The sequence below is a fragment of the Myxine glutinosa genome, chromosome 6 (genome assembly GCF_964187855.1).
Source record: "Myxine glutinosa chromosome 6, kmMyxGlut1.1, whole genome shotgun sequence".
Classification (NCBI taxonomy): domain Eukaryota; kingdom Metazoa; phylum Chordata; class Myxini; order Myxiniformes; family Myxinidae; genus Myxine; species Myxine glutinosa.
Genome location: NC_136266.1, coordinates 164135060 through 164279238, shown reverse-complemented (window position 1 = coordinate 164279238; position 144179 = coordinate 164135060). Strand labels below are relative to the sequence as shown.

Genomic DNA, 144179 nt, shown 5'->3' with positions numbered 1-144179 from the left:
CAAGTCGCTGTAATGAGAATAGCCTCAGTTGATAGCTCATTGTACCAGTACGATTGTACTCCTTTAAATACCAACGTTGCCAAAGGACAATCAATTACAAATTGCCTTTCATTGCCACAACTGTACTTTTTGCCTTACATATTGCCTTTCATTGCCACAACTGTACTTTTTGCCTTACATATTGCCTTTCATTGCCACAACTGTACTTTTTGCCTTACATATTGCCTTTCATTGCCACAACTGTACTTTTTGCCTTACATATTGCCTTTCATTGCCACAACTGTACTTTTTGCCTTACATATTGCCTTTCATTGCCACAACTGTACTTTTTGCCTTACATATTGCCTTTCATTGCCACAACTGTACTTTTTGCCTTACATATTGCCTTTCATTGCCACAACTGTACTTTTTGCCTTACATATTGCCTTTCATTGCCACAACTGTACTTTTTGCCTTACAAATTGCCTTTCATTGCCACAACTGTACTTTTTTGCCTTATAAATTGCCTTTCATTGCCGAAACTGTACTTTTTGCCTTACAAATTGCCTTTCATTGCCAGAAACTATACTTTTGCCTTACAAATTGCCTTTCATTGCCACAACTGTACTTTTTGCCTTACAAATAGCCTTTCATTGCCACAACTGTACTTTTTGCCTTACATATTGCCTTTTATTGCCATATCTGTACTTTTTGCTTTACATATTGCCTTTCATTGCCACAACTGTACTTTTTGCTTTACATATTGCCTTTCATTACCACAACTGTACTTTTTGCCTTACATATTGCCTTTCATTGCCACAACTGTACTTTTTGCCTTACATATTGCCTTTCATTGCCACAACTGTACTTTTTGCCTTACATATTGCCTTTCATTGCCACAACTGTACTTTTTGCCTTACAAATTGCCTTTCATTGCCATAACTGTACTTTTTGCCTTACATATTGCCTTTCATTGCCATAACAGTACTTTTTGCTTACAAATTGCCTTTCATTGCCATAACAGTACTTTTTGCTTACAAATTGCCTTTTATTGCCACAACAGTACTTTTTGCCTTACAAATTGCCTTTTATTGCCACAACAGTACTTTTTGCCTTACATATTGCCTTTCATTGCCACAACAGTACTTTTTGCCTTACATATTGCCTTTCATTGCCATAACAGTACTTTTTGCCTTACATATTGCCTTTCATTGCCATAACAGTACTTTTTGCCTTACATATTGCCTTTTATTGCCATAACTGTACTTTTTGCCTTACATATTGCCTTTCATTGCCATAACTGTACTTTTTGCCTTACATATTGCCTTTCATTGCCACAACTGTACTTTTTGCCTTACATATTGCCTTTCATTGCCACAACTGTACTTTTTGCCTTACATATTGCCTTTCATTGCCACAACTGTACTTTTTGCCTTACATATTGCCTTTCATTGCCACAACTGTACTTTTTGCCTTATATATTGCCTTTCATTGCCACAACTGTACTTTTTGCCTTACATATTGCCTTTCATTGCCATAACTGTACTTTTTGCCTTACAAATTGCCTTTTGTTGACACAACTGTACTTTTTGCCTTACATATTGCCTTTCATTGCCATAACTGTACTTTTTGCCTTACATATTGCCTTTTATTGCCACAACTGTACTTTTTGCCTTACATATTGCCTTTTATTGCCACAACTGTACTTTTTGCCTTACAAATTGCCTTTCATTGCCACAACTGTACTTTTTGCCTTACAAATTGCCTTTCATTGCCAAAACTGTACTTTTTGCCTTACAAATTGCCTTTCATTGCCATAACTGTACTTTTTGCCTTACAAATTGCCTTTCATTGCCAGAAACTGTACTTTTTGCCTTACAAATGGCCTTTCATTGCCACAACTGTACTTTTTGCCTTACAAATTGCCTTTCATTGCCATAACTGTACTTTTTGCCTTACATATTGCCTTTCATTGCCACAACTGTACTTTTTGCCTTACATATTGCCTTTTATTGCCACAACTGTACTTTTTGCCTTACATATTGCCTTTCATTGCCATAACTGTACTTTTTGCTTTACATATTGCCTTTCATTGCCACAACTGTACTTTTTGCCTTACATATTGCCTTTCATTGCCATAACTGTACTTTTTGCCTTACATATTGCCTTTCATTGCCACAACTGTACTTTTTGCCTTACATATTGCCTTTCATTGCCACAACTGTACTTTTTGCCTTACAAATTGCCTTTCATTGCCATAACTGTACTTTTTGCCTTACATATTGCCTTTCATTGCCATAACAGTACTTTTTGCCTTACAAATTGCCTTTCATTGCCACAACAGTACTTTTTGCTTACAAATTGCCTTTTATTGCCACAACAGTACTTTTTGCTTACAAATTGCCTTTTATTGCCACAACTGTACTTTTTGCCTTACATATTGCCTTTCATTGCCACAACTGTACTTTTTGCCTTACATATTGCCTTTTATTACCATAGCAGTACTTTTTGCCTTACATATTGCCTTTCATTGTCACAACTATACTTTTTGCCTTACATATTGCCTTTCATTGCCACAACTGTACTTTTTGCCTTACATATTGCCTTTTATTGCCATAGCAGTACTTTTTGCCTTACATATTGCCTTTTATTGCCACAACTGTACTTTTTGCCTTACATATTGCCTTTCATTGCCATAGCAGTACTTTTTGCCTTACATATTGCCTTTCATTGTCACAACTGTACTTTTTGCCTTACATATTGCCTTTTATTGCCATAACAGTACTTTTTGCCTTACAAATTGCCTTTCATTGCCATAACTGTACTTTTTGCCTTACATATTGCCTTTCATTGCCACAACTGTACTTTTTGCCTTACATATTGCCTTTTATTGCCATAGCAGTACTTTTTGCCTTACATATTGCCTTTTATTGTCATAGCAGTACTTTTTGCATTACATATTGCCGTTCATTGCCACAACTGTACTTTTTGCCTTACATATTGCCTTTCATTGCCATAACTGTACTTTTTGCTTTACATATTGCCTTTCATTGCCACAACTTTACTTTTTGCCTTACATATTGCCTTTCATTGCCACAACTGTACTTTTTGCCTTACAAATTGCCTTTCATTGCCATAACTGTACTTTTTGCCTTACATATTGCCTTTTATTGCCATAGCAGTACTTTTTGCCTTACATATTGCCTTTTATTGCCACAAATGTACTTTTTGCCTTACATATTGCCTTTCATTGCCATAGCAGTACTTTTTGCCTTACATATTGCCTTTCATTGTCACAACTGTACTTTTTGCCTTACATATTGCCTTTCATTGCCACAACTGTACTTTTTGCCTTACATATTGCCTTTTATTGCCATAACAGTACTTTTTGCCTTACAAATTGCCTTTCATTGCCATAACTGTACTTTTTGCCTTACATATTGCCTTTCATTGCCACAACTGTACTTTTTGCCTTACATATTGCCTTTTATTGCCATAGCAGTACTTTTTGCCTTACATATTGCCTTTTATTGCCATAGCAGTACTTTTTGCCTTACATATTGCCGTTCATTGCCACAACTGTACTTTTTGCCTTACATATTGCCTTTCATTGCCACAACTTTACTTTTTGCCTTACATATTGCCTTTCATTGCCACAACTGTACTTTTTGCCTTACAAATTGCCTTTCATTGCCATAACTGTACTTTTTGCCTTACATATTGCCTTTTATTGCCATAGCAGTACATGTATTCTTTAAATGATTTTTAAGATTCCTTCATGCCCCCCCCCCCCCCATTTACTACTGAAAAGAGTTTACTTCTGACAAGAAATAAGAATGGAAATAAATCACTAGACAGTAATTACCTTTTTTAAATTACTTTTATTCAGCAAAGAAAACAAATGACCATTCAATAAGAACTGTTAGTGGATGCCATTACTGATCTCGTCTGCAAAATGCTGCAACATTAACAGCATTGTTTTGTTTTGAAGAAGGAAGCAAACGATTGGGACTTGGTGTAGTGGGGGACATCTTTTTGATGATTAAACAAGTTGATGTTGATGTAGGCCTCTATAACGAGAATACAATTTGAAACTATAGTATAAGGGATTTGATATAAAGTCCACATCTGAAGGAAAGTAGCGAGCTTAGTTGGGAATCGCATACAAATTACGTGTTGTTCACTCCCTGACTCCTGACGCGTCCGCAGACGATGCGAGTGGTTAAGGTGGCCGACCTGTGTGCGCGGCAGCGTCAGTTGTGTGGGCACGTTCAGTGGGCGATGCGCTATCCAGTGGTTGTAGAGATCAGTGAACCTTTTTTGGCACGGGAATAATAATGGACTTTTTCCAACAAATAGGAACAGTGTGAGTCGCCAAAAGTAACTGAAACAATCGAGTAAAAACATTAGTAAGTTCTAAACAGATCTCTTTCAGAATACAACACTTAATGCCATCTGGACCACAAGCCTTTTACTCAACCCCTGAAACACCTCACGACATCAGGTTCACAAATTACAGGTGTGGGACACGCTCGAGTATCGAGATCCTCACAGAGAGCTTTACATTTTACTCGGTTTCCCGGAACATCAAATCTCGCGTAAAAGTCAATTCATCCACAAATTTGGAATCTGGAACATTAGTGGGCAATGTACCATCCTTGAGCCTCTCACTCATTCCCATCATATGCCTGAGTCCCCTCCAAGCGTTACGAGCATCACCATCGTGTAGTTGTTCTTCAATCTTGTCCTTGTACGACCGTTTACACTTGCCGATGACAGAGCGCAATTCTTTCTTCGCCACCCTGAGGGCGGAGTCATCCTTCTTCAGGAATGCACGCTTCTTCTTCCTCTTCTTCTTCTGCTTCTTCTTCTTCTTCTTCAAACAAGCCTTCACTTCAGCGGTAACCCAAGGTTTGTTATTGGGAAACATGCGAATGGTTCTCTTTGTGGTCACGAGATCCTCACAGAACTTCACATAATCTGTGATCGTCTCAGTAAGTTCATCAGGGTCGTCACAAGAGTCAAAAAATACATCCCAGTCTGTGCACAGGAAACAGTCCTTCAAACGTTCGTTATCCTCCACCGTTCTGGTGTTAACGTCTTGCAAGGAACCGGCATTCGTTTCACCTTTGGTCTGTACGAAGGTAAGAGATGGACCACCTTATGGTCTGATCGTCCGATCGCAGGAGCACATTTCGCCACATAAGCATGTTCAATGTTACCGTAACATTTGTCCAACGTCCTGTTACCACGGGTAGCAACATCCACATCCTGATCGAGGTGAGGGAGTTCCTGATCGAGGTCACATCGATTGAGATCCCCAAGAATCAGGATCGATTGATCCGTTGAACAGGAGGTCGCTCCATTGTAACTTTCTGCGATTCGTTCCGATGCGCATTTAAAGTCCAGCCCCGGTGCGTACACCAGAATAATAGTGCATTGACCAAATTCCCGTGGCAGGTAGTAGGGTCGGAAAGACACCGTCAGTATCTCCACCTCCTTGGAACAGGATCGTTCACGTACCGTAAAATGTTTGGCCCAATTCAAATTCACCAGCATCCACAAACCGCCACCTTTGGCCTTGCCTGATGACGCGACTCTATCGGCCCTGATCATCTCAAATCCATCGAAGGACACGTCATCGCCTTCACCAAGCCATGTCTCGGTGAAACACACAACCCCTTCGGTGCCCCGCAATGACGTTTTGCAATGCCTGGAGATGGCATAGGAAAGGTGCGGTGTACAATAGCATAACTAAACCAGGAGTGCTTCATCCGAAGATGTATCTTTTCGAAATGTAATTAAATAAGTCATTAATAAAAAATTAAATAATTAATTGATTAATCAATAAATAATTAATTAATTAATCAATAAATAATTAATCGATTAAATGATTAATCAAAAATATCCTTGATAGCCACATCACTTGGTCACTGTCATATCCAAATATTAGCTTCCCAGCTCAAAAGGTGAGAAATGAGAAAGAAAATAAATAAATGATTAATAATGAAAATAAATAAATAATAATCATTTAAAAATTAAATTATTAATCAATTCGGTCACAGAACACATAAACCACCACCATTTCATCAGAATATGTAACTGAAATGTTTTTTTAGTAATTAATCGAATAGTTAAATAATTAATCGATTAATTGATTAATTGATTAATCAATAACTAAAGCTGAATGCCTCAACTCTGTATTTGCCTCTAAATCTTGTGTCCCAAACCCATCCCTCTCTGTACCCACCATACCCAGTCGTACCCAGCTGCTCCTGGACTCTGTGTCCTTTCCTCCTGACAAGGTGGAAAAGTTTCTGTCAACCCTCGACTCTGATTCTGCAACTGGTCCTGACGGCATCAGCCCACGGGTCCTAAAATCATGTTCTCCCGCTCTTTCACTCCCTCTATCTGTTCTCTTCACCCTCTCTTTTGCTCAAGGTCATCTGCCATCTGCTTGGAAATCAGCCAACATCACCGCTTTGCACAAAAAAGGTGCAAAAACAGATCCTAGCAACTACAGACCAATCAGCCTTCTCCCAATTATCAGCAAAGTCATGGAATCCATCATTGCTTCAGATATGAAATCTTTCCTCTTCTCCAATGGCTTGATCTCTGACCATCAATTTGGTTTCAGACCTGGTCACTCTACTCTGGACATGCTGCTTCTGCTTTCTCAACAATGGATGGAGGTCCTCAATGCCAAACAGGAAATTAGAGCTGTCTCCCTTGACATATCACGTGCCTTCGATACAGTCTGGTACCCCGCACTGCTCACCAAACTCTCCGCCTTTGGTATCCATGGAAATCTCCACGCATGGCTGGCGGACTTCCTCTCTAGTCGTAGTCAACGTGTGGCCCTGAATGGGTTTCTCTCATCTCCTCTTCCCGTTCAGGCTGGAGTTCCCCAAGGCAGTGTCCTGGGCCCTGTGCTTTTTCTGGTCTTCATCAATGACCTCTCTGACTCTCTTGAAAATCCTCTCTATCTCTTTGCTGACGACTCTACTCTCTGTTGCTCCATTCCTCTTCCCTCAGATCGGCAGTCTGCTGCCTCCTCGCTCTCTGCAGACCTGGTCAAAATCACAGACTGGGCAAACAAGTGGAACATGTCTTTCAATCCTGACAAATCTCACACTCTTACGATGTCTCTCCGAAAAGACCGACTGGACAACCCTCCCATCCACTTTCTGAATAATCCTCTCCAAGAAGTTCTGTCACTCAAGCTTTTGGGTCTCACTATCTGCCATGATCTTTCCTGGGAAAACCACATTTCAAATCTGGCCTTCAAAGCCAGTCGCCGACTGGGCATCCTCCGTCGTGCGAAGTCCTTCCTTGGCACACCTGAGCTCCTCACCACATACAAGGCTTTCATCCGCAGCTCAATGGAATACTGCTCTCCCCTCTGGGCTGGTGCTCCTGCCTCACACCTAGCTCGTCTTCACGCTGTTGAAACCAAAGCGTTCAGAATCATTGGAATCTCCCACGATGAAGCTAACTCCAAGGGCCTTTCACTCACTCACCGCAGGCAGGTTGGTGGTCTTTCCGTCTTCTACCGACTCCTCTCTGGCCTTGCCCCCACAGCTCTCTCTGGGCTCCGTCCCCCAAATATTCCTACAGGTCGCACAAGATCTGCCTGCAACCCTCTTATGGTTAAACTGCCAAAATCAAGACTCTCTGCTCACCTTCACTCCTTCATCCTCTTTTGTCCCGCCTCTGGAACAAACTCCCTCACTTTCTTCAATCCCACTCCACCCTCCAGGTCTTTAAAACAGCTGTTCACCACCATCTCTTATCTTCCCCCATCCAAAACCTTGATCTTTTCTACCCCCGCTAATTTCACCCCAAATCCTACACTTTTTTGAAATACCAACTTCTGTCCTGGAAGTCCTTGGTCTCCTTCTGTTTTATACCTTCCCCCCCCCCCTACCCACGCCTCCTCCCCCCCCCCTTCCCACGCCTCCTCCCCCCAGGCCCTCTCACTCCCGCGCTTCTCCCTGCTCTCAGGTGTTGTGTTTGTGTGCTTCCCTTCCTCTCCCCATCTTGTCTTCCGCTCCCTCTTTCTGTATGTTTTGTTTGTCTGGTTGATTTGTTTGTGAAATAAATGTTAGCTGTTTCACGAGCCTCGATTCAGTATACAAAAAAAAAAAAAAAATATCCTTCATCGCCACATCACTTGGTCACTCATGTCCAAATATTATCTTCTCAGCTCAAAAGGTGCCTGAGATATTGGCCAAATAAGAAAGAAAATGAATAAATGATTAATAATGAAAATAAATAAATAATAATCATTAAAAATGTAAATTATTAATCAATTCGGTCACAGAACACATAAACCACCACCCTTTCATCAGAATCTGTTACTGATTTTTTTTTTTAGGAATTAATCGAATAATTAAATAATTAATCGATTAATTGATGAATTGATTAATTAATAAATCAACTAGAACGCCACTCAGTGGAGCGCATACTCCCGCCGTGGGTTTAGTTGGAATAATACGTTTTGTTTAACATCCCCTCTTGGACTGGTCGGAAATCTGATAAATGTGCTTCTATAAAATCCGAGAAGCATTTTTGGGGAAAAGTTGACAGACCACTTTTTTATCATAATTTGGGTGTGCTGAGTCCATTCTTGCTGTCTGTCACCCTCTCAAATGAAGGCAAAAGCTTCCAAAATGGCCGAAAACAAAATGGCTGCCAAAGATTCAAGTTTACTGTATTTTATTAATACCTCTCTTAATTAAATACAAAGTTCAGTACTCTCCTCATTTCAAAAGCATCATTATGTACAAAATTATTCTCAAATATGCAAAATACTGTTATTAGTTTCTTAACATAGGTTGATGGTGTCCATATTGAATTTCAAGATGGCTGTCATTGTTAATCGGTATGTTGCCAATATAGGAAATATGAAGGCGACACGAGAGGCTATTTGTAGGCACATTCATATGATGACAAACAGTGAATTAGATAAGGTACAAGCATTTAAGCATCCGTGTTGCATCCGTGTAAGAATCTCCGTGTTGTTCTTCAACAAGTCTCTTTCGGATCAGCACTGTTTGTTCAACCTCGTTCCCAGATGTCTCCGACGCACACTCCATTTCCTCTTTTGTTCCAGATGCCACCTTTTCCTTCGGTTCCTTGATATCACTCCCTTTCCTATTACCTCTTTCAGAATTTTCCTCCTATACCTCTAAGGAACACAAATCCACATCGCCTTCCTTTTCCTTCTCTCCAGAGCGCTTTCTACCCATAGCACGAGTCACTGCACAGGATGGAAAGATACGCGGAATCTCCTGCTCTAACTGTGCGGTGTTATTTTCCATACTGGGCTTTTCAACCAACATCGGATTGCCAGAAACTCGACCACCTGCGAAATCATTCCCGATAATAAAAGAGATTCCCTCTACAGGAAGAGTGGCTTGTAACCCCACAGTGACCGGTCCCGACACCAAATCAGACTTCAAATGGATGACATGAAGAGGAGCTTTAACATAGCCACCAACGCCCTGTAAAAGAACACTAACACCAGTTGCCGTCTTCTCTGACAATGGCAAAATGCCTTCAAGCATCAAAGATTGATGTGCTCCTGTGTCCCTCAATACCCTAACAGGTCTCTGGTTCGTTAAGTCTCCATCCAGTGACACAAACCCCCCCTGAAATAAAAGGTTTGTAACCCTCTTGAACAAGGTCGTTCTGTGATGCCGTAACTTTGGTATGGGAACCTTCACAAGGCACTGTCCTCCAAGGACGATTTCTAGCATTGGCCAATGCATTCGGAGTTGCACTAGTTTGATTCCGCTCCTGATTTTTCCTTTTCAGGGCATAACATTGGGACATCAAATGCCCAGGTTTCTTGCAAAAAGCGCAAGTCGGCCCAGAGGAAAAACTCGTGGTCTGCCTCGGGCCCCCCGGAAGATAAGTCTGTCTTGGAACTGTAGTCTTCTGACCCCTAAAAGTCGTGGTATCAGATTTGTCCCCATAGTCCTCTCTCGGCTGCCTCCATGAAAATCTGTTCTCCGCACCTGATCTACTATATCTCCCCTGTAAAACTCTAGGCGGGAAGTTAGGTTTGTGGAACCCCATCCTGTGTGTCAAGGCATAGTCATCTGCCACGGTTGCTGCCTCATACAACTCTGGTACTTTCTTCTCATCCAGATGTACTTTAATGTCCACGTGGACACACTGTTTGAATTCCTCCACCAAGATCAATTGTCGTAACAGGTTGAAGTCTTTCTCAATCTCCTTCGAGTCACACCACCTATCAAACATGGTTTCTTCATTCTGGCAAACTCCACATGGGTCTCACTTTCCCTCTTCCTGGCATTCCTGAATTTTTGCCGGTAAGCTTCAGGGACCAATTCATAGGCTTTGAGAATGGCTTTCTTCACTATCTCATAATCTGCACATTGGTCAATCGGTAAAGCCGAATAGATATCTTGAACTTTACCCACCAGAACACTTTGCACTAACATAGTCCAGGACCCCACAGGCCATTTTAGCATTTGAGCCACATTCTCAAAATGTAAAAATGACTTGGCCACCTCCTTTTCATTGAAGGGTGTAACCAGCCTCACATGCCTACCAACATACCAAGAGTTCTCACAAGTTGTCGAACTAGCCGGCATGGATACTACTTCTCTCGGTTCTCCCAGTAATTCCAGCTCCTTGAGTTTAAGTTCCTTCTGATACTCCATGTCACGTTCCTTTAACTCCCTTTCGGCTCTCCTTTCCTCTGCTCTTCTTTCCTCGAGTTCTCGTTCCTGTTCTGCTCATTCCTTTGCTCTTCTTTCCTCGGCTTTCCATTCCAATTTCCAATTTCGATTTCACCAAACTCTCCTCCTTTGGTATCCATGGAATTCTCCACGCATGGCTGGCGGACTTCCTCTCTAGTCGTAGTCAACGTGTGGCCCTGAATGGGTTTCTCTCATCTCCTCTTCCTGTTCAGGCTGGAGAGTTCAGGCTCTTCCCATGTTCCTTGTCCCACTAGAGACTCCACCACCAATGTCTGCATCTCTGCTTTCTTCATACTAACTCGGACCTCCAAGTTAAAATATTTGGCCAATAGCATGAGTTCAGATCTTTTTAATGCCTGGAACTGTGCCTCATTAGGGGACGCCGCAAACTTTTCTGCGTCAAACACCATGGTGACTCTCAGTTAGCACCTGTTAACCTTCACACAAAAATTTTCAAATTTTTTCGAAAAATTTGGGAATGTTAGAAAATTCCTAATTTGGGAATTTTGGGAATGTTGGGGAATTCTATCCCGGATGAGCACTCAATTTCTGTTACGTGCTTGTCCCCAAACACCGGTCATGGTGTACCTCTGAGCCCCGAGAGGAGTCACGGCAGAAAGATGTGTTCTTCTGTGTGTCAAAGATCAATGGTGAAACCACACCAATTGTTACCAACAAACAAGTATTGTATTAAGGTCACACAAGAATAACAGTACAATAACAATATTAATCAATTGTACAACCAATATATCATTCCAATGATGGTACCATCAGTTTTGCACAATATAACTCACAGTGCTCCAAGTGAGTGAAAATAACATTCCCAATGTCTCTGTCCCAGCTTCAAACCAAAGTCGATCTACGCTCCAGTGATCGTCAGAACGATGTTGTATCGAGACCAGAATCCCGCTCGGTTGACAGTCACACTGCCAAAGATAGGCAAAAGTGTCCTCAAGAGGCGGCTGGGAAATCACACCTTCGGGTATGGACGTTCAAAGGCTCCCAATCGGCGAACCGCAAATTCCCACTCAAAATCCACGTTACACGCACACACCAGGTTACGTCTGGATGCGGTGAAATGGTTGAAGCGAGGTGAAAAACCTGGAGCGATGCGAAATCCGGCGCGAGGCAAAATGTCCAACGGTCCGTTCTCGAGACGTAACGGCACTCCAATGATTCTCTTCGGAATCAACTGCAAAACACGTCACGCAGGTTTAACTGTCACAGCGATAACAACTCTGTCACAGGAATCCCTTTCCCAGGAAACCCAAAGTTCACTTGTGACCCCCGTTCGCCAGCGTTTGCTCAAAACCTCAACGCAGCTCGGCTCCTTCTCCGACCTCACTCACTCCGCCTCCCTTTTCTCCTCTTCCTCCTCCTCTTCTTCCTCTTCTTCTTCATCCGGGTCCCGATCCGGTTTCCTGTTTCTTTTTAAAAGATTATTATTTTTTACCTTTTGAAAACAGTTATTTCCAATTCACTGAAACGATAACAATAATAGTACATGCAACCAAAAATGTTTACAGTGGATGAGAACCACAACAACGGAAGTGGCGAATCCGTAACACATCCACCAAACAGTGATGACTCCATCTACATCTCGCTGTCTGATAACATGGACCAACTTCTATCCACTCATCCCAACTCTCTTTTCCTCATATGTGGTGATTTAATTGTCATCATGTCAGCTGGCTGGGTGTGGGTATCTCTCTCACCAGCCACGGCTCCTCAGCAAAGGACTTCTGCATCTCGTTAGGACTGACAGAATCTGTCAATTTCCCGACCTGGATCTCAGTCAACGGAGAATCTTCTCATATGTACTTGGTTATGACAAACTTCCCTGCAAATGTCTGCTGCTCTTCTTCTGCTCCAATCGGTTCATCTGACCATATGCTTGTTAAAGTGGACATCTCTCCGGCCATTCCCAGAGAGCCTCCTCAGCGTCGCCGAGTCTGGCATTTAACTCGGGCCGACTGGCACAGTCTTAAAGGAACCATCAATCATCTGGATTGGTCTCCTATCTCTACTGCCTCTGACATCAACTGATCCTGGGAATTCTTCCGAAGTAAATTGCTCTCTCTCATGCAAAGATTTATCCCATCACGTCTTCAGTTGTCATTCCCTTCCTCCCGTCCATGGTACACGGAATCTTGTGGTGAGGCAGTTGCCCTTAAACAACTTGACTTCGCCTCCTGTAAGACAAATCCAACGGAAGGAAATGTCATTTCCTTTCACAAATCCCGGAACAAGTGTGTGTCCACCCACAGGAGAGCAAGGAAACAATATCTCTCCACTCTCAAACCTGTCTCCCTCTTCCAAATGCTGGTGGCGTCTGGACAAATCTGTTTCTGGTGTTTGTTCCCCTTCCATCCCCTCCCTTACCTCAAACGGATACACAGCTGAATCCGCACGTGAAAAAGCTGAATGCCTCAACTCTGTGTTTGCCTCAAAATATTGTGTCCCGAACCCATCTCTCTCTGTACCTACCTTTCCCAGTCAAACCCAGATGCTCCTGGACTCTGTGTCCTTCTCTCCTGACAAGGTGGATAAGTTTCTGTCAATCCTCGACGATGATTCTGCAACTGGACCAGACGGCATCAGCCCAAGGGTCCTAAAATCCTGCTCTTCCGCTCTTTCACAGACTCTGTCTGTTCTCTTCACCCTCTCTTTTGCTCAAGGTCATCTGCCATCAGCTTGGAAATCAGCCAACATTACCTCTTCACACAAAAAAGGTGCAAACACAGATCCTTGCAACTACAGACCAATCAGCCTGCTCCCAATAATCAGTAAGGTCATGGAATTAATTATCGCTTCTGACATCAAATCCGTCCTCTTCTCCAATGGCTTGATCTCGGATCATCAACTTGGTTTCAGACCAGGTCACTCCACTCTGGACGTGCTGCTTCTTCTGTCTGAACAATGGATGGAGGTCCTCAATGTCAAACAGGAAATTAGACCTGTCTCCTTTGACATATCTCGTGCCTTCCATACGGTCTGGCACCCCGCTCTGCTCACCACCTCTCCTCCAATGGAATCCATGGAAATCTCCAAAAATGGCTTGAGGACTTCCTTTCTGGTCGTAGTCAACGTGTGGCCCTGAAAGGGTTTCTCTCATCTCCCCTTCCTGTTCAGGCTGGAGTTCCCCAAGGCAGTGTTCTGGGCCCTGTGCTTTTTCTGGTCTTCATCAATGATCTCTCCGACTGTCTGGAAAATCCTCTCTATCTCTTTGCTGATGACTCCACTCTCTGCCGCTCCATTCCTCATCCCTCAGATCGGCAGTCTGCAGCCTCCTCACTCTCTGCAGACCTTGACAAAATCAGACTGTTCAAACAAGTGGAACATGTCTTGCAAACCTGACAAATCTCACACTCTCACTACATCTCTCCGAAAAAACCGACTGGACAACCCTCCCATCTACTTTCTGAACAATCCTCTCCAAGAAGTTCTGTCACTCAAGCGTTTGGGTCTCACTATCTGCCCTGATCTTTCCTGAAAAAACCACATTTCCAAGCTGGCCTCCAAAGCCAGTCGCCGACTAGGCATCCTCCGTCGTGCGAAGTCCTTCCTTGGCACACCTGAGCTTCTCACCACATACAAGGCTTTCATCCGCAGCTCAATGGAATACTGTTCTCCCTCCTGGGCTGGTGCTCCTGCCTCACACCCAGCTCGTCTTTACACTGTTGAAACCAAAGCTTTCAGAATTATTGGAATCTCCCATGATGAAGCTAACTCTAAGGGCCTTTCACTCACCCACCGCATGCAGGTAGGTGGTCTTTCTGTGTTCTACCAACTCCTATCCCGCCTAGCTCCCCCAGCTCTGTCTGTGCTCTGTCCCCAAAATATTCCGACATGTCGCACAAGATCTGCCAACAACCCTCTTCTCGTGAAACTGCCATAATCAAGACTCTCTGCTCTCCTTCACTCCTTCATTCCTCTTTCCTCCCACTTCTGGAATAAACCCCCTCACTCTCTTCAATCCCACTCATCCCTCCAGGTCTTTAAAACAGCTGTTCACCACCATCTCTTATCTTCCCCCATCCAAAACCTTGATATTTTCTACCCCCGTTAATTCACCCCAGACCCACTTTTTTGAAATACCGACTTCTTTCCTGGAAGACCCAGCAGTGTCCATGGGTTTTTTAATCCTCTCCCACCCCCCTCCCCCACCCCTTCCCATGCCTCCTCCCCCCAAGCCCTCACCCTCCGACAGATCTCCTGATATCCCTGCTCTCTATGTTGTCTCTTGCTCCCTTTATCATACGTTTTATGTGTCAGTTTGTCTTTTTGTGATCAATGTTAGCTCTCACACGAGCCTCGATCTTGTATACAAAAATAATAACAATAAATAAACAGTCAGGTGGAGGTATGTGTGCTCTTCCTTGTGATGATCTCGTTTATTATTGTGATTTCATGACTGTTCGGATTAATATTCATCAGAAATGAATATTTGCTACATCATTGAACACCTTCAATGCAGATGGAGGAAATGTTGAGTTGGATCTTGGAGACGGCGTGAAGCTGGAAGGTGTGAAAACATTTTGCTACCTCGGAGACATGCTGAATGGAGAAGGTGGATCAGACTCGGCAACGGTAGCTCGAGTGAGATGTGCATGGAAGAAGTTTCGGGAATTGAGTGGCGTGCTGATGATGAGGGGAGTGTCGTTGAAGCTGAAGGGAAAGGTGTATGCTGCATGTGTGAGAACTGTTATGATTTATGGGAGCGAGACATGGGTAATGAACGTATAGCAGCAACGAAGGCTGGAAAGGGTGGAAATGCGAATGGTTCGGTGGATGTGTGGAGTATCGTTGAGAGAGAGGAAGACAAATGATGAATTGCGAAAGGTGATGGGAATGGAGCCTGTGATTGATGCTGTGAAGAGGAACTGGTTGAGATGGTTTGGTCATGTGTTGAGGAAGGATTGAAGTGACTGGTTGAGAAGAGTGATGGAAATGAATGTAGAAGGAAGTAGAAGACGGGGAAGACCGAGAAAGACTTGGCTAAAGATGGTCGAAGAAGAAATGCGGGCAAGGGGGTTAACAAGGAGAGATGCAGAAAATAGGGCAAAATGGAGAAGATTGTCATGGGGACCGCAAGGCTAACCCCGCTCTAGCAGGGAAAATGGCCTTTAAAATGCATGTTGTTGTTGTTGTTGTTGTATTGAACAGACAATTGATTTAACCTTTCAAATGATATGCAACAATCAACGAAAGGTTTATTCAAATTGAGCAGGAGGTTGCTGAGCAACCATATTCCCGAAATTTCAGAGTATGAAGTTCACTTCACGTGACTATGGGCACCTATCACCAAGGTACCTGAAGTACAAATTTCCAACCCAAGATATTTTATGTTAACATCGTATTACTCACGCAGGACATCCAAAGGAATAAAAAGATGCCAACCAGGTATGGTATTGGGGGTGGGGGTGCACGACCAGCCGGCGGACCATGTGGGCCTCAATTCCCAGTGTGTTCCGAGAGCAAGCAGCTCGCTTACCGCTCGCCAAGCGGCTCGCTTGATTCAAAGCGCTCAAGTAAGCACTCCAAGGTATCAGAGCGGAGTGTTCGACACCTGTTATTATCGACATTACAAGCGGCTTGCTGATGGAACACACCCCTGCTGCTCACCTCCTTCTTTCATCCTTCGCACTTCTCCCTCATTCCTTCGAAGATCTGTCTCAAAACACCGTTGCTCGGCAACGGAAGAGGCGGAAGTGGCAGGGAAACGATCAGGGGTGAAGGTGCAACTTGGTCAAAGAAGTAATGTGAATATTTCCGCAGACAGAGTGCAGAATGGCTGAATTATAAAGAAAACATTGTTAAAACCAGGACACTTTACTTCTCTACAACACAATAATTCACCTTTTGGGCGTGGTCAGCACTCCAAGCACCTGCGGATCGCATGAAATGCTCGTCCTGGCTTCTTCCTCAGCTGAGGTAAATGTTATTTTAAAATCAGTGGAAGGTAATAACAAGAGATCGTTTGAGGATTACTCACCGGAGCTTTCAGATTAAATCATTTCAATTAATTTAACTCCTGCTTGGTCAAAAGACACGACCAGCGGCGGGAGACGTTGAAGAGAAAACACACAACGGGCAGGAAATCTAAACGGTGTTTCCTACGACGTCCGCGTTTAGTTGTTAAATGTTGTACATTTCGCTTTTCACATCAGAATTTAAGAGTCTAGTTCAAGTGAACGGTCGCAGGCAGAGATGTCACGTTTGTGTCAAGGACGAAATGATTAGATTTTGGTGAATATCTGGATTCGGCAACTAGAATTTTAAAGTGATTCTTCACCATTGGGAGATGGGGCCAAAACGATACATAGCAGGATATCTCAAAAAGTTGTGGACGGATTTGGACGAAACTTCGGGGACCGGTTGGGTGTCCGACAAGGTCAAATAGATTCGAAGTTAAGCCTTGACTGGTTATTCAGTTGAGGATTCTGTGTTTGGGGTTCACAGATCTGCGAACGTCCCCCATGACATATATTGTTTATTTATTATTTTTAATAACGAGGCAGATGCCCCCTACTATACGCCCTGAACTTGGCCCTCGAGTGTCCATAGCGGTGTATAGTAGAGGATTGTGAAGCGCCAACCCATTGCTTTCAAGGGCATTATCTGCTTATTTGTGTCTTTTGTAATTCTTGTCAATAAAATGAACCCAAGATTTCTTCCCCAATCAAATCATATAATTTATAGGTCCAAAGGACGGTATTCATTACATCAACGATTTTAAAAAGTTCATTAGTCCATTCATTCATTCATTTCGGTTTATTGAAATATTTAAACACTGGACAAGGCAGTTCGAAGACTGAAATTTGTCAAGTTTACAATAATAAAAGTATTTCATAAAACTTACAAATGCATATAAAAATAATAATATTAATCATATAAAATTACATTCATAAATGTAATAAATACAAGTACAGATACATTCAAAGTACACAGCCCCCATGCCAAATAATTAAATATCCGACAGCGCGGCTTTGCCGGGGCGCCTCCAGCGCCCGGCAATACCTCAGTGCAGATCATAGAGGATGCATTGTGAGGGAGAGGTGTACACTAATTGATTGATTAATTGTACAATTAAAATCAATAAAAGATTATCACAAAATATTTTCTTAATCAATTGGCTTATAGCATAACTAAACCACTAGTGCTTCATCCGAAGATGTATCTTTTTGAATTATTATTATTATTATTATTATTTTTTGTATGCAGAGTCGAGGCTCGTGAAAGAGCTAATATTTATCAAACAAACAAATCAAACAAACAAGCAAACAAAGTATATAAAAAGGGGAGCGGTCGACAAGATGGGGAGAGAAGGGGAGGAAGCACACAAACACAACATTTGAGAGCAGGGACATCGGGAGATGTTTTTGGATGGAGAGGCCCTGGGGGGAGGCAGGATAGGTATAAAACGCAAGGACACCAAGGACTTCCAGGAAAGAAGTCAAAAGTCACCTCAAAAAAGTGTATTTGGGGTGAAATTAGCAGGGGTAGAAAAGATCAAGGTTTTGGATTGGGGATAATTAAATAAGTCATTAATAAAAAATTAAATAATTAATTGATTAATCAATAAATAATTAATCAATTAATCAATAAATAATAATTAATCTATTAAATGGTTAATCAATAAATCAAAAATATCCTTGATAGCCACATCACTTGGTCGCCCGGACAAACAAACAAGAAAGAAAACAAACAAGAAAACAAATAACCAGAGTGAAAACTGAGTACTCCCTTTCAGCGTGCGTCACTGCCGAGCCCCCTTCGGTGCCCGGCAATGACGTTTTGCAATGCCTGGGGATGGCATAGGAAAGGTGCGGTGTACAATAGCATAACTAAACCACGAGTGCTTCATCCGAAGATGTATCTTTTAGAAATTTAATTAAATAAGTCATCAATAAAAAATTAAATAATTAATTGATTAATCAATAAATAATTAATCAATTAATCAATAAATATTAATCAATGAAATGATTAATCAAAAATATCCTTGATAGCCACATCACTTGGTCACTGTCATGTCCAAATATTAGCTTCCCAGATCAAAAGGTGCCTGAGATATTGGCGAAATGAGAAAGAAAATAAATAAATGATTAATAATGAAAATAAATAAATAATAATCATTAAAAAATTAAATTATTAATCAATTCGGTCACAGAACACATAAACCACCACCATTTCTTCAGAATCTGTAACTGAATTATTATTTTTATTTTTTAGTAATTAATCGAATAATTAAATAATTAATCGATCAATTGATTAATTGATGAATCAATAAATCAAAAATATCCTTGATCGCCACATCACTTGGTCACTCATGTCCAAATATTAGCTTCCCATCTCAAAAAGTGCCTGAGATATTGGCCAAATAAGAAAGAAAATAAATAAATGATTAATAATGAAAATAAATAAATATATAATAATCATTAAAAAATTAAATTATTAATCAATTCGGTCATAGAACACATAAACCACCACCATTTCATCAGAATCTGTAACTTTAAAAAAAAAGAATTTTTTTTTAGTAATTAATAATAATAATAATAAATAATTATAAATAAATCTTTATTGTCCCATTTTCAGGGAAATTATTGTTTGGTGACACCGTAAGTTGACCATCATTAAAACATAAAACACAAAGGGAATAAGAAAACAATATCAAAAAAGATATAAAATATAAAATAAATATAAAGTATGGAAGATGGACTAAAGAGCAAAATGTCGAGGAATTTGAATTTAGCATTTGAATTGCACATGGTACAAATGACTTTTTGAACATGTTCTTCTTCATCCTCCTTGCACGAAAGCGTCTCCCTGATGGCAGTTTTTCAAAAAGTCCGGTCAAGAAATGACTTTCATCGGTACACACCTGCACCGCCTTCCTTTTCAATGCTCGCAAGTACAGAGACTCCAGACTGGTTGAAGGCCCACCTACAGCTTTAAATGCCAGTGTAATGACCTTTCTCAATCGTGACTTATTCCGCACATTAAGATAACTGCACCAGGAAATCAAATTAAATGATAAAACACTGATCAGTAAGGAATTTGTTAACATCCGCATCACACGAGAGCTAACACCAAATGAATTCAACTTCCTGATAAGATACTGTGGCGGACACGATGGCTCGCTGGCGCGGTGACATCATTCCGCGCACCAAGAGGGTGTCGGCCACGCCCGAGGGGTAGGTGTGGCCTCGGGATATACACGGGGCTCGCAGCCCTGAGCAAGTCAGTGCTACAGTTTGAGCTTTACAATAAAGACTCTTTTGACCCTACGCGTTGTGGCTTACCTTCTTTGGCAAACAAGTTGCATGCGTAGCACCACGCTACACTGGTGACCCCTTTTGCTTCAGCCGTCGCTGACCACAGAACGCGCCATGGCCAGCAACGCGGTCGCGGTAAAGCTCCCTGAGTTTTGGGAAGCACAGGCCGAGGTATGGTTCGTGCAGGCCGAAGCACAGTTCCAGCTTCGAGGAATAACGGCGGACGAGACGCGTTACTATCACGTGATTGCCGCCCTCGGGCCAGGCACGGCCGCCCGAGTCGTGTCCATCCTGCGGCACCCACCGGCGGAGCACAAGTACACGACGCTCAAACGTCTCCTCATCGCCACGTTCGGCCTCACGGAGCTCGAACGGGCGGTCCGCCTCCTGGACCTTCCCAAACTCGGCGACACACGACCATCAGTACGGATGGACTACATGCTGTCGTTGCTGTGTGACAAAGCCCCGGATTTTTTATTCTGGGCGCTTTTTCTATGCCAGCTACCGGCACAGGTACGCCTCGCGTTGGGGCCCCGCGTTGCTTGCAGCCAACGGTACACCCATACGCACATTCGGGAAGCGCTGCCTCTCCATGCGGTTCGGAAGGCAGCGCTTTCAATGGTCGTTCGTAACCGCCAGCGTGCCCATGGCATTGCTCGGTGTGGACTTCCTATGTGCAAATGGGTTGTTGGTGGACGGGAAGCACAGAAGGCTCATCCAGGCCGAAACCTTTAGCTCGCTCGCTTGTTCGCTGAGCAGCTCGTTGAGCGGCTCACTGAGCGGCTCACCGAGCGGCTCACCAAGCGGCTTGCTAAACGGTTCCATCCCGGCGAGTTTGGTTTGTACGCTCCCGGCAGCGGATGACTTTACCCGCCTCCTCGCCAGTTTCCCGGCCCTCACGCGGCCCACCTTCTCGGCGGTGGCCGTCAAGCACGGGGTGGAGCATCACATCCCCACCGTCGGGCCACCGGTCTATGCCCGGGCACGCCGCCTCGAGCCGACGAAGCTCGCGGTGGCGAAAGCGGAGTTCGCTACGCTGGAGCGGCTGGGCATCGTGCGGCACTCCAAGAGTGCTTGGGCATCGCCGCTGCACATCGTGCCGAAGCCCGGCGGGGGATGGCGGCCGTGCGGGGACTACCGCCGCCTCAACAATGCTACCACCCCCGACCGCTACCCGGTCCCTCACATCCAGGACTTTTCCGCCCGGTTGGCGAAAATGTCCCTCTTTTCCAAGGTGGTTCTCATCCGCGTCTACCACCAGGTCCCCGTCAGGCCGGAGGACATACCGAAGATGACCGTCATTACACCATTCGGCCTCTTCGAGTTTCTGCGGATGCCCTTCGGGTTGAAGAATGCGGCTCAGGCGTTCCAGCGGCTGATGGACAGCGTCTTGCGCGACTTGGATTTCGTTTACGTCTACCTGGACGACATCCTCGTCGCAAGCGCGTCCCGTGAGGAGCATCTCCGCCATCTCCGCACGCTCTTCGAACGCCTGGGCCAGCATGGCCTGATCATCAACCCCGCCAAGTGCCGGTTCGGCATCGCCGAAATCGACTTTTTGGGGCACCGCGTCACCAGGCACGGGGCCATCCCCTTACCGGCCAAGGTGGAGGCGGTCAGGGGGTTTCCGCGCCCCCGCACGATCAAGGGGCTCCAGGAGTTCCTGGGCATGGTGAACTTTTATCACCGGTTCCTGCCCCGCATCGCCCAGCTCCTGCGCCCCCTGCACGAGGCCCTCCGGGGGAAGCCAGGCAAAGGTGACGTTGCTTGGACCGAGCCGATGGACGCGGCGTTCGCGGGCGCGAAGCTCGCCTTGACTAACGCCACCATGCTCGCGCACCCGGTGCCCGATGCAACGATCGCCCTCACCACCGACGCATCGGACTACGCGGTGGGCGCGGTGCACGAGCAATGGGTGAAGGGAACTTGGCAGCCGCTGGCGTTTTTCAGCCGGCAGCTCCGCCCACACGAACGGCGGTACAGTACCTTCGACCGCGAGCTTCTCGGGCTTCACCTGGCGGTCCAGCATTGCCGCCATCTGGTCGAGGGCCGTTCGTTCACGGCCTTCATCGACCACAAGCCCCTGGTCTTCGCGATGGCCAAGGTCGCCAAGCCGTGGTCGGCCCGGCAGCAGCGTCACCTCTCGGCCGTGTCCGAGTACATGACGGAGATCCGGCACGTCGCGGGGAAGGACAACCCGGTGGCGGATTGCCTTTCCCGGTCCGTCACCCACGCGGTCCACCTCGGGATCGACTATGCCCTAATGGCGGTGGACCAGACCGCCGACCCCGACGTCCAGGCCTTGCGGACCACCGTCACGGGCCTCCGCGTCACCGAGGTGCCGTTCGACGGCGCAGGCACGGCCCTCTTGTGTGATGTCTCCCTCGGCCGACCTCGCCCCATCATGCCCGCGGGCTGGCAGCGCCGGGTTTTTGACGCCATCCACGGCCTGTCCCACCCGGGCACGAAGGCCTCCCAGAGGCTGGTCGCCGACAAGTTCGTCTGGCATGGCCTCCGGAAGACCGTCCGCGATTGGACCAGGACGTGCCTCGCGTGCCAGCGCGCAAAGGTGCACCGCCACACCCAGGCCCCGTTGGCCCCGTTGGCCCCGTTTACTGTGCCCGAACGTCGGTTCGACCACGTTCATGTGGACTTGGTGGGACCTCTGCCCCCCTCGCAGGGTTTCACCCACGTCCTCACCATGGTGGACCGCACCACCCGGTGGCCGGAGGCTGTGCCTTTGGCGGTGACGACGGTGGCGGACATCGCACAGGCGTTCATCGCCACCTGGGTTGCCCGGTTCGGCGCCCCCTCGGACATCTCGTCCGACCACGGCCCCCAGTTCACCTCGGAGCTCTGGGGGGCGGACGTGCGGGGCTCGGCGTCCAGCTGCACCGCACCACGGCCTACCACCCCCAGGCCAACGGCCTGTGTGAGCGCTTCCATCGCTCCTTAAAGGCCACGCTCCGGGCCACCCTCCACGACGGCGGCTGGATCGACAGGCTCCCCTGGGTCCTGCTGGGCCTCAGGACGGCGCCCAAGGATGACCTGCGCGCATCCACGGCAGAGTTGGTCTTCGGACAACTGCTGCGGGTGCCGGGCGAGTTCCTCCCCGACTCCACGGCACCATGGTCCGCGGCGCAGCAGCGCTCCGCACTGCAGGAGACCGCCCAGAGGTTCGCCCCGGTGCCGACGGCGCATCACGGGTGCCCGCCAACGCACGTCGCCCCGGAGCTTCGCACGGCGGAGTACGTGTTCGTCCGCCACGACGCCCACCGGACACCGCTGCGGCCCCCGTACGACGGGCCCTTCCGCGTGCTGGAGACCGGGGTGAAACACTTCACCCTGGACATCGGCGGTACTCCTGACCGCGTTTCCGTGGACGGCCTCAAGCCGGCCCACCTCGACGTGGACCACCCCCCACCAGTGGCTCGGCCCCCGCGTCGGGGCCGCCTCCCGGCGGGCAGACCCCTGGCACCACCCAGCCCCGCCGGCACGCCACCACCCTGTCCTGCACCCATCCCAGATGCCGCCAGCGGCATCCCAGTCGGCAACCCGGCATCCCAGACGCCGCCAGCCGCCAGAGGGCGCTTCGGCCGGGTCATCCGTTTCCCCTCAAACTGACCCTTCAGGTGCGCGGGAATTCTGGGGGGGCGCGTGTGGCGGACACGATGGCTCGCTGGCGCGGTGACATCATTCCGCGCACCAAGAGGGTGTCGGCCACGCCCGAGGGGTAGGCGTGGCCTCGGGATATACACGGGGCTCGCAGCCCCGAGCAAGTCAGTGCTACAGTTTGAGCTTTACAATAAAGACTCTTTTGACCCTACGCGTTGTGGCTTACCTTCTTTGGCAAACAAGTTACGTGCGTAGCACCACGCTACAATACAATCTTTGCATTGATTTCTTGTACACAGCATCAGTATTTCCATCAAAAGTTAGCTTGTCATCAATAAAGGTGCCCAGGTATTTAAATTTGCTAACAATTTCCACCTTATCACCATTTATGGTTACAGGCTCATGATTGTGACCTTTCCGAAAGTCCAAAATCATCTCTTTTGTTTTGTCCACATTCAGAGTAAGACAAAAGTCCCCACCACTTGTTCAATGTGTCAATCTCGTCGAGGTGAAGATACAAAGGATGATTGATCGGAAAGACAGCCAACAATGGCGATATCGTCTGCATACTTAATTAAGTTACAAACTTCTTAAAGAGCCACGCATCCATTGGTGTTCAAACTGAACAGTAGAGGTGACAATACACCGCCTTGTGGAGCACCAGTATTCAAGATTGATAACTTTGATAAGCTACCATTCACCCTCACCCGCTGAGGACGGTCTCGTAAAAAACTTTCCACCCAAAGTATGATATGGGGGTTCAGGCACAGGTCACTCAACACTTTCACAAGGGTAAATGGCTGCATAGTGTTAAAGGCTGACGAGAAATCGATAAATAACACACGGACATAGGTTCCATTCTGGTCAAGGTGACTTGTGATTAGATGAAGTAAGCTGAGCCAGGCATCTTCAACACATCGTCTTGCTTTATATGCAAATTGTAAAGGATCCAGTTTCGGAGTTACATCTGATGCTATAAACTTCACCATCAATTTCTCCATACATTTACACAGGATTGAAGGAGCTGTGCTCCTACGCGAGTTAAAAGGATTGACGCGACAAAAGACGGGAATTCATCCGAGTTTCTTTATTCGGCAAAACCAAACTCGGGTACTCTGAAAAGCCCGTTTATCGGGCAGCAATATATATATACAATCAAACGCGGCGAGAGTGGGCGTGCCCGGGCGGCCCGGGTGAGCCCGGGAAAGGCAAGTCTGGACATGCCCGGGAAAGGCGAGACTGGGCGTCTCCGGGCGGTCTGGGCGAGCCTGGCACAGCGATCGCTCCGTGGTTGCGTCCTCGGCAGGTGTAAGGCGATTGTGTATGTTCAGCGGCAACCGCTACACGCGCCCTCCCAGAATCGACTTGCACCGGCAGGGTCAATTTAAGGGGGGTCCTGATGACCCGGCCGAAGCGACCCCTGGAGGGTCGTGGGGGGCGGGGGGGTCCGGTGTGGTGGTGGGTGGCTGAGCGGGGGGAACCGTGGACGGGGGGTGGCCTCGGCACGGAGGAAGGGCCAACCGTGGTGGTTGGTCGACGTCCACGTGCGCCGGCTTGAGGCGGTCCACCGAAATCCGGTCCGACCTGCCGCCGACGTCGATGACGAAAAACTTGTCGTCCCGTCGCAGGACCCAGAAGGGTCCGTCGTACGGCGGCCGGAGTGGCCCCCAGTGTGCGTCATGACGCACAAAAACGTACTCCGCTGTGCGAAGCGCTGGGGGAACGTAGGACTGGGGGCCACTGTGGCGGGACGTTGGCACGGGGGCAAACCGTCGGGCGGCCTCCTGGAGGTCTGAGCGCCGGCGAGCCGCGGACCAGGGACTGGTAGCATTGGGCACGAACTCCCCCGGGACGCGTAGCGGCTGGCCGTAGACGAGCTCGGCGGTGGATGCCTGGAGGTCCTCCTTGGGGGCCGTGCGGAGGCCCAAAAGGACCCACGACAGCCGGTCGGCCCAACCACCGTCCTGAAGGCCGGCCATGAGCGCGGCCTTCATAGAGCGGTGAAAACGCTCGCACAACCCATTGGCTTGGGGGTGGTAGGCCATGGTACGGTGGAGCTTGACCCCCAGGTTGCGGGCGACCGCGCCCCACAGCTCGGAGGTGAACTGCGGACCGCGGTCCGAAGAGATGTCCGCCGGTGCGCCGAAGCAGGCGACCCAGGTGGCGATGAAAGCCTGCCCCACATCGGCGGTGGTGGCCAGGTGGAAACTGGCCAGGTGGAAATGGCGAACGGCCAGGTGGAAACGAGGGGAACGGCCTCCGGCCACCTGGTGGTCCTGTCCACCATGGTGAGCAGGTGTGTGAAACCTCGTGATGGGGGAAGGGGGCCCACCAGGTCCACGTTGACGTGGTCGAAACGCCGTTCGGGCATGGTGAAAGGTGCCAGCGGGGCCTGGGTGTGGCGGTGGACCTTGGTCCGCTGGCAGGCCGTGCAGGCGTTGGCCCAATCGCGGACGTCCCGTCGAAGTCCGTGCCAGACGAAACGCGCCGACACTAGCTTCTGGGAAGCTTTCCGGCCCGGGTGGGAAAGGCCGTGGAGGGAGGCGAAAACGCAGCGCTGCCAGGTAACGGGCACGATGGGGCGAGGCTGGCCTCGGGAGATGTCGCAGAGCAGGACAGTGTCCGCGAAGGGGATGTCGGCCAGGCGGAGGCCCGTGGCCGCCGCCCGGAGGGCTTGCACCATGATGTCGGTGGTCTGGTCAGCCGCCATAAGCGCGAAGTCCACGCCGAGGTGGACCGCGTTCGCGCTGGCCCGAGAAAGACAGTCGGCCACGGCGTTGTCTTTTCCGGCGACGTGTCGGATGTCCTTGGTAAATTCCGACACGGCGGAGAGGTGGCACTGCTGGCGGGCCGACCACGGCTCCGTGACTTTGGCCATCGCGTAAACCAATGGCTTGTGGTCGACGAAAGCCGTGAACGGGCGGCCCTCCAGGAGGTGGCGGAAATGGCGAATGGCCAGGTATAGACCGAGGAGCTCGTGGTCAAAAGTGCTATATTTTAGCTCGTTCGGCCAGAGTTGCCGGCGAAAAAAAGCGAGTGGCTGCCAAACCCCGTTCACCCATTGTTCGTGTATGGCGCCCACCGTGTAGTCGGAGGCGTCCGTAGTGAGGGCGATTGGAGCATCGAGCACCGGGTGAGCCAGCAGCGTTGCGTCGGCGAGGGCCAGCTTTGCGCCTGTGAATGCCGCGTCCATGGTTGTGGACCAGACGACGTCATGCTTGGCCGGCTTGCCCCGGAGGGCTTCGTAAAGGGGCCGCATGAGCTGAGCAGCGCGGGGCACGAAACGGTGGTAGAAATTCACCATGCCGAGGAACTCCTGCAGGGCCTTGATGAAGCGGGGACGCGGGAACTCGGTGATGGCCTCGACCTTGGTTGGCAGCGGCACGGCCCCGTTTCTGGTGATGTGGTGGCCCAAAAAGTCAACGGCCGTCGTGCCGAAGTGGCATTTGGGCGGGTTGACGATTTAGCAGTGCTCGCTGAGGCGCTCGAACAGTGTTCGGAGGTGGAGGAGGTGCTCGGCGCGGGACGTGCTGGCGACGAGTATGTCTTCCAGGTAGATGAAGAGGAACGGCAGGTTGCGCAGCACGCCGTCCATCAAGCGTTGGAACACCTGGGCCGCGTTTTTGAGGCCAAACGGCATTCTCAAGAATTCGAATAGGCCGAACGGCATGATGACGGCCGTTTTTGGGATGTCGGCCGGCCTGACAGGTACCTGGTGGTATCCCCGTATTAGGTCAACTTTCGAAAAAATGACCCGCCCCGCCAAACGGGCGGAAAAGTCCTGCATGTGCGGGACCGGATACCTGTCGGGGGTGGTAACGTCATTGAGGCGGCGGTAGTCGCCACATGGGCGCCAGTCGCCCCCCGGCTTCGGCACGATGTGTTGTGGCGAGGCCCACGCGCTATCGGAGCGCCGCACGATGCCGAGGTGCTCCAATGCGTCGAACTCGGCTTTTGCCATGGCGAGCTTGGCCGGGTCGAGGCGGCGGGCTCTGGCGTAGACCGGCGGGCCCGTAATTGGTATGTGGTGCTCGATACCATGTCTCACTGCGACGGCCGAAAACGTCGGCCACGTGAGGGCCGGGAACTCTGCGAGCAGGCGAGCGAACTCGTTTGCTGCCGGGAGGGCGCATGCTAGTTCGGTCGGCGGGGGAGCTGCTCATCATGCATGCCAGGGACCTGAAAGTCTCGGCGTTGACAAGGCGACGCCATTTGACGTCGACCAGCAGCCCATGTGCGCAGAGGAAGTCGGCGCCCAGCAAAACCATGGGCACGCTCGCCGTCACAAAGGTCCAGTTAAAGCGCTGGTTGCCGAAGCAGAGGGTGACGTTGCGCGGGCCGAAGGTGCGGATGGCCGATCCGTTGGCAGCGACCAAGGAGGGGCCGCAAACGGCGGTCTGCCTGTCCTGCTCGGAGGCGGGTATGACGCTCAGTTGGGCGCCGGTGTCACAAAGGAAGCGCCGCCCGGACGCTTTGTCCTTGATAAAAAGCAAGTTGCCCGAGTGGACGGCGCTCATGGCCAGTAATGAATGCCGGCCCGGCCGTTTCCCGACTTGCCGAAAGTGCACGGGGGTCGGCATGTCCGTGCCTTGTGTCCGAACCTGGCATGGTAATAACACCACGCCTGGTCAGGTGGCGGCTCCGGCCGTCGTGTTGGGAGCGGTTGGCGCGGCATGGCGGCCGCCAGTTGCACTGGCAGTTCGGCCTCCAACCGCACCGGGCGCTCGGGCGCCATGGGCGTCACCTCGGACGGCGGCGGGCTCCAGGTAGCCGCCCCGATGTGCTGGCCTGCCGAGGAGATCTTGTCGGCTTCCCTGGCGAGGGCGCGGGGATCCGTGATCTGCGTGCCTGCCAGGGCGAGGCATACCTGGCTAGGCAGCTGGCGGAGGAACAGCCCTCAGAAAAGAAAATCCGGGGAGTGCTCACTGAGCAGCGAGAGCATGTAGTCCATTCACTCGGACGGGCGCGTGTCGCCGAGCTCGGGCAGGTCGAGCAGGCGTCGTGCGCGTTCTGCCGGTGAGAGGGCGAATGCGTCGAGGAGGAGCGTCTTGATCGCACCATACTTGTCAGTGGCTGGCGGGTGCTGGAGGAGGCCCAGGGCGCGGGCCGCGGTGGCGGAGCCGAGTGCCGCTACCACATGGTGGAAGCGGGTGTCGTCGGCGGTAATGCCTCGCAGGGCAAACTGGGAGTCCGCCTGGGCGAACCAAACTGCCGCGTGAGCCTCCCAGAAGGTAGGCAGTTTAAGGGCAACTGCCGTGTCCATGTCGGGGGTCACCAATGAAGGAGCTGTGCTTCTACGCGAGTTAAAAGGATTGACGTGACAAAAGACGGGAATTCATCCGAGTTTCTTTATTCGGCAAAACCAAACTCGGGTACTCTGAAAAGTCTGTTTATCCGGCAGCAATACATATATACAATCAAACGCGGCGAGAGTGGGCGTGCCCGGGCGGCCCGGGCGAGCCTGGGAAAGGCAAGTCTGGACATGCCCGGGAAAGGCGAGACTGGGCGTCTCCGGGCGGTCTGGGAGAGCCCGGCACAGCGATCGCTTCGTGGTTGCGTCCTCGGCAGGTGTAAGGCGATTGTGTATGTTCAGCGGCAACCGCTACAGGATGGACGTGAGGGCAACAGGTCCATAATCATTGAGCTGCCTTCACTGATCTCTACAACCACTGGATAGCGCATTGGCTGATCGATCTGACGCCAAACGTACGAACCGGCCGCCATCTTAACCACTCGCATTGATTCTCCAAGAAAGCTCGCGTTAACACTCCTGCCAATACATATATAATTTTGATTCGTTATTACTATAAATGGACTCAAGATGCCTTCATGTGCTGCGGTCAACTGTACAAATAGGCAGTTGAAGGGTTGCAATCCAACATTTCATCTGTAAGTATAATAAAGTTACTGTAAATGAGACTGTTTAGAGTTAATAGCGTGCAACACATGAACGAGTTAGATGTTTGTACAGACCCATGTGTAGATTCCCTTGTTATTTGCTGTGTAAAAAAGTTCTATATTTTAGATTTACATTACAATCGAACTTTTAGTTAGGCTACTTTAAAACAAATAGCTTGCAAAACCACAGATTCGTGTGGAGCTAAGTATGAATTATTACTTAATTGTAAGTGAAGAATAAAAATCTGTAAAAAAAATGCACAAAATTACGGTGTAAAACTGTAATCAGATCTAGATCATATTACAGTTTTACACAAATGACAATGTGACGAGATCTGGAGTCTACACTCTAGATCTAGTCACATTGTCATTGAAGAGTCTTGACTCGGAGCTCAAGCAATACTGCCACTACAAGGGAATGGGAGGTAATTGCATCGCGCAAGACAAGACACCGATCCTTCATGTGTCCAGTGTACCTGTCAGCCATGACAGAGAAGGCCGCATCACCGATGAGAGCGACATGTTCTTATCAGGAAATACGACTTGGAAGATCGGCAGCCATGTAATGAAGACCATGATTACATTGATGCACCTAACATCCCTCCCTTGTCTCCAGTGCTACATGATGCTATAGGATACATAGCAGGCTACGTTGTACGTGTGGTAAAGAGACGCACACCTTGCCTTGAATGTCAACAGGTTCTGACTTCAAATGGGATGGATGCTGGTGGACGCCTCTTGAAGAGAAAGAATCGGGGTGGCCTTATCAAATCTTCTGATGATGTGGTGAAGGTGTGCAAATCTTCTGATGATGTGGTGAAGGTGTGCAAATCTTCTGATGATGTGGCGAAGGTGTGCAAATCTTCTGATGATGTGGTGAAGGTGTGCAAATCTACTGAGCGATGCCTCCAGAGACTGCTCCGTACAACAGCCGGTGCTCTACCTCGGTCCGAAGGGATTGCATCTGCCCTATCGACGGCTGTTCTGCATGATGTCGGATCTCAATGTTTGTCTGCACAGCTGAACGATTACATGTTCGACTGTCGGCCAGACCACGATCACGTTTTTGTGCTTATCAAGTGCATTGCAGCATGTTACATCAAGATCTGGATGCATCACCTTGCCAAGTGCTTCACCGAGAAGATAACAGGACCCAAACTACGCAAACAATTGTCAAAGCTCATGATATTTAGGCATGAGTAGTTCGAATTATTAGCGGCTTTCATGAACAAGGAAACTACCCGCATCCTATTACCATGGATGGACGTACAGGATAACTGTTTAGATATTTTATCTAAATCACTCCATCTATTGACTTTGTCAATGCAAACCAAAAGCTTGCAAGTCAAAGACCCACAGCAAATGTAGGCATATTAAATGGAACCCGAGTCCCCCTGTGGCAAGTCGCTGTAATGAGAATAGCCTCAGTTGATAGCTCATTGTACCAGTACGATTGTACTCCTTTAAATACCAACGTTGCCAAAGGACAATCAATTACAAATTGCCTTTCATTGCCACAACTGTACTTTTTGCCTTACATATTGCCTTTCATTGCCACAACTGTACTTTTTGCCTTACATATTGCCTTTCATTGCCACAACTGTACTTTTTGCCTTACATATTGCCTTTCATTGCCACAACTGTACTTTTTGCCTTACATATTGCCTTTCATTGCCACAACTGTACTTTTTGCCTTACATATTGCCTTTCATTGCCACAACTGTACTTTTTGCCTTACATATTGCCTTTCATTGCCACAACTGTACTTTTTGCCTTACATATTGCCTTTCATTGCCACAACTGTACTTTTTGCCTTACAAATTGCCTTTCATTGCCACAACTGTACTTTTTTGCCTTATAAATTGCCTTTCATTGCCGAAACTGTACTTTTTGCCTTACAAATTGCCTTTCATTGCCAGAAACTGTACTTTTGCCTTACAAATTGCCTTTCATTGCCACAACTGTACTTTTTGCCTTACAAATTGCCTTTCATTGCCACAACTGTACTTTTTGCCTTACATATTGCCTTTCATTGCCACAACTGTACTTTTTGCCTTACATATTGCCTTTCATTGCCACAACTGTACTTTTTGCCTTACAAATTGCCTTTCATTGCCATAACTGTACTTTTTGCCTTACATATTGCCTTTCATTGCCATAACAGTACTTTTTGCTTACAAATTGCCTTTCATTGCCATAACAGTACTTTTTGCTTACAAATTGCCTTTTATTGCCACAACAGTACTTTTTGCCTTACAAATTGCCTTTTATTGCCACAACAGTACTTTTTGCCTTACAAATTGCCTTTTATTGCCACAACAGTACTTTTTGCCTTACATATTGCCTTTCATTGCCATAACAGTACTTTTTGCCTTACATATTGCCTTTCATTGCCATAACAGTACTTTTTGCCTTACATATTGCCTTTCATTGCCATAACAGTACTTTTTGCCTTACATATTGCCTTTCATTGCCATAACAGTACTTTTTGCCTTACATATTGCCTTTTATTGCCATAACTGTACTTTTTGCCTTACATATTGCCTTTCATTGCCATAACTGTACTTTTTGCCTTACATATTGCCTTTCATTGCCACAACTGTACTTTTTGCCTTACATATTGCCTTTCATTGCCACAACTGTACTTTTTGCCTTACATATTGCCTTTCATTGCCACAACTGTACTTTTTGCCTTACATATTGCCTTTCATTGCCACAACTGTACTTTTTGCCTTATATATTGCCTTTCATTGCCACAACGGTACTTTTTGCCTTACATATTGCCTTTCATTGCCATAACTGTACTTTTTGCCTTACAAATTGCCTTTTGTTGCCACAACTGTACTTTTTGCCTTACATATTGCCTTTCATTGCCATAACTGTACTTTTTGCCTTACATATTGCCTTTTATTGCCACAACTGTACTTTTTGCCTTACATATTGCCTTTTATTGCCACAACTGTACTTTTTGCCTTAGAAATTGCCTTTCATTGCCACAACTGTACTTTTTGCCTTACAAATTGCCTTTCATTGCCACAACTGTACTTTTTGCCTTACAAATTGCCTTTCATTGCCATAACTGTACTTTTTGCCTTACAAATTGCCTTTCATTGCCAGAAACTGTACTTTTTGCCTTACAAATGGCCTTTCATTGCCACAACTGTACTTTTTGCCTTACAAATTGCCTTTCATTGCCATAACTGTACTTTTTGCCTTACATATTGCCTTTCATTGCCACAACTGTACTTTTTGCCTTACATATTGCCTTTTATTGCCACAACTGTACTTTTTGCCTTACATATTGCCTTTCATTGCCATAACTGTACTTTTTGCTTTACATATTGCCTTTCATTGCCACAACTGTACTTTTTGCCTTTCATATTGCCTTTCATTGCCATAACTGTACTTTTTGCCTTACATATTGCCTTTCATTGCCACAACTGTACTTTTTGCCTTACATATTGCCTTTCATTGCCACAACTGTACTTTTTGCCTTACAAATTGCCTTTCATTGCCATAACTGTACTTTTTGCCTTACATATTGCCTTTCATTGCCATAACAGTACTTTTTGCCTTACAAATTGCCTTTCATTGCCATAACAGTACTTTTTGCTTACAAATTGCCTTTTATTGCCACAACAGTACTTTTTGCTTACAAATTGCCTTTTATTGCCACAACAGTACTTTTTGCCTTACATATTGCCTTTCATTGCCACAACAGTACTTTTTGCCTTACATATTGCCTTTCATTGCCATAACAGTACTTTTTGCCTTACATATTGCCTTTCATTGCCATAACTGTACTTTTTGCCTTACATATTGCCTTTTATTGCAATAACTGTACTTTTTGCCTTACATATTGCCTTTCATTGCCACAACTGTACTTTTTGCCTTACAAATTGCCTTTCATTGCCACAACTGTACTTTTTGCCTTACCTATTGCCTTTAATTGTCACAACTGTACTTTTTGACTTACATATTGCCTTTCATTGCCACAACTGTACTTTTTGCCTTACATATTGCCTTTTATTGCCATAACTGTACTTTTTGCCTTACATATTGCCTTTCATTGCCATAGCAGTACTTTTTGCCTTACATATTGCCTTTCATTGCCACAACTGTACTTTTTGCCTTACATATTGCCTTTTATTGCCATAGCAGTACTTTTTGCCTTACATATTGCCTTTTATTGCCACAACTGTACTTTTTGCCTTACATATTGCCTTTCATTGCCACAACTGTACTTTTTGCCTTACATATTGCCTTTTATTACCATAGCAGTACTTTTTGCCTTACATATTGCCTTTCATTGTCACAACTATACTTTTTGCCTTACATATTGCCTTTCATTGCCACAACTGTACTTTTTGCCTTACATATTGCCTTTTATTGCCATAGCAGTACTTTTTGCCTTACATATTGCCTTTTATTGCCACAACTGTACTTTTTGCCTTACATATTGCCTTTCATTGCCATAGCAGTACTTTTTGCCTTACATATTGCCTTTCATTGCCACAACTGTACTTTTTGCCTTACATATTGCCTTTCATTGCCACAACTGTACTTTTTGCCTTACATATTGCCTTTCATTGCTACAACTGTACTTTTTGCCTTACATATTGCCTTTCATTGCCACAACTGTACTTTTTGCCTTACATATTGCCTTTCATTGCCACAACTGTACTTTTTGCCTTACATATTGCCTTTCATTGCCACAACTGTACTTTTTGCCTTACATATTGCCTTTCATTGCCACAACTGTACTTTTTGCCTTTCAAATTGCCTTTCATTGCCACAACTGTACTTTTTTGCCTTATAAATTGCCTTTCATTGCCGAAACTGTACTTTTTGCCTTACAAATTGCCTTTCATTGCCAGAAACTGTACTTTTGCCTTACAAATTGCCTTTCATTGCCACAACTGTACTTTTTGCCTTACAAATTGCCTTTCATTGCCACAACTGTACTTTTTGCCTTACATATTGCCTTTTATTGCCATAACTGTACTTTTTGCTTTACATATTGCCTTTCATTGCCACAACTGTACTTTTTGCTTTACATATTGCCTTTCATTGCCACAACTGTACTTTTTGCCTTACATATTGCCTTTCATTGCCACAACTGTACTTTTTGCCTTACATATTGCCTTTCATTGCCACAACTGTACTTTTTGCCTTACATATTTCCTTTCATTGCCACAACTGTACTTTTTGCCTTACAAATTGCCTTTCATTGCCATAACTGTACTTTTTGCCTTACATATTGCCTTTCATTGCCATAACAGTACTTTTTGCTTACAAATTGCCTTTCATTGCTATAACAGTACTTTTTGCTTACAAATTGCCTTTTATTGCCACAACAGTACTTTTTGCCTTACAAATTGCCTTTTATTGCCACAACAGTACTTTTTGCCTTACATATTGCCTTTCATTGCCACAACAGTACTTTTTGCCTTACATATTGCCTTTCATTGCCATAACAGTACTTTTTGCCTTACATATTGCCTTTCATTGCCATAACAGTACTTTTTGCCTTACATATTGCCTTTTATTGCCATAACTGTACTTTTTGCCTTACATATTGCCTTTCATTGCCATAACTGTACTTTTTGCCTTACATATTGCCTTTAATTGCCACAACTGTACTTTTTGCCTTACATATTGCCTTTCATTGCCACAACTGTACTTTTTGCCTTACATATTGCCTTTCATTGCCACAACTGTACTTTTTGCCTTACATATTGCCTTTCATTGCCACAACTGTACTTTTTGCCTTATATATTGCCTTTCATTGCCACAACTGTACTTTTTGCCTTACATATTGCCTTTCATTGCCATAACTGTACTTTTTGCCTTACAAATTGCCTTTTGTTGCCACAACTGTACTTTTTGCCTTACATATTGCCTTTCATTGCCATAACTGTACTTTTTGCCTTACATATTGCCTTTTATTGCCACAACTGTACTTTTTGCCTTACATATTGCCTTTTATTGCCACAACTGTACTTTTTGCCTTACAAATTGCCTTTCATTGCCACAACTGTACTTTTTGCCTTACAAATTGCCTTTCATTGCCACAACTGTACTTTTTGCCTTACAAATTGCCTTTCATTGCCATAACTGTACTTTTTGCCTTACAAATTGCCTTTCATTGCCAGAAACTGTACTTTTTGCCTTACAAATTGCCTTTCATTGCCAGAAACTGTACTTTTTGCCTTACAAATTGCCTTTCATTGCCAGAAACTGTACTTTTTGCCTTACAAATGGCCTTTCATTGCCACAACTGTACTTTTTGCCTTACAAATTGCCTTTCATTGCCATAACTGTACTTTTTGCCTTACATATTGCCTTTCATTGCCACAAATGTACTTTTTGCCTTACATATTGCCTTTTATTGCCACAACTGTACTTTTTGCCTTACATATTGCCTTTCATTGCCATAACTGTACTTTTTGCTTTACATATTGCCTTTCATTGCCACAACTGTACTTTTTGCCTTACATATTGCCTTTCATTGCCACAACTGTACTTTTTGCCTTACATATTGCCTTTCATTGCCACAACTGTACTTTTTGCCTTACATATTGCCTTTCATTGCCACAACTGTACTTTTTGCCTTACAAATTGCCTTTCATTGCCATAACTGTACTTTTTGCCTTACATATTGCCTTTCATTGCCATAACAGTACTTTTTGCCTTACAAATTGCCTTTCATTGCCATAACAGTACTTTTTGCTTACAAATTGCCTTTTATTGCCATAACAGTACTTTTTGCTTACAAATTGCCTTTTATTGCCACAACAGTACTTTTTGCCTTACATATTGCCTTTCATTGCCACAACAGTACTTTTTGCCTTACATATTGCCTTTCATTGCCATAACAGTACTTTTTGCCTTACATATTGCCTTTCATTGCCATAACAGTACTTTTTGCCTTACATATTGCCTTTTATTGCCATAACTGTACTTTTTGCCTTACATATTGCCTTTCATTGCCATAACTGTACTTTTTGCCTTACATATTGCCTTTTATTGCCATAACTGTACTTTTTGCCTTACATATTGCCTTTCATTGCCACAACTGTACTTTTTGCCTTACATATTGCCTTTCATTGCCACAACTGTACTTTTTGCCTTACATATTGCCTTTTATTGCCACAACTTTACTTTTTGCCTTACATATTGCCTTTTATTGCCATAACTGTACTTTTTGCCTGACATATTGCCTTTCATTGCCACAACTGTACTTTTTGCCTTACAAATTGCCTTTCATTGCCACAACTGTACTTTTTGCCTTACCTATTGCCTTTAATTGTCACAACTGTACTTTTTGACTTACATATTGCCTTTCATTGCCACAACTGTACTTTTTGCCTTACATATTGCCTTTTATTGCCATAACTGTACTTTTCGCCTTACATATTGCCTTTCATTGCCATAGCAGTACTTTTTGCCTTACATATTGCCTTTCATTGTCACAACTGTACTTTTTGCCTTACATATTGCCTTTCATTGCCACAACTGTACTTTTTGCCTTACATATTGCCTTTTATTGCCATAGCAGTACTTTTTGCCTTACATATTGCCTTTTATTGCCACAACTGTACTTTTTGCCTTACATATTGCCTTTCATTGCCACAACTGTACTTTTTGCCTTACATATTGCCTTTTATTGCCATAGCAGTACTTTTTGCCTTACATATTGCCTTTCATTGTCACAACTATACTTTTTGCCTTACATATTGCCTTTCATTGCCACAACTGTACTTTTTGCCTTACATATTGCCTTTTATTGCCATAGCAGTACTTTTTGCCTTACATATTGCCTTTTATTGCCACAACTGTACTTTTTGCCTTACATATTGCCTTTCATTGCCATAGCAGTACTTTTTGCCTTACATATTGCCTTTCATTGTCACAACTGTACTTTTTGCCTTACATATTGCCTTTTATTGCCATAACAGTACTTTTTGCCTTACAAATTGCCTTTCATTGCCATAACTGTACTTTTTGCCTTACATATTGCCTTTCATTGCCACAACTGTACTTTTTGCCTTACATATTGCCTTTTATTGCCATAGCAGTACTTTTTGCCTTACATATTGCCTTTTATTGCCATAGCAGTACTTTTTGCATTACATATTGCCGTTCATTGCCACAACTGTACTTTTTGCCTTACATATTGCCTTTCATTGCCATAACTGTACTTTTTGCTTTACATATTGCCTTTCATTGCCACAACTTTACTTTTTGCCTTACATATTGCCTTTCATTGCCACAACTGTACTTTTTGCCTTACAAAATGCCTTTCATTGCCATAACTGTACTTTTTGCCTTACATATTGCCTTTTATTGCCATAGCAGTACATGTATTCTTTAAATGATTTTTAAGATTCCTTCATGCCCCCCCCCCCACCCCCCCATTTACTACTGAAAAGAGTTTACTTCTGACAAGAAATAAGAATGGAAATAAATCACTAGACAGTAATTACCTTTTTTAAATTACTTTTATTCAGCAAAGAAAACAAATGACCATTCAATAAGAACTGTTAGTGGATGCCATTACTGATCTCGTCTGCAAAATGCTGCAACATTAACAGCATTGTTTTGTTTTGAAGAAGGAAGCAAACGATTGGGACTTGGTGTTGTGGGGGACATCTTTTTGATGATTAAACAAGTTGATGTTGATGTAGGCCTCTATAACGAGAATACAATTTGAAACTATAGTATAAGGGATTTGATATAAAGTCCACATCTGAAGGAAAGTAGCGAGCTCGGTTGGGAATTGCATACAAATTACGTGTTGTTCACTCCCTGACTCCTGACGCGTCCGCAGACGATGCGAGTGGTTAAGGTGGCCGACCTGTGTGCGCGGCAGCGTCAGTTGTGTGGGCACGTTCAGTGGGCGATGCGCTATCCAGTGGTTGTAGAGATCAGTGAACCTTTTTTGGCACGGGAATAATAATGGACTTTTTCCAACAAATAGGAGCAGTGTGAGTCGCCAAAAGTAACTGAAACAATCGAGTAAAAACATTAGTAAGTTCTAAACAGATCTCTTTCAGAATACAACACTTAATGCCATCTGGACCACAAGCCTTTTACTCAACCCCTGAAACACCTCACGACATCAGGTTCACAAATTACAGGTGTGGGACACGCTCGAGTATCGAGATCCTCACAGAGAGCTTTACATTTTACTCGGTTTCCCGGAACATCAAATCTCGCGTAAAAGTCAATTCATCCACAAATTTGGAATCTGGAACATTAGTGGGCAATGTACCATCCTTGAGCCTCTCACTCATTCCCATCATATGCCTGAGTCCCCTCCAAGCGTTACGAGCATCACCATCGTGTAGTTGTTCTTCAATCTTGTCCTTGTACGACCGTTTACACTTGCCGATGACAGAGCGCAATTCTTTCTTCGCCACCCTGAGGGCGGAGTCATCCTTCTTCAGGAATGCACGCTTCTTCTTCCTCTTCTTCTTCTGCTTCTCCTTCTTCTTCTTCAAACAAGCCTTCACTTCAGCGGTAACCCAAGGTTTGTTATTGGGAAACATGCGAATGGTTCTCTTTGTGGTCACGAGATCCTCACAGAACTTCACATAATCTGTGATCGTCTCAGTAAGTTCATCAGGGTCGTCACAAGAGTCAAAAAATACATCCCAGTCTGTGCACAGGAAACAGTCCTTCAAACGTTCGTTATCCTCCACCGTTCTGGTGTTAACGTCTTGCAAGGAACCGGCATTCGTTTCACCTTTGGTCTGTACGAAGGTAAGAGATGGACCACCTTATGGTCTGATCGTCCGATCGCAGGAGCACATTTCGCCACATAAGCATGTTCAATGTTACCGTAACATTTGTCCAACGTCCTGTTACCACGGGTAGCAACATCCACATCCTGATCGAGGTGAGGGAGTTCCTGATCGAGGTCACATCGATTGAGATCCCCAAGAATCAGGATCGATTGATCCGTTGAACAGGAGGTCGCTCCATTGTAACTTTCTGCGATTCGTTCCGATGCGCATTTAAAGTCCAGCCCCGGTGCGTACACCAGAATAATAGTGCATTGACCAAATTCCCGTGGCAGGTAGTAGGGTCGGAAAGACACCGTCAGTATCTCCACCTCCTTGGAACAGGATCGTTCACGTACCGTAAAATGTTTGGCCCAATTCAAATTCACCAGCATCCACAAACCGCCACCTTTGGCCTTGCCTGATGACGCGACTCTATCGGCCCTGATCATCTCAAATCCATCGAAGGACACGTCATCGCCTTCACCAAGCCATGTCTCGGTGAAACACACAACCCCTTCGGTGCCCCGCAATGACGTTTTGCAATGCCTGGAGATGGCATAGGAAAGGTGCGGTGTACAATAGCATAACTAAACCAGGAGTGCTTCATCCGAAGATGTATCTTTTCGAAATGTAATTAAATAAGTCATTAATAAAAAATTAAATAATTAATTGATTAATCAATAAATAATTAATTAATTAATCAATAAATAATTAATCGATTAAATGATTAATCAAAAATATCCTTGATAGCCACATCACTTGGTCACTGTCATATCCAAATATTAGCTTCCCAGCTCAAAAGGTTGAGAAATGAGAAAGAAAATAAATAAATGATTAATAATGAAAATAAATAAATAATAATCATTTAAAAATTAAATTATTATTAATCAATTCGGTCACAGAACACATAAACCACCACCATTTCATCAGAATATGTAACTGAAATGGTTTTTTTTGTAATTAATCGAATAGTTAAATAATTAATCGATTAATTGATTAATTGATTAATCAATAACTAAAGCTGAATGCCTCAACTCTGTATTTGCCTCTAAATCTTGTGTCCCAAACCCATCCCTCTCTGTACCCACCATACCCAGTCGTACCCAGCTGCTCCTGGACTCTGTGTCCTTTCCTCCTGACAAGGTGGAAAAGTTTCTGTCAACCCTCGACTCTGATTCTGCAACTGGTCCTGACGGCATCAGCCCACGGGTCCTAAAATCATGTTCTCCCGCTCTTTCACTCCCTCTATCTGTTCTCTTCACCCTCTCTTTTGCTCAAGGTCATCTGCCATCTGCTTGGAAATCAGCCAACATCACCGCTTTGCACAAAAAAGGTGCAAAAACAGATCCTAGCAACTACAGACCAATCAGCCTTCTCCCAATTATCAGCAAAGTCATGGAATCCATCATTGCTTCAGATATGAAATCTTTCCTCTTCTCCAATGGCTTGATCTCTGACCATCAATTTGGTTTCAGACCTGGTCACTCTACACTGGACATGCTGCTTCTGCTTTCTCAACAATGGATGGAGGTCCTCAATGCCAAACAGGAAATTAGAGCTGTCTCCCTTGACATATCACGTGCCTTCGATACAGTCTGGTACCCCGCACTGCTCACCAAACTCTCCGCCTTTGGTATCCATGGAAATCTCCACGCATGGCTGGCGGACTTCCTCTCTAGTCGTAGTCAACGTGTGGCCCTGAATGGGTTTCTCTCATCTCCCCTTCCTGTTCAGGCTGGAGTTCCCCAAGGCAGTGTCCTGGGCCCTGTGCTTTTTCTGGTCTTCATCAATGATCTCTCCGACTGTCTGGAAAATCCTCTCTATCTCTTTGCTGATGACTCCACTCTCTGCCGCTCCATTCCTCATCCCTCAGATCGGCAGTCTGCAGCCTCCTCACTCTCTGCAGACATTGACAAAATCAGACTGTTCAAACAAGTGGAACATGTCTTGCAAACCTGACAAATCTCACACTCTCACTACATCTCTCCGAAAAAACCGACTGGACAACCCTCCCATCTACTTTCTGATCAATCCTCTCCAAGAAGTTCTGTCACTCAAGCGTTTGGGTCTCACTATCTGCCCTGATCTTTCCTGAAAAAACCACATTTCCAAGCTGGCCTCCAAAGCCAGTCGCCGACTAGGCATCCTCCGTCGTGCGAAGTCCTTCCTTGGCACACCTGAGCTCCTCACCACATACAAGGCTTTCATCCGCAGCTCAATGGAATACTGTTGTCCCCTCTGGGCTGGTGCTCCTGCCCCACACTGAGCTCGTCTTTACACTGTTGAAACCAAAGCTTTCAGACTTATTCGGAATCTCCCGTGATGAAGCTAACTCTGAGGGCCTTTCACTCACTCACCGCAGGCAGGTTGGTGGTCTTTCCGTCTTCTACCGACTCCTCTCCGGCCTTGCTCCCCCAGCTCTCTCTGGGCTCTGTCCCCCAAATATTCCAACAGGTCGCACAAGATCTGCCTGCAACCCTCTTATGGTTAAACTGCCAAAATCAAGACTCTCTGCTCACCTTCACTCTTTCAATCCTCTTTTCTCCCGCCTCTGGAACAAACTCCCTCACTCTCTTCAATCCCACTCCTCCCTCCAGGTCTTTAAAACGGCTGTTCACCACCATCTCTTATCTTCCCCCATCCAAAACCTTGATCTTTTCTACCCCCGCTAATTTCACCCCATACCCACTTTTTTGAGGTGACTTTTCTCTTCTTTCCTGGAAGTCCTTGGTGTCCTTGCGTTTTATACCTATCCTGCCTCCCCCCAGGCCCTCTGCCTCCCACACATCTCCCGATGTCCCTGCCCTCAAATGTTGTGTTTGTGTGCTTCCTCCCCTTCTCTCCCCATCTTGTCGACCGCTCCCACTTTTATGTGCTTTGTTTACTTGTTTGTTTGATTTGTTTGTTTGATAAATGTTAGCTCTTTCACGAGCCTCGACTCTGTATATTAAAAAAAAAAAAAAAAATTGATGCAGGAGGTTGCTGAGCAACCATATTCCCGAAATTTCAGAGTATGAAGTTCACTTCACGTGACTATCGGGACCTATCAACAAGGTACCTGAAGTACAAATTTCCAACCCAAGATATTTTATGTTAACATCGTATTACTCACGCAGGACATCCAAAGGAATCAAAAGATACCAACCAGGTATGGTACTGGGGGTGGGGGTGCACGACCAGCCGGCGGACCATGTGGGCCTCAATTCCCAGGGTGTTCCGTTAGCAAGCAGCTCGCTTATCGCTAGCCAAGCGGCTCGCTTGATTCAAAGCGCTCAAGTATGCACTCCAAGGTAACAGAGCGGAGTGTTCGACACCTGTTATTATCGATATTACAAGCGGCTTGCTGATGGAACACACCCCTGCTGCGCACCTCCTTCTTTCATCCTTCGCACTTCTCCCTCATTCCTTCGAAGATCTGTCTCAAAACACCGTTGCTCGGCAACGGAAGAGGCGGAAGTGGCAGGCAAACGATCAGGGGTGAAAGTGCAACTTGGTCAAAGAAGAAATGTGAATATTTCCGCAGACAGAGTGCAGAATGGCTGAATTATAAATAAAACATTGTTAAAACCAGGACGACTTTACTTCTCTACAACACAATAATTCACCTTTTGGGCGTGGTCAGCACTCCAAGCACCTGTGGATCGCATGAAATGCTCGTCCTGGCTTCTTCCTCAGCTGAGGTAAATGTTATTTAAAAATCAGTGGAAGATAATAACAAGACATCATTTGAGGATTACTCACCGGAGCTTTCAGATTAAATCATTTCAATTAATTTAACTCCTGCTTGGTCAAAAGACACGACCAGCGGCGGGAGAAGTTCAAGAGAAAACACACAACGGGCGGGAAATCTAAACGGTGTTTCCTACGACGTCCGCGTTTAGTTGTTAAATGTTGTACATTTTGCTTTTCACATCAGAATATAAGAATCTAGTTCAAGTGAACAGTCGCAGGCAGAGATGTAGCTTTTGTGACAAGGACGAAATGATTAGATTTTGGTGAAGATCTGGATTCGGCGACTGGAATCTTTAAGTGATTCTTCACCATTGGGAGATGGGGCCAAAAACGATACATGGCAGGATATCTCAAAAAGTTGTGGACGGATTTGGACGAAACTTCGGGGACCGGTTGGGTGTCCGACAAGGTCAAATAGATTCGAAGTTAAGCCTTGACTGGTTATTCAGTTGAGGATTCTGTGTTTGGGGTTCACAGATCTGCGAACGTCCCCCATCACATGGATTGTTTATTTATTATTTTTAATACCGAGGCAGATGCCCCCTACTATACACCCTGAACTTGGCCCTCGAGTGTCCATAGCGGTGTATAGTAGAGGATTGTGAAGCGCCAACCCATTGCTTTCAAGGGCATTATCTGCTTATTTCGGTCTTTTGTAATTCTTGTCAATACAATGAACCCAAGATTTAATCCCCATTCAAATCATATAATTTATAGGTCCAAGGGACGGTATTCATTACATCAACGATTTAAAAGTTAAATAGTCCATTCATTCATTCATTTCGGTTTATTGAAATATTTAAACACTGGGCAAGGCAGTTTGAATACTGAAATTTGTCAAGTTTACAACAATAAAACGGTTTCATAAAACTTACAAATGTACATAAAAATAATATTAATCATATAAAATTACATTAATAAATTTAATAAATAGAAAATTAAATCAACCAAAATGTCAAAATAAGTATATGGAATAAATAAACATGTGTTATGTTGGTTGGGTCAGGCATATATAGATCCAGGTAGATCTGCATAGGTCGGTGCTTCGTCTGTCGGGAAAGGGAATCTCGATGTAATACGTTCTGTAGCCCGAATGTCGGATTAAGTGTGCAGCTGTGATCATGCGAGGATGATCGGGTGATAGGTAGAGAGAGATTAGGCTAACTCCCCGTTATGTCAAACCTCTGTGATCATTCGGTGTCCCTTATGGCAACACATCACATGTGTTGTTAGATCCATCAGTGCACACACGAATTAAATTCCCCTCCGGCACAAGACGATAAAACTGACTGGAAGAGCAGACAGCAACACATCACATGAATTAGTTAGATCCATTGGTGCACACACTAATTAAATTCCCCTCCGGCACAAGACGATAAAACTGACCGGGAGAGCAGACAGCAACACATCACATACATTAGTTAGATCCATTCGTGCACACACTAATTAAATTCCCCTCCGACACAAGACGATAAAACTGACCGGAAGAGCAGACAGCAACACATCACATGCATTAGTTAGATCCATCAGTGCACACACTAATTAAATTCCCCTCCGGCACAAGACGATAAAACTGACCGGAAGAGCAGACAGCAACACATCACATACATTAGTTAGATCCATTGGTGCACACACTAATTAAATTCCCCTCTGACACAAGACGATAAAACTGACCGGGAGAGCAGACAGCAACACATCACATGCATTAGTTAGTGTTACGGGCTACCCCCCCTTACCCCTGGTCTCGGTGGACCTCCGAACCCCGAGAGGGTCCCCAGCAGAAAGATGTGTTATCCTTGGTTGAAACCCAGCAAATAATGTCCCTCAATGGAACCAGCGAATGAAACAGTCGAATCAATAATGCAACCACACCAGGTAATAAACAAACCATAATATATTGTAGATCACACCCAAAGAGCCATACAACAATGGGGGCAATCACCCCGACTTTCAAATCTTACGATAATATCCTTGTCAAGCCCCTTAACCCCACACTCACGGCACCTCCCCCAATGTCTCTGCGCCCCTCCAAGGCGAAGTTCCAATGTCTCTGTGCGCTCCCGCGATCGGGGAGTCAAAGCCCGATGGTCAATTGAGGCGTAGATGAGCGAGACGACCCCGAGGTCACGTGCTCAGCCCCCAGCAACACAGCGGTGGAGAGGAACCTCACAAAGACGCCCTCCGACGTACATGTTGCGGTTCAATCCGTGAGCCTCCGTATAATTCTCACGTGCCCCTTTCTTGCACAGCCGTCCCCGGCAAACCACCAGGGAATAATGCCCAGCCGACATGACAAAAGCCTGTCCACTGCAGGTTGCTCGCATGGCGAAGATGGCGGACGGCTTTCGCTCCAGCCTGGACTTTGAGGCCTGGATCCTCCGGAACCTCAATGAGAATACCCGACGACACAGGCTCCATGCACTCCGGCGATATTTCTCATCGCCCGAACTTCCCTTCAAGGACGCAAAGTTCACTCGCACTGTACGTCGAACGCTCGGGCCGGAGCTTCAACAAACACGTCTCTTTTCGATGTCCTCCCACCTCTTTTTTGCCTCGCTCCACCTCCTCCGGACACGATTCGGATTTCTGGCCACATTTTACCAGGAACGCTTTAAAATCTTTTCACCACAACAACGCTTTCCCTTAAGTCACAATAAGCATAATATCTAGAACCAACAATGATAACAACAACCATAATGAGGGCCTAATCCGTAACAGTTAGATCCATTAGTGCACGCACTAATTAAATTCCCCTCCGGCACAAGACGATAAAACTGACTGGAAGAGCAGACAGCAACACATCACATACATTAGTTAGATCCATTAGTGCACACACTAATTAAATTCCCCCCGACACAAGACGATAAAACTGACCGGGAGAGCAGACAGCAACACATCACATATATTAGTTAGATCCATTCGTGCACACACTAATTAAATTCCCCTCCGGCACAAGACGATAAAACTGACAGGAAGAGCAGACAGCAACACATCACATACATTAGTTAGATCCATTGGTGCACACACTAATTAAATTCCCCTCCGCCACAAGACGATAAAACTGACCGGAAGAGCAGACAGCAAGCGACTGCACACTATGGCGCCATGGCAAGCAGACATCGCACAGGCTGGCTGAGAGTCACGCCTCGGAGAACTCGTGATTGACAGGAGGGGGAGGGGCGAGCAACAACCTGAGCACCGGTTGGAGAGTAGGGAGGATGAAGGACGCGCAACACTGATTGGACACCACAAGGACGTGCGACCGTTGCACGGTCGGACGAGCTTCCAACAAACGACGCGCTGGTTGGAGGAAAAAGACCAGGACGTGAGGAAGGCGCAAAAAGCCGCAAGGGAACGACGCACTGATTGGCAGAGATAGAGAGCTGACATCAGAAGACGTCTGATAGAGGTAAACGGAGACGGACATTTTTTCCTCTTCTTGCTTCCCTCTTTGCCTCTGCCTCTTCCTGCCTTCCCGCAATGGAGACCATTCCTTTCTTATTTTGTTGCCCTTGCACGTTCCTGTGCTGGCGGACCTCTCATCTTGGTTCCGGACAAGGGGGCGACTCCGCTAGACGAGTCCGGGCACAGCCGGAGGAGCGAGCTGCACTCGACTCGTTCTAGTCGATGGGAGGGCCGGTGAAACACCAGCAGACGAGCCAAGCGATTCGTGCCGACCGGAGCCACGTCGGACGGAGCATGATCGACCCGAGACACAGACCGAGATAAGCCCAACACAAACACGGACACAACGTTTTATTTTATTCTTCATTCCCCTGTGCTGTATTTGAAGTTTGTGAGTGGGATCCCAATCAAGGTTTTAGTTCTTCCATCGTGTAATAAATATTTCTATTTGTACATTTTACATCCGCGTCGGGTTGAGTTGATTTTCAGGGTGAAGACACCGTCAGACCGACAGGTAAGCCACGGCATTCTCCCCCAAACCCCCCTTCCCTCCCCCCCCCATAACTCGCCCCTCCCCCCGCTCGTGTTTGATCTGCCATTGCATTGGAAACGCCTCATCTTACTATAATTCACCAAATGTCCGTCTGTCTGTTCGAAGGTACCGCAAAAACTGCTGAACCGATCGCAAAGATATTTTGGGTGGGTAATCCTGGGACCCCTGGGAGTAAAATAGACCATTTCGTTTTCCCAATTTCAGCTTTCGTCTCCAGCATTCTCAGGTTTGGACTCCCGCATAACATACACAGAACGTTCGTTGTGACGATGTTCTCATTGTGACGATGTTGTGGCGATGTATGTGTTCACGGTCGTGTTTGACGTGATGGTGTGAACGTAATTTCATAATGTTTTTCGTTTCGTAATCCTTTAATGAACGTTTAATGTTTAATGAACGTTTAATGCCCTTCGGTGTCCGGGGCCGCACGCGCGCTACACTGGATGGGCCAGCGTGTACCTTGCTCTCGGGTAAACCGCTGAGCCCCATCCGTGATGAGGACTGGGGTTTGAGACAGTGTCCCACGAACGAGGAATTTCCAGTAAGCGCGAGTCATCAGCTCGCGTTGATTAGGTCCCTGCCCTTTGTACACCCCGCCCGTCGCCGCACAAACATCACAATGAAACACAATCACAATTCACATATTCATCCAATCCGTAATTTCGCAATGTTTTTCGTTTCATAATCCTTTAATGAACGTTTAATGTTTAATGAACGTTAAATGCCCTTCGATGTCCGAGGCCGCACGCGCGCTACACTGGATGGGCCAGTGTGGACCTTGCCCTTCGCCGTCAGACTCGGGTAAACCGCTGAGCCCCATCCGTGATGGGGACTGCGGCTTGAGACAGTGTCCCACGAACGAGGAATTCCCAGTAAGCGCGAGACGTCAGCTCGCGTTGATTAAGTCCCTGCCCCTTGTACACACCGCCCGTCGCCGCACAAACATCACAATGAAACAATCACAATTCACATATTCGTGCAATTCGACAAAAGGAACTTTTATCAGCAATGTCGTCTATCCTGAAGTTCTAAGCTGAAGAAGAGGTACAAAATCATTCAATTATTTTCCCTAATGAAAAGCGTACAGTTTATATCACGATTTGAAACACGATGGAATAATATTTACCGATATGAACAGTGATGTGGCTTTTAATGAAATTCTAAATATACTGTTTTGATTTTGATGATTTACGTGTGATATGATTTGACGGATGTTTATATGAACTGGCAACGGTACCCGCCCAATGGGCGGGGCTTCAATTGGGAAGGCCAAATGAAAAGAAAAAAAATATATCAGAAATTGAAGGTTTTATTTTATTTTAAACGATTCATGTAAACATCCGTTGAATCATATCACACGCAAATCATCAAAAATTTAACAGTATCTTTAGAATTTCAATAAAAGCCACATCACTGTTCATATCGGTAAATATTATTCCATGGTGTTTCAAATCGTGATCGATACACTATGATCGTGATGATCGTGATCGTGAATCGTGCTCGATAATAGTGTTCACAATCGCTATGTCATATGTACTCCCGATACGTGTACCAAATTCCCGACACGTGTAACTGTACCAAATCAACAGTTAAAAGGATTTTGAGCCGATAGCTGTTCCGGCCTTGGCAAGATCGATGGAGACAGCGTTTATTGTCCTCCGTCGCACCACGGAGCGAAAGGGGTACTATGGTTTTCCCCTCCTTCCGTGTGTCCGTCCGTGCGTGCGTATGTACATGCGTGCGTGCGTAGGCGAAGGACCGAATTCTAATTTGGTGTGTGGGTGCAACCCACGTCAAAATCAAAGATGGCCGCCGCCATTTATGTCTGACCCCATGTATGTCTGAACCTTGTGAGCGGAATATCTTGAAAAATAAGCGAAGTACCAACTTCTAATCTGGTGTGTGGGTGTAACTTGGCCTAAGGAAGAACGCTATTGAAAATTGGGTGACCACGTCAAAATCCAAGATGGCCACCGCCATGTATGTCTGAACCTTGTGAGCGGAATATCTTGAAAAATAAGCGAAGTACCAACTTCTAATCTGGTGTGTGGGTGTATCTATACACACGGGAGAACGCTATTGAAAATTGGGTCGCCACGTCAAAATGCAAGATGGCCGCCTTGTTATACTTTTAATGAAGTACACTGTCTCAAGCCCCAGTCCCCATCACAGATGGGGCTCAGCGGTTTACCCGACCCTGACGGCGAAGGGCAAGGTACACGCTGGCATGTCCACTGTAGCGCGCATGCGGCCCTGGACATCGAAGGGCATTAAACGTTCATTAAACATTAAACGTTCATTAAACATGAAACGTTCATTAAATATTAAACGTTCATTAAAGGATTACGAAATGAAAAACATCACGAAATTACATTCACACCGTCACGTCAAACACTACCGTGAACACATACATCGTCACAACATCGTCACAATAAGAACATCATCACAATGAACATTACGCGAACGCGAATGTTATGTGGCAGTCCAAACCTGAGAATGCTGGAGATGAAAGCTGAAATTGGGAAAACTAAATAGCCTATTTTACTCCCAGGGGTCCCAGGATTACCCACCCAAAATATCTTTGCGATCGGTTCAGCAGTTTTTACGGTACCTTCAAACAGACAGATGGACATTTGTTGAATTATAGTAAGATGCACCAACATAACAGAATTAAGCATTTCAATCAAAAAAGGAATTGTTGAATTCTTGTATCTCTGAGTCTCACACCGAGGTAGGTCAAGATGTTGAGCATTCCTGAGTTGCATATTATATCGAGACACGGATTTTCGGGTCGGAGGAAGAATGTCACGGTGACGATCACATTTTAAAAGACCAAGACCAAAACGCAAGAGAAGACAATTCCTGCGTTTGCTCAACAACTGTAAACCAGAATGACGAAGTTGTTGAGCATAGGACTGAATAGATGGGGACGCAATAAAACGATTGGGTGTAGTACAAACGCAATCCTCCCCATATCTTTGCTGATGACTCCACTCTCTGCCACTCCATTCCTCATCCCTCAGATTGGCAGTCTGCAGTCTGCAGCCTCCTCACTCTCTGCAGACTTGGACAAAATCACAGACTGTTCAAACAAGTGGAACATGTCTTGCAAATCTGACAAATCTCACACTCTTTCTATGTCTTTCCGAAAAGACCGACTGGACAACCCTCCCATCTACTTTCTGAAGAATCCTCTACAAGAAGTTCTGTCACTCAAGCTTTTGGGTCTCACTATCTGCCATGATCTTTCCTGAGAAAACCACATTTCCAAGCTGGCCTCCAAAGCCAGTCGCCGACTGGGCACACAAACACAATATCCGAGAGCAGGGAGATATGTGGAAGGGAGAGGGCCCGGGGGGAGGAGGCATGGGAAGGGGGGGGGGGGGGAGGGAGAAGTATAAAACACAAGGACACCAAGGACTTCCTGGACAGAAGTTGGTATTTCTAAAAAGTGGAATTGGGGTGAAATTAGCGGGGGTAGAAAAGATCAAGGTTTTGGATGGGGGAAGATAAGAGATGGTGGTGAACAGCTGTTTTCAAGACTTGTAGGGTGGAGTGGGATTGAAGAGAGTGAGGGAGTTTGTTCCAGAGGCGGGAGAAAAGAGGAATGAAGGAGTGAAGGTGAGCAGAGAGTCTTGATTTTGGCAGTTTAACCATAAGAGGGTTGCAGGCAGATCTTGTGCGACCTGTTGGAATATTTGCGGGACAGAGCCCAGACAGAGCTGGGGGGGCAAGGCCAGAGAGGAGTCGGTAGAAGACGGAAAGACCACCAACCTGCCTGCGGTGAGTGAGTGAGAGGCCCTTGGAGTTAGCTTCATCGCAGGAGATTCCAATGATTCTGAATGCTTTGGTTTCAACAGCGTGAAGGCGAGCTAGGTGTGAGGCAGGAGCACCAGCCCAGAGGGGAGAGCAGTATTCCATTGAGCTGCGGATGAAAGCCTTGTATGTGGTGAGGAGCTCAGGTGTGCCAAGGAAGGACTTCGCACGATGGAGGATGCCCAGTCGGCGACTGGCTTTGGAGGCCAGATTTGAAATGTGGTTTTCTCAGGAAAGATCATGGCAGATAATGAGACCCAAAAGCTTGAGTGACAGAACTTCTTGGAGAGGATTATTCAGAAAGTGGATGGGAGGGTTGTCCAGTCGGTCTTTTCGGAGAGACATCGTAAGAGTGTGAGATTTGTCAGGATTGAAAGACATGTTCCACTTGTTTGCCCAGTCTGTGATTTTGTCAAGGTCTGCAGAGAGTGAGGAGGCTGCAGACTGCCGATCTGAGGGATGAAGAATGGAGCGACAGAGTAGAGTCGTCAGCAAAGAGATAGAGAGGATTTTCAAGAGAGTCAGAGAGATCATTGATGAAGACCAGAAAAAGCACAGGGCCCAGAACACTGCCTTGGGGAACTCCAGCCTGAGTCAACTGACACATACTCCACCACTGTTGACAGTGACTCCTCCTGTAGCCACTGTTCTTTCACTAATTTCAATGGTCCTCGCACTGAGTGTCGAAACACAAGTTCAAAAGGACTGAATCCCAATGACTCCTGAACAGATTCCCTCGTAGCAAACAACAATAAGGGTATTCCTTCATCCCAATCCTTGTCACATTCAAAACAATACGTTCTGATCAAATTCTTCAATGTCTGGTGAAACCTTTCCAAGGCCCCTTGGCTCTCGGGATGGTAAGTACTTGATCTTACTTGCTCCACTCCCAACAGGTGTACCACTTGCTGAAAAAGTGTTGACATGAAATTGGAACCCTGATCAGACTGGATGACCTGAGGTAGGCCAACCAAAGTGAAAAATTTAATCAAGGCCTTCACAATAACTGCCGCAGTAATTTTTCTAAGAGGCACTGCCTCTGGGAACCTTGTGGAAGCGCACATGATGGTCAGCAAATACTGATGTCCAGCCTTAGTTTTAGGTAAAGGGCCGACACAGTCAATAATGACTCGGCTGAATGGCTCTTCAAAAGCTGAAATTGGTTTTAAAGGTGCGGATGTGACTTTCTGATTAGGTTTTCCCACCAGCTGACAAGAATGGCAAGATTTACAGAACTCCGCAACATCACGTCGCAATCCTGGCCAGAAAAAATGTACCAATATTCTGTCACAGGTCTTGTTCACTCCAAAGTGCCCGGCCAAAGGTGTCTCATGTGCCAAACTCAATATCTCCTTCCGGTACGGGGGTGGCTCCACAATTTGGTAATGAACTTTCCACTCATCGTTTGCTGGCACCTCCAGTGGTCTCCATTTTCTCATGAGTATTTCCCCTTTCATGAAGTAACCAACAGGTATCTTCATAGCCTCTTCCTCTGGAACGGCTTTAACAATTAAACTCCGGATCTCCGAATCTCCATGTTGTTCTTCAACAAGTCTCTTTCGGAAAAGCACTGTTTGTTCAACCTCGTTCCCAGATGTCTCCGACGCACCCTCCATTTCCTCTTTTGTTCCAGATGCCACCTTTTCCTTAGGTTCCTTGATGTCACTCCCTTTCCTATTACATCTTTCAGAATTTTCCTCCTATACCTCTGAGGAACACAAATCCACATCGCCTTCCTTTTCCTTCTCTCCAGAGCGCTTCCTACCCATAGCACGAGTCACTGCACAGGATAGAAAGATACCCGGAATCTCCTGCTCTAACTGTGCGGTGTTATTTTCCATACTGGGCTTTTCAACCAACATCGGATTACCAGAAACTCGACCACCGGCCAAATCATTCCCGATAATAAATGAGATTCCCTCTACAGGAAGAGCGGCTCGTAACCCCACAGTGACCGGTACTGACACCAAATCAGACTTCAAATGGATGACATGAAGAGGAGCTTTAACATAGCCCCCAACCCCCTGTAAAAGAGCACTAACACCAGTTGCCGTCTTCTCTGACAATAGCAAAATGCCTTCAAGCATCAAAGATTGATGTGCTCCTGTGTCCCTCAATACCCTAACAGGTCTCTGGTTCGTTAAGTCTCCATCCAGTGACACAAACCCCTCTGAAATAAAAAGTTTGTAACCCTCTTGAACAAGGTCATTCTGTGATGCCGTAACTTTGGCATGGGAACCTTCACAAGGCACTGTCCTCCAAGGACGATTTCTCGCATTGGCCAATGCATTCGGAGTTGCACTAGTTTGACTCCACTCCTGATTTTTCCTTTTCCGGGCGTAACATTGGGACATCAAATGCCCAGGTTTGTTGCAAAAAGCGCAAGTCGGCCGGGAGGAAAAACTCATGGTCTGCCTCGGGCCCCCCGGAAGATAAGTCTGTCTTGGAACTGTAGTCTTCTGACCTCTAAAAGTCGTGGTATCAGATTTGTCCCCATAGTCCTCTCGAGGCCGCCTCCATGAAAATCTGTTCTCCGAACCTGATTTACTATAACTCCCCGTGAAACTCGAGGCGGGAAGTTAGGTTTGTGGACCCCCATCCTGTGTGTCAAGGCATAGTCATCTGCCGCGGTTGCTGCCTCATACAACTCTGGTACTTTCTTCTCATCCAGATGTCCTTTAATGTCCACGTGGACACACTGTTTGAATTCCTCCACCAAGATCAATTGTCGTAACAGGTTGAAGTCTTTCCCAATCTCCTTCGAGTCACACCACCGATCAAACATGGTTTCCTTCATTCTGGCAAACTCCACATGGGTCTCACTCTCCCGATTCCTGGCATTCCTGAATTTCTGCCGGTAAGCTTCAGGGACCAATTCATAGGCTTTGAGAATGGCTTTCTTCACTTTCTCATAATCTGCACATTGGTCAATCGGTAAAGCCAAATAGATATCTTGAGCTTTACCCACCAGAACACTTTGCACTAACATAATCCAGGACCCCACAGGCCATTTTAGCATTTGAGCCACTTTCTCAAAATGTAAAAATAACTTGGCCACCTCCTTTTCATTGAAGGGTGTAACCAGCCTCACATGCCTACCAACATACCAAGAGTTCTCACTAGTTGTTGCATGGATACTACTTCTCTCCGCTCTCCCAGTAATTCCAGCTCCTTGAGTTTAAGTTCCTTCTGATACTCCATGTCACGTTCCTTTAACTCCCTTTCGGCTCTCCTTTCCTCTGCTCTTTCCTCTGCTCTTCTTTCCTCGAGTTTTCGTTCCTGTTCTGCTCTTTCCTTTGCTCTTCTTTCCTCAGCTTTCCATTCCAATTTCCAATTTCGATTTCACCAAACTCTCCTCCTTTGGTATCCATGGAAATCTCCACGCATGGCTGGTGGACTTCCTCTCTAGTCGTAGTCAACGTGTGGCCCTGAATGGGTTTCTCTCATCTCCTCTTCCTGTTCAGGCTGGAGTTCCCCAAGGCAGTGTTCTGGGCCCTGTGCTTTTTCTGGTCTTCATCAATGATCTCTCTGACTCTCTTGAAAATCCTCTCTATCTCTTTGCTGATGACTCCACTCTCTGCCGCTCCATTCCTCATCCCTCAGATCGGCAGTCTGCAGCCTCCTCACTCCCTGCAGACCTGGACAAAATCACTGACTGGGCAAACAAGTGGAACATGTCTTTCAATCCTGATAAATCTCACTCTCTTACGATGTCTCTCCGAAAAGACCGACTGGACAACCCTCCCATTCACTTTCTGAATAATCCTCTCCAAGAAGTTCTGTCACTCAAGCTTTTGGGTCTCACTATCTGCCATGATCTTTCCTGGGAAACCCACATTTCAAATCTGGCCTCGAAAGCCAGTCGCCGACTGGGCATCCTCTGTCGTGCGAAGTCCTTCGTTGGCACACCTGAGCTCCTCACCACATACAAGGCTTTCGTCCGCAGCTCAATGGAATACTGCTCTCCCCTCTGGGCTGGTGCTCCTGCCTCACACCTAGCTCGTCTTCACGCTGTTGAAACCAAAGCATTCAGAATCATTGGAATCTCCCGTGATGAAGCTATCTCCGAGGGCCTTTCACTCACTCACCGCAGGCAGGTTGGTGGTCTTTGTGTCTTCTACCGACTCCTCTCCGGCCTTGCTCCTCCAGCTCTCTCTGGGCTCTGTCCCCCAAATATTCCTAAAGGTCGCACAAGATCTGCCTGCAACCCTCTTATGGTTAAACTGCCAAAATCAATACTCTCTGCTCACCTTCACTCTTTCATTCCACTTTTCTCCCGCCTCTGGAACAAACTCCCCCACTCCCTTAAATCCCACTCCTCCCTCCAGGTCTTTAAAACAGCTGTTCACCACCATCTCTTATCTTCCCCCATCCAAAACCTTGATCTGTTCTACCCCCGCTAATTTCACCCCAAATCCTCTTTTTTGAAATGCCAACTTCTTTCCTGGAAGTCCTTGGTGTCCTTGTGTTTATACTTCTCCCACCCCCCTCCCCTTCCCACGCTGCCTCCCCCCAAGCCCTCTCCCTCCCAAACATACCCAATGTCCCTCACAAATGTTACGTTTATGTGCATCCCCTTCTTTCCCCATCTTGTCTGTCGCTCCCCTTTTTATACACTTTGTTATCTTGCCAAAACGAAGTTTTTGCAAGATGTATTAGTCAGTTTGTATGTTTGTTTTTTTGTTTGTGGTTAATCATTTTTTTTTCACGTTTAGATCACTCTGTAGACCACAGTTATTATTGGAAACTCCTGTAACTTCGCATATTTTGTTTGTCTGTTTGATTTGTTTGTGTGATAAATGTTAGCTCTTTCACGAGCCTCGATTCTGTATACAAAAAAAAAAAAAAAAAAAAAAACTCTTTTAACCTTTCCTGGCTCTGCAGTTGCATCTCCATTTTCCGGAGCTCCACATTTCCTTTTTCCTCGGGTAACCAATCCAAGGCTACCTCTTCCCATGTTCCTTGTCCCACGAGAGACTCCACCACCAATGTCTGCATCTCTGCTTTTGTTCATACTAACTCGGACCTCCAAGTTAAAATATTTGGCCAATATCATGAGTTCCGATCTTTTAAACGTCTGGACCTGTGCCTCATTAGGGGACGCCGCAAACTTTTCTGCGTCAAACACCATGGTGACTATCAGTTAGCACCTGTTAACCTTCACACAAAAATTTTCAAATTTTTAGAAAAATTTGGGAATGTTAGAAAATTCCAAATTTGGGAATTTTGGGAATGTTAGGGAATTCTATCTCGGACGAGCCCCCAATTTCTGTTACGTGCTCCTCCCCAAACCCCGGTCACGTTGTACCTCCGAGCCCCGAGAGGATCCACCGCAGATAGATGTGTTATTCTGTTTGTCAAAGATCAATGGTGAAACCACACCAATTGTTACCAACAAACAAGTGTTGTATTAAGGTCACACAAGAATAACAGTACAATAACAACATTAATCAATTGAACAACCAATATATCATTCCTATGATGGTACCATCAGTTTCGTACAATATAACTCACTGTGCTCCAAGTGAGTGAAAATAACATTCCCAATGTCTCTATCCCGGCATCAAGCCAAAGTCGATCCACGCTCCAGTGATCGTCAGAACGATGTTGTATTGAGACCAGAATCCCGCTCGGTGCCAAACACTGCCAAAGATAGGCAAAAGTGTCCTCAAGAGGTGGCTGGGAAATCACACCTTCGGGTATGGACGTTCAACGGCTCTCAATCGGCGAACCGCAAATTCCCACTCAAAATCCACGTTACACACACACACCAGGTTACGTCTGGATGCGGTGAAATGGTTGAAGCGAGGTGAAAAACCTGGAGCGATGCGAAATCCGGCGCGAGGCAAAATGGCCAACGGTCTGTTCTCGAGACATAACGGCACTCCAATGATTCTCTTCGGAATCAACCGCACAACCGGTCACACAGGTTTAACTGTCACAGCGATAACAACTCTGTCGCAGGAATCCCTTTCCCAGGAACCTCAAAGTTCACTTGTGACCCCCGTTCACCAGCGTTTGCTCAAAACCTCAATGCAGCTCGGCTCCTTCTCCGACCTCACTCGCTCCGCCTCCTTTTTCTCCTCTTCTTCCTCTTCTTCTTCGTCCGGTTCCCGATCCGGTTTCCAGTTTCTTTTTAAAACATTAATTTTTTTTACCTTTTGAAAACAGTTATTTCCAATTCACTTAAACGATAACAATAATAGTACATGCAACCAAAAATGTTTACAGTGGATGAGAACCACAACAACGGAAGTGACGAATCTGTAACACATCCACCAAACAGTGATGACTCCATCTACATCTCGCCGTCTGATAACATGGACCAACTTCTATCCACTCATCCCAACTCTCTTTTCCTCATATGTGGTGATTTAATTGTCATCATGCCAGCTGGCTGGGTGTGGGTATTGCTCTCACCAGCCATGGCTCCTCAGCAAAGGACTTCTTCAACTCATTGGGACTGACACAATCTGTCAATTTCCCGACCTGGATCTCAGTCAATGGAGCATCTTCTCTTCTGGACTTGGTTATGACTAACTTCCCTGCAAATGTCTGCTGCTCTTCTTCTGCTCCAATCGGTTCATCTGACCATATGCTTGTTAAAGTGGACATCTCTCTGGCCATTCTCAGAGAGCCTCCTCAGCGTCGACGAGTCTGGCATTTAACTCGGGCCGACTGGCACAGTCTTAAAGCAACCATCAATCATCTGGATTGGTCTCCTATCTCTACTGCCTCTGACATCAACTCATCCAGGGAATTCTTCCAAAGTAAATTACTCTCTTTCATGCACAGATTTATCCCATCTCGTCTTCACTTGTCATACCCTTCCTCCTGTCCATGGTACACGGAATCTTGTGGTGAGGCAGTTGCCCTGAAACAACTTGACTTCGCCTCCTGTAAGACAAAATCCAAAGGAAGGAAATCTCATTTCCTTTCACAAATCCCGGAACAAGTGTGTGTCCACCCTCAGGAGAGCAAGGAAACAATATCTCTCGACTCTCAAGAATGAACTCTCAAACCTGTCTCCCTCTTCCAAATGCTGTTGGGGTCTGGTCAAATCTGTTTCTGGTGTTTGTTCCCCTTCCATCCCCTCCCTTACCTCAAACGGATACACAGCTGACTCCGCACGTGAAAAAGCTGAATACCTCAACTCTGTGTTTGCCTCAAAATATTGTGTCCCGAACCCATCTCTCTCTGTACCTACCTTTCCCAGTCAAACCCAGCTGCTCCTGGACTCTGTGTCCTTCTCTCCTGACAAGGTGGATAAGTTTCTGTCAATCCTCGACGATGATTCTGCAACTGGACCAGACGGCATCAGACCAAGGGTCCTAAAATCCTGCTCTGCCGCTCTTTCACAGCCTCTGTCTGTTCTCTTCACCCTCTCTTTTGCTCAAGGTCATCTGCCACCAGCTTGGAAATCAGCCAACATGACATCTTCACACAAAAAGGTGCAAAAACAGATCCTTGCAACGACAGACCAATCAGCCTGCTCCCAATAATCAGCAAGGTCATGGAATCAATTATCGCTTCTGACATCAAATCCTTCCTCTTCTCCAATGGCTTGATCTCGGATCATCAACTTGGTTTCAGACCAGGTCACTCCACTCTGGATATGCTGCTTCTGCTGTCTCAAAAATGGATGGAGGTCCTCAATGTCAAACAGGAAATTAGAGCTGTCTCCTTTGACAGATCTCGTGCCTTCCATACGGTCTGGCACCCCGCTCTGCTCACCAAACTCTCCTCCAATGGAATCCATGGAAATCTCCAAAAATGGTTTGCGGACTTCTTTTCTGGTCGTCGTCAACATGTGGCCCTGAAAGGGTTTCTCTCATCTCCCCTTCCTGTTCAGGCTGGAGTTCCCCAAGGCAGTGTTCTGGGCCCTGTGCTTTTTCTGGTCTTCATCAATGATCTCTCCGACTCTCTGGAAAATCCTCTCTATCTCTTTGCTGATGACTCCACTGTCTGCCGCTCCATTCCTCATCCCTCAGATCGGCAGTCTGCAGCCTCCTCACTCTCTGCAGACCTGGACAAAATCAGACTGTTCAACAAGTGGAACATGTCTTGCAAACCTGACAAATCTCACAATCTCACTATGTCTCTCTGAAAAGACCGACTGGACAACCCTCCCATCTACTTTCTGAACAATCCTCTCCAAGAAGTTCTGTCAGTCAAGCGTTTGGGTCTCACTATCTGTCATGATCTTTCCTGAAAAAACCACATTTCCAAGCTGGCCTCCAAAGCCAGTCGCCGACTAGGCATCCTCCATCGTGCAAAGTCCTTCCTTGGCACACCTGAGCTCCTCACCACATACAATGCTTTCATCCGCAGCTCAATGGAATACTGTTCTCCCCTCTGGGTCGGTGCTCCTGCCTCACACCCAGCTCGTCTTTACACTGTTGCAACCAAAGCTTTCAGAATTATTGGAATCTCCTGCGATGAAGCTAACTCCGAGGGCCTTTCACTCACTCACCGCATGCAGGTAGGTGGTCTTTCTGTGTTCTACCAACTCCTATCCGGCCTTGCTCCCCCAGCTGTGTCTGTGCTCTGTCCCCAAAATATTCCGACATGTCGCACAAGATCTGCGAGCAACCCTCTTCTCGTGAAACTGCCAAAATCAAGACTCTCTACTCACCTTCACTCCTTCATTCGTCTCCTCCCACCTCTGGAATAAACTCCCTCACTCTCGTCAATCCCACTCCTCCCTCCAGGTCTTTAAAACAGCTGTTCACCACCATCTCTTATCTTCCCCCATCCAAAACCTTGATCTTTTCTACCCTCGTTAGGCCCAAAAAAACAAACATGTTTAGCGTCCTGCCTTTTTGAAAAAAAAGGAGGAGGAGGCACCTTTTCTTTCTTTAAAAAAAAAAAATGGCCACCAGGCTCATTTTTCCCAAGATGGTCGCCTGCTTTTTTGTTTCTTTGGATTTGAAATACATGTAGAATGTTTGGGGCTTGACGATCTGTGTTGACAAAATACAACATGTACTGAGTAACATATAAATAAAAGACGAGTAAAAGAGACCATTTCATCTATTTGCATGCTGTACTTTGTTTTCTTTTGTGTCTTTATACAGGTATACAGAAAAATTCAAGATGAGATTTGCAAACAATATTTTACCTATTTTATTATTACGATACAATAATGTATCTAAATGCATTTTACATTATATTTCATTATTTCTCAACCATATCTTCTTCCTAACATGGTAAAGCTACGTGTGCTCTACTTTGCAAATAAACTACAGCACGCCAGCACTAGCGAACATTCTATAGCACGCTCACACGTTTTGCTAATCTACAACAACCAGCCGCATATTACTGCTGGACCTGTATGTACATGTATCACAGACGGGATTGTTTTGTGTGAGCGGCCATGAAACAATTATGATGGAGACTATCAAATCGAGAGAGCGAGAAAATTGATTGCTCGCGATCAGTCGAACGATGTTTAAAAAAAAAAAGAAAAAAAAAAAGGAGGCGGCCTCTAAAAAGGAAGCGGGCGGGGACGCTAAACATGAATATTTTTTTGGTTGGCCTTAATTCACCCCAGATCCACTTTTTTGAAATACCGACTTCTTTCCTGGAAGCCCTAGCAGTGTCCATGTGTTTTTTTTACGTCTCCCACCCCCTCCCCAAACCCCTTCCCATGCCTCCTCCCCCCAAGCCCTCACCCTCCCACAGATCTCCCGATATCCCTGCTCTCCATGTTGTCTCCTGCTCCCTTTATCATACGTTTTATGTGTCAGTTTGTCTTCTTGTGATCAATGTTAGCTCTTACACGAACCTCGAACTTGTATACAAAAAAAATAACAATAAATAAACAGTCAGGTGGAGGTATGTGTGCTCCTCCTTGTGATGATCTCGTTTATTATTGTGATTTCATGATTGTTCGGATGAATATTCATCAGAAATGAATATTTGCTGCATCATTGAACAGACAATTGATTTAACCTTTCAAATGATATGCAACAATCAACGAAAGGTTTATTCAAATTGAGCAGTAGGTTGCTGAGCAACCATATTCCCGAAATTTCAGAGTATGAAGTTCACTTCACGTGACTATGGGCATCGATCAACAAGGTACCTGAAGTACAAATTTCCAACCCAAGATATTTTATGTTAACATCGTATTACTCACGCAGGACATCCAAAGGAATCAAAAGATGCCACCCAGGTATGGCACTGCGGGTGGGGGTGCACGACCAGCCGGCGGACCATGTGGGCCTCAATTCCCAGGGTGTTCCGTGAGCAAGCAGCTCGCTTACCGCTCGCCGAGCGGCTCGCTTGATTCAAAGCGCTCAAGTATGCACTCCAAGGTATCAGAGCGGAGTGTTCGACACCTGTTATTATCGATATTACAAGCGGCTTGCTGATGGAACACACCCCTGCTGCTCACCTCCTTCTTTCATCCTTCGCTCTTCTCCATCGTTCCTTCGAAGATCTGTCTCAAAACACCGTTGCTCGGCAACGGAAGAGGCGGAAGTGGCAGGCAAACGATCAGGGGTGAAAGTGCAACTTGGTCAAAGAAGAAATGTGAATATTTCCGCAGACAGAGTGCAGAATGGCTGAATTATAAATAAAACATTGTTAAAACCAGGACGACTTTACTTCTCTACAACACAATAATTTACCTTTTGGGCGTGGTCAGCACTCAAAGCACCTGTGGATCGCATGAAATGCTCGTCCTGGCTTCTTCCTCAGCTGAGGTAAATGTTATTTTAAAATCAGTGGAAGATAATAACCAGAGATCGCTTGAGGATTACTCACCGGAGCTTTCAGATTAAATCATTTCAATTAATTTAACTCCTGCTTGGTCAAAAGACCCGACCAGCGGCGGGAGACGTTCAAGAGAAAACACACAACGGGCAGGAAATCTAAACGGTGTTTCCTACGACGTCCGCGTTTAGTTGTTAAATGTTGTACATTTTGCTTTTCACATCACAATATAAGAGTCTAGTTCAAGTGAACAGTCGCAGGCAGAGATGTAGCGTTTGTGACAAGGACGAAATGATTCGATTTTGGTGAAGATCTGGATTCGGCGACTAGAATCTTTTAGTGAATCTTCACCATTGGGAGATGGGACCAAAAACGATACATAGCAGGATATCTCAAAAAGTTGTGGACGGATTTGGACGAAACTTCGGGGACCGGTTGGGTGTCCGACGAGGTCAAAGAGATTCGAAGTTAAGCCTTGACTGATTATTCAGTTGAGGATTCTGTGTTTGGGGTTCACAGATCTGCGAACGTCCCCCATTACATGGATTGTTTATTTATTATTTTTAATACCTCAGCAGATGCCCCCTACTATACACCCTGAACTTGGCCCTCGAGTGTCCATAGCGGTGTATAGTAGAGGATTGTGAAGCGCCAACCCATTGCTTTCAAGGGCATTATCTGCTTATTTGGGTCTTTTGTAATTCTTGTCAATAAAATGAACCCAAGATTTCTTCCCCATTCAAATCATATAATTTATAGGTCCAAGGGACGGTATTCATTACATCAACGATTTTAAAAGTTAATTAGTCCATTCATTCATTCATTTCGGTTTATTGAAATATTTAAACACTGGGCAAGGCAGTTCGAAGACTGAAATTTGTCAAGTTTACAATAATAAAACTGTTTCAAAAAACTTACAAATGGACATAAAAATAATATTAATCATATAAAATTACATTAATAAATTTAATAAATATAAAATTACGTCAATCAAAATATCAAAATAAGTCTATGGAATAAATAAACATGTGTTATATTGGTTGGGTCGGGTATATATAGATCCAGGTAGATCTGCATAGGTCGGTGCTTCGTCTGTCGGGAAAGGGAATCTCGATGTAATAAGTTCTGTAGCCCGAATGTCGGATTAAGTGTGCAGCTGTGATCATGCAAGGATGATCGGGTGATAGGTAGAAGAGGGATTAGGCTAACTCCCCGGCATGTCAAACCTCTGTGATCATTCGGTGTCCCTCATGGCAACACATCACATGCATTAGTTAGATCCATTCGTGCACACACTAATTAAATTCCCCTCCGACACAAGACGATAAAACTGACCGGGAGAGCAGACAGCAACACACCACATTCATGAGTTAGATCCATTGGTGCACACACTAATTAAATTCCCCTCCGACACAAGACGATAAAACTGACCGGGAGAGCAGACAGTAACACATCACATACATTAGTTAGTGTTACGGGGTCTCCCCCCTTACCCCTGGTCTCGGTGGACCCCCGAACGCCGAGAGGGTCCCCGGCAGAAAGATGTGTTATCCTTGGTTGAAACCCAGCAAATAATGTCCCTCAATGGAACCAGCAAATGAAACAGTCGAATCAATAATGCAACCACACCAGGTAATAAACAAACCATAATATATTATAGATCACACCCAAAGAGCCATACAACAATGGGGGCAATCGCCCCCACTTTCAAATCTTACGATAATATCCTTGTCAATCCCCTTAACCCCACACTCACGGCACCTCCCCCAATATCTCTGCGCCCCTCCAAGGCGAAGTCCCAATGTCTCTGTGCGCTCCCGCGATCGGGGAGTCAAGGCCGATGGTCAATTGAGGCGTAGATGAGCGAGATGACCCCGGGGTCACATGCTCGGCCCCCAGCAACACAGCAGTGGAGAGGAACCTCACAAAGACGCCCTCCGACTGACACGTTGCGGTTCAATCCGCGAGCTTCCGTATAATTCTCACGTGCCCCTTTCTTGCACAGCCGTCCCCGGCAAACCACCAGGGAATAATGCCCAGCCGACACGACAAAAGCCTGTCCAGTCCAGGTTGCTCGCGTGGCGATGATGGCGGATGGCTTTCGCTCCAACCCGGACTTTGAGGCCCGGATCCTCCACAACCTCAATGAGAATACCCGACGACACAGGCTCTACGCACTCCGGCGATATTTCTCATCGCCCGAACTTCCCTTCAAGGATGCAAAGTTCACTCGCACTGTATGTCGAACGCTCGGGCCGGAGCTTCAACAAACATGTCTCTTTTCGATGTCCTCCCGCCTCTTTGTTCCTCGCTCCACCTCTTCCGGACACGATCCGGATTTCCGGCCACATTTTACCAGGAGCGCTTTTAAATCTTTTAACCACAACAACCCTTTCTCTTAAGTCACAATAAGCATAATATCTAGAACCAACAATGATAACAACAACCATAATGAGGGCCTAATCCGTAAAAGTTAGATCCATTAGTGCACGCACTAATTAAATTCCCCTCCGACACAAGACGACAAAACTGACTCAAAGAGTAGACAGCAACACATCACATACATTTATAGTTAGATCCATTGGTGCACACACTAATTAAATTCCCCTCCGGCACAAGACGATAAAACTGACCGGAAGAGCAGACAGCAACACATCACATACATTAGTTAGATCCATTGGTGCACACACTAATTAAATTCCCCTCCGACACAAGACGATAAAACTGACCGGAAGAGCAGACAGCAACACATCACATGCATTAGGTAGATCCATTAGTGCACACACTAATTAAATTCCCCTCTGACACAAGACGATAAAACTGACCGGAAGAGCAGACAGCAACACATCACATACATTAGTTAGATCCATTGGTGCACACACCAATTAAATTCCCCTCCGGCACAAGACGATAAAACTGACCGGAAGAGCAGACAGCAACACATCACATACATTAGTTCGATCCATTAGTGCACACACTAATTAAATTCCCCTCCGACACAAGACGATAAAACTGACTGGAAGAGCAGACAGAAACACATCACATACATTACTTAGATCCATTGGTGCACACACTAATTAAATTCCCCTCCGGCACAAGACGATAAAACTGACCGGAAGAGCAGACAGCAACACATCACATACATTAGTTAGATCCATTAGTGCACACACTAATTAAATTCCCCTCCGACACAAGACGATAAAACTGACTGGAAGAGCAGACAGCAACACATCACATACATTAGTTAGATCCATTGGTGCACACACTCATTAAATTCCCCTCCGCCACAAGACGATAAAACTGACCGGAAGAGCAGACAGCAAGCGACCGCACCCCTACGGCGCCATGGCAAGCAGACATCGCACAGGCTGGCCGAGAGTCACGCCTCGGAGAACTCGTGATTGACAGGTGGGGGAGCGGCGAGCAACAACCTGAGCACCGGTTGGAGAGCAGGGAGGATGAAGGACGCGCAACACTGATTGGACACCACAAGGACGTGCGACCGTTGCACGGTCGGACGAGCTTCCAACAAACGACGCGCTGATTGGAGGAAAAAGACCAGGATGTGAGGAAGGCGCAAAAAACCGCAAGGAAACGACGCACTGATTGGCAGAGATAGAGGGCTGACATCAGAAGACGTCTGATAGAGGTAAACGGAGACGGACATTTTTTCCTCTTCTCGCTTCCCTCTTCGCCTCTGCCTCTTCCTGCCTTCCCGCGATGGAGACCGTTCCTTTCTTATTTTGTTGCCCTTTGGGTGTTCCTGTGCTGGCGGACCTCTCATCTTGGTTCCGGACAAGGGGGCGACTCTGCTAGACGAGTCCGGGCACAGCCAGAGGAGCGAGCTGCACTCGACTCGTTCTAGTCGTTGGGAGGGCCGGTGGAACACCAGCAGACGAGCCGAGCGATTTGTGCCGACCGGAGCCACGTCGGACGGAGCATGATCGACCCGAGACACAGACTGAGATAAGCCCAACACAAACACGGACACAATGTTTTATTTTATTCTTCATTCCCCTGTGCTGTATTTGAAGTCTGTGAGTGGGATCCCAATCAAGGTTTTAGTTCTTCCATTGCGTAATAAATACTTCTATTTGTACATTTTACATCCGCGTCGGGGTGGGTTGATTTTCAGGGTGAAGACCGACAGGTAAGCCACGGCATTCTCCCCCAAACTCCCCCCCTCCCAAACCCCCCATCTCCCCCGCTCGTGTTTGATCTGCCATTGCATTGGAAACGCCTCATCTTACTATAATTCACCAAATGTCCGTCTGTCTGTTCGAAGGTACCGCAAACTGCTGAACCGATCGCAAAGATATTTTGGGTGGGTAATCCTGGGACCCCTGGGAGTAAAATAGACTATTTAGTTTTCCCAATTTCAGCTTTGGTCTCCAGCATTCTCAGGTTTGGACTCCCACATAACATTCGCACTCGCATAATAGTGTATGCGGTTATGTTGCAATTAACAGGGGAGTGAAACTTTCATATAGAATCTTGAAACTGGTACTTATTGACTTCTTTAGATCACATAGGACTCAAAACCACCTGTTTCCAATTTTTTCCAGCATGGATACGCACTAAATCCAAGATGGCGGCCATTTAACACGATAATCGCTTAATCGCCAACTATTTTGGACATTTGTAATGGATATAGTTGTCCAGTATATCGTTTTATAGGTTTTTTTGGTCACTGAATTCATTGAAGTACTTATATCATCAATAACACAAAGCATATAGTGAATAATTATCATCCAATATGAGGTATAATTGGCACCATATGGCATGGCACACCCATATAAATACCCAATGAACGGTACACAAATATTTGGGTTATAATAATGATTATGTATATTTGTTTTTCAGCAAAATAAATCTGTCCTGATCGTTCTATGGAAGACTGCATGGCATGAGCCATAATAATGTAACCACAGGAATGGATGCATGGGTGCAATCTGCCATGAAATCAGAGTTGACCAGCTTATGAAGTGTCCATTTCTAAACATGTATTTTCTTTGCTACTTGCAGGTAAATAATGGCATCCGATGCGGAACCTCTGGAGAAAAGGGCACGTACCGAACTAAATTTCAAGCTGTGCATCAAATGTCAAACTTCAAAAGAAGAACAATTAAAGGAACCCCCACAGTCCCAAAAGCAATAAACATATGACAAATTTCTAACAGCGGTTCGTTTGAGAGCGCAGTTTGGAAACACTGACTTTATTGCACTCAACGAAAAAATTGGACAATTGACAGCACAAGATTTATGTGACAAACATGTTGTGTGGCACAGAACGTACTATGCTATGAGCACAAATAAAGAACATATAATACGTGATGAAAAGCGCTACAACCGAGCGTGTGCAACATCCGATGTTACTCTCCTTAGTAGCCGAACCGTGGGGAGACCAACTGCTTCATCAACACTTAGTGCTACGGACGAAGAGCCAGTGTCAAAAAAGTACACCCGATCACAGTTAACTGCATATGACAAAACAGAATGTTTCTTCTGTCAAGGTAAAATACAAGGTCCCTTGCACGAATGTCAATCAGCAAATATTGGAAAGCAGATAAAGAACATAGTACACCACTCCAACAACCAAGAATGGAAGGTTAACTATGCCACTGTCCTATCTGACAATGATGCGCTGTCACGTGATATTGTCTACCACAAGAAGTGCATCACCGAACAGTGGCAGTTTCTAAAGCAGGGAAATGCTGCAGACAGTGGATCATGCCATAAGACAGCTGACCACTGCAACACAGATGCCAGTGGGCCGACAGTACACCACATCACGGCTGAAATTGAATTCTTTGCCGAAATACAAGATCGCATCAACGAGGGAGAATTTATTCTAATGGACGAAGCAGAAAAGCTATACTTATCGAAGATGGAACAATACAACATCCAGTATGTCTCGAAGTTTTCTAACGCCAAGTCCGAGCGGAGGTGGCTACGACAAAATATCGAGGAAAATGTTAATCTCGTTCAGTTCACACCATTACCGAAGAAGCCTACACTGATACATTCCAAAGCTGCACAAAATGCTGCAGTTGATGAAGCTGTCAAGAACAACACATACGATGACATGAAGAAGTTATTTGAAGCAAGCAGAGTCCTACGTAAATTGATCCAGGAAACAAAGAAAGACCCGTGGGTTTTCACCGGAACACTCGAAAATAGTGAGCATTGCGTAGTGCCACAGGAGCTCCACAGCATGGTGCTTTGGATCATGAAAGGTACAACTACAGTTAAAACTGAAGCTCGTGCACAAGAGTTTAATAGATCTGCGTCAATCGTCTCTCAGCAAATAGTACAAGCCCACAAATCTAATCGGCAACTCCTGTATGACCCAAAATCACCAGTGGCTGCGTTTCGATCGACAAGTGAAACTCCTATCACACTCGGCATCTCACTGTATTGTGACCACAAATGGTGAAGCCAGAAACTGTCAAATCTAGTTTCACAAGCCGGTTTGGGAGTTCCATACCGATGCGTAAAGCAGTGTGTCGCTGAAATTTCGGAAGGGGTACAGATGAACATGGAGAAGAACGATGGAAACTATTTACCACCAGGGCTTCACAAAAAACGAAGATTGCGATTCTCAATTGACAACGTTGATGCCAAGGTTGATACCTCTGATGGCAGGAATTCTTTCCATGCAACGACAATGGCTGTGCATCAACGGGAACCCAGCATGGATGAAACCGTGGAGGTGGTCACAGAGTATGCAACCCCCACACACAACAAATCGGCAAGATCGTTGAAGGATGTCCCCATGACTGTCGTCCCACTGATTCCGAGCAACATAACAGGTACTCCTAAACCTCCCACGAGTCCTTCTTATCCGAACTTCAAACTGGGGATGAATGAGGAACAGCTCAGAGGACCTGCATTTGATGACCTATCATGGCTGTTGGTATGCCATTACCATCGCAATCATGCCAATCCAGTTATTGAGCTAGCTGAACCACACGACAGCTCTCGAGATGGTGAAGTGATTCATGTGCGACACCAACCTGTCCCTGTCTGGACAGCATATAATTCACTTCTGCGTACGTCAGCATCCAACACTGAATCTATCAAACTGGACAAAGTGCATGCACTGCCCCTCATAAATGCACCAGCCCATGAGTGGACGACCCTTACCACAGCCCTGACTCAGCTCTCTAATCTCAACAAACTGATGGCCCGAGACAATCAGGACAATGTGCCAATACTTGTGTGACTAGATATGGACTTGTATAAAAGAGTTAGAAAACTGAGCTTCCTGGATCTACAGTTCCAAGCCAACATAATCCCAAGTCCCGGTCCTTTCCATGTAGTTCTCTGTGCCTTACGGTGTCTTGGAGCGACTCTTGAGAGCAGCGGTCTAGATGAAGCATGGATTGAAGCCGGCCTGTACAGTAGCGTAACTGTAGTATAGATACTGAATGGAAAGCACCACAACAGAGCCTTGGATGCTCACCAGATCACTCTACAAGTTCTATTTGATTTGTGGATCGAGGCATTCTGCGAGCAACATCCATTGCTACTCAACAAACTGACGTCTGCAATAGAAGATGTGAGAACAGCATGTCAAAATGGTCTGGATATAGCTCAAGCTCATCGTGAATTGGTGAACTTGGCATCCGATCTGAAACTGGTGGAAACGCTAGAAGCATTCGACCACGAGAACGAGAAGTACCCGATGTACAAGTGGGCTCGTATGTATATGAGACAGGTCAACAACCTACTCCACTTCATGCGAGGTACCCGCGACCATAACTGGCTCTTGTACCTTGCCTCATTGGAAAAGATGTGCATCTACTTTTTCGCATATAACAGGCATGACTATGCACAGAACATTCCCGACTACATCGCACACATGTATCACCTGGATCATGCACTAATGTTGCAAATGAGGAGACAGAGAGTGATGATGATGATGACAGCGACAGTGAAGACTAATAACGTGGCAGATAACTAGCATCCGGATACATGTATAATTGAGCATCCAATTTGATATGTGTATGAACACCATTTTGTTTTCCCCATGATTGTTAGATACATAACATGCCTAGGTAAATTGCTATAACACAAGTATGTTGATAAATGGTTTGATTTTTCTGTATATGGTGGCCACCATCTTGGACTTATTCTACGACATTAATGAAAACATTGAAAACTTCTTAAAGAAGTAACATACTTGGTAGAAAATAATATATTGTAATCACAAAAATGTCCTTAGCTTATCATTATACATGTACGTAAATAAATGGTTCAGATATAAAAATATCGTATTTTTTCGAAATTTGGTGGACGCCATCTTGGATGTTGTCAATGGATATGAATGAAAACATTGAAGACAGTCTATTTCATACAACCATATGTAGATACAAATATATTGTAATCAAAAGCATGTCCATAATAAGCTTATCATTGTGCATATATTGAATACGTTGGTTCAAATATAACGATTTATTGCTTTTTCGGTATATGCTGGCGGCCATCTTGAATTTTGCCACTGGACATAAATTAAAAAATTGGAAACAGGTTGTTTTGTGTTCAGTGTGATCATAGAAAGTAAAAAATCACAAGTTTCCAGATTCTATATGAACTGTTCACTAAATAACACAACGACCTACACTATAACATTCGTTGTGACGAGGTTGTCGTTGTAACGATGTTGTGGCGATGTATGTGTTCACGGTCGTGTTTGACGTGATGGTGTGAACGTAATTTCATAATGTTTTTCGTTTCGTAATCCTTTAATGAACGTTTAATGTTTAATGAACGTTTAATGCCCTTCGTGTCCGGTGCCGCACGCGCGCTACACTGGATGGGCCAGCTGTGTACCTTGCCCTCGGGTAAACCGCTGAGCCCCATCCGTGATGGGGACTGGGGCTTGAGACAGTGTCCCACGAACGAGGAATTCCCAGGAAGTGCGAGTCATCAGCTCGCGTTGATTAAGTCCCTGCCCCTTGTACACACTGCCCGTCGCCGCACAAACATCACAATGAAACAATCACAATTCACATATTCGTGCAATTCGAGAAAATGAACTTTTATCAGCAATGTCGTCTATCCTGAAGTTCTAAGCTGAAGAAGAGGTACAAAATCATTCAATTATTTTCCCTAAAGAAAAGCGTACAGTTGATATCACGATTTGAAACACGATGGTGTGGCGGACACAAAAGCCCACTGGCGTGGTGACATCATTCCACGCACCAAGTGGGCGGTGGCCACGCCCGAGGGGTAGGCGTGGCCTCATGATATACACAGGGCGACCAGCCCGGAGGAGTTCAGTGTTACAGTGTAGTCTTACAATAAAGACGTTTATATGTTACCGCTTGTCCGCTTCCTCCTTGCTCACAAGCAGCGCGCGTAACGCCGCGCTTTACTGGTGACCCTCGACGTTGGATCTGCTGGAGCGATCCTTCCACACGCGACGCCATCGCCATGGCCGACTTTGTCAAACTTCCGGAATTTTGGGAGGCTCAGGCCGAAGTCTGGTTCGTCCAGGCCGAAGCCCAATTTCAGCTTCGGCACCTCACCGGCGATGACACGCGCTATTGCCACGTCGTCGCCTCCCTCGGGCCCGGCACGGCCGCTCGAGTTGTGTCCGTCCTTCGCCACCCACCGAAAGGCCACAAGTACGAGGCACTCAAGCGGCTACTCCTAGCCACGTTCAGCCTCACGGACGACGCACGGGCCGACCGCCTCCTGGATCTCCCCGAGCTCGGTGAGACGCGCCCGTCGGTCCGAATGGACCATATGCTGTCACTGTTGGGCGACGAAGCCCCCGGTTCGCTATTCCGGGCGCTTTTCCGTCGCCAACTTCCAGCGCAGGTTCGCCTCGCGTTGGCCGGGACCGGGCTAACGGAACCCCGAGCATTGGCGGCCGAGGCGGACAAGTACTTCGCCGCTTCGGAACGCGGGCGAGCGTCGGCGTGGCCGTCACGGCCTTCGACGCTGATGTTCAGCAGCACGCTGATGTTCAGCAGCACGCTGATGTTCAGCAGCACGCTGATACGCACCTCGTGAACGCCGCCACGCCCCGCCCACCGCCGCGGCGAAAACCGCCACCGCGGGGAAACCCGTCGACTCCACCGGCCTGGCGGAGCCAGCCGCGCTCCTCCAGCTCCACCACCTGGTGCTGGTTCCACGCCAAGTTCGGCCACGAAGCTCGGCGGTGTCATCCGCCGTGCTCCTTCAACGGGTCGGGAAACGCCCGGGCCGGCGCTCAATAGTGGCGATGAGCGTCGGCCGTTCGAGCAGCCTGCTGTTCATAACGGACACCTTCTCCGGGCGCCGTTACCTGTGCGACACGGGAGCGCAGGTGAGTGTCATTCCCGCCGGCACATCAGACAAGCACGCCGCGGGTGGGGGCCCCGCGCTGCTTGCCGCGAACGGGACGCCCATCCGTACGTACGGAAAACGCTGCCTCTCTCTGCGGTTCGGAGGGCAGGTTTTCCGATGGACGTTCGTCACCGCCGACGTGCCCATGGCACTGCTTGGCACAGACTTCCTGTGCGCTAATGGGCTCCTGGTCGACGTCAAGCGCAGATGGCTTGTCCAGGCCGAGACGTTCAGCTCGCTCGCTTGTGCGTTGCCCAGCTCAACGAGCGGCTTGCCAAGCGGCTTGCCGAACGATTCGGTTCCGGCCACGTTGGTCTGTACGCTTCCGGCAGCGGACGCATTCACCCGCCTCCTCGCCGGCTTCCCGGCCCTCACGCGGCCCACCTTCTCGGCGGGGGCCGTCAAGCACGGGGTGGCCCATCACATCCCCACCGTCGGGCCACCGGTCTACGCCCGGGCACGCCGCCTTGAGCCGACGAAGCTGGCGGTGGCAAAAGCGGGGTTCGCTACCCTGGAGCGACTCGGCATCGTTCGGCGCTCAGAGAGCGCTTGGGCGTCGCCGCTGCACATCGTGCCGAAGCCCGGCGGGGGATGGCGACCGTGCGGGGACTATCGCCGTCTCAATGACGCCACGACTCCCGACCGCTACCCCGTCCCCCACATTCAGGACTTTTCCGCCCGTTTGGCGGGCAGGTCCTTCTTCTCGAAGGTGGACCTCATACACGGCTACCATCAGGTCCCCGTCAGGCCGGAGGACGTCCCGAAGACGGCGGTCATCACGCCATTCGGACTCTTCGAGTTCCTGCGCATGCCCTTCAGTCTGAAGAATGCGGCTCAGGCGTTCCAGCGACTGATGGACAGCGTCCTGCGCGACTTGGATTTTGTCTACGTCTACCTGGACGATATCCTCGTCGCCAGCGCGTCCCGCGAAGAGCACCTACGCCACCTCCGCACGCTCTTCGAACGCCTGGGCCAGCATGGCCTGATTGTGAACCCCGCAAAGTGCCGGTTCGGCACCGCCACAATCGATTTTCTGGGGCACCGTGTCACCAGGCACGGAGCCGTCCCCCTGCCGGCCAAGGTGGAGGCGGTGAAGGGGTTTCCGCGCCCCCGCACGATCAGAGGGCTGCAGGAGTTCCTGGGCATGGTGAACTTTTACCATCGGTTCCTGCCCCGTATCGCCCAGCTCCTGCGCCCCCTGCACGAAGCTCTCCGAGGTAAGCCGGGCAAAGGCGACGTTACCTGGACTGAGCAGATGGACACGGCGTTCACGGGCGCGAAGCTCGCCTTGGCTAACGCCACCATGCTCGCGCACCCGGCGCCTGATGCACCGATCGCCCTCACCACCGATGCCTCGGACTACGCGGTGGGCGCGGTGCACGAGCAATGGGTGCGTGGAGCTTGGCAACCGCTGGCGTTCTTTAGCCGGCAGCTTCGCGCGCCCGAACGCCGTTACAGTACCTTCGACCGCGAGTTGCTCGGACTTCACTTGGCGGTCAGGCACTTCCGCCATCTGCTCGAGGGCCGGGCGTTCACTGCCTTCGTCGACCACAAGCCGCTGATCTTCGCGATGGGCAAGGTCACCGAGCCGTGGTCGGCCCGGCAGCAGCGTCACCTCTCGGCCGTGTCCGAGTACACGACGGACATCCAGCACGTCGCGGGGAAGGACAACCCGGTGGCGGATTGCCTTTCCCGGGCCGTCGCCCACGCAGTCCACCTCGGCATCGACTATGCCCGGATGGCAGCGGACCAAGCCGCTGACCCCGACGTCCAGGCCTTGCGGACCGCCGTCACGGGCCTCCGCGTCACTGAGGTGCCGTTCGACGGCGCGGGCGCGGCCCTCTTGTGCGACGTCTCCCTCGGGCGTCCTCGCCCCATTGTGCCCGCGGGCTGGCAGCGCCAGGTGTTTGACGCCATCCACGGCCTGTCCCACCCGGGCGCGAGGGCCTCCCAAAGGCTGATCGCCGACAAGTTCGTCTGGCATGGCCTCCGGAAGGCCGTCCGCGGCTGGGCCAGGACGTGCCTCGCGTGCCAGCGCGCCAAGGTGCACCGGCACACCCAGGCCCCATTGGCCCCGTTCACGGTGCCGGAACGCCGGTTTGACCACGTCCACGTGGACCTGGTGGGACCTCTGCCCCCCTCGCGGGGTTTCACCTACGTCCTCACCATGGTGGACCGCACCACCCGGTGGCCGGAGGCCGTGCCCTTGGCGTCGACAACGGCGGCTGATGTCGCGCAGGCTTTCATCGCCACCTGGGTCGCCCGGTTCGGCGCCCCCTCAGACATCTCATCCGACCGCGGCCCCCAGTTCACCTCGGAGCTCTGGGGGGGCGGTTGCGCAGGGGCTCGGGGTCCGGCTGCACCGAACCACGGCCTACCACCCCCAGGCTAACGGTCTGTGTGAGCGATTTCACCGCTCATTGAAGGCCGCGCTCCGGGCCACCCTCCGCGACGGCGGCTGGGTCGACAGGCTCCCCTGGGTCCTGCTGGGCCTCCGGACGGCGCCCAAGGAGGACCTGCGCGCATCCGCGGCGGAGTTGGTCTTCGGGCAACCGCTGCGGGTGCCGGGCGAGTTCCTCCCCGACTCCACGGCACCATGGGTCCGCGGCACAGCAGCGCTCCGCTCTGCAAGAGACCGCCCAGAGGTTCGCCCCGGTGCCAACGGCATGCCACGGGCACCCACCGACGCACGTCGCCCCGGAGCTTCGCACGGCGGAGTACGTCTTCGTCCGCCACGATGCCCATCGGACACCACTGCGGCCCCCGTACGACGGGCCTTTCCGCGTGCTGGAGACCGGGGCGAAGCACTTCACCCTGGACATCGGCGGTACTCCTGACCGCGTTTCGGTAGACCGCCTCAAGCCGGCCCACCTCGATGTGGACCATCCACCGCCAGTGGCCCGACCCCCACGTCGGGGCCGCCCTCCTGCGGGCGGACCCCCGGCACCGCCCAGCCCTGCCGCCATGCCGCCCCCCGGTCTTGCACCCATCCCACGGGCAGCCAGGGGCATCCCACCTGGCATCCCTGCACCCCGGACGCCGCCGATCGCCAGGGGGCGCTTCGGCCAGGTCATTCGTCTGCCCCGCAAACTGGCCCTCCAGGTGCGCGGGAATTCTGGGGGGGGCGCGTGTGGCGGACACAAAAGGCCACTGGCGTGGTGACATCATTCCACGCACCAAGTGGGCGGTGGCCACGCCCGAGGGGTAGGCGTGGCCTCATGATATACACCAGGCGACCAGCCCGGAGGAGTTCAGTGTTACAGTGCAGTCTTACAATAAAGACGTTTATATGTTACCGCTTGTCCGCTTCCTCCTTGCTCACAAGCAGCGCGCGTAACGCCGCGCTTTAATGGAATAATATTTACCGATATGAACAGTGATGTGGCTTTTATTGAAATTCTAAAGATACTGTTTTGATTTTGATGATTTACGTGTGATATGATTTGACGGATGTTTATATGAACTGGCAACGGTACCCGCCATATGGGCGGGGCTTCAATTGGGAAGGCCAAATGAAAAGGAAAAAAAATATCAGATATTGAAGGTGTTTTTTATTTTAAACGATTCATGTAAACATCCGTTGAATCATATCACACGCAAATCATCAACATCGAAACAGTATCTTTAGAATTTAAATAAAAGCCACATCACTGTTCATATCGGTAAATATTATTCCATAGTGTTTCAAATCGTGATCGATACACTATGATCTTGATGATCGTGATCGTGAATCGGGATCGATAATATTGTTCACAATCGCTATGTCGTATGTACTCACGATACGTGTACCAAATTCCCGATACGTGTAACTGTACCAAATCAACAGTTAAAAGGATTTTGAGCCGATAGCTGTTACGGCCTTGGCAAGATCGATGGAGACAGCGTTTATTGTCCTCCGTCGCACCACGGAGCGAAAGGGGGACTATGGTTTTCCCCTCCTTCCGTGTGTCCGTCCGTGCGTGCGTATGTACATGCGTGCGTGCGTAAGCGATGGACCGAATTCTAATTTGGTGTGTGGGTGCAACCCACGTCAAAATCCAAGATGGCCGCCGCCATGTATGTCTGAACCTTGTGAGCGGAATATATTGAAAAATAAGCGAAGTACCAACTTCTAATCTGGTGTGTGGGTGTATCTCGGCGTAAGGAAGAACGCTATTGAAAATTGGGTCGCCACGTCAAAATCCAAGATGGCCACCACCATATATATGTCTGAACCTTGTGAGGCAAATATCTTGAAAAATAAACGAACTACTAACTTGTAATCTGGTGTGTATGCGTATCTATACATAAGGGAGAACGCTATTGAAAATTGGGTCGCCACGTCAAATCCAAGATGGCCGCCTTGTTATACTTTTAATGAAGTACACTGTCTCAATCCCCAGTCCCCATCACAGATGGGGCTCAGCGGTTTACCCGAGCCTGACGGCAAACGGCAAGGTACACGCTGGCAAGTCCAGTGTAGCGCGCGTGCGGCCCTGGACATCGAAGGGCATTAAACGTTCATTAAACATTAAACGTTCATTAAAGGATTACGAAATGAAAAACATGACGAAATTACGTTCACACCGTCACGTCAAACACTACCGTGAACCCATACATCGTCACAACATCGTCACAATGAGAACATCATCACAATGAACATTACGCGAACGCGAATGTTATGTGGGAGTCCAAACCTGAGAATTCTGGAGACGAAAGCTGAAATTGGGAAAACTAAATAGCCCATTTTACTCCCAGGGGTCCCAGGATTACCCACCCAAAATATCTTTGCGATCGGTTCAGCAGTTTTTACGGTACCTTCGAACAGACAGATGGACATTTGGTGAAATATAGTAAGATGCACCTACATAACAGAATTATGCATTTCAATCAAAAAAGGAATTGTTGAATTCTTGTATCTCTGAGTCTTACACCGACGTAGGTCAAGATGTTGAGCATTCCTGAGTTGCATATTATATCGAGACACGGATTGTCGGGTCGGAGGAACAATGTCACGGTGACGATCACATTTTAAAAGACCAAGACCAAAACGCAAGAGAAGACAATTCCTGCGTTTGCTCAACAACTGCAAACCAGAATGACGAAGTTGTTGAGCATAGGACTGAATAGATGGGTACGCAATAAAACGATTGGGTTGAGCACAAACGCAATGCTCTCCATCTATTTGCTGATGACTCCACTCTCTGCCACTCCATTCCTCATCCCTCAGATTGGCAGTCTGCAGTCTGCAGCCTCCTCACTCTCTGCAGACCTGGACAAAATCACAGACTGTTCAAACAAGTGGAACATGTCTTGCAAACCTGACAAATCTCACACTCTTACGATGTCTTTCCGAAAAGACCGACTCGACAACTCTCCCATCTACTTTCTGAAGAATCCTCCACAAGAAGTTCTGTCACTCAAGCTTTTGGGTCTCACTATCTGCCATGATCTTTCCTGAGAAAACCACATTTCCAAGCTGGCCTCCAAAGCCAGTCGCCGACTAGGCATCCTCCGTCGTGCGAAGTCCTTCCTTGGCACACCTGAGCTCCTCACCACATACAAGGCTTTCATCCGCAGCTCAATGGAATACTGTTCTCCCCTCTGGGCCGGTGCTCCTGCCTCACACCCAGCTCGTCTTCACGCTGTTGAAACCAAAGCTTTCAGAATTATTGGAATCTCCAGCGATGAAGCGAACTCCAAGGGCCTTTCACTTACTCACCGCAGGCAGGTTGGTGGTCTTTCTGTGTTCTACCAACTCCTATCCGGCCTTGCTCCCCCAGCGTTGTCTGTGCTCTGTCCCCAAAATATTCCTACATGTCGCACAAGATCTGCCAGCAACCCTCTTCTGGTGAAACTGCCAAAATCAAGACTCTCTACTCACCTTCACTCCTTCATTACTCTTTACTCCCACCTCTGGAATAAACTCCCTCACTCTCTTCAATCCCACTCCTCCCTCCAGGTCTTTAAAACAGCTGTTCACCACCATCTCTTATCTTCCCCCATCCAAAACCTTGATCATTTCTACCCCCGTTAATTCACCCCATACCCACTTTTTTGAAATACCGACTTCTTTCCTGGAAGACCCAGCAGTGTCCATGTGTTTTTTTTTACCTCTCCCACCCCCATTCCCATGCCTCCTCCTCCCAAGCCCTCACCCTCCCACAGATCTCACGATATCCCTGCTCTCCATGTTGTCTCCTGCTCCCTTTATCATACGTTTAAGTCTCAGTTTGTCTTCTTGTGATCAATGTTAGCTCTTACACGAACCTCGAACTTGTATACAAAAAAATAAAGAAAATAAACAGTCAGGTGGAGGTATGTGTGCTCTACCTTGTGAAGGTCTCGTTTATTATTGTGATTTCATGACTGTTCGGATGAATATTCATCAGAAATGAATATTTGCTACATCATTGAACAGACAATTGATTTAACCTTTCAAATGACATGCAACAATCAACGAAAGGTTTATTCAAATTGAGCAGGAGGTTGCTGAGCAACCATATTCCCGAAATTTCAGAGTATGAAGTTCACTTCACGTGACTATGGGCACCTATCAACAAGGTACCTGAAGTACAAATTTCGAACCCAAGATATTTTATGTTAACATCGTATTACTCACGCAGGACATCCAAAGGAATCAAAAGATACCAACCAGGTATGGTACTAGGGGTGGGGGTGCACGACCAGCCGGCGGACCATGTGGGCCTCAATTCCCAGGGTGTTCCGTTAGCAAGCAGCTCGCTTATCGCTCGCCAAGCGGCTCGCTTGAATCAAAGCGCTCAAGTAAGCACTCCAAGGTAACAGAGCGGAGTGTTCGACACCTGTTATCATCGATATTACAAGCGGCCTGCTGATGGAACACACCCCTGCTGCTCACCTCCTCTTTCATCCTTGGCTCTTCTCCCTCATTCCTTCGAACATCTGTCTCAAAACACCGTTGCTCGGCAACGGAAGAGGCGGAAGTGGCAGGCAAACGATCAGGGGTGAAAGTGCAACTTGGTCAAAGAAGAAATGTGAATATTTCCGCAGACAGAGTGCAGAATGGCTGAATTATAAATAAAACATTGTTAAAACCAGGACGACTTTACTTCTCTACAACACAATAATTCACCTTTTGGGCGTGGTCAGCACTCCAAGCACCTGTGGATCGCATGAAATGCTCGTCCTGGCTTCTTCCTCAGCTGAGGTAAATGTTATTTTAAAATCAGTGGAAGATAATAACAAGAGATCGTTTGAGGATTACTCACCGGAGCTTTCAGATTAAATCATTTCAATTAATTTAACTCCTGCTTGGTCAAAAGACACGACCAGCGCTGGGAGAAGTTCAAGAGAAAACACAACTTGGTCAAAGATGAATATTTCGAACGGGCGGGTAATCTAAACGGTGTTTCCTACGACGTCCGCGTTTAGTTGTTAAATGTTGGCCATTTCACTTTTCACATCAGAATAGAAGAATCTAGTTCAAGTGAACGGTCGCAGGCAGAGATGTAGCGTTTGTGACCAGGGCGAAATGATTAGATTTTGATGAAGACCTGGATTCGGCGACTAGAATCTTTAAGTGATTCTTCACCATTGAGAGATGGGGCCAAAAATGATACATAGCAGGATATCTCAAAAAGTTGTGGACGGATTTGGACGAAACTTCGGGGACCGGTTGTGTGTCCGACAAGGTCAAATAGATTCGAAGTTAAGCCTTGACTGATTATTCAGTTGAGGATTCTGTGTTTGGGGTTCACAGATCTGCGAACGTCCCCCATTACATGGATTGTTTATTTATTATTTTTAATACCTCAGCAGATGCCCCCTACTATACACCCTGAACTTGGCCCTCGAGTGTCCATAGCGGTGTATAGTCGAGGATTGTGAAGCGCCAACCCATTGCTTTCAAGGGCATTATCTGCTTGTTTGGGTCTTTTGTAATTCTTGTCAATAAAATGAACCCAAGATTTCTTCCCCATTCAAATCATATAATTTATAGGTCCAAGGGACAGTATTCATTACATCAACGATTTAAAAAAGTTCATTAGTCCATTCATTCATTCATTTCGGTTTATTTAAATATTTAAACACTGGGCAAGGCAGTTCGAAGACTGAAATTTGTCAAGTTTACAATAATAAAACTGTTTCATAAAACTTACAAATGTACATCAAAATATTATTAATCATATAAAATTACATTAATGAATTTAATAAATATAAAATTACATGAATCAAAATATCAAAATAAGTATATGGAATAAATAAACATGTGTTATGCTGGTTGGTTGGGTTGGTAGATCTGCATAGGTCGGTGCTTCGTCTGTCGGGAAAGGGAATCTCGATGTAATACGTTCTGTAGCCCGAATGTCGGATTAAGTGTGCAGCTGTGATCATGCGAGGATGATCGGGTGATAGGTAGAAGAGGGATTAGGCCAACTCCCCGGCATGTCAAACCTCTGTGATCATTCGGTGTCCCTTATGGCAACACATCACATGTGTTGTTAGATCCATTAGTGCACACACTAATTAAATTCCCCTCCATCACAAGACGATAAAACTGACCGGAAGAGCAGACAGCAACACATCACATACATTAGTTAGATCCATTAGTGCACACACTAATTAAATTCCCCTCCGACACAAGACGATAAAACTGACCGGGAGAGCAGACAGCAACACATCACATGCATTAGTTAGATCCATTGGTGCACACACTAATTAAATTCCCCTCCGCCACAAGACGATAAAACTGCCCGGAAGAGCAGACAGCAAGCGACCGTACACTACGGCGCCATGGCAAGCAGACATCGCACAGGCTGGCCGAGAGTCACGCCTCGGAGAACTCGTGATTGACAGGAGGGGGAGGGGCGAGCAACAACCTGAGCACCAGTTGGAGAGTAGGGAGGATGAAGGACGCGCAACATTGATTGGACACCACAAGGACGAGCGACCGTTGCACGGTCGGACGAGCTTCCAACAAACGACGTGCTGATTGGAGGAAAAAGACCAGGACGTGAGGAAGGCGCAAAAAGCCGCAAGGAAACGACGCACTGATTGGCAGAGATAGAGGGCTGACATCAGAAGGCATCTGATAGAGGTAAACGGAGACGGACATTTTTTCCTCTTCTCGCTTCCCTCTTCGCCTCTGCCTCTTCCTGCCTTCCCGTGATGGAGACCGTTCCTTTCTTATTTTGTTGCCCTTTGCGCGTTCCTGTGCTGGCGGTCCTCTCATGTTGGTTCCGGACAAGGGGGCGACTCCGCTAGACGAGTCCGGGCACGGCCAGAGGAGCGAGCTGCACTCGACTCATTCTAGTCGTTGGGAGGGCCAGTGGAACACCAGCAGACGAGCCGAGCGATTCGTGCCGACCGGAGCCACGTCGGACGGAGCATGATCGACCCGAGACACAGACTGAGATAAGCCCAACACAAACACGGACACAATGTTTTATTTTATTCTTCATTCCCCTGTGCTGTATTTGAAGTCTGTGAGTGGGATCCCAATCAAGGTTTTAGTTCTTCCATCGCGTAATAAATACTTCTATGTGTACATTTTACATCCGCGTCGGGTTGGGTTGATTTTCAGGGTGAAGACACCGGCAGACCGACAGGTAAGCCGTGGCATTCTCCCCCAAACCCCCCTTTCCCCCCCCCATAAACCCCTACCTCCCCCCCGCTCGTGTTTGATCTGCCATTGCATTGGAAACGCCTCATCTTACTATAATTCACAAAATGTCCGTCTGTCTGTTCGAAGGTACCGCAAACTGCTGAACCGATCGCAAAGATATTTTGGGTGGGTAATCCTCGGACCCCTGGGAGTAAAATAGACTCTTTAGTTTTCCCAATTTCAGCTTTGTTCTCCAGCATTCTCAGGTTTGGACTCCCGCATAACATTCGCATTCGCATAACGTTCATTGTGACGAGGTTCTCGTTGTGACGATGTTGTGGCGATGTACTACTGTGTTCAAAAAGTTTCAACCCAGTTCAACCCAGTTTCCTCCCTCCAGGTCTTTAAAACGGCTGTTCACCACCATCTCTTATCTTCCCCAATCCAAAACCTTGATCTATTCTACCCCCGCTAATTTCACCCCAAATCCACTTTTTTGAGGTGACTTTTGACTTCTTTCCTGGAAGTCCATGGTGTCCTTGCGTTTTATACCTATCCCGCCTCCCCCCAGGCCCTCTCCCTCCCACACATCTCCCGATGTCCCTGCTCTCAAATGTTGTGTTTGTGTGCTTTCTCCCCTTCTCTCCCCATCTTGTCGACTGCTCCCCTTTTTATATACTTTGTTTGCTTGCTTGTTTGATTTGTTTGTTTGATAAATGTTAGCTCTTTCACGAGCCTCGACTCTGTACACAAAAGTAGTTGGGTATCTGGCAGTTCGTTGATCATAGCTCTTAGACTGGCATCCATATCGTATGTTGAAACCAGATGGAGGTCACTTTCATCTGCGCCTTTCTCGCAAAACAGACATCGTCTAATCATGGTTACTGTCCGGCGCTTAATTTGTTGTCTACCATCGGGATTGGATTTCTTTCGCTTTCTTGCTCTTGCCAGTCTCTCATTGTTGAATTTTAAATGACACGATTTATGCCACGATGCAGAATTGTTCACAAGTTCGTCAACACTTTGATCACTCCCAAACTTCAGTTCAGTTGGGAGCTGATCAATCTCGCGGAAATGTTCGACATTACTCAAGAATGACTGGTAGGCAGATGTCTTATTATCAGCGTTTGGTCCTGGACTGACAAGTGGACAATTGAACTGTTCATCTGTTTCTTGTTGGCAGATAATGCAGCGACTAAAGTCTACAGGTAGCTCCATGTTGATTTATCTGAAAAGACACAAATAGATAATTTCTGTTAATACTCTCATATCATCATTTTAACTAGCAATAGTACCCGTCTATGACGGACAGTACCCGTCATGCGTCATCAAAGCATGGTGTTTGTAAATAAACCATATGACCTGAGGGTGTGACGCGTATCCGGGTCACCGAACCCCCGCAAAGTAACGTCACTTTCCCCGTACCCCCCGAATTAGGATAGAAATCGAAAAAAACGGCCCACATTGACACGGTCAAAAACGATATCTATAGGTGTGCAAAGTGTCAAGTTAATCCATCCTTCGATGCCTGAGCCTTAGGTGAACAAACTTTTCAAGTCCTTGCATTATAGTATGATTTTCCTTGGTGGCCATATTGGATTTTGGACGTCATCTCGAAAATAAGTGACATATGAAATGTACCTTTCCCTGAATCAGTTTCACTGACCTCAAAAACCCCTGATTTGATACCTCATTTGTCTATCTGTGACTTCTACAGCCAGAGATATATGATATTTCAGTTTTGCTGGTGGCATTTAGAATTTTGGCCACCATCTTGGAAAATCTGAAACGGTCAGGATGGCTCCTAGGCTAAAATCAATTGATAGGTCCAAACGAAGCTCCATACCAAATTTGGGACTTTTGTCCGGCTTGTAACATTACGCCTAAAAATTGTTGCTAAGCCACCTGACTATCACATGCAGTGTTATTTGTAAAAGTTTGGTCCATAAGCACGAAAAGAAAAATGGTAGTTTTGTAAAGTCGTTCCCTCAGAAATTATTGCTAAGCTGCCTAACTAGATCAATCACATGGGGGTTAAATGCATGTTCCAAGTGAGCTCCAATTGGTGGAGACGTCGTGATGCACCAGGCTAAGGCGGGCCACGATGACGTATCAACGATGAGAGTTGAGAGCTGCAAACCGCAAAGGTTCGAACCCTCGATCCTGGGCCCCCGCAGGTGTTGCGCTGCCATCAAGCCAAAGATGTCCGGGTGGACGCCCCGGGCACCCGGGCCTCCACCCTTTTGAATCTCAACCAATTAATCAATAATTAATCACTGAAAAGCGAATTAATGCATTTGAAATCGTCCACCGTTCCTTGTCGTGACGTCACATTCAACCCACCGTAAAATGAAATGTTGTTGTTTTTTTGAAGGATATTTAAATAATCTCGTTGACCCTTAAGGACTTATATGTATATATATAAAACCCTTCGGTTTATAATTATATATAAAATCGATGGACCATCCACAGGGTAAAGGAAAGAATAAAAGAAAAAAATATCACTTCCCGTTCCAGATCCAGGAAGTTGACCCCAAGAGGAAGAAGAAGAAGAAGAACCACCCTTCGGCTAGTCACTCGTCACTCGTCACTCGTCAGTCGTCGTCCTCGGGCACACTGAAACTGTAAGTGTCATGTGCGGCTGTGCACGTGATACGGGTTGAAGGCACGAACAGTGCACCAAAATCGAGCGTCATGATATATCATAAATTAATAATGCACTATATCCTGCCTCCAAAGGTGCGGGCCACAGTCCCTGACCGAGCTTGCCGCCCGGGATTCCAAAGCTCGGGGTGCCCCGGTGGTCGGCAGGTGTGCTTGCGGGCCCTGTCGGGCGGTGATTCTCATTGGCACACTGATTCAGGGAGCCGGTGCATACGACAACAGAAGAATCTCGAGGTTTTCGCAAATGTGTCTGACGTTGATGATGAGAATTACGGTTTGAGTATGAAACCAAGTTTGGATACAGTCGATGTGATATTGGCAATTACTTCAGGTATAACATCGAGATCAATATCATGATTTTCGCGACTGCATTGCTCATTATCAAGACCAAAGAGACCTTGATTAAAGATGCCTTAGATTATTTTGGCCACCTGTGAAATAATACACACAAACACAAAAATACGGGAAATTGCCGAAATATATTTTCACTTTGCACAAAAATAACATCAAGTAATCGAATCAATAGGAATGTCCTGTGCCTATAACATCGACGTTATAGGCACAGCTGCATCTAGGCATTGTGTAACATCGACGCGGCTTTTGTTTTAATTAAAACTTTTTGTACTTGTTGATATATAAAGAACACTTAGCGACTTCTTGCCTGAGTGTGGGAGAGAACCGTAGGTTACCACATTGTTGTTGCTTTTGGGTGTTGTTGTTGCTTTTGGGTGTTGTTGTTTTAAAATATTGTTTATTATTTGTTTGTTTTATTTATTTTTAGGTTTCTCTTTGGCCGTGACGAACCGGGACAGACAGACGAATTGGCTCGATTACTGCAAACGGTGCAGGGAGAGGAGGCAGGAAGAGTTGCTGAAGGCCCGACATTTGTCCCAGGAATCGGACGGCGAGAAGCGAAGGGTAATCCTGTGTCAAGATGCACTTTACCTTTACCTTTGGTTTCATAGTAGGGAGTGATGAGAGAATAGAGTCTGGCCCTGATGGTCTTTATTTTTATATTTATGTCATTCAAAAAATTGTATTCAGAATGAATGTTCCATTCACGGTGAGGGACATGCATGTTAAATGGTAGTGAGGGGCATTCCCAAAGATGGATGTTCCATTTACCGTGAGGGACGTGCATGTTTAATGGTAGTGAGGAGCATTCCCAAAGATGGATGTTCCATTCACCGAGAGGAACGTGCATGTTTAATGGTGGCGAGGAGCATTCCCAAAGATGGATGTTCCATTCACGGTGAGGGGCGTAAATGTTTCATGGTAGTGAGGAGCATTCCCAAAGATGGTTATTCCATTCATGGTGAGGACCATTCCCAAAGATAGATGTTCCATTCATGGTGAGGAGCATTCCCAAAGATAGATGTTCCATTCACGGTGAGGAGCATTCCCAAAGATGGATGTTCCATTCACCGTGAGGAGCATTCCCAAAGATGGATGTTCCATTCACGGTGAGGAGCATTCCCAAAGATAGATGTTCCATTCATGGTGAGGAGCATTCCCAAAGATAGATGTTCCATTCACGGTGAGGAGCATTCCCAAAGATGGATGTTCCATTCACCATGAGGAGCATTCCCAAAGATGGATGTTCCATTCACGGTGAGGAGCATTCCCAAAATTAGTCACGTGAAAAAGTAAGTACACGTGTACAAGTAAGTACACGTGAAAAAGCTCCGTCTCCCTGTGCCGCTCCGTCTCCCTGTGCCGCTCCGTCTCCCTGTGCCGCTCCGTCTCCCTGTCCCGCTCCGTCTCCCTGTCCCGCTCCGTCTCCCTGTCCCGCTCCGTCTCCCTGTCCCGCTCAGTCTCCCTGTCCCACTCAGTCTCCCTGTCCCGCTCAGTCTCCCTGTCCCACTCCGTGTCCCTGTCCCGCTCCGTCTCCCTGTCCCGCTCCGTCTCCCTGTCCCGCTCCGTCTCCCTGTCTCGCTCCGTCTCCCTGTCTCGCTCCGTCTCCCTGTCCCGCTCCGTCTCCCTGTTCCGTTCCTCTGGCTCTCCGTCTCCCCGTTCCTCTGGCTCTCCGTCTCCCCGTTCCTCTGGCTCTCCGTCTCCCCGTTCCTCTGGCTCTCCGTCTCCCCGTTCCTCTGGCTCTCCGTCTCCCCGTTCCTCTGGCTCTCCGTCTCCCCGTTCCTCTGGCTCTCCGTCTCCCCGTTCCTCTGGCTCTCCGTCTCCCCGTTCCTCTGGCTCTCCGTCTCCCCGTTCCTCTGGCTCTCCGTCTCCCCGTTCCTCTGGCTCTCCGTCTCCCCGTTCCTCTGGCTCTCCGTCTCCCCGTTCCTCTGGCTCTCCGTCTCCCCGTTCCTCTGGCTCTCCGTCTCCCCGTTCCTCTGGCTCTCCGTCTCCCCGTTCCTCTGGCTCTCCGTCTCCCCGTTCCTCTGGCTCTCCGTCTCCCCGTTCCTCTGGCTCTCCGTCTCCCCGTTCCTCTGGCTCTCCGTCTCCCCGTTCCTCTGGCTCTCCGTCTCCCCGTTCCTCTGGCTCCCCGTGTCCCCGTTCCTCTGGCTCTCCGTCTCCCCGTTCCTCTGGCTCTCCGTCTCCCCGTTCCTCTGGCTCTCCGTCTCCCCGTTCCTCTGGCTCTCCGTCTCCCCGTTCCTCTGGCTCTCCGTCTCCCCGTTCCTCTGGCTCTCCGTCTCCCCGTTCCTCTGGCTCTCCGTCTCCCCGTTCCTCTGGCTCTCCGTCTCCCCGTTCCTCTGGCTCTCCGTCTCCCCGTTCCTCTGGCTCTCCGTCTCCCCGTTCCTCTGGCTCTCCGTCTCCCCGTTCCTCTGGCTCTCCGTCTCCCCGTTCCTCTGGCTCTCCGTCTCCCCGTTCCTCTGGCTCTCCGTCTCCCCGTTCCTCTGGCTCTCCGTCTCCCCGTTCCTCTGGCTCTCCATCTCCCCGTTCCTCTGGCTCTCCGTCTCCCCGTTCCTCTGGCTCTCCGTCTCCCCGTTCCTCTGGCTCTCCGTCTCCCCGTTCCTCTGGCTCTCCGTCTCCCCGTTCCTCTGGCTCTCCGTCTCCCCGTTCCTCTGGCTCTCCGTCTCCCCGTTCCTCTGGCTCTCCGTCTCCCCGTTCCTCTGGCTCTCCGTCTCCCCGTTCCTCTGGCTCTCCGTCTCCCCGTTCCTCTGGCTCTCCGTCTCCCCGTTCCTCTGGCTCTCCGCCTCCCCGTTCCTCTGGCTCTCCGCCTCCCCGTTCCTCTGGCTCTCCGCCTCCCCGTTCCTCTGGCTCTCCGCCTCCCCGTTCCTCTGGCTCTCCGCCTCCCCGTTCCTCTGGCTCTCCGCCTCCCCGTTCCTCTGGCTCTCCGCCTCCCCGTTCCTCTGGCTCTCCGCCTCCCCGTTCCTCTGGCTCTCCGCCTCCCCGTTCCTCTCTGTCTCAGTCCGCCTCCCTCCCCGTCTCTCACTCCCTCCCCGTCTCTTATTCCCTCCCCCATCTCGTCCCACCTCCTCCTCCGCTTCTCCCTCCCCACTCCTGACTCCCCGCCCTCCTATCGTCACCAATGCAACTGCTTTCTCCTCCAAAGTCAACCCCGCAAGTTTGAATTAGACTACTTGCTTTGAACTCCTTGCCTGTCGAATCCCAAATATCTATATCAAGGATTCCCAAGGAACTTTATTTCAGGAGGAGGCCATTAGGACAAGCCATCCATGAAGCCATCCTCTCTTTTGTTTCTACTCCTCTCTCCATAACCCCTGTTTCTCCTCCTCTCTCCATAACCCCTGTTTCCCCCACATTTATCCTTATTCCGCTCTTTTCGAAACTTTTCTGCCATGGAACGAATGCATCTTGAAGTCCTTCAGAGTCTGGCTAAAGTTCATCCTGAAAGCGCCCACATTGTGCGGACAAACCAAGTCAAGGGCCACGTGGTCAGGAGAACCTCGTCCCTTCCGGTCACACTTTGCCTATCGGCCGGCCTCGAAGACCGAAATTGTGACGGTGTCACCCGAAAAATCATGCAGCGAAAATGAATGAACTCATTCATTTCGTCATCTAAACAGTGACGCGCATGAATGGATGAACGAGATCCTCACTGTCCCTATCTACTATCCAGCGAAGCCACAGCCAAGGGAACGGGCTTGGCGGAATCAGTGGGGAAAGAAAACCCTTTTGAGCTTGACTCTAGCCCGACTCTGTGAAGGGACTTGAGAGGCCGCAGGCACTCAATAGGGCTGGACCCGTGAAATTTCGGGGATTTTTGGTAAAATTACCTCAGGGTAAAGTTACATAGGAAAACACCGTGTTAAATTTCCGTCGCCGAAGGACTCTAGTTCTTATTGCGAAATTCTCTAAGACTTCGCCTCTAGGAGTTATTGAAAATATTAACTTATATAAAAATTAGTTTTCTAAGACTGAAGTGCAGTGACGTCATCACGCCCTTAGTTTTCTAAGACTGAAGCGCAGTAACGTCATCACGCCCCCGCCATGAGGGTCAAAGGTCTTTCGAAGAAGAAGAGCTCGGAGTTGGACTGGACACGAGGCGGAACGGACGCCATTTGGAAGAGCTGAGAGGACTCAGTCGTGATAGAGTGAGCCTGAGTGAGTATATCAAGACAAGAACAAGATCTAGAAGGAGGTATGTACGGTGCGATTCATATAATATATTGTTTAGTTATCGTCGATGAGGAATTTGGGGTCGGAATGGGTGATCGGCCTGGGCGACTTGGTCTCGACTAGATGCTAGGCCGCACCTCATTTTGTTAAATAAAGTGGTCACAAAATATTTTTTGATGGTTTTAATGCTTATCATTAGATGCAGAACGTTCGTAGTAAGGTATAGATATATGGATTGACATCGGATGGCATGGGATTTGGGATTTAGGAACTCCGGGGTTTTTTTTCATTAGGAATATATGCGATTTGCTCTTGGAAGCCCTCGAGAGTGAACGGGGACTCGGATCTTAATTCTGTTTTCAGATTTTGCAGTCGCTAGATTAGCTTAACACTCAATAGAACGGGCCCCGCGAAATTTCGGGGATTTTTGGTGAAATTACCTCAGGGTAAAGTTACATAGGAAAGCCCCATGTTAAATCTTCGTTGCCGAAGGACTTTATTTATTTTTTGCGAAATTCATCCTGACTTCGCCTCTAGGAGGATACAGGGGTATCTGTGGATAACGGGAACCTTTATTTGGCGAAATTCGGACTGATATTGACCGAGTTATTCAAAATATTAACTTAATATCAAATAAATCTTTTGTGATTTTGTATTTTGCGCACCTGTATCGTTGGAGGTATTGACTTATATAGGGTTGGTTTTCTAAAGCTTATATCAGAATATTAACTTATATCAAATGGGTCTTTTGAGGGGAAAGTGTGATGACGTCACCACGTCACGCGGCACGAATGCGCGCCTGTGTCGTTGGAGATACTGACTTCTATAGGGAGGCCCCATCACCCTCCCCCATCACCCTCCCCCATCACCCTGCCATCACCCTCCCATCACCCTGCCATCACCCTCCCATCACCCTCCCATCACCCTCCCATCACCCTGCCATCACCCTCCCATCACCCTGCCATCACCCTCCCATCACCCTGCCATCACCCTCCCACCACCCTGCCATCACCCTCCCACCACCGTCCCATCACCCTGCCATCACCCTCCCATCACCCTTTATTGGACCATTTGACTTCTGTAGGGTTGGTTTTCTAAGGTTTATATCAAAATATCAAATAAATCTTTTAAGGTGAAAGCGCGATGACGTCACCACGTCACTCGGCACGAATGCGCACCTGTGTCGTTGGAGGTATTGACTTATTTAGGGTTGGTTTTCTAAGGCTGTAGGCCGCACCTCATTTTGTCAAATAAAGTGGTATTCGGGTGGTTCCGGTATTTGGGACCGCAGGGACGGAAAGTGCAGGTACGGGGTGCTTGGCACTCCCCAGCCGGCCCGCTCTGAAGGTTCGGATCGGGACACCGGGATTCATTCCGGTCGCCCGGTCGGCCCGGAGGTGGGGGTGCGGGGCCTGTCACGGAACGTCAAAACAAACTCCTCCCTCCCATCCCATCACCCTCCCATCACCCTCCCATCACCCTGCCCCATCACCCTGCCCCATCACCCTGCCCCATCACCCTCCCCCATCACCCTCCCCCATCACCCTCCCATCACCCTCCCATCACCCTGCCATCACCCTCCCATCACCCTGCCATCACCCTCCCCCATCACCCTCTGCCATCACCCTCCCATCACCCTCCCATCACCCTCCCATTACCCTCCCATCACCCTTTATTGGACCATTTGACTTCTGTAGGGTTGGTTTTCTAAGGCTTATATCAAAATATCAATTTATATCAAATAAATCTTTAAGGTGAAAGCGCGATGACGTCACCACGTCACGCGGCACGAATGCGCGCCTGTGTCGTTGGAGGTATTGACTTATAGAGGGTTGGTTTTCTAAGGCTGTAGACCGCACCTCATTTTGTCGAATAAAGTGGTATGCGGGTGGTTCCGGTATTTGGGACCGCAGGGACGGAAAGTGCAGCCGGCCCGCTCTGAAGGCTCGGATCGGGACACCGGGATTCATTCCGGTCGCCCGGTCGGCCCGGAGGTGGTGGTGCGGGGCCTGTCACGGAATGTCAAAACAAACGGCCTGCCGGGGCCGCCCAAAAGTCGGGCGTGAGGGGCGCGTCCACTAATGGAACGCCTCTCGCTTCCCAGATCGAGGGCCACGTGGTCAGGAGAACCTCGTCCCTTCTGGTTGCCCTGCCGTCCCGCCGTGGGCGCTGGCAGGGTGTACTTCAAACTAAGCTTAAGTGTCAAGTGTTAAGTTCCTCCTTGCCCTCGCAAGGGAAAGGCTAGGGTCAAGCTCTTCCAAATTTCCAAACACTAGGAATCGGACATCTCAAATTAATTAATTAATTTGTCAATACATCTCAGTCGCCCGCGACCTCTCTAGCGCGGGCGTCGAACCAGTTCATTCCCGGTGCGGCCGGGCCGAATATCGGCCCGGACGTGGCTGAAGCCGTTGATTCCGCCATAGCCCGCTAACGCGTAGGCTCGCGCGTCCCCGGTCCGCCTGGGCTCCGCGGGTGCCCTACCGTGCCCGGCACTGCTGATCTCTCTTGCTTCCGGGAGTAGGTGCCGGTGCCCGGGGACGGAGTTCGCTGTCTAAACATGGTAGCGCTAGGCCAGTGGGACCGCCGGGACCCACGTGCACTCACAAGTTGTTCTGCGCGTGGGCGGCAGTATCAGACTGGGGCGCCCAAACGCTCCCCGGCTAAAGTTCATCCTGAAAGCACCCACATTGTGCGGACAAACCAAGTCAAGGGCCACGTGGTCAGGAGAACCTCGTCCCTTCCGGTCACACTTTGCCTATCGGCCGGCCTCGAAGACCGAAATTGTGACGGTGTCACTCTAAAAATCACAAGAAAGTCTGATACAAGTCAGGAGACGACGATGGTTCACGAGCGAACGGATTTAATGACAAAGGACGGACTATAACCGAAACAGGCCCGGACAGGCCAGGCCCGGAAATGTCAAAACGAAGGTTACTGACCTTGAAATGAGATAGGAAATAATGTATAATCAGTTATGAGGTTAGTTAGCTGCACAATACCGAAAATTCGGTGAAAAATGAAATGAAAAAAAAATTAAAAGAATTTATAAAAATGAAAATCGACCTCCGTAGGGCTGGACACATGACATTGGCCGAACCAAATATCGAAACCCCTGGCAGATTCCACCAAACCCCTCGGAGAAGATGTAGCTTGAACTTGATTACCCCCTAAAAAGACATCTTTTTCGGGCGTGGCTCCGCCCACAATGGGCGCAATACGCCCACTCTAGGCAGGAAACAACTAGATCATATCAACCTCCCACTCAAGTTTCATCAAGATCGGATTATATCACCGGGTAGTTATGCTGCGGACAGACAGACACACACATGACGAATATAGTGGTCACTTGATAACTCGTGAACCAATAAAAACAACCATTTTTCCCCTCTGTCAGTCAATCAACCTGCGGCCATCTTGTTTCCCTCCTCTGTGAGCCTTATGCTTTAAAATGAAAATATTCAGCCCACAGGTTTGTCCATCTACTGACTCCAACGGTTCCCTACTCTCAAATAGTCGACCAGACAATAAATTAGCAAAAACAGTATCAGGTAGACACGAAGACATTGGACAGAAATAGACGATCTCGGGGTCTTTGTTGTGCTTGATATTAACATATAAATGATCAAACTTCAAACCTAAATGAACTTTGCAATGTTTTATCTACCCCAGCTCATAGCAGCTTGAAGGCAGTAGTTGTGCATTGGTGCAGTTGTGTTAGATTGTCGTGTGTGTGTGTGTGTGTGTGTGTGTGTGTGTGTGTGTGTGTGTGTGTGTGTGTGTGTGTGTGTGTGTGTGTGTGTGTGTGTGTGTGTGGTGTGGGTGGTTTTTTGTGGGTGGTTTTTTGTGGGTGGTTTTTTGTGGGTGGTTTTTTGTGGGTGGTTTTTTGTGGGTGGTTTTTTGTGTGCAGCACAGAATCGCTCAGGCAAGCAGCGAAGAGGACGACGAGGGTACATCGGCCTGTACTGGTAATGGCTGGAACGGGCATTTTGTGATTCCGGTTCCAATGAGGAAGTTTTCTCTCCATTGGATTGGGAACCAAGCCAGCTGTCCCTTCAGTACCAGGAGGTATTGACGGCTTTTGTTAAAATGATCATTTACTTTGTTGTGCAACATCAATTATTATCTGCAAAACTCAAAAATCAACAAAGAGCAGCATATAAAGAGCAAAGACAAACATTGCACATTTACACAAAATAATGTGCAAAATGATTTTTCTGGGGGCGCTGGTTGAGGAATACAGCCTTGCACTGGGATGGCAGGATATCCTAAAGGTGCGAGCACTCATCTGAACCGTCTAGCCTGGGTTTGAATCGCTACCCAGCTATAAACGCACATCCTGTTGTTCACGTGCACGGTGAGTCATCAAAAGTTTAAGAAGCATACACAAACCTTCCACACACCCCTATCCTGCACCAACCCAATGCCCATTCTCCTATCTTCAACTGTGTGGACCGCAAACGTCCGTGGTCTCTCTCCAGATATTGTCTCCACCAATTGGATAGGCCTGAACCATGCCCTGGCAATGGAGTTTTTTTGTTTTTTTTGTTTTTTTTGTATACAAGATCGAGGCTCGTGTAAGAGCTAAAATTAATCACCAAAAACAAACGGACACACAAAACATACAAAAAAGAAAGCGGGAGACAAGATGGGGAGAGAGACGTATACACCTTTTGACACTTTTCAGTCCTATTGACGTTTTAAGACACTTTGGCCAATTTAAGACCATTTGGACACTTTTGACCCCTTTTGCTCTTTCATCATTAGACACCTTTAGACCCCATTTGGCCTTTTTAAGATCATTTATTCTTTAAACACTTTAGTCCCCTTTATGACCCAAAAAAAACTTTAGACCCTTAGATAATTCGAATAAATTTCCTCTCAAAATCGGTTTTGATGACCTTTTCTGTGCACTATTCGTGTCGCATCACAAGTTGCGATGATGAATCTAAACTGATATCTCAAAGTGAAACTGATGTTGAAACGTGAAACTGAAACTACTGATATATGGATCATTGAATGGGAAACCAGAATGAAATGCTGTGGGAAATTGCTGAAAGCAAAGTTATGGTGAATATTGAGAGGGAAGCTCGGAGCTGAATGAACGATGTGGAGAAGGATGGAGGTGGTCGGTTGGTATGGAAAGAACTTTGGTCATCTTCCGTCAGGCTGTAGGCCCAAAACATGCCTTAACCCGTTTCCCAGTAGACCTTTCATAATATCACCCTTACTCCTGAGTAGTACATAGGAGGTACAACAAGTATGGATTGGAAATCTTAGCTGATAGAATGGAACGAGGTTGTCGTGGTTACCAGCTTCACCCATTGTGACATTTGCTCACTCAATATTTACACTGAATTCCCGTTTCTATCAATACACACTCCAAAGGAAATTGCTCATTTCAGGTGAGGCATCCACGAACCCCCGTCATTGACGGGTACCTTTGCTCGTATGTATCTATATATATATTGTTACGGACACGACTTAGATGTTATGATGGGCCGAGCGGAATGGCCGCCGTGTTCGCACAGTTTACCCGATTCCACTCGAACGTTGACTAAGTCGCGCTATGCTAAATCAATGATGGAAAGGACACAACGGCTGGGTTAAATGACACGACACCAGGGGTACAGTTCTCAAGACCTCCGGAGGAGGATATAATATGGGTTATGCAGAACGTTTAGATTACACGGCACAGAGGTACAGCACAGAAAGATAAGCACTTAGACACAGTCGTGTCTTATTCCTGACAGACCACAGACAAACGGGACAAGACTGACTCACACAGGGATTGATGGCAAGGAAGGACAGGCAGTCGATTGCTCAAGGTGCACCTTGGCTCAGGGGCAGAATCGACCCGGTCCGGTCCAAAGATGCGGGTAGGTATCGTCGCGCTGGAGGTGGCGTCCGTTTCTCTTCAAGCTGAGGCGCATCTCACGTCACCTCCGTCTTCCTGCGCATGTCCAGCGGGGAGTGACACGCCCTCGGCTCATTAGCTCCGCCCCAGATGGAATCGGTCCGCCGCTTCTTATTGGGTGCGGGGGGTTACCGGGCTCCGCCCTTGACGAGGAGCTGACAGTGAGCCCCTTTGTGGTAACCCCGTCGGAGCACATGGTCAATGGCGGCTAACCAAGCCGGAGTGAGGACGCGCACTCCCCGCGCCGCTGTTGTTGTTGTTGGTGTTGTTGTTTCATGAGGAAGAGATGCGGGGAGGTATTGGGAGGTCCTAAACTTACTACTGGTGCCATACAATCACATTCTGGTGCAACGAAGAGTCAGAATTAATGGAAACGAGTCCTTAACTGACATAGACTAAGAATAACTAGCAAGATGTCCTATAGTTGTCTACGTGAGATGCGGTGAACCTGGGCACGACATTTAATGGGGGAAAAAGGGGAAGGTCGGGGCTACAGAGTGTTGTTTACAGACAATGGGACTAGGGAATGGGGGATTGGGGATAGTTGGGGAGTATTGGGGAAATAGGGGAATATTTACAAGCGGATATGGATGGAGGCCAAATCCCATATCCGCAACAATATATATATGTGTGTGTGTGTGTGTGTGTGTGTGTGTGTGTGTGTGTGTGTGTGTGTGTGTTTGTATGTGTGTATAGTGTGCTGTGCAATGTAATGAATGTGCTTTTCTAATTGACCTTCATTCAGCTACTAAAGTTGAAAAAGATCAAAAAATCGATTGAAATGAAACTCCAATGGAGGATGCAAAGATGAGTGATGTGTCGAGAAATCTGTGGTTAAATCAACGTGGTTTGCTCAGTTCATCATACAACACAACCTGCTTTCTTTCAGCTCCGAAGTAAACACGAGGCCACACAAGCGGAACTGGAGAAACTAAAATCTGAGGTAATTGTTTTTGGTTATCCCATTATTGATGAGGATATCTGATATTTGTACTTGTCCCATGATTGATGAGGATATCTGATATTTGTACTTGTCCCATGATTGATGAGGATATCTGATATTTGTATTAGTCCCATGATTGATGTAAGGATATCTGATATTTGTACTTGTCCCATGATTGATGTTAAGATATCTGATATCTGTACTTGTCCCATGATTGATGTGAGGATATCTGATATCTATACTTGTCCCATGATTGATGTAAGGCTATCTGATATCTGTACTTGTCCCATGATTGAAGTAACGATATCTGATATCTGTACTTGTCCCCGGTGTGTACCCCGGTTTAGAATAGGTACACCGTATCCCTGCATGTCGTTAGAGGCGACTAAAAGGGTTGGCGTCAGGAAGGGCATCCGCCCATAAAAACATTGCCTCAAAAAGGGAACCATGACAATTACAACTACATATGGGCAGGGTACAGCCCGAAGTACCCCGTGGGGGACCCCACTCCCTCGTCAAAACTCAAGGTGGGGAACCCGAGCGAAGCAATTTGATATTGAAGGGTGGAAATCACTCCATTTATGACGACGAAACATCTGATGCCTGACGTGGAGATCGGTTTCTGAGGTTTGGGACATGGGATGTAGGGACAATGACAGGGAGGTCAGGAGAAGTGGTGGAAGTATTGGTCAGAAGAAGAGTGGACATATGTTGTGTGCAGAAGACGAGATGGAAGGGAAGTGGTGTGAGAATGGTGAAGGGTAGGGAGGGACAGAAATACAAGTTTGTGTGGCAATGGTGCCCGGAGGGTGTGAATGGTGTTGGTGTCCTGTTTTCTGAGGAGTTTGTAGACAGTGTGGTGAGTGTGATTAGAGTGAGTGAAAGGTTTATGATGGTGAAAATGATGATTGGAAAGCTCTTGGTGAACGTCATCTCAGGATATGCTCCGCAGGTTGGTCGGAGCGATGAAGAGAAGCACAAGTTCTGGTGTGCGATAGAGAAGCTGATAGGAAAATGTGAAAGATGAGGAAGTTGTTGTGGTAGGAGGAGACCTAAATGGACATGTGGGAAGGAGTATGGACGGTTTTGAGGAAGTTCATGGGGGTTACGGATATGGTGTGAGAAATGGAGAAGGTGAAAGGATTTTGGAGTTTGCTGATGGAGCTGATTTGTTGATTTGTAATACTCAGTTCCAGAAAGAGGATAATAGGCTTGTTACATACACGTCAGGTGGGTCGACGACAACCGTTGACTACCTGATGGTGCTTCGGCGAGATAGGGGGCACCGCCGGGACACAAAGATGATCCCGGGGGAGGAGGCTGTTTCACAGCACCACTTCGTTGTCTGCGACATAAGGGTGAAAGGTGCGTGGAGAGCTCGGCGGGTGAAGTACCAACTGAGAATGAAGGTGTGGAGGTTGAAAGAGGTGACAGTAAGGGAGGCATTAAAAGAGAGGCTGAGTATGGTAGAGGATGATGTGGTTGAGCTTGAAAGTGGTTGGAAGTCGATGAAAGATAGTCTGTTGGGAGCCGTTGGTGAGGTATGTGGATGGACAAAAGGACCACCGAGGCACTCGGAAACATGGTGGTGGGATGATGAAGTTGGAAAGAGGATTGACGAGAAGAGGAAGAAGTTCAAGGAGTGACAGAAGGCGAAGGTTACGGGAGCAGAAAAGGCAGAGCATGAAAGTTATAAGGCAGCCAAGAAGGCTGCAAAGAAAGAGGTAGCAAAGGCGCAGGAGGCATGTAGGAAAATGTTCGGAGAACGCTTGGATTCCGTAGAGGGACAGAGAGCTGTATTCAGGACTAGCAGAAGTACCCGGCGTTGCCGGGTGGGGGAGGGGAGGGAAGGGGGAAGGGGAGGGGAACAGGGGGGAGGGGAGGAGAGGGGGGGAGGGGGAGGGCAGAAAGGAAGGGGTAGGGGGGAAAGGGAGGAGCATGGGGGAAAGGGAGGGGGAGGGGAGGGTGGAAGAGGATGGGGAAGGGGTAGGGCGGGAAGGAAGGCGTAGGGGGGAAAGGGAGGGGCATGGGGGAAAGGGAAGGCGAGGGGGAGAGGGGGAGGGGAGGGAGGGGAGGGGAGGGGGGAGGGGGAGGAGAGGGGGAGGGGGAGGGATGGGAGGGGGAGAGGAGTGGGAGGGTGGGGGGAGGGAGGAATGGGAGGGTGGGAGGGAGGGGGAGGTGGAGGGGGAGGTCGAGGGGGGTGGGGGAGGTGGAGGGGGAGGTCGAGGGGGGTGGGGGAGGTGGAGGGGGAGGTCGAGGGGGGTGGGGGAGGTGGAGGGCGAAGGGAGGGGGAGAGGGGTGGGGAAGGGGTAGGACAGAAACTTCACATCGGGATTAACTGCAATGATTGGTTTTTTAAACTCCACAACCTTTCTTGTCATATCACATTTGTTAGTGCAGGCTTGTGTGTGTGTGTGTGTGTGTGTGTGTGTGTGTGTGTGTGTGTGTGTGTGTGTGTGTGTGTGTGTGTGTGAGTAAATCACAGCAGTAGTGCATATCTATCAATTATATTAACTAGGGCATTGCCCGTACGTGGGTGCCCGTTCCTTGCCAAAAAAAAAAAAAAACGCTACCCGTACGCTCTACCCCGCCCGTACGCCCGTAAACAAAAAAAACAACGCTCTTCGCTTCCGCCCTTCGCTCTGACTGAATTGGGAGAAATAATGCGCATAAGAAATCGAATTACGTACCGTAATGGCGGTCAGCTCGTAACGCGCTCAGCTCCGCTCGTCTCACATCGGCCACGCCTACGCAACAAAGCGTTCTGTGATTGGCTGCCGGAAAGCGTGCTGCCGGACAGTCTTCACTGTCCGGAAGTTCGCAAATCGCAGTTACGATGAATCGTTTTAATTTAATCGCAGTTTGAATTCGTTTTAAAACATAGTTTAACGGCAACATAGTTTTCCAACGTGAAATAAATGAATACGCTGTCAAATGTGCCGTCCGAGGCAGAGTCTGATCGCCACGTTCGGCACACGTGATAGCTCGCTGCTCTCTGATTGGTTGAATCGTTTTTTGGACATAGCTCGGTAAGTAATTGTCCGATTAATATGAAACCTTGAAAAGGCACATCCTCGGGTCCCCAGCAATATACCTGGCAAGTTAAAAGTATATCGGACCCGTGGTTGTCGAGAAACAGCGGTCACAGACACACAGACACACAGACACACAGACACACAGACACACAGACACACAGACACACAGACACACAGACACACAGACACACAGAGATTACTGGAATTATAGATAGATGTTGGAAAAACTTTTTTGCGGAGCTGATGTGATTTCCCAAACTCGAGAGCATTGATGCTTCCGAAGGAGTTTCTTTGCACGGGTTATGGTGGGTGGTTTGCCATTGCCTTCGCAGCAGTAGTTAGGGCAGGAATTTGTAATTTTCTCAGGCTGCCGCCAATAACTTGCCGCCCACGAAGGGACACCATGGGATCTTGAAGGACACTATGGGATCTTTCATGTCCACCAACGAATGATGTCAGAGTGATGAATGATGAATTCCACAGTGATGAATCATCCCACCTGGGGAATACTGGAATTACAGTTTATAGCTGAGTCGGGATTCAAACCCAGGCGAGACGACAGCTCAGAGGGAAGTGTGCCGACCTCTGGGGTATCCTGCTGGTCCAAATCATGTTTGGTGAAGATTTAAGCATCATCAACCCAAATGTCGAAATGTTCCTCGCTATTGGGAGAACCCTAACAATGGCAGCCTGGGAGTTGTGCATAACACTGACTTATGTACTCTGACTCTCATTCTCCATTGGGAATAATTTAACTAAAAACTACTATGCAACAATTTTGCAGGTACACGTTTAGTTGTTTTTGTATACAAAGTCGAGGCTCGTGTAAGAGCAACAACGTTTTATTGTTTGTCGACATAAAATGTCACACCGTCGCCTTTGAAAAATGTATGTGTGTGGGCAAATTCCTTGCTTTGGATTTTTGTCTGCAATTGCTGGGAATCTTTGGGTCTAGACATGGACAAACATGATTGACCTAGTTTTCTGACATTCATCACATTTTTAGACTTTTTAAATGTTCCATTTATATATACCTCACCACTGAAGGAGGTTGGAGATTATATTTCACTCCTGTCTGTTTTTGTTTGTGAGCAGGATATCTCAAAAGGTTTTTGACAGATTCCAATGAAACATGGTGGACAGGTTGGGCGTGTGACAAGGACAAATGAATTCGATGTTGGTGAACATCCAGATCTGCATGCGCAATTTGAAAAAAATATTCAACGGTTCTTCACCATTGAAGTGATTCTTCACTATTTTCTTTGCCACGTGGGACTTTTCCTTTTGCCACGCGGGACTTTTCCTTTTGCCACGTAGGACTATTCCCTTTGCCATGTGGGACGTCTCCTTTTGCCACGTGGGACGTCTCCTTTTGCCACGTGGGACTTTTCCCTTTGCCATGTGGGACTTTTCCTTTTGCCACGTAGGACTATTCCCTTTTGCCACGTGGGACTTTTCCCTTTGCCACGTGGGACTTTTCCTTTTGCCACGTGGGACTTTTCCTTTTGCCACGTAGGACTATTCCCTTTTGCCATGTGGGACGTCTCCTTTTGCCACATAGGACTATTCCCTTTGCCACGTGGGACTTTTCCCTTTGCCATGTGGGACTTTTCCTTTTGCCACGTAGGACTATTCCCTTTTGCCACGTGGGACTTTTCCCTTTGCCACGTGGGACTTTTCCTTTTGCCACGTGGGACTTTTCCTTTTGCCACATAGGACTATTCCCTTTGCCATGTGGGACGTCTCCTTTTGCCACGTGGGACGTCTCCTTTTGCCACGTGGGACTTTTCCCTTTGCCACGTCAGACCTTTCCCTTTGCCACGTGGGACATTTCCTTTTGCCATGTTGGACTTTTCCCTTTGCCAAGTCAAACCTTTCCTTTCGCCACGTGGGACGTTTCCTTTTGCCAAGTGGGACTTTTCCCTTTTCCACGTGGGACGTTTCCCTTTGCCAAGTCAAACCTTTCCCTTTGCCACGTGGGACGTTTCCCTTTGCCAAGTCAAACCTTTCCCTTTGCCACGTAGGACGTTTCCCTTTGCCACGTGGGACGTTTCCTTTTGCCACGTGGGACTTTTCGCTTTCCCACGTGGGACTTTTCCCTTTGCCACATGGGACGTTTCCCTTTGCCACGTGGGACGTTTCCTTTTGCCACGTGGGACTTTTCCTTTTGCCACGTGGGACTTTTCCTTTTGCCACGTCAAACCTGTCCCTTTGCCACGTGGGATGTTTCCTTTTGCCACGTGGGACTTTTCCCTTTGCCACTTGGGACGTTTCCTTTTGCCACGTGGGACTTTTCCCTTTGCCACGTCAGACCTTTCCCTTTGCCACTTGGGACTTTTCCTTTTGCCACGTGGTACTTTTCCCTTTGCCACGTCAAACATGTCCCTTTGCCACGTGGGACTTTTCCTTTTGCCACGTGGGAATTTTCCCTTTGCCACGTGGGACTTTTCCTTTTGCCATGTGGGACTTTTCCCTTTGCCACGTCAGACCTTTCCCTTTGCCACGTCAGACCTTTCCCTTTGCCACGTGGGACCTTTCCTTTTGCCACGTGGGACTTTTCCTTTTGCCACGTGGGACTTTTCTCCTTTTGCCACGTGGGACGTTTCCTTTTGCCCTGTGGTACTTTTCCCTTTGCCACTTCAGACCTTTCCCTTTGTCACGTGGGACTTTTCCTTTTGCCACGTGGGACTTTTCCCTTTGCCACGTCAGACCTTTCCCTTTGCCACGTGGGACGTTTCCTTTTGCCACGTCAGACCTTTCCCTTTGCCACCTCAGACTTTTCCCTTTGCCATGTGGGACTTTTCCTTTTGCCACGTGGGACTTTTCCCTTTTCCACGTCAGACCTTTCCCTTTGCCATGTGGGACCTTTCCTTTTGCCACGTGGGACCTTTCCTTTTGCCACGTGGGACCTTTCCTTTTGCCACGTGGGACTTTTCCCTTCGCCACGTGAGACTTTTCCCTTTTGACACTTTCTCTTTTCGTGATGCTACCAACCACGGTAGGCAGAAACTGCAAAAAGTAAGTTTTAAAAATTCGTCAATTATATTTTATTCCCTCTTAGCTTGGTACTGAGGTGGTTTACCTATGGGGGGAGAGGGGAGAGAAGAGGGGGGGCTTTTGAATATCGCTATTGACTCTCAAGTGTTACTGCAGAAGGCCCTAAGACAGGAGGTCTTGGGGGTCTAAGGGTTCTAATGGGGCCTATAGGATCTAGGGCATCTTATGGGTTTTAAAGGGTCTAAAGGGGTTTAGGGATATTGATGGTTTTAGGGGTTATAAGGGTCTTGGGGGTCTTAAATGGTAGAGTGGGTTTTAGGGGTCAAAAGGTTTCAAAGGGGTTGAGGCATATTGAAGGTTTTAGTGGTCATAAGGGTCTTGCGAATCTTAAGTGTTTCAAAGGTCTTGGCATTTTATGGGGGTCAAATATTCAAAATATATATAAAATATTAATTTGTTATGAAAATAAATCGAATGTAAATGTGGAATCAACCAAAACAAGCCAGAATTGTGGAGGAGGAGGAGGAGGGGGGGGGGGGGGGTAGCAATAGACACAACTGGAGTCCCTGTATAAAGAGAGTTGCGCCATGCGCTGACCCGAGATTTCTGGTCACGTGATTTCGTGGCGCCATTTTGTGTCTAACTTCACCGTGCGTGAACGTCAGCTTGGTACGGGAATGTTGTTTATTGCCAAACAAAATGACTGGTTGTTCTGCTTTTGGTTGTTCAAACCAATCTGGGAAATATAAGATGTATAGATTTCCAAGTGATAAAGTCAGAAGACAAATTTGGGACAAATACGACGTCTTATCTGTGCTTTTCCATATCTGTTCGACTAGACGAACCGTGCACACTGCAGGTATTTTTTAAAGTTTTTTCTCTGTTTAATTACGGCTTGGCGCAGTCGAAAATTAAGTGTTAATTAAGTCGCCAGCTATGAAACATATTAATCGATCAGGCAATATCCATCAAAGTTCTGGGCAAGGGTGTAGTAATAAATGAACGTTTCAATCTTACTAGATGCCGATGACGTTTTCCTTATGTCAGAGACAGAAGCTGACTTGCAGCTTGTTAAATCATTACAATGGAAATTGAATATAAATGTCGATAAAACTAAAGTTGTACACAATAGAAATATGGCAATACCACGTACAGAATTTGTTTTAAGTGTGTTAGACTATATGTCGGCTGGAAGTCCTACACCGGAATTGCTCTCGGCACCCTTTAAAAAATATTGGATATGCCCACACTCCTTTCTAAAAGTTATTAAAATTCAGAGAACGACAGCATTGGTTTGTCTTACTTATAATGTTAGCTCTTATATGCAGTGTTGGCTTGTAATATGCATTGCCATACCACTTTTAATATCACCACACAGCTCTTTTTCACGGCAATAGCTGAGTTTTTGACAAAACAAATATCACCTGTATGTAATAATAAGACTAAATATGTGTAGTAAATTTTTTTTTAGCAGGCTTAGAATATATCACCCCATATCGCGAATGTACATGTATATCAAATCCGACACACTTAGACACAAAATGGCGTCCAAATTTGAGTTGACACAACTCTCTATATACAGGGACTCTAGACACAACCATTCCCCCAAAATGATGCATAGCCCCACCAATCCCCAAAACCAACTGAAATGAATATGAAAACTATTTAAGAACACAGATGGATGTAATCCATATCAAATTAATAAAATCTATAAAACATAAAGCATTTTAATGTAAAAAAAAAACAAGTAAGCATCTGAAAATGCAAAGCCCGTCTGTGTTCATTTGTATTCAGATGTCTTCTTCTTCCATGTGCCCAAATAACGAAAACAGTTTAAAATCTTAGTATAATTCACCAAATGTCCATCTGTCTGTTCGAAGGTACCGTAAAAACTGCTGAACTGATCGCAAAGATATTTTGGGTGGGTAATCTTGGGACCCCCAGGAGTAAAATAGGCTATTTAGTTTTCCCAATTTCAGCTTTGGTCTCCAGCATTCTCAGGTTTGGACTCCCGCATAATATTCGCGTTCACATAATGTTCATTGTGACGATGTTCTTATTGTGACGATGTTGTGACGATGTATGTGTTCACGGTAGTGTTTGACGTGACGGTGTGAACGTAATTTCGTCATGTTTTTCGTTTCGTAATCCTTTAATGAACGTTTAATGTTTAATGAACGTTTAATGTTGAATGAACGTTTAATGCCCTTCGATGTCCGGGGCTGCACACGCGCTACACTGGACGGGCCAGCGTGTACCTTGCCCTTCGCCGGCAGGCTCGGGTAAACCGCTGAGCCCCATCCGTGATGGGGACTGGGGCTTGAGACACATGAGACAGTGTCCCACGAACGAGGAATTCCCAGTAAGCGCGAGTCATCAGCTCGCGTTGATTAGGTCCCTGCCCTTTGTACACCCCGCCGGTCGCCGCACAAACATCACAATGAAACACAATCACAATTCACATGTTCATGCAATCCGTAATTTCGTAATGTTTTTCGTTTCATAATTCTTTCATGAACGTTTAATGTTTAATGAACGTTTAATGCCCTTCGATGTCCGGGGCCGCACGCTCACTACACTGTACGGGCCAGTGTGGACTTTGCCCTTCGCCATCAGACTCGGGTAAACCGCTGAGCCCCATCCTCCGTGATGGGGACTGGGGCTTGAGACAGTGTCCCACGAACGAGGAATTCCCATTAAGCGCGAGTCATCAGCTCGCATTGATTAAGTCCCTGCCCTTTGTACACACCGCCCGTCGCCGCACAAACATCACAATGAAACACAATCATCCCAATGTTTTGATTTTGATGATTTATGTGTGATATGATTTGACGGATGTTTATATGAATCGTTTAAAATAGAAAAAATTCTGCCTTCAATTTCTGATATTTTTCCTTTTCATTTTGGCTTCCCAATTGAATCCCCGCCCGTAGGGCGGGTACCGTTGCTAGTAAATACAATATGAAAATTGATGATTTTATGTAGCCTTGACCTTTGAGCTTTAGATATAAAAAAAAAATCAGCTTCTACCTTTTGTTTCGTGAACCAATTCAATGCAAATTCTTTTTATTTCAGGTCAATGGGTTGAAAATTGGTGATTTTACGCAACCTTGACCCTTGACCTTTGATCTAAAAAAAACAATCGGTTTTTGAAACAAAAAAAAAAAAAAAAAAAAAAAAAAAAAACAAAGTGGGGGGGGGAGGTGGGGGTTTATGGGGGGGGGAAGGGGGGTTTGGGGGAGAATGCCGCGGCTTACCTGTCGGTCTGCCGGTGTCTTCACCCTGAAAATCAACCCAACCCGACGCGGATGTAAAATGTACACATAGAAGTATTTATTACGCGATGGAAGAACTAAAACCTTGATTGGGATCCCACTCACAGACTTCAAATACAGCACAGGGGAATGAAGAATAAAATAAAACATTGTGTCCGTGTTTGTGTTGGGCTTATCTCAGTCTGTGTCTCGGGTCGATCATGCTCCGTCCGACGTGGCTCCGGTCGGCACGAATCGCTCGGCTCGTCTGCTGGTGTTCCACCGGCCCATGAACCCCACATTGACTGGTTCTCAGCACCATGAACCCCAAATTGACTGGTTCTCAGCACCATGAACCCCACATTGACTGGTTCTCAGCACCATGAACCCCACATTGACTTGTTCTCAGCACCAGGAACCCCACATTGACTGGTTCTCAGCACCATGAACCCCACATTGACTGGTTCTCAGCACCATGAACCCCACATTGACTTGTTCTCAGCACCATGAACCCCACATTGACTCGTTCTCGGCAGTATTTCTCCTTTTGATTCCGCCCGAGGGGGCAGGGCCAAAATGATACTACTCCCGTACCTTCTTGCCACGTGGCGATCACAACTACCAAGTTTGATGCATGTCTGCACAACTGTTTCGGAGAAGATTGCGTCACTTTTTGGATGGAAAAAGACAGACTTTTGGATGGAATCCCCCCCACACCCCCCTTCTTTATTTATTACACTGTGCTCGCGAAGCGAAAAGCGAGGTTAAGCATTCAGTTGAGTATGTGTGCCGTGTGCTGTGTGCCATACGTGTTCCGTGTGCCGTACGTGTTCCGTGTGCCATACGTGTGCCGTGTGCCATGTTCCGTGTGCCATGTTCCATGTGCCGTACGTGTGCCGTACGTGTGCCATACGTGTGCCGTACGTGTGCCGTGGGCCGTACGTGCCTGCATTTTAAAAATTCATTTTCTCGGCCACTGTTGGTCCGATTGACACGAAACTTTACCATCGAAGCGTCTCCACCTGTATAATTTTTTTATTCATAATTATGACGTCATCGGTCACGTGGTGCGGATGCCAGCTTGGAAAAAAGTTACACCCCTATATCTCCGAAACCGCTACATGGGAAAAATTTAAACATGGCTCATTGTCAAGTACTCTCCTTGGGGAATAAGATATGTTAATGATGTCATCTGTGCCTTCGTTATTACGTCATAATTCGACAAGTACAACGCTTGATTCGATCAGTATGAATTTTTTTTCTCAGCAACTGTTGGTCTGATGGGCACAAATTTTTCACCACAGGAGCGCCTCCTCCTGTAGAATATTTTAATGATAATCATGACGTCATAGGTCATATGGTACAGGCGCCATCTTGGAAAAACCGAAAAATGGTGCACCTCTATAATCTCCAAAACCGCTGCATGGAAAAAATTGAAACATGGCTCATTGTAAAGAACTCTATATGCGGAATAGGTGTTGTTAACGATGACGTCATTGGTGCCATAATTATGACGTCATAATTCGACAGGTACAACGCTTAGTCTGATCAGTTTGAAATGTATTGAGCGTGATCTGTAGAACTGTCGAAAAGAATGGATATTCTTGGAGAAAATGCCAGGGGCATAGAAAAGTTCCCTTTTTATGGCATGTGCTATGTGGGAAAGCATTGAAAAGAAGGGACATTCCAGCGCTTGTGGAAAATGCCAAACAATACAAAATAAGGGGCATTCAAAAAAAATCTCGTGTGCATGCTGGACTACCCTTGTGTTCTTAGTAGGGAGCAAGTAATGCTCTCGAAAAGTTCATATATAGGGGCGCCCTACATATATAGATTAAAACCCTTCAGTACGTCACGATTTCAGGGTATCTTGAAAACGAAAACGCATAAGATGAGCATGTGTGTAAAATCTAATTTGTTTTAAAAATGAATAAAGGTAGTATGTACTATGTATTATGTACCAACCAATTGCAGACATGTTGGCTGTGATGTATTCTTCGAGACAAGCATTGGACAACCGCGATGTGTGTACACATTATAGGCAACAATTCGATTAGATGAGAGAATTGTCCACGTGCAGTGCAGTCTATTTTACTAATCCCTTTTGGACCATAATTGCACATGACATAAACTAGCAAGTGTTGACATTGCAGACATATTGGACAAACGTGATATGGACATGATGAATACTGATGATAGAGAGGATGGATGAATTGTATATGTACGCCTACTTCTGCAATCGAATAGAAAACGAATATAATGTTTGTCATTTTAATATTTTACAGAAAGGTGAAGGACCACGAAGAGGTCCCTTTGAAACCAAGAGACTGTAACTGCATTGAAAATACATTTACTGTTAATCTAATTGGTGCCCCTTTAAATGAACTTTTCTCGAGCATTGCTTGGTTCCTCCTGTCGTGGAATTTAAAGAATTAAATAAATTGAATGTTAAAAAATCCATTGTCCCCACCAATCAGAAGATTTATACAGAATGTAATACCTGGGGGATTCACCTGATACAGTAGAAATATACATCAAACGAAACGTCATAAAGACACACCAAATACACCAGCATACACAGTATCAGTATCGGCGACGCCGCGACAGCCAAGCGAAATCCTAAATTCTGAACTCGAGGCAAGTTCCTTTATACTGGCGAATTCCAAAAGAAATGGAATTGGGAGGGGCAAGTAGTGGGAGGAGCAAAGATGGGATTGGTCGAATATGGAGCGGGAGGGAGAGAGCAGTGTGATTGGTCGAGTGTGGAGTGGAATGGAGAGAGCAGTGGGATTGGTCGAATATGGAGTGGGAGGGAGAGAGCAGTGGGATTGGTCGATTATGGAGTGGGAGGGAGAGAGCAGTGGGATTGGTCGAATATGGAGTGGGAGGGAGAGAGCAGTGGGATTGGTCGAGTGTGGGGTGGGAGGGAGAGAGCAGTGGGATTGGTCGAATATGGAGCGGGAGGGAGAGAGCAGTGGGATTGGTCGAATATGGAGCGGGAGGGAGAGAGCAGTGGGATTGGTCGAATATGGAGCGGGAGGGAGAGAGCAGTGTGATTGGTCGAGTGTGGAGTGGGAGGGAGAGAGCAGTGGGATTGGTCGAGTGAAGTATGGAGTGGAAGGGAGAGAGCAGTGGGATTGGTCGAATATGGAGTGGGAGGGAGAGAGCAGTGGGATTGGTCGAATATGGAGCGGGAGGGAGAGAGCAGTGGGATTGGTCGAATATGGAGCGGGAGGGAGAGAGCAGTGGGATTGGTCGAGTGACGTATGGAGTGGAAGGGAGAGAGCAGTGGGATTGATCGAATATGGAGTGGGAGGGAGAGAGCAATGGGATTGGTCGAGTAAAGTATGGAGTGGAAGGGAGAGAGCAGTGGGATTGGTAGAATATGGAGTGGGAGGGAGAGAGCAGTGGGATTGGTCGAGTGAAGTATGGAGTGGAAGGGAGAGAGCAGTGGGATTGGTCGAGTGAAGTATGGAGTGGAAGGGAGAGAGCAGTGGGATTGGTCGAGTGAAGTATGGAGTGGAAGGGAGAGAGCAGTGGGATTGGTAGAATATGGAGTGGGAGGGAGAGAGCAGTGGGATTGGTCGAGTGTGGAGTGAGTGGGGAGGGAGGAACGAAGAGGAGCGGACAGGTTCTCGGAGAACATTGATTGTGCAGACTCCTGGCTGAGCTGGACAATCTTTTAACAAAAGGTCAATCATGGAACATGATGGTATTCAGAAAGCAAGGGTGCCAGAAGAAATCTGTTTTGTAAGACAAAAAGCGTTCCTTCAAATTGGTATTTCCACATCACTGCAAAGGAAGAGATATGTCGATGTCTATTCATTACACAGACAACTCTGACTGGCCTGGCACCAACGGCCACAAGCTGTGTCTTCAAATCCCTTAAGCTCATATTTCGTTCCAAGACAAACAGAACAAAGACTTCGAACTTGAAGGTCGATAAGCATTTGTCCTCATGCAAATTTGCGGTCAACGAACAGAATCATTCCCACAACGGGTCGACGCCTTTTACTTTGTAAGATATAATAACTGGTGTCCGTTATGTTGTAAACAATCAGTGAGAAAAGACTATCATGAGGAGGTGCGTGTTATGTTAACTATGTTGACAATTCAGAAGATGTCTTTAATTTAAATTATTGCTTTTGGAAAGAGACCACTGGGAACCGGACCCCAGTTTAACTCAAGGTGCCGGAGATAACTCTCCTCCACCTAGATTACTTTTAGCTACTCGATGGAAGTCCAAAATCGACTTCCACACTCCGAAGAACACCAGGGTAGTTTCGGCATCCACACGATATTGTTTTTGAATGTCCCTTCTTTTCTATACTTTGCCACATGGCACACCACATATATGAAGGGGCCTTTTCTATACTTTGCCACATGGCACACACCATATATGAAGGGGCCTTTTCTATACTTTGCCACATGGCACACCACATATATGAAAGGGGCCTTTTCTATACTTTGCCACATGGCACACACCATATATGAAGGGGCCTTTTCTATACTTTGCCACATGGCACACCACATATATGAAAGGGGCCTTTTCTATACTTTGCCACATGGCACACACCATATATGAAGGGGCCTTTTCTATACTTTGCCACATGGCACACACCATATATGAAGGGGCCTTTTCTATACTTTGCCACTTGGCACACACCATATATGAAGGGGCCTTTTCTATACTTTGCCACATGGCCCACACCATATATGAAGGGGCCTTTTCTATACTTTGCCACATGGCGCACACCATATATGAAGGGGCCTTTTCTATACTTTGCCACATGGCGCACACCATATATGAAGGGGCCTTTTCTATACTTTGCCACATGGCGCACACCATATATGAAGGGGCCTTTTCTATACTTTGCCACATGGCGCACACCATATATGAAGGGGCCTTTTCTATACTTTGCCACATGGCGCACACCATATATGAAGGGGCCTTTTCTATACTTTGCCACATGGCACACACCATATATGAAGGGGCCTTTTCTATACTTTGCCACATGGCGCACACCATATATGAAGGGGCCTTTTCTATACTTTGCCACATGGCACACCACATATATGAAAGGGGCCTTTTCTATACTTTGCCACATGGCACACACCATATATGAAGGGGCCTTTTCTATACTTTGCCACATGGCACACACCATATATGAAGGGGCCTTTTCTATACTTTGCCACTTGGCACACACCATATATGAAGGGGCCTTTTCTATACTTTGCCACATGGCCCACACCATATATGAAGGGGCCTTTTCTATACTTTGCCACATGGCGCACACCATATATGAAGGGGCCTTTTCTATACTTTGCCACATGGCGCACACCATATATGAAGGGGCCTTTTCTATACTTTGCCACATGGCCCACACCATATATGAAGGGGCCTTTTCTATACTTTGCCACATGGCGCACACCATATATGAAGGGGCCTTTTCTATACTTTGCCACATGACGCACACCATATATGAAGGGGCCTTTTCTATACTTTGCCACATGACGCACACCATATATGAAGGGGCCTTTTCTATGCCCCTGGAATTTTTCTCAACAGTAAATATTAAAATCGTGTTTTGGTGCCCTTGTCTTCAATAGAATGTTTCAGAGAGAGCAGCAAAATGGCAGTGATAGAAGTACAAGTCAAACATAGTGACCAGATTGTGATCATACTAAAATATGCAATTTGTTGTCTGTCTGTCTGTCCCTCTATCTGTGATGACAAATCCTCTTTCTTAACCAAATGCAAAAGCATTGTGATGGGAGGCTTATACTTCGTAGGATACTCACAAGTACATCACGAAGGTAATGCCTGGGTTAGACGTGCATCCACCTTATGGTGGAAACCTGGGTGAGACGTGCATCCACCTTATGGTGGAAACCTGGGTTAAACGTGCATCCACCTTATGGTGGAAACCTGGGTTAAACGTGCATCCACATTTTGGTCCAAACCTGGGTTAAACGTGCATCCACCTTTTGGTATAATCCTGGATTAAATGTGCATCCACCTTTTGGTATAATCCTGGGTTAAATGTGCATCCACCTTTTGGTATAATCCTGGGGTAAATGTGCATCCACCTTTTGGTATAATCCTGGGTTAAATGTGCATCCACCTTTTGGTATAATCCTGGGTTAAATGTGCATCCACCTTTTGGTATAATCCTGGGTTAAATGTGCATCCACCTTTTGGTATAATCCTGGGGTAAATGTGCATCCACCTTTTGGTATAATCCTGGGTTAAATGTGCATCCACCTTTTGGTATAATCCTGGGTTAAATGTGCATCCACCTTTTGGTATAATCCTGGGTTAAATGTGCATCCACCTTTTGGTATAATCCTGGGGTAAATGTGCATCCACCTTTTGGTATAATCCTGGGGTAAATGTGCATCCACCTTTTGGTATAATCCTGGGTTAAATGTGCATCCACCTTTTGGTATAATCCTGGGTTAAATGTGCATCCACCTTTTGGTATAATCCTGGGTTAAATGTGCATCCACCTTTTGGTATAATCCTGGGTTAAATGTGCATATGAAGGAGCTGGGCTCCAACGCGAGTTGAAAGAATTGACGCGACCAAAGATGGAAATTCGTCCGAGTAGGTTTAATAAATGTATCACACTCGGGTACTCTGAAAAGCCCGTTTATCGGGCAGCAATATATATACACATTTATGTCGGGAAGTTTGCCCGGCAAAAGCTATACCGGGCATGCCCGGGTATCAAGGGCGAGCCTTGGAAAGGCGAGTCTGGACCTGCCCGGGCGTGTTTGGCTGCGGCCTGGCAAGTCGAGGCTGGGCGTGCCCGGGCGCTCTGGACGAGCACTGGAAAGGCGATAGCGGGCATGCCCGGACGCTCTGGGCGAGCCCTGGAAAGGCGATAGCGGGCATGCCCGGACGCTCTGGGCGAGCCCTGGAAAGACGAGACCGGGCGTGCCCGGGAGGTTCGGGCGTGCCCGGGAACAGTGAGTCCGGGCATGCCCGGGAGAGGCGCGTCTGGCCGGTGCAAGGCGATTGTGTGCATCCAGCGGTAACCGCTACACATCCACCTTTTGGTATAATCCTGGGGTAAATGTGCATCCACCTTTTGGTATAATCCTGGGTTAAACGTGCATCCACCTTTTGGTATAATCCTGGGTTAAATGTGCATCCACCTTTTGGTGTAATCCTGGGTTAAATGTGCATCCACCTTTTGGTATAATCCTGGATTAAATGTGCATCCACCTTTTGGTATAATCCTGGGTTAAATGTGCATCCACCTTTTGGTATAATCCTGGGTTAAATGTGCATCCACCTTATGGTATAATCCTGGGTTAAATGTGCATCCACCTTTTGGTATAATCCTGGGTTAAATGTGCATCCACCTTTTGGTATAATCCTGGGTTAAATGTGCATCCACCTTTTGGTATAATCCTGGGTTAAATGTGCATCCACCTTTTGGTATAATCCTGGGTTAAATGTGCATCCACCTTTTGGTATAATCCTGGGTTAAATGTGCATCCACCTTTTGGTATAATCCTGGGTTAAATGTGCATCCACCTTTTGGTATAATCCTGGGTTAAATGTGCATCCACCTTTTGGTATAATCCTGGGTTAAATGTGCATCCATCTTTTGGTATAATCCTGGGTTAAACGTGCATCCACCTTTTGGTATAATCCTGGGTTAAATGTGCATCCACATTTTGGTCCAAACCTGGGTTAAATGTGCATCCACATTTTGGTATAATCCTGGGTTAAATGTGCATCCACCTTTTGGTATAATCCTGGGGTAAATGTGCATCCACCTTTTGGTATAATCCTGGGTTAAATGCGCATCCTCCTTTTGGTGGAAACCTGGGTTAAATGTGCATCCACATTTTGGTCCAAACCTGGGTTAAATGCGCATCCTCCTTTTGGTATAATCCTGGGTTAAATGCGCATCCTCCTTTTGGTGGAAACCTGGGTTAAATGTGCATCCACCTTATGGTATAATCCTGGGTTAAATGTGCATCCACCTTTTGGTATAATCCTGGGTTAAACGTGCATCCACCTTTTGGTATAATCCTGGTTTAAACGTGCATAAACCTTTTGGTATAATCCTGGTTTAAACGTGCATCCACCTTTTGGTATAATCCTGGTTTAAACGTGCATCCACCTTTTGGTATAATCCTGGTTTAAACGTGCATCCACCTTTTGGTATAATCCTGGTTTAAACGTGCATCCACCTTTTGGTGGAAACCTGGGTTAAATGTGCATCCTCCTTTTGGTATAATCCTGGGTTAAACGTGCATCCACCTTTTGGTATAATCCTGGTTTAAACGTGCATCCACCTTTTGGTATAATCCTGGTTTAAACGTGCATCCACCTTTTGGTATAATCCTGGTTTAAACGTGCATCCACCTTTTGGTATAATCCTGGGTTAAATGCGCATCCTGGGTTAAATGTGCATCCTTTTGCACATTTAAACCAGGATTATACCAAAAGGAGGATGCACATTTAACCCAGGATTATACCATAAGGTGGATGCACATTTAACCCAGGATTATACTATAAGGTGGATGCACATTTAACCCAGGATTATACCAAAAGGAGGATGCACATTTAACCCAGGATTATACCATAAGGTGGATGCACATTTAACCCAGGATTATACTATAAGGTGGATGCACATTTAACCCAGGATTATACCATAAGGTGGATGCACATTTAACCCAGGATTATACTATAAGGTGGATGCACATTTAACCCAGGTTTCCACCAAAAGGAGGATGCGCATTTAACCCAGGATTATACCAAAAGGAGGATGCGCATTTAAACCAGGATTATACCAAAAGGAGGATGCGCATTTAAACAAAAGGAGGAGATTGGGAGATCTCGCGAGATCACGGCGAGGTCACGTCTTTTCGAAGCTGTCCCATGCGCTCACGCTTTCGAAGTTAAGTGATTTTTCTCCATTGTGTTTTTGTCGAGACTGTATCTATCTTTTGGTGTATGTACCTGTAGCGTATTGTTGCGGATATGAGAACTGTATATATTTTTTATTGTGTGAATTGTTATTATTGTTTATTCTGCGCCCCCCTGCCTCCGGAGCTGTGTAAAGGTGAAAGGGCATCCCATAATTAGTCCACAAGCATACACGTCAGCCAAATAATAGAATACCCCTGTTTGATAGTTATCTCTTATTCTGTGTTTTAGGGTAAGGCTGTGTCTCCCATTAATTGAAGTACCCCATTGCACCAGTGAAAGAGAATGGATCCCCTTTCATTCCCATCCCCAAAATCTCCATTTCAATTACATCCCCTCTCGTCATTGCCAAGCCTCGATTGCCAATTACCTCCCCTCCAAAACCACCATTGAACATGTGCTCGGATCGGGGAAGAAAGGCGTGCCCGCCCGTCGTCATCAAGGGCGGAACCAGAGGGTCGAGCGACCAACCAGGGCCGAGGTGAGCACCCCGATGGGCGTGTCCTGAAGGCCGGCGGCTTAATCGCCGGAGGCGTTATAAAAGGCGCGCACGCAAGAAGCAAGTGAGGGAGTCGTGAGTTGGTCGTCAGTAGAGGGTCAGTGGTTGCGTTGGTTGCGGTAAGAAGTCGGTGGTGAGAAGTGGTGGCGTCGAGTGGTCAGTGGTTGCGTTGGTTGCGTTGAGTTGTCGGTGGTGAGGAGACACCAGGGCCAAGAGAGAGAAGGTTCAAGGTCAATTACCAGCAGTTGCGCCAGAGACGGCAGACGCGCCCTGAGGTGAGCCAGAGAAGCAGCTTTGGCTCCACAAGCAGCGTTGACTCCACCAGGCAGCTTCAACCCGTTACCCCGCGGGGACCAGATAGCGGTGGCATCGGTGGCCGTCGAGGTCCAGCCGACGTCCCGTGCGGGATCAAGCCCGAACCATCTGCCCCAGCTGAACCTTCCCATTCCTCCTTCCAGCATTCATTCCTTTCCTCCACCCTTCTTGTGTACGTGAGTTTGTTCTGTGTGTCTTGTCCCTGGGTATTTATTTAAGTCTGGATAAGCTAGTATTTGCACTGTGTCACCTGCGTCTTATGTGTTGTAAATAAACGTGACTGCTTGCTTTTTGCTTATGTGTGTAAATAGTAAATAAATTCAGTAGTATTTCCAAACCTTTCTTTGCCTTCGTCTTCCTCTTTGCATTCGTTGTTTTAGTCTTTTCCCTCATTGAGCAGCCGCGGTGCGATCCGGCCAACGTTTGGGTGGAATCGGGTTCTAATCGGGGAATAACTGTTCGGTCGCGGAGCCTTCGCTCGGCAAAGTAACATCTAAACCGCGATCAGTAACAATTGGTAGTCAGGAGTTGGGATTCGAACCTGGGACTAAATTTATTTAGCCCAAATTTTGGACACCAATTGTGTTATTACCGTAACAATTGGTGTCGGGAAGTGGGATTGGACCCGAAGCGCGGTTAACGCGCTCAAAATTACGAGCTGCTGAAAAATTGTGTTTTAAAGAAATAAAACCCGAATTTTGAAATCGCGCCATGGCTGGTCAAGGCGACGGGATGCCGGTGGGAGAGATAGACGGGTTAGGGGTAACCCAGGACTTAGGGGAAGAAAGGGAGGAGGAGAACATTGGCAATGTGGTTGAGGGGGTATCAGGCGCGCAAAATGGCGCCTTTGCGCACGCGGTTACAGCGGCACCCTTTGTACTAATGGTGGAAAACATGCAATCATTTATGGCTGGAATGGAGGCCATTATGGACAAAACGATAAACGGAATGAGGGCCGATAGGGAGGAAATGGAGCAGAGGGACAGAGACCGCAGGTTGGGCGAAAGGGTCCCAAGGGTGCACGAGGAGGTAACGCGAGTCGAGAAGCGCCGGTTGAACGAAGTTGAGAAAAGCACGGGTACAATGACAGGGGTAGAAATCGCGACCCGGGGTTTGGAAAAGCCGGCGACCGCTGAAGTAGAGGAGGGTGTTTTATTAAAGCCAGCGGTCGTCGAGGTGAATAAAGAAAAAGCAGTGCTGGGAATTAAAATTGAAGAGATGACGGAGGTAGCCCGGGAATTGCAGGGAGAAATGGAATATGTACAAAGTCCCTGCTCACATCACGATGCTGTGCTTAACCCGAATAGAAGTTTGCAGGTTTTGGTGCAGGGAGGTAGAAGAACCCCGAAGGTGAGACGTGCTGTGTATTGTGCTGGGAGATTTTGTAAGAGGATGTTTAGCGACAAAAGAATTGTCGCGCGCTTGGGATCGAGGAAGCATCCGGGCGTTGGTGAAGGGTCCCGTGTGAGTGGAAATGGCACGCGTGTGGAAAAAAAGTGTGCGTCAAGGGGTGAGCGTGTTACGAAGCACGAGTGTGATACCGAGTGCGAGCGAGAATGCACGTCGGGGTGTACGGGGTGTGACACGAATAGTGAGTTGGTGATGGCGCAGGTGCGAGAGGGCACATCGGAGCGCGAGTGTGAAACCGAGTGCGAGCGAGAATGCACGTCGGGGTGTACGAAGTGTGACACGGAGAGTAAGGTGGTGGTGGAACGTGTGCGAGGAAGCACACCTGAGTTGGTGGTAGCGCGAGTGTGGGAGAGCCCGTGTGAGCGCGTTAGTGGGTGGATGCCAGAGTGCACGCCCATGGTGAGTGTTACGGAGGACGTAACGGAGGAGAGGTGTGGACCAAAGTGTGCGCAAGAGTGTGCGCGAGAGGTGTGGTGTGTAACAGGGAGAGCGTTGGTGGAATGTACGGACGGCGTTGGAACGCCGGGTTTTGTGAGGGTGAAAGGGGTAGCGTATGCGTGTGAGCATGCAAGTGAAGCATCGACGGTAACCGGGTTAGTGGTTAGGGCGACGGATAGCCGATGCGAGCACTCGGGGCGCGGTGTGCTTTTTTGGGTGCGAGGCCCGGCGCGGATCGATGCTGCGTCGCTTCTCTTCGAAGCGTCGTTGCCGATTCGGGCTTGGCCCCGCCCCGCACGGTCGAGTCCGGGCCTTGGCGGGCGAGGCGACCGGTCCGGTTCAAGGGCGAGTGGGAGGAAGCGGTACGGTGCCCCCTCGTGGGGACGGGGTTCCGACCAGGGGAGATTGAGCCATCGGGCCCGGGACCGCAAGGTGCCGCGCCGAGATGGTGCGTGGAACCTCGGTCCAACCAAACCACCTCCCTTGAACCGAAAGCCGGACGGATTCAACCTGCAGGCGACCAAACCACCCGAATTCATTGCTTGGCTTTACGAACCGAGTTTAATGATGTCACGACGCACCGAGGCTAGGATATAGTGGACTGTGATGATGGTGATAGTGATAGTGATCGTGATTTGATACGAAATTTATAATAGTGGGTAGAATTGGCAGTAAATGGCAAATTTTTGAATTGGTTGGAATTTGAACGAGCAAAATTGATAGTGGGACCTCCCCGATGTGGTGGGATGGCAAATCCACCATCCCTCACAAACGGGGGGGCAAATGCGCACTAGTTTATGAGGTTGATGGCAGTGAAAACTAGCCCGGGTGGGTTAGGATATTGTGTGTAGGGATCTAGCGAAGATTGACATTAGGTAACGTTAAGGTTTAGATAGTGACTGATACCTGTAGTGGGGACGTAGTAGATTAGTGTGGATGATAATGACGTGGGAGCGCAATAGTTTAAAGGGACGACTGGGAAGCGCAAGTTTCAGAGGGGAGTAGTTAGCTGAGATGATGCCGTGTGTTTGAAGATTGAACAGGTGTGATTGAACAGGTGTGATTGCACAGGTGTGCAACTGAACAGGTGTATGGAGCAGTGTATGAGGGAGTAGTGGTGATTGCGTGTTGTGCTGACCAAATGGTCCAGGAAGAAAGGAGGGTGCAGGTGGCACCAGGTGTGAGGGCACAGGTGTGCAACAACAGGTGTATGTGGCTGTGTGGAATAAATGGTAGTGTGGAATAAATGGAGTATTGGAATGGATGGTCGTGGAGTGAGTATGGTGGAAATTGTGGAGTGGAGTGGATGGTGCGAAGGTGTGAATGGGGGAAGAGTGGACCCCCATCACGGATACCCGGGGCGGGTAGTGTAAGTGTTAGGTAGAGGGTATAGGTAAATTGTGGTTGGATATTGGCATCTGTGGTGCGGGTGGAAGAATGGTGATTGGATGGGTGCATTAGTGTTGTGGAAATGGCTGGGCGTGTAGCCTGTTAGTGTGTGTAGTTGGTTTGGGCACTCCACCACTGTGAGGATGTCGGCCAGGTGAGGCCGCAGGTGGGCTCTGGGAGCCGGTAGTAGTTGTTGTGGATGGGGCCCGAGGATCCGGAGGACGGACCCGGGTAGCCCAGTGCCAGAGGGCACCGAGTGGGGTGACAGAGCCAGGAGGGGCTGTCCCCAGTTAGTTAGGTTAGGTAAGGAGCAGGTAAGCTCGGGTGGCAACTACAGTGGTGGAGGTGTGCAGGTGGGTAGACCTGCTGGGAGAGCTACACGTCGCAGCCCAGAAATTGTGCGAGGGCACCGGGAGATGAATCGGGGGAGTGAGACCCCAAATTTGAGAAGCACCACAGTTTGGTCAATGGGAATTGGTTTTTAGAACCCATAGTGTAAGTTGGCCAATGGATTGGCAGGGAGAGACCCCGGGTAGTGTAAAGTGTGTTAAGGTCATTTAGAGGATAGTTAGGATTGGAGTCTCCTCGCACCATCTGCATCCACTCACCTGAGGTGACAGGTACTCCACACCATGCCATGTTTAATTATTTTTTATGATGCCAATGTTTGGATTGTGAGACGCATCATGACGTGGGTGTGACATTGTGCTTTGATGTTCCATCTCTTCCTCCTTATGAGGATTGATGATGAATTTGGTGATGGCAAATTTTGAAGTAGAGGGATTGTGGAGACGAATTTGGTATAAGGGAAATATGGGGAAGACGTGACAGTAGTGACGAATTGGTAAATGGGTAGATTTTGTAAATATGGGGTAAGGGCAAGGGTAGTGTAGGTGACAGGGGGGGTGACGTACGGTAGGGACGAGCTTTCTCACTTCGCCCTCCGTACGCATTTCGCCTTGCATTGCCTTATTGATGTGTACCCTTGTGACCTTACCCCTCGCTCAATTGTCTCTTTTTTTTGTCTCCCACATGACCTGTGCGCCATGGGGCGCCGAGGGGAGCGTGCGTGGGTCGGCCATTGTGCGCCCGAAATTCCCAGAACCAGCTGTCTGCATCGATGCACCACATTATGGACCACATGCCTGTGGCCGAGCACCACTGATGGACCCCATGGGTTGGGGCATGGCCCCTCTGCTGGAACCGGCCATGAGGGCCCGAAATCTTGCTGGCGGACCTTGGCCACAGGGCACCGATGCCACACAGGTGAAGCACACGTAGTCGGCCCTGTGGGCCATAAATAAAAGAAAATAAAAAGGACACATTGGGCACACTTTATTGCAAATAGGCCGCCAGTAAGCAAAGCAAAGGAATGACAACATCTGGAAGAACAAATAATAATAACCAGCAGCGGGAGCCGAAGAGCAAGAGATCACCTGCAGGGTTAGGGGTTGTTGATTTTATTTTTATTGAACATGCATTGAACACTGATGAACTATGGTGACTGCACCGATTGGTGCTTGAGGGTGCTTGTATTGGTGCGTTTTTGGGTGCTTTAATGGTGCGTCGATGCAGAGCAGACTGTCTCCCCCCCAGAAAGAACAATCACAGGTCCTGGGTTAGTTTTGTAAATAAAAATAGCGTCATTGTAAATAATGCTCCCCACCGTCAGTGTATAGTTTGAAGACCATTCCGCAATTCGGTTAACTGTGGGCGTAAGTCTGTTAGGCAGGGTGCAATGGAGCAGCGGGACACATTTATTTATGTTTTAAAACTGTCGCACTCAGGGTCAGGTTAAAAGTAGAGGGAACTACACCTACGTGTCACACTAAATAAAAGTTGTAGGCCCGGGTCGTGCCTAAGAGGAGGAGGGCGCAGTGTTGCGGATATGAGAACTGGATATTTTTTTTATTGTGTGAATTGTTATTATTGTTTATTCTGCGCCCCCCTGCCTCCGGAGCTGTGTAAAGGTGAAAGGGCATCCCATAATTAGTCCACAAGCATACACGTCAGCCAAATAATAGAATACCCCTGTTTGATAGTTATCTCTTATTCTGTGTTTTAGGGTAAGGCTGTGTCTCCCATTAATTGAAGTACCCCATTGCACCAGTGAAAGAGAATAGATCCCCTTTCATTCCCATCCCCAAAATCTCCATTTCAATTACATCCCCTCTCGTCATTGCCAAGCCTTGATTGCCAATTACCTCCCCTCCAAAACCACCATTGAACATGTGCTCGGATCGGGGAAGAAAGGCGTGCCCGCCCGTCGTCATCAAGGGCGGAGCCAGAGGGTCGCGCGACCAACCAGGGCCGAGGTGAGCACCCCAATGGGCGTGTCCTGAAGGCCGGCGGCTTAATCGCCGGAGGCGTTATAAAAGGCGCGCACGCAAGAAGCAAGTGAGGGAGTCGTGAGTTGGTCGTCAGTAGAGGGTCAGTGGTTGCGTTGGTTGCGGTAAGAAGTCGGTGGTGAGAAGTGGTGGTGTCGAGTGGTCAGTGGTTGCGTTGGTTGCGTTGAGTTGTCGGTGGTGAGGAGACACCAGGGCCAAGAGAGAGAAGGTTCAAGGTCAATTACCAGCAGTTGCGCCAGAGACGGCAGACGCGCCCTGAGGTGAGCCAAAGAAGCAGCTTTGGCTCCACAAGCAGCGTTGACTCCACCAGGCAGCTTCAACCCGTTACCCCGCGGGGACCAGATAGCGGTGGCATCGGTGGCCGTCGAGGTCCAGCCGACGTCCCGTGCGGGATCAAGCCCGAACCATCTGCCCCAGCTGAACCTTCCCATTCCTCCTTCCAGCATTCATTCCTTTCCTCCACCCTTCTTGTGTACGTGAGTTTGTTCTGTGTGTCTTGTCCCTGGGTATTTAATTAAGTCTGGATAAGCTAGTATTTGCACTGTGTCACCTGCGTCTTATGTGTTGTAAATAAACGTGACTGCTTGCTTTTTGCTTTTGTGTGTAAATAGTAAATAAATTCAGTAGTATTTCCAAACCTTTCTTTGCCTTCGTCTTCCTCTTTGCATTCGTCGTTTTAGTCTTTTCCCTCATTGAGCAGCCGCGGTGCGATCCGGCCAACGTTTGGGTGGAATCGGGTTCTAATCGGGGAATAACTGTTCGGTCGCGGAGACTTCGCTCGGCAAAGTAACATCTAAACCGCGATCAGTAACAGTATCTTTTGGAAAATTTTCGGTGCTAATTTTTCGTACATGGATACACAATCGTCGGTTAATGCGTATCGAGTATTCTGCGGCCTAGTAGTAGTACTCGTAGGCTTCGGCTACCGTACTGTCTCCGACCTTGTGGTTTTGTTTTTCTCTCAGCGATTCGTCGAATCCGCTGCAATTATTTTCGTTCTCTGCTTCGTCCCAGTCGCTCACCCCGTACCTCCTTGTTTAATATCTCTACTCAAAAAAAAAAAAAAAAACCAAAAAAAATTTTTCCTTCCCAGGTCTTATTCGTTTATTTGTTGTTCTTATATGTTCGTTCGTTCTTCGTTCGCGATCACGCGCTTAGAAATGTATAATCTCTCCCCTGAACAACTATTTTCTCTCATATATTATAACACCCTTTTCTTCTTTTCCTACAAAAGGATGCTTTCGTCTTGCTCACCAAATCTATTCATTCCAAAAAATATATATAATACCATCTCTTACAGTTCCTCCGTTCTACATTCCCTAAACTATCCAGAACTCCACCCCTCCTTCAGTGTCCTCACACGTATTTTTGACTCGAAGGTCTCAAACTCATTTTGCAAAAAATGTTCGTTTCCCATGAATCGTACACTTTCTAAAATCCAATCTCACCCCTCCCCTCCAAATCTTCCCCATCACCCCTTCCCTCCAAAACTTCCCCATCACCCCTTCCCTCAAAAACTTCCCCATCATCCCTCCCCTTCAAAACTTGCCCATCACCCCTCCCCTCCAAATCCACCCCCTTGCCCCTCCCCTCCAAATGTTCCCCATCACCCATCTCTTTCAAATCTTCCCCCTTCCCTCCCCTCCCTCCTAAACTCCCCCCACACCCCTCCCCTCCGAGACTCTCCCTCGCTCCTCCCCTCCTAGACTCCCCTCTCACCCCTCCTCAAAGCATCCTCCCTGCTTCTTCCCCCTTCCAACTTTCACCTTCATCTCCCCCAACCTTCTGCCTCGCTCTTCCCCCTCCTCAAACAACACCTCACTGTGCCTCACCCAATCTCCATCAAACCTTTTGTCCGCCCCATTCTTCCCTTTCTCCAAGCTATTCTGAAATCTCTGACACACCTTCAACAGCTCTCCCTACCTCTTCCTCCTCTTCCACATCTTACCCTACCCCATCTTCCACATCTTACCCTACCCCATCTTCCACATCTTCCTCTTCCACATCTTCCTCTTCCACATCTTCCACATCCTCCTCTTCCTCCTCTTCCACATCTTCCACATCCTCCTCTTCCACATCTTCCACATCTTCCACATCTTCCACATCTACCCCTCCCCCCCCTGTTCTGGACCCGATGCTCCCCCTTCCTCTTCATTAACGGTATGGACCTCAAACATCCGGGGCCTCCGCTCAAACTTGACTGATCTCTCCATACAGGTTGCTTCTGACAAACCAGATGTGATCTGCTTAACAGAAACTTTCCTCCTTCATGATGTCTCTGATGCCTTGGTATCTCTCCCAGGTTACTCCCTCCTCCGGTATGATAGACCTGAGCCTCGTCCTGGAGGTGGGGTTGCTATCTTTATAAAAAAACTCTCCTCCTCACTCGCCCTCCACTGCCCTCTCGCCACCTCACCCCCAGGAATACCTTTGGCTACGGCTTCCCCTTCGCTCCCACATTTTGTTCATATGTGTGTTGTACCATCCACCAAACAGCGATGACTCCATCTACATCTCGCTGTCTGATAATATGGACCAACTTCTATCTACCCATCCCAACTCTCTCTTCCTCATATGTGGTGATTTCAATTGTCACCATGCCAGTTGGCTGGGTGTGGGTACCTCTCTCACCAGCCATGGCTCTTCAGCAAAGGACTTCTGCGACTCACTGGGACTGACACAATCTGTCAATTTCCCGACCCGGATCTCAGTCAACGGAGCATTTTCTCTTCTGGATTTGGTTATGACAAACTTCCCTGAAAATGTCTGCTGCTCTTCTTCTGCTCCAATCGGCTCATCTGATCATGTGCTTGTCAAAGTGGACATCTCTCTGACCATTCTCAGAGAGCCTCCTCAGCGTCGACGAGTCTGGCATTTCACTCAGGCCAACTGGCACGGTCTTCAAGCAGCCATCAATCATCTGGACTGGTCTCCCATCTCAACCACCTCTGACATCAACTCATCCTGGGAATTCTTTCAAAGTAAATTGCTCTCTCTCATGCACAGATTTATCCCATCTCGTCTTCAGTTGTCATACCCTTCCTCCCGTCCATGGTACACGGAATCTTGTGGTGAGGCTGTTGCCCTGAAACAACTTGCTTTCGTCTCCTGGAAAGTAAATCCAACGGAAGGAAATCTCATTTCCTTTCACAAAGCCCGAAACAAGTGTGTGTCCACCCTCAGGAGAGCCGGGAAACAATATCTCACCGTTCTCAAGACCGAACTCTCTTGTCTGTCTCCCTCTTCCAAATCCTGGTGGCGTCTGGTCAAATCTGTTTCTGGTGTTTGTTCCCCCTCCATCCCCTCCCTCACCTCAAATGGCTTAATGGCTGACTCCGCACGTGAAAAAGCTGAATGCCTCAACTCTGTGTTTGCCTCTAAATCTTGTGTCCCAAACCCATCCCTCTCTGTACCCACCCTACCCAGTCGTACCCAGCTGCTCCTGGACTCTGTGTCCTTTCCTCCTGACAAGGTGGAAAAGTTTCTGTCAACCCTCGACTCTGATTCTGCAACTGGTCCTGACGGCATCAGCCCACGGGTCCTAAAATCATGTTCTTCCGCTCTTTCACTCCCTCTTTCTGTTCTCTTCACCCTCTCTTTTGCTCAAGGTCATCTGCCACCTGCTTGGAAATCAGCCAACATCACCGCTTTGCACAAAAAAGGTGCAAAAACAGATCCCAGCAACTACAGACCAATCAGCCTTCTCCCAATTATCAGCAAAGTCATGGAATCCATCATTGCTTCAGATATGAAATCTTTCCTCTTCTCCAATGACTTGATCTCTGATCATCAATTTGGTTTCAGACCTGGTCACTCTACTCTGGACATGCTGCTTCTGCTTTCTCAACAATGGATGGAGGTCCTCAACGCCAAACAGGAAATTAGAGCTGTCTCCCTTGACATTTCACGTGCCTTCGATACGGTCTGGCACCCTGCTCTGCTCACCAAACTCTCCTCCTTTGGTATCCATGGAAATCTCCACACATGGCTGGCGGACTTCCTCTCTGGTCGTCGTCAACGTGTGGCCCTGAATGGGTTTCTCTCATCTCCTCTTCCTGTTCAGGCTGGAGTTCCCCAAGGTAGTGTTCTGGGCCCTGTGCTTTTTCTGGTCTTCATCAATGATCTCTCTGACTCTCTTGAAAATCCTCTCTATCTCTTTGCTGACGACTCTACTCTCTGTCGCTCCATTCCTCATCCCTCAGATCGGCAGTCTGCAGCCTCCTCACTCTCTGCAGACCTGGACAAAATCACAGACTGGGCAAACAAATGGAACATGTCTTTCAATCCTGATAAATCTCACACTCTTACGATGTCTCTCCGAAAAGACCGATTGGAAAACCCTCCCATCCACTTTCTGAATAATCCTCTCCAAGAAGTTCTGTCACTCAAGCTTTTGGGTCTCACTATTTGCCATGATCTTTCCTGGGAAAACCACATTTCAAAGCTGGCCTCCAAAGCGAGTCGCCGACTGGGCATCCTCCGTCGTGTGAAGTCCTTCCTTGGCACACCTGAGCTCCTCACCACATACAAGGCTTTCATCCGCAGCTCTATGGAATACTGCTCTCCCCTCTGGTCTGGTGCTCCTGCCTCACACCTAGCCCGTCTTCACGCTGTTGAAACCAAAGCGTTCAGAATCATTGGAATCTCCCGCGATGAAGCTAACTCCAAGGGCCTTTCACTCACTCACCGCAGGCAAGTTGGTGGTCTTTCCGTCTTCTACCGACTCCTCTCTGGCCTTGCCCCCCCCAGCCCTCTCTGGGCTCTGTCCCCCAAATATTCCTACAGGTCGCACAAGATCTGCCTGCAACCCTCTTATGGTTAAACTGCCAAAATCAAGACTTTCTGCTCACCTTCACTCCTTCATTCTTCTTTTCTCCCGCCTCTGGAACAAACTCCCTCACTCTCTTCAATCCCACTCCACCCTCCAGGTCTTTAAAACAGCTGTTCACCACCATCTCTTATCCTCCCCCATCCAAAACCTTGATCTTTTCTACCCCCGCTAATTTTGGTCCCCATGTGTTTGATTCCTCTCCCCCCCCCCCCCCCCCTCCCACGCCTCCTGCCCCCAAGCCCTTTCCCTCCCACACTTCTCCCTGCTCTCAAATGTTGTATATTTTGTATATTTTTGTATATTTGTATATTTTTGTATATATTTTGTATATTTTTTATATTTTTGTATATTTTGTATATTTTGTATATTTTTGTATATTTTGTTTTTTTTGTTTTTTGTATATTTTGTATATTTTGTATATTTTGTTTGTCTGGTTGATTTGTTTGTGAAATAAATGTTAGCCTCGATAAATGCTCTTTCACGAGCCTCGATTGAGGATACAAAAAAACAAAAAAACAAAAAAAAATCCTCCTTTTGGTGGAAACCAGGGTTAAATGTGCATCCACCTTTTGGTATAATCCTGGGATAAATGTTCATCCACCTTTTGGTATAATCCTGGGTTAAATATGCATCTACCTTTTGGTAAAATCCTGGGTTAAATGTGCATCCACCTTTTGGTATAATCCTGGGTTAAATGTGCATCCACCTTTTGGTATAATCCTGGGTTAAATGTGCATCCAACTTTTGGTATAATCCTGGGTTAAATGTGCATCCACCTTTTGATATAATCCTGGGGTAAATGTGCATCCATCTTTTGGTATAATCCTGGGTTAAATGTGCATCCACATTTTGGTCCAAACCTGGGTTAAATGTGCATCCACATTTTGGTATAATCCTGGGTTAAATGTGCATCCACCTTTTGGTATAATCCTGGGTTAAATGTGCATCCACCTTTTGGTATAATCCTGCGGTAAATGTGTATCCACCTTTTGGTATAATCTGGGGTAAATGTGCATCCACCTTTTGGTATAATCCTGGGTTAAATGTGCATCCACCTTTTGGTATAATCCTGGGTTAAACGTGCATCCACCTTTTGGTATAATCCTGGGTTAAATGTGCATCCACCTTTTGGTATAATCCTGGGTTAAATGTGTATCCACCTTTTAGTATAATCCTGGGGTAAATGTGCATCCATCTTTTGGTATAATCCTGGGTTAAATGTGCATCCACATTTTGGTCCAAACCTGGGTTAAATGTGCATCCATATTTTGGTATAATCCTGGGTTAAATGTGCATCCACCTTTTTGTATAATCCTGGGGTAAACGTGCATCCACCTTTTGGTATTATCCTGGGTTAAATGCGCATTCTCCTTTTTGTGGAAACCTGGGTTAAATGTGCATCCACGTTTTGGTATAATCCTGGGTTAAATGTGCATCCACCTTTTGGTATAATCCTGGGTCAAATGTGCATCCACCTTATGGTATAATCCTGGGTTAAATGTGCATCCACCTTTTGGTATAATCCTGGGTTAAATGTGCATCCACCTTTTGGTATAATCCTGGGTTAAATGTGCATCCACCTTTTGGTATAATCCTGGGTTAAATGTTCATCCACCTTTTGGTATAATCCTGGGTTAAACGTGCATCCACCTTTTGGTATAATCCTGGGTTAAACGTGCATCCACCTTTTGGTATAATCCTGGGTTAAATGTGCATCCACCTTTTGGTATAATCCTGAGTTAAATGTGCATCCACCTTTTGGTATAATCCTGGGTTAAATGTGCATCCACCTTTTGGTATAATCCTGGGTTAAATGTGCATCCACCTTTTGGTATAATCCTGCGGTAAATGTGTATCCACCTTTTGGTGGAAACCTGGGTTAAATGTGCATCCACCTTTTGGTATAATCCTGGGTTAAATGTAAAGGTGGGCGCGATTCAGAAAATTTTAAGTCCACTTACCGCTTATCCGCTCCGCCAGCCCGTGTAGTCCGATTCGCTTATCCGCTTCAGCGGCCGAAAATCTTAGTCCGCTTACCGCTTATCCGCTTCAATTCGATTATTTTAAAGCGCTTCGACGTTTTAAAAGCGATTTTTGATGTTTCTAAAGGGAATTTAATGCTTTTTAAGCCTAAATAGCCATTTCTAACTACTACAAAGACAAACAAAGCTTTTAAGATCAAATATATACATTTTTATTTAAATAAAATTTATTCAAAATTTATTGAAATAAAGTTTTCCACTCGACTCTACTCTACGCTACAGTTAATTTAAATATAATTTTAATATATGCAAGTTACATTAAAGAAAAATCAATTTGCCCGTCCTTTCTTTGACAAGAGAGTCTACTAGTCAACAGACTAGCAGTCTGTTGACTAGTCCTCGTCTTCCTCCTCCACCTCGTGGGCCTTCTTGAGGATTTGGAGGTTGCCCTTCATGAAGACGAGGGCCTCGAAGTTCGGTGCAGCCAGGGCCGACCTCTTAGGCCTGAGGATGTCCGACCCGTAGCTGAACACGCGCTCGACCGAGGCAGAGCTCGGGAGCGGCGTGTTCTGCCTGAGAAATAGAGTTACCCAAGCATCACGGAACTCGAGCGGGAAGAGATTGGGCGAGAGCCGAGTTGTTAGGGTTTCACTTATTATTCACTTAAATAAATATTCACAATTCTAGAGTAACGGCTCAGGCTAACAGCTGATTTGGCGAATCGCGATGCGCTTAAATTTTTCGGTAGTCCGCTTACGCTTATCCGCTTCGGTTTCCGGGGGTTGTTCCGATTCGCTTATCCGCTTCGAAAACGTTAGTCCGCTGCAGCGGATAAGCGGATAAGCGGACTTTCGAAGCGGACCGCCCACCTTTGGTTAAATGTGCATCCACCTTTTGGTATAATCCTGCGGTAAATGTGCATCCACCTTTTGGTGGAAACCTGGGTTAGACGTGCATCCACATTTTTGTCCAAATCTGGGTTAAATGTGCATCCACCTTTTGGTATAATCCTGGGTTAAATTTGCATCCACCTTTTGGTATAAACCTGGGTTTAAACGTGCATCCACCTTATGGTGGAAACCTGGGTTAAATGTGCATCCACCTTTTGGTATAAACCTGGGTTTAAACGTGCATCCACCTTATGGTGGAAACCTGGGTTAGACGTGCATCTACCTTTTGGTGGAAACCTGGGTTAGACGTGCATCTACCTTTTGGTGGAAACCTGGGTTAGACGTGCATCTACCTTTTGGTGGAAACCTGGGTTAAATGTGCATCCACCTTTTGGTATAATCCTGGTTTAAATGTGCATCCACCTTTTGGTATAATCCTGGGTTAAACGTGCATCCACCTTTTGGTATAATACTGGTTTAAATGTGCATCCACCTGTTGGTATAATCCTGGGTGAAACGTGCATCCACCTTTTGGTATAATCCTGGGTTAAACGTGCATCCACCTTTTGGTATAAACCTGGGTTAAACGTGCATCCACTTTTTGGTCCAAACTACCCAATGGGAAAAGGCAGGACTGGCAAGCAGGCCACCCAACAGGTCTATGGCAATAATTGCAGATGGAGACACCAAACTTTCACAGGGCTTTGTAGAAAACCAGTTGGTATTTCCACTTGTAAAACAAACTTCCTGTCCTTTGATCCCTCCTTGGTCATGCCCTGCCACCTCATCAATATCTGACTCCTTCCCATTTATGGGTCCACTTAAGGCAGATCCCACACTCCGTAGCCCTATTTATATGGACTACATAATGTAGAAGAAAGAATACTTCAAAACAAATCATTACATTGAAATCGTATAGCACTTTGTCTGCTTAAGAAACCACATTCATTTGTGTTCTTGCATCATGTTTGCAGAAATATCGACAATACTTGGCAGGAATCCTGGCTCCTCCATATGGAGCGATGGAGATGACACCGAACAGGAGTAAGGAGACCCTTTTTAATCTTTCACGTTCAATTCCTACAGCTCTACATGATAATTTGTTGTAATATATTTAGGAACTCATAAAAGACGTTTGTCGTGATGCTTCTCTTCTATGAGCTAATGAAGATGTGCACTCTATAATTTTTTTTCTTTCAAGTATTCCCACAAGGCGATGTAATATACACAACATGTCGTCGCACACCACTCCTGTCCTAACACTTCCTTTTTTGAGTTTTTAGCTGTGACGAGCATCTCTATGAGAGGACCGCGTTGTTGTTCTTGTTGTTGGGGTGCCTTTTTGAAAAGCGCATGCGCATACACTCGGACTTCCCCTACCGACCAAGCCCGTTTCAAATTATCCCTCTGCCACCCAGAATTAACATTAATAAATAACATTAATGAATTAAGATTGACATTAACAGAAATAACATTCACGTCCATACATTATATGTAATCAGTTGATGAAGCATGATGCGTCGCAAAACAAAGGACAAGACCAGAACTGAAAGACAAAAAGACGCTAGTGCATGCGTATAATTTAATGACTGGTCGAATTTGGTAGCGCATATTGCAATGGATATCCTCATGATTCTACACGTCGCAGCTGGTGATCACACTGTGGTCATTTTTCTCTTGTTTTTTTAAAGTATTTCCGCAAGGTGATGTAATGCACACACAGTGTCACTGCACACCACACCACTCATGCACTAACACTTCCTTTTTTGAGATTATTTTTTTTGGTATTCCCGCAAGGTGATGTAATATATACACCATGTTGTCGCACACCATTCATGCACTAACACTTCGTTTTTGAGTTTTTTTTTTTTAGTATTCTCTCAAGGTGATGTAATATATACACCATGTCGTCGCACACCACTCATGCACTAAAACATTCTTTTTTTAGTTTTTTTTTTCATATTCCTGCAAGGTGATGTAATATACACACCATGTCGTCACACACCACTCATGCACTAACACCTCCTTTTTTCATAGCAACATAGCACAAACAATATGTTATCAAGTGATTTCTCCATTCAAATTCCCTTGTTTGTGATTATCTCATGGCAACGTCCTTTGTAAAAACAAACTTAAATCCGTTTCTTTCACAATTTGCTAGCTACATTTTAATTTGCATTCATTATTATTACATTAAGGAGTCCCTCTTTCTTGACCTTCTGACAATAAGAATCATCCTTTGTGCCAGTGACTGTTGTACACACCTGTCTTGTTGCACCATTCAGGGAGCTGCTGGTCTTCAAACAAAACTTTGAGCTCGTTGTAACGTTTGCTCGAGCTCAAAAAAGGAAAAAGGCTGATTGAATGTTCCAATATTAATTGATCGTTCATGTTTAATTCCTTTGTAGGACTTGTTGATGAAGACCAAATGAAAAGCAACGATCTACATGCATTACCCACACACTCTGGCAAGGTATGTTAGGTGTAAAGGCTGATTTATGCTTCTGCAAACATGCACGGGTGTCGCCCGCAGACGTCCGCATGGGTGTTTGCCAACTTACTTGCATGTAACGTTAACGCGTGCAGTACGGGGCAGTGTCACATTTACTAAAACTAAAGAATGTACAGAAAATGGAGAAGCACCCAGAAATGGAAACCCGTTTCCACCTCCGGTAAAAGTGTAAACATTCTGTTTGAATGTTTTGGTTCTTTGTTTTAGTTCCAGATTTGGGTCTGGGCCCAACCCTCAATGCTACCAGATATACTTCCCTGCTCAACCAATCAGCGTTTGTTTGACGCACATGACCACAGCTACGCGCGACGCATTGTTGAGATTTTGGAGGGGTGCGCATCGACCCCTCGGCGAGCCTATGCGGGCTACGGTTACCCATAAACCCCTTCTCTGCATAGCTATGCAGAGACGCTTACGTGCATCTTCGCAGAAGCATAACTCCGGCTTATGTGATCATTGTCTCAATAAACCAACAAAAAAAAGATAATTCATTCAGAAATACGGATTGATCAATTCGCTCAGAAATAGAGAGATTCATTACCCCAGAATTAGAGATAGATTAATTACGCCAGAATTAGAGATAGATTAATTACCCCAGAATTAGAGATAGATTAAATCCCACATAATTGGAGAAAGATTAATTACTGTACCCCAGAATTGGAGATAGATTAAATCCCCCATAATTAGAGATAGATTAATTCCCCCACAATTAGAGATAGATTAAATCCCCCATAATTAGAGATAGATTAATTCCCCCACAATTAGAGATAGATTAAATCCCCCAGAATTAGAGACAGATGAATTCCCTCAGAATTAGAGACAGATGAAATCCCCCAGAATTAGAGATAGATTAATTCCCTCAGAATTAGAGACAGATTAAATCCCCTAGAATTAGAGAAAGATGAATTCCCCCACAATTAGAGATAGATTAAATCCCCCAGAATTAGAGATAGATTCATTCCCCCGCAACTAGAGATAGATTAAATCCCCCAGAATTACAGATAGATTAAATCCCCCAGAATTAGAGATAGATTAAATCCCCCAGAATTAGAGATAGATTAAATCCCTCAGAATTAGAGAAAGATTAAATCCCACATAATTAGAGAAAGATTAATTACCCCAGAATTAGAGATAGATTAAATCCCCCAGAATTAGAGATAGATTAAATCTCCCAGAATTAGACATAGATTAAATCCCCCAGAATTAGAAATAGATTCATTCCCCCACAATTAGAGAAAGATTAATTACCCCAGAATTAGAGATAGATTAAATCCCCCAGAATTAGAGATAGATTAAATCCCCCAGAATTGCAGATAGATTAAATCCCCCAGAATTAGAGATAGATTAAATCCCCCAGAATTAGAGAAAGATTAAATCCCACACAATTAGAGAAAGATGAATTACCCCAGAATTAGAGATAGATTAATTACCCCAGAATTAGAGATAGATGAAATCCCCCAGAATTAGAGATAGATTAAATCCCCCAGAATTAGAGAAAGATTAAATCCCACATAATTAGAGAAAGATGAATTACCCCAGAATTAGAGATAGATTAATTACCCCAGAATTAGAGATAGATTAAATCCCACATAATTAGAGAAAGATGAATTACCCCAGAATTAGACATAGATTAATTACCCCAGAATTAGAGATAGATTAAATCCCACATAATTAGAGAAAGATGAATTACCCCAGAATTAGAGATAGATTAATTACCCCAGAATTAGAGATAGATTAAATCTCCCAGAATTAGAGATAGATTAAATCCCACAGAATTAGAGAAAGATTAAATCTCCCAGAATTAGAGATAGATTAAATCCCCCAGAATTAGAGAAAGATTAAATCCCACATAATTAGAGAAAGATGAATTCCCCCAGAATTAGAGATAGATTAATTACCCCAGAATTAGAGATAGATTAAATCTCCCAGAATTAGAGATAGATTAAATCTCCCAGAATTAGAGATAGATTAAATCCCCCAGAATTAGAGATAGATGAAATCCCACATAATTAGAGATAGATTAAATCCCACATAATTAGAGAAAGATTAAATCCCACATAATTAGAGAAATATTCAATCCCACATAATTAGAGATAGATTAAATCTCCCAGAATTAGAGATAGATTAAATCTCCCAGAATTACAGATAGATTAAATCCCACATAATTAGAGAAAGATTAAATCTCCCAGAATTAGAGATAGATTAAATCCCCCAGAATTAGAGAAAGATTAAATCCCTCATAATTAAAGAAAGATGAATTACCCCAGAATTAGAGATAGATTAAATCCCCCAGAATTAAATCCCCCAGATTAAATCCCCCAGAATTAGAGATAGATTAAATCCCCCAGAATTAAATCCCCCAGATTAAATCCCCCAGAATTAGAGATAGATTAAGTCCCCCAGAATTAATTCCCCAGAATTAATTCCCCCACAATTAGAGATAGATTAAATCCCCCAGAATTAAAGAAAGATTAAATACCCCAGAATTAGAGAAAGATTAAATCCCCCAGAATTAGAGATAGATTAAATCCCCCAGAATTAAATCCCCCAGATTAAATCCCCCAGATTAAATCCCCCAGAATTAGAGATAGATTAAGTCCCCCAGAATTAATTCCCCAGAATTAATTCCCCCACAATTAGAGATAGATTAAATCCCCCAGAATTAAAGAAAGATTAAATTCCCCAGAAGGAGAGATAGATTAAATCACCCAGAATTAGAGAAAGATTAAATCCCCCAGAATTAGAGATAGATTAAATCCCCCAGAATTAAATCCCCCAGATTAAATCCCCCAGAATTAGAGATAGATTAAATCTCCCAGAATTAGAGAAATATTACCCCAGAATTAGAGAAAGATTAAATTACCCAGAAGTAGAGATAGATTAAATCACCCAGAATTAGAGAAAGAATAAATCCCCCAGAATTAGAGATAGATTAAATCCCCCAGAATTAAATCCCCCAGATTAAATCCCCCAGAATTAGACATAGATTAAATCTCCCAGAATTAGAGTTAGATTAAATCCCCCAGAATTAGAGAAAGATTAAATCCCACATAATTAGAGAAAGATTAATTACCCCAGAATTAGAGATAGATTAAATCTCCCAGAATTAGAGATACTAGGGCATGCCCGTACTATATCTATATCTAAAATTATATCCCCCCCCTCTATTTACATGAAATGGTTTGGTCCAAAGCGAACGGCTTGCGAGTACGGTGACAATCCCCCCCCCCCTCTATTTACATGAAATGGTTTGGTCCAAAGCGAACGGCTTGCGGAGTTTGGTAAAGAAATCGCCATCGCGTGCACAAACGCGCAGGAAAGCGAAAGAATCGCAAATTAGTTTTAATTAGTTTTAAAACATAGTTTAACGCCAACATAGCGGCAACATAGTTTGCCAACGTGAAATAAATGAATACGCTCTCAAATGTGCCGTCCGAGGCAGAGTCTGTTCGCCACCTTCGGCACACGTGATAACTCGCTGCTCTCTGATTGGTTGAATCGTTTTTTGGACATAGCTCGGTAAATACTTGTCCGATTAATATGAAACCTTGAAAAGGCACATCCTCGGGTCCCCAGCAATATACCTGGCAAGTTTCAAGTATATCGGACCCGTGGTTGTCGAGAAACAGCGGTCACAGACAAACACACAGACATACACACATACACACACACAGAGATTACTGGAATTATAGATAGATATTAAATCCCCCAGAATTAAATCCCCCAGATTAAATCCCCCAGAATTAGAGATAGATTAAATCCCCCAGAATAAATCCCCCAGAATTAATTCCCCCACAATTATAGATATATTAAATCCCCCAGAATTAAAGAAAGATTAAATCCCCCAGAATTAGAGAAAGACTAAAGCCCCCAGAATTAAATCCCCCAGATTAAATCCCCCAGAATAAATCCCCCAGAATTAATTCCCCCACAATTATAGATATATTAAATCCCTCAGAATTAAAGAAAGATTCAATCCCCCCAGAATTAGAGAAAGATTAAATTCCCCAGAAGTAGAGATAGATGAAATCCCCCAGAATTAGAGAAAGATGAAATCCCCCAGAATTAGAGAAAGATTCAATCCCCCCAGAATTAGAGAAAGATTAAATTCCCCAGAAGTAGAGATAGATTCATTCCCCCACAATTAGAGATAGATTAAATCCCCCAAAATTAGAGATAGATTAAATCCCCCAAAATTAGAGATAGATTAAATCCCCCAAAATTAGAGATAGATTAAATCTCCCAGAATTAGAGATAGATTAAATCCTCCAGAATTAAATCCCCCAGATTAAATCCCCCAGAATTAGAGATAGATTAAATCCCCCAGAATAAATCCCCCAGAATTAATTCCCCCAAAATTAGAGATAGATTAATTCCCTCAGAATTAGAGACAGATTAAATCCCCTAGAATTAGAGAAAGATGAATTCCCCCACAATTAGAGATAGATTAAATCCCCCAGAATTAGAGATAGATTCATTCCCCCAGAATTACAGATAGATTAAATCCCCCAGAATTAGAGACAGATTAAATCCCCCAGAATTAGAGATAGATTAAATCCCCCAGAATTAGAGATAGATTAAATCCCCCAGAATTAGAGAAAGATTAAATCCCACATAATTAGAGAAACATTAATTACCCCAGAATTAGAGATAGATTAAATCCCCCAGAATTAGAGATAGATTAAATCTCCCAGAATTAGAGATAGATTAAATCCCCCAGAATTAGAAATAGATTCATTCCCCCGCAATTAGAGAAAGATTAATTACCCCAGAATTAGAGAAAGATTAAATCCCCCAGAATTAGAGATAGATTAAATCCCCCAGAATTGCAGATAGATTAAATCCCCCAGAATTAGAGAAAGATTAAATCCCCCAGAATTAGAGATGGATTAAATCCCCCAGAATTAGAGATCGATTAAATCTCCCAGAATTAGAGATAGATTAAATCTCCCAGAATTAGAGATAGATTAAATCCCCCAGAATTAGAGAAAGATTAAATCCCACATAATTAGAGAAAGATGAATTACCCCAGAATTAGAGATAGATTAATTACCCCAGAATTAGAGATAGATGAAATCCCCCAGAATTAGAGATAGATGAAATCCCCCAGAATTAGAGATAGATTAAATCCCCCAGAATTAGAGAAAGATTAAATCCCACATAATTAGAGAAAGATGAATTACCCCAGAATTAGAGATAGATTAAATCCCACATAATTAGAGAAAGATGAATTACCCCAGAATTAGAGATAGATTAATTACCCCAGAATTAGAGATAGATTAAATCCCACATAATTAGAGAAAGATGATTTTGTCCAAGTCTTCAGAGAGTGAGGAGGCTGCAGACTGCCGATCTGAGGGAAGAGGAATGGAGCGGCAGAGAGTGGAGTCATCAGCAAAGAGATAGAGAGGATTTTCAAGAGAGTCAGAGAGATCATTGATGAAGACCAGAAAAAGCACGGGGCCCAGAACACTGCCTTGGGGAACTCCAGCCTGAACAGGAAGAGGAGATGAGAGAAACCCATTCAGGGCCACACGTTGACGACGACTAGAGAGGAAGTCCGCCAGCCATGCGTGGAGATTTCCATGGATACCAAAGGAGGAGAGTTTGGTGAGCAGAGCGGGGTGCCAGACCGTGTCGAAGGCACGTGATATGTCGATGGAGACAGCTCTAATTTCCTGTTTGGCATTGAGGACCTCCATCCATCGTTGAGACAGCAGAAGCAGCATGTCCAGAGTAGAGTGACCTGGTCTGAAACCAAATTGATGATCAGAGATCAAGCCATTGGAGAAGAGAAAAGATTTCATATCCGAAGCAATGATGGATTCCATGACTTTGCTGATAATTGGGAGAAGGCTGATTGGTCTGTAGTTGCTAGGATCTGTTTTTGCACCTTTTTTGTGCAAAGCGGTGATGTTGGCTGATTTCCAAGCAGATGGCAGTTGACCTTGAGCAAAAGAGAGGGTGAAGAGAACAGAGAGAGGGTGAGATAGAGCAGCAAAGCAGGATTTTAGGACCCGTGGGCTGATGCCGTCGGGTCCAGTTGCAGAATCAGACTCGAGGGTTGACAGAAACTTTTCCACCTTGTCAGGAGGAAAGGACACGGAGTCCAGGAGCAGCAGGGTACGACTGGGTATGGTGGGTACAGAGAGGGATGGGTTTGGGACACAAGATTTAGAGGCAAACACAGAGTTGAGGCATTCAGCTTTTTCACGTGCGGAGTCAGCTGTGTAGCCGTTTGAGGTAAGGGAGGGGATGGAGGGGGAACAAACACCAGAAACGGATTTGACCAGACGCCACCAGGATTTGGAAGAGGGAGACAGATAAGAGAGTTCGGTCTTGAGAACGGAGAGATATTGTTTCCTGGCTCTCCTGAGGGTGGACACACACTTGTTTCAGGCTTTGTGAAAGGAAATTAGATTTCCTTCCGTTGGATTTGCTTTCCAGGAGACGAAGGCAAGTTGTTTCTGGGCAACAGCCTCACCACAAGATTCCGTGTACCATGGACGGGAGGAAGGGTATGACAACTGAAGACGAGATGGGATAAATCTGTGCATGAGAGAGAGCAATTTACTTTGGAAGAATTCCCAGGATGAGTTGATGTCAGAGGTGGTAGAGATGGGAGACCAGTCCAGATGATTGATGGCTGCTTGAAGACCGTGCCAGTTGGCCTGAGTGAAATGCCAGACTCGTCGACGCTTAGCAGGCTCCCTGAGGATGGTCAGAGAGATGTCCACTTTAACAAGGACATGATCAGATGATCCGATTGGAGCAGAAGAAGAGCAGCAGACATTTTCAGGGAAGTTAGTCATAACCAGGTCCAGAAGAGAAGATGTTCCGTTGACTGAGATCCGGGTCGGGAAATTGACAGATTGTGTCAGTCCCAGTGAGTCGCAGAAGTCCTTTGCTGAGGAGCCATGGCTGGTGAGAGAGGTACCCACACCCAGCCAACTGGCATGATGACAGTTGAAATCACCACATATGAGGAAGAGAGAGTTGGGATGAGTAGATAGAAGTTGGTCCATATTATCAGACAGCGAGATGTAGATGGAGTCATCACTGTTTGGTGGACGGTACAACACACATATGAACAAGAGGTGGGAGCGAAGGGGAAGCCGTAGCCAGAGGTATTCCTGGGGGTGAGGTGGAGAGAGTGCAGTGCAGGGCGAGTGAGGAAGAGAGTTTTTGATAAAGATAGCAACCCCGCCTCCAGGACGAGGCTCAGGTCTATCATACCGGAGGAGGGAGTAGCCCGGGAGAGATACTAAGGAATCAGAGACATCATAAAGGAGGAAAGTTTCTGTTAAGCAGATCACGTCTGGTTTGACAGAAGCAACCTGTATGGAGAGATCAGTTAAGTTTGAACGAAGGCCCCGGATGTTTGAGGTCCATACCGTTAATGAAGAGGAAGGGGGAGCATCAGATACAGAACAGGGGGGAGGAGGGGTAGGGTAAGATGTGGAAGAGGTGGAAGAGGTAGGGAGAGCTGTTGAAGGTGTGTCAGAGATTTCAGAATAGCTCGGAGAAAGGGAAGGATGGGGCGGACAAAAGGTTTGATGGTGATTGGGTGAGGCACAATGAGGTGTTATTTGAGGAGGGGGAAGAGCGAGGCAGAAGGTTGGGGGAGATGGAGGTGAGAGTTGGAAGGGGGAAGAAGCAGGGAGGACGCTTTGAGGAGGGGGAGTGAGAGGGGGGAAATTGAGAAGCAATGAGGGTGGGGAGATTTGAAGGGGAGGGGTGAGGGGGTAGTTTGGGAGGGAAGGGACAAGGGGAGGGATTTGAAAGGGATGGGATATGGGTGAGATTTGGAGGGGAGGGGTGAGGCAGGAGTCTAGGAGGGGAGGGGCGAGGGGGCGTCTTGGCAGGGAGGGGTGAGGGGGTAGTTTAGGAGGGAGGGGGCAAGGGGGGAGATTTGAAAGGGATGGGTGATGGGGAAGATTTGGAGGGGAGGGCTGATGGGGATGATTTGGAGGGGAGGGGTTATGGGGAAGATTTGGAGGGGAGGGGTGAGATTGGATTTTAGAAAGTGTACGATTTATGGGAAACGAACATTTATTGCAAAATGGGTTTCTTGTGACCTTCGAGTTAAAAATACGTTTAAGGACGCTGGATGGAGGATGGAGTGCAGCAGAGTTTAGGGAATGTAGAAAAAAGGCACTATAGGAGATGGATATTTTTTTTGGGATGAATTGATTTGGTGAGCAAGTCGAAAGCAGCCTTTTAAAGAAGAAGAAGAAAAAGGTGTTATAAAATATGATGGAATACATAACTTGAGGGGAAAGTGTAAACATTGAAGGTTAATAACAGTGAAAACTATCTGGGGAAATGGGGGAGAAACACGTGGTCGAAGAACGAACGAACGAATAAGAATGAATAAACGAATGAGAACAGAGAAGGAAATGTTTTTTTTTTTTGTTTTTTTTTTTGAGTTGCGATTTTCACAAGGAAGTAGGTGTATGTAGGCTATGGGTATGGGTAGTACCCATACCCATACCCATACCCATAGTATACCCATAGTAGGCTATGGGTGTAAAGACTGGGAATACAGAGAACGAAAGTTATTGGATCACAAACGACGGACCGCTGAGAGAAAAACAAAGCCTCAAGGTTGTACAGTGTACACTGTACAAGGCCTCAAGACACGACACGAATTAACACGATTTTCAATACAGGTATGAAAGATTTGCACCGAAAAATCTTCGTCGGGACACAATATACGTACAACACCATAAATAAATACAGTTTTAACGAAAATACAAATGGGAACAATCACTTAACTTCGATTTCAAATCGTTCGCGACGCGGCAAAGGCCTTGCTCGCGACACGGCAAACAGACGATCAATTTATGAAAGATAAACACCGAGAAACGACCAAAGTTGCACACAATAACTTCACACACCGAAAGATAAATACAGTTTCGACAAAATACAATTGTGAACAGACTTAACTTCGAAAAACGTGGAGACCGTGTGGAGCTTCGAAAATCCCTCCCACCGTTTCCGAGATCTCGCGAGACCTAAATGGACATGTGGGTAGGAGTATGGACGGTTTTGAGGGAGTTCATGGGGGTTACGGATATGGTGTGAGAAATGGAGAAGGTAAAAGGATTTTGGAGTTTGCTGATGGAGCTGATTTGTTGATTTGTAATACTCAGTTCCAGAAAGAGGATAATAAGCTTGTTACATCAACGTCAGGTGGATCGACGACAACCGTTGACTACCTGATGGTGCGTAGGCGAGATATGGGGCACCTCCGGGACACAAAGGTGATCCCGGGGGAGGAGGCTGTTTCACAGCACCACTTGATTGTCTGCGACATAAGGGTGAAAGGTGCGAGGAGAGCTCGGCGGGTGAAGTACCAACCGAGAATGAAGGTGTGGAGGTTGAAAGAGGTGACAGTAAGGGAGGCATTAAAAGAGAGGCTGAGTAGGGTAGAGGCTGATGTGGTTGAGCTTGAAAGTGGTTGGATGTCAATGAAAGATAGTCTGTTGGGAGCCGGTGGTGAGGTATGTGGATGGACAAAAGGACCACCGAGGCACTTGGGAACATGGTGGTGGGATGATGAAGTTGGAAAGAGGATTGATGAGAAGAGGAAGAAGTTCAAGGAGTGGCAGAAGGCGAAGGGTACGGGAGCAGAAAAAGCAGAGCATGAAAGTTATAAGGCAGCCAAGAAGGCTGCAAAGAAAGAGGTAGCAAAGGCTATAAGGCAGCCAGAAGGCTGCAAAGAAAGAGGTAGCAAAGGCGCAGGAGGCATGTAGGAAAATGTTCGGAGAACGCTTGGATTCGGAAGAGGGTCAGAGAGCGGTATTCAGGATTGCAAAGCAGATAGCGAAAGAGAGGTGTGATGTGATGGGGGTGAGTTGCTTGGGACAAATCGTTGTGGACCCAGATGGAATTAAAGGAAGACGGAAGAGATGTATGGAAATGCTGTTGAATGCAGAGAATGAATGGCATGGCAACATAGAGAGTAACCCAGTTTTAGGACCGGCAGAGAAGATAACTGAGAAGGAAGTTGAGGAAGCGATAAAAGCAATGAAGAGTAGAAAAGCAGGAGGGCCGACGGGAGTTGTGGGAGATGTGTTGAAGGCAGCAGGAAGTTGGGGTGTGAAGAGAATGACAGAGATCTGTAATCTGGTGGTGAAAGAAGGCTGCATTCCAGTGGATTGGGAACTGAGTACCCTCGTCCCTCTATACAAGGGGAAAGGTGACCCTCTGGAGTGTGGCTCGTACCGAGCGATAAAGTTATTGGAGCATGGAATGAAGGTATTGGAAAGGGTGTTGGAGAGGAGGATAAGGAAGAAAGTGCAGATCGACGAAATGCAGTTTTGGATTTATGCCAGGAAGAGGAATGACAGACGCGCTTTTTATTGTGAGGCAGTTGCAGGAGAAGTACATGGAGAAGAGGAAGAAGCTGTTTCTTGGGTTTGTTGATCTGGAGGAAGCATTCGATAGGGTTCCACATGAAGTATTGACACGGGCATTGAGGAAGTTAGGAGTGGAGGAATGGTTGATCAGAGTAGTGATGGCAATGTACAAAAGAGCGCGCACAGCTGTAAGGATGAAGGATGGGAACAGTGGTGAGTTTGAGGTGAAGGTGGGAGCGCATCAGGGGTCGGTACTAAGGTCACTACTATTTGTAGCTGTGATGGAGGTGCTGGCTCAGAACGTAAAGGAGGGTTTTTTGGGGGGGTTTTTTGTTTTTGTTTTGTTGTATACAGAATCGAGGCTCGTGAAAGAGCTAACATTTATTTCACAAACAAATCTAACAGACAAACAAAATATATAAAAAGAGGGAGCAGTAGACAAGATGGGGAGAGAAGGGGAAGCACACAAACACAACATTTGAGAGCAGGGACATCGGGAGATGTGTGGGAGGGAGAGGGCTTGGCGGGAGGGGGCGTGGGAAGGGGGGGGGTGGGAGAAGTATAAAACACAAGGACACCAAGGACTGAAGTTGGTATTTCAAAAAAGTGGATTTGGGGTGAAATTAGCAGGGGTAGAAAAGATCAAGGTTTTGGATGGGGGAAGATAAGAGATGGTGGTGAACAGCTGTTTTAAAGACCTGGAGGGAGGAGTGGGATTGAAGAGAGTGAGGGAGTTTGTTCCAGAGGCGGGAGAAAAGAGGAATGAAGGAGTGAAGGTGAGCAGAGGGTCTTGATTTTGGCAGTTTAACCATAAGAGGGTTGCAGGCAGATCTTGTGCGACCTGCAGGAATATTTGGGGGACAGAGCCCAGAGACAGCTGGGAGGGCAAGGCCGGAGAGGAGTCGGTAGAAGACGGAAAGACCACCAACCTGCCGGCGGTGAGTGAGTGAAAGGCCCTTGGAGTTAGCTTCATCGCGGGAGATTCCAATGATTCTGATCGCTTTGGTTTCATCCGCGTGAAGACGAGCTAGGTGTGAGGCAGGAGCACCAGCCCAGAGGGGATAGTAGTATTCCATTGAGCTGCAGATGAAAGCCTTGTATGTGGTGAGGAGCTCAGGTGTGCCAAGGAAGGACTTCGCACGACGGAGGATGCCCAGTCGGCGGCTGGCTTTGGAGGCCAGATTTGAAATGTGGTTTTCCCAGGAAAGATCATGGCAGATAGTGAGACCCAAAAGCTTGAGTGACATAACGTCGTGGAGAGGTTTGTTGACAAAGTACATGGGAGGGTTGTCCAGACGGTCTTTTCGAAGAGACATAGTGATAGTGTGAGATTTTTCAGGATTGAAATGTTCCACTTGTTTGCCCAGTCTGTGATTTTGTCGAGGTCTGCAGAGAGTGAGGAGGCTGCTGCCTGCCTATCTGAAGGAATAGGTATGGAGTGGCAGAGAGTAGAGTCATCAGCAAAGAGATAGAGAGGATTTTCCAAGAGAGTCAGAGAGATCATTGATGAAGACCAGAAAACGCACAGGGCCCAGAACACTGCCTTGGGGAACTCCAGCCTGAATCGGAAGAGGAGATGAGATAAACCCATTCAGGGCCACACGTTGACTACGACTAGAGAGGAAGTGCGCCAGCCATGCGTGGAGATTTCCATGGATACCAAAGGAGGAGAGTTTGGTGAGCAGAGCGTGGTGCCAGACCGTGAGTCCCAGTGAGTCGCAGAAGTCCTTTGCTGAGGAGCCATGGCTTGTGATAGAGGTACCCACACCCAGCCAACTGGCATGGTGACAATTGAAATCACCACATATGAGGAAGAGAGAGTTGGGATGGGTAGATAGAAGTTGGTCCATATTATCAGACAGCAAGATGTATATGGAGTCATCACTGTTTGGTGGACGGCACAACACACATATGAACAAAAGGTGGGAGCGAAGGGGAAGCCGTAGCCAAAGGTATTCCTGGGGGTGAGGTGGAGAGAGGGCAGTGCAGGGTGAGTGAGGAAGAGTTTTTTTAAATAAAGATAGCAACCCCACCTCCAGGACATGGCTCAGATCTAACCTTCCTGGAGGTGCGAATAACCTGGGATAGATACCAAGGAATCAGAGACACCATGAGGTAGGAAAGTTTCTGTTAAGCAGATCACGTCTGGTTTGTCAGAAGCAACCTGTATGGAGAGATCAGTCAAGTTTGAGCGAAGGCCCCGGATGTTTGAGGTCCATACCGTTAATGAAGAGGAAGGGGGAGCATCGTATACAGAACAGGGGGGGGCGGGGTAGGGGGGGTTAGGGTAAGAAGTGGAAGAGGAGGAAGTCATAGGGAGAGCTGTTGAAGGTTTGTCAGAGATTTCAGATTAGCTTTGAGAAAGGGAAGAATGGGGCAGACAAAAGGTTTGATGGTGATTGGGTGAGGCACAGTGAGGTGTTATTTGAGGAGGGGGAAGAGCGAGGCAGAAGGTTGTGGGAGATGAAGGTGAAAGTTGGAAGGGGAAGAAGCGGGGAGGACGCTTTGAGGAGGAGGGGTGAGAGGGGAGTCTTTGAGGGGAGGAGCGAGGGAGAGTCTCGGAGGGGAGGGGTGTGGGGGGAGTTTAGGAGGGAAGGGGCAAGGGGGGAGATTTTAAAGGGATGGGTGATGGGGAAGATTTGGAGGGGAGGTGCAAGGGGGAAGATTTGTAAGAGATGGGTGATGGGGAAGATTTGGAGGGGAGGGGCAAGGGGGTAGATTTGGAGGGGAGGGGTGATGGGGAAGTTTTGGAGGGGAGGGGTGATGGGGAAGTTTTGGAGGGAAGGGGCGATGGGGAAGATTTGGAGGGGAGGGGCAAGGGGGAAGATTTTAAAGGGATGGGTGATGGGGAAGATTTGGAGGGGAGGGGCAATGGGGAAGATTTGAAAGAAATGGGTGATGGGGAAGATTTGGAGGGGAGGGGCAAGGGGGTAGATTTGGAGGGGAGGGGTGATGGGGAAGTTTTGGAGGGGAGGGGTGTTGGGGAAGTTTTGGAGGGAAGGGGTGATGGGGAAGTTTTGGAGGGGAGGGGTGTTGGGGAAGTTTTGGAGGGAAGGGGTGAGATTGGATTTTAGAAAGTGTACGATTAATGGGAAACGAACATTTATTGCAAAATGAGTTTCTTGTGACCTTCGAGTCAAAAATACGTTTGAGGACGCTGAAGGAGGGGTGGAGTGCAGGAGAGTTTAGGGAATGTAGAAAAGAGGAACTGGAAGAGATGCAATTTTTTTTTGGAATGAATAGACTTGGTGAACAAGTCGAAAGCACCCTTTTATAGAAGAAGAAGAAAAAGGCGTAATAATATACGACAGAAGGTCTTACAACGACAGATATACGACATTTATTCAGGGGAAAGTTTAGACATTTTAAAATTGAGCAGTGAAAACTATCTGGGGAAATGGAAAATGGAAATGGGGGCGAAACACGTGATCGAAGAACGAACGAACAAATAAGAACAACGAACGAACAAATAAGACCAACGAATAAACGAATAATAAAAAC

At 46.7% G+C, this 144179-nt stretch overlaps 1 long non-coding RNA gene across 1 annotated transcript; it reads left to right on the top strand.

Annotated features, from left to right (window-relative positions):
- The first annotated feature begins 85624 nt into the window (after positions 1-85624).
- Positions 85625-130275, top strand: LOC144892696 (uncharacterized). The gene is made up of 3 exons (XR_013623911.1): positions 85625-85729; positions 128777-128846; positions 130211-130275. It is a non-coding gene; the product is annotated as an uncharacterized LOC144892696 (long non-coding RNA).
- The last annotated feature ends 13904 nt before the right edge of the window (positions 130276-144179 follow it).